The 114,422-nt window shown below is 34.9% G+C and overlaps 11 protein-coding genes and 1 long non-coding RNA gene across 15 annotated transcripts in view; 3 read left to right on the top strand and 9 right to left on the bottom strand.

The window, feature by feature from the left end:
- Positions 1 to 10,817: 10,817 nt before the first annotated feature.
- LOC110786441 (probable GABA transporter 2) lies at positions 10,818 to 17,676 on the bottom strand. Its single transcript, XM_021990998.2, has 7 exons — positions 17,139 to 17,676; positions 16,815 to 17,045; positions 14,197 to 14,294; positions 12,754 to 12,940; positions 12,294 to 12,424; positions 11,950 to 12,186; positions 10,818 to 11,372 (listed from the first exon to the last, which is right to left on the bottom strand). The coding sequence occupies exons 1-7, from the start codon at positions 17,248 to 17,250 to the stop codon at positions 10,983 to 10,985; spliced, it is 1,386 nt and encodes a 461-aa protein (XP_021846690.1). The 5' UTR covers positions 17,251 to 17,676; the 3' UTR covers positions 10,818 to 10,982.
- Positions 17,677 to 19,415: 1,739 nt separating this feature from the next.
- Positions 19,416 to 22,340, bottom strand: LOC110786442 (high mobility group B protein 13). Its single transcript, XM_021990999.2, has 9 exons — positions 21,813 to 22,340; positions 21,210 to 21,329; positions 20,843 to 21,114; positions 20,646 to 20,751; positions 20,460 to 20,525; positions 20,213 to 20,383; positions 20,037 to 20,128; positions 19,859 to 19,943; positions 19,416 to 19,770 (listed from the first exon to the last, which is right to left on the bottom strand). The coding sequence occupies exons 1-9, from the start codon at positions 22,266 to 22,268 to the stop codon at positions 19,642 to 19,644; spliced, it is 1,497 nt and encodes a 498-aa protein (XP_021846691.1). The 5' UTR covers positions 22,269 to 22,340; the 3' UTR covers positions 19,416 to 19,641.
- Positions 22,341 to 24,357: 2,017 nt separating this feature from the next.
- On the bottom strand, positions 24,358 to 33,950 carry LOC110786444 (protein trichome birefringence-like 23). The gene is made up of 3 exons (XM_021991000.2): positions 33,563 to 33,950; positions 26,687 to 26,964; positions 24,358 to 25,885 (listed from the first exon to the last, which is right to left on the bottom strand). The coding sequence occupies exons 1-3, from the start codon at positions 33,798 to 33,800 to the stop codon at positions 25,115 to 25,117; spliced, it is 1,287 nt and encodes a 428-aa protein (XP_021846692.1). The 5' UTR covers positions 33,801 to 33,950; the 3' UTR covers positions 24,358 to 25,114.
- Positions 27,513 to 29,851, bottom strand: LOC130462572 (uncharacterized). The gene is made up of 2 exons (XR_008923102.1): positions 28,013 to 29,851; positions 27,513 to 27,918 (listed from the first exon to the last, which is right to left on the bottom strand). It is a non-coding gene; the product is annotated as an uncharacterized lncRNA (long non-coding RNA).
- A 1,558-nt stretch (positions 33,951 to 35,508) lies between the features above and the next one.
- Positions 35,509 to 40,819, bottom strand: LOC110786445 (uncharacterized). Its single transcript, XM_021991001.2, has 5 exons — positions 40,276 to 40,819; positions 37,689 to 40,164; positions 37,166 to 37,226; positions 36,826 to 37,049; positions 35,509 to 36,007 (listed from the first exon to the last, which is right to left on the bottom strand). Exons 1-5 carry the CDS (start codon positions 40,379 to 40,381, stop codon positions 35,950 to 35,952), a joined length of 2,925 nt encoding a protein of 974 aa, XP_021846693.2. The 5' UTR covers positions 40,382 to 40,819; the 3' UTR covers positions 35,509 to 35,949.
- On the bottom strand, positions 40,714 to 44,210 carry LOC110786446 (uncharacterized). The gene is made up of 2 exons (XM_021991002.2): positions 43,387 to 44,210; positions 40,714 to 41,002 (listed from the first exon to the last, which is right to left on the bottom strand). The coding sequence occupies exons 1-2, from the start codon at positions 43,681 to 43,683 to the stop codon at positions 40,976 to 40,978; spliced, it is 324 nt and encodes a 107-aa protein (XP_021846694.1). The 5' UTR covers positions 43,684 to 44,210; the 3' UTR covers positions 40,714 to 40,975.
- A 3,659-nt stretch (positions 44,211 to 47,869) lies between these two features.
- LOC110786447 (mitochondrial adenine nucleotide transporter ADNT1) lies at positions 47,870 to 56,796 on the top strand. Its single transcript, XM_021991004.2, has 8 exons — positions 47,870 to 48,339; positions 48,940 to 48,988; positions 50,056 to 50,219; positions 50,602 to 50,639; positions 52,252 to 52,364; positions 52,461 to 52,574; positions 55,825 to 56,166; positions 56,264 to 56,796. Exons 1-8 carry the CDS (start codon positions 48,176 to 48,178, stop codon positions 56,345 to 56,347), a joined length of 1,068 nt encoding a protein of 355 aa, XP_021846696.1. The 5' UTR covers positions 47,870 to 48,175; the 3' UTR covers positions 56,348 to 56,796.
- A 763-nt stretch (positions 56,797 to 57,559) lies between these two features.
- On the bottom strand, positions 57,560 to 65,373 carry LOC110786448 (COP1-interactive protein 1). Of its 2 annotated transcripts, none has more exons than XM_021991005.2 (4): positions 65,212 to 65,373; positions 64,558 to 64,666; positions 62,385 to 62,559; positions 57,560 to 61,873 (listed from the first exon to the last, which is right to left on the bottom strand). In XM_021991005.2, exons 3-4 carry the CDS (start codon positions 62,482 to 62,484, stop codon positions 57,834 to 57,836), a joined length of 4,140 nt encoding a protein of 1,379 aa, XP_021846697.2. In that variant the 5' UTR covers positions 62,485 to 62,559; positions 64,558 to 64,666; positions 65,212 to 65,373; the 3' UTR covers positions 57,560 to 57,833. The 2 variants fall into 2 exon arrangements, with proteins under 2 accessions (XP_021846697.2, XP_021846698.2); XM_021991006.2 differs by having other exon boundaries at positions 62,385 to 62,528.
- Positions 65,374 to 78,992: 13,619 nt separating this feature from the next.
- On the bottom strand, positions 78,993 to 84,982 carry LOC110786365 (COP1-interactive protein 1-like). Its single transcript, XM_056831117.1, has 3 exons — positions 84,719 to 84,982; positions 82,803 to 82,932; positions 78,993 to 82,056 (listed from the first exon to the last, which is right to left on the bottom strand). The coding sequence occupies exons 2-3, from the start codon at positions 82,930 to 82,932 to the stop codon at positions 79,478 to 79,480; spliced, it is 2,709 nt and encodes a 902-aa protein (XP_056687095.1). The 5' UTR covers positions 84,719 to 84,982; the 3' UTR covers positions 78,993 to 79,477.
- Positions 84,983 to 85,875: 893 nt separating this feature from the next.
- On the bottom strand, positions 85,876 to 92,341 carry LOC110786449 (uncharacterized). The gene is made up of 8 exons (XM_021991007.2): positions 91,893 to 92,341; positions 89,513 to 90,722; positions 89,332 to 89,397; positions 88,386 to 88,530; positions 88,085 to 88,303; positions 87,409 to 87,625; positions 86,444 to 86,639; positions 85,876 to 86,198 (listed from the first exon to the last, which is right to left on the bottom strand). The coding sequence occupies exons 2-8, from the start codon at positions 90,667 to 90,669 to the stop codon at positions 86,090 to 86,092; spliced, it is 2,109 nt and encodes a 702-aa protein (XP_021846699.1). The 5' UTR covers positions 90,670 to 90,722; positions 91,893 to 92,341; the 3' UTR covers positions 85,876 to 86,089.
- A 7,656-nt stretch (positions 92,342 to 99,997) lies between these two features.
- LOC110786376 (uncharacterized) lies at positions 99,998 to 104,405 on the top strand. Its single transcript, XM_021990922.2, has 4 exons — positions 99,998 to 100,905; positions 103,142 to 103,282; positions 103,379 to 103,602; positions 103,929 to 104,405. Exons 1-3 carry the CDS (start codon positions 100,188 to 100,190, stop codon positions 103,591 to 103,593), a joined length of 1,074 nt encoding a protein of 357 aa, XP_021846614.1. The 5' UTR covers positions 99,998 to 100,187; the 3' UTR covers positions 103,594 to 103,602; positions 103,929 to 104,405.
- Positions 104,406 to 112,892: 8,487 nt separating this feature from the next.
- Positions 112,893 to 114,422, top strand: part of LOC110786450 (protein SPA1-RELATED 2) — an 11,042-nt gene continuing 9,512 nt past the window's right edge. For 2 of the 3 annotated variants that reach the window (XM_021991008.2, XM_056831116.1), the window contains exons 1-2: positions 113,067 to 113,433; positions 113,957 to 114,422. The exon at positions 113,957 to 114,422 is cut by the window's right edge and continues 884 nt beyond it. In XM_021991008.2, coding sequence (XP_021846700.2) covers positions 113,987 to 114,422 — 436 coding nt within the window. In that variant the 5' untranslated portion in view covers positions 113,067 to 113,433; positions 113,957 to 113,986. Of the gene's footprint in view, positions 113,045 to 113,066; positions 113,434 to 113,956 lie in introns of those variants that run through there. The other variant, XM_021991009.2, reaches the window with a different exon arrangement.

The following is a 114,422-nucleotide window of genomic DNA, read 5'->3' as shown; positions in this document are numbered from 1 at the left end:
AGAACCTTGGGGTTATTTCTGCAATGCAAGTGAGGAAATTGATGATAAGGAGTGTGAACTATTTTTCTGTGGGGTGCTAGATGGGAGTAAAGAAGTTGGAGTGAAGATCGAGGATGTTCCCATGGTGAATGAATTCTTTGATGTGTTTCCGAGTGAAATTGCGAGTACGTCACCAGCTAGAGCCCTTGAGTTCACAATAGAGTCGAATCCCGGACCGACACCTATATCCAGAGCACTTGATAGACACCTCCTGGAATGAGTGAATTGAAGACATAGTTTCAAGAATTGTTCGATGAGGGGTATATTAGGCCTAATGCATCACCACGGGGAGCTCTGGTGTTGTTTATTAAGAAGAAAGATGAGAGTGTGAGATTGTGTATCGATTTTAGGGAGCTAAGCAATGTAACCATCAAGAACAAGTATCCTTTGCCTAGGATAGATGACATATTGGATCAATTGAATTGGGCGAGTGTTCTCGAAGACTGATTTGTGTTTGAAGTACCACCAATTGAGAATAGCTGATAAGGGCCTAAGACCTCATTAGGATTCGTCATTGTCATTAGGGTTTAGAGTAACGTCCTTCGGGTTAACCAATGCACCTGCATTAATTATGGATTTGATGAATGAGATTTTCTAAGAATTCCGAATTAAGTTCGTTATGATGTTATTGATGATATCCCTATTTATTCAAGGAATGAGAAAGAGCATGACAAACACTTGAGGATTACTTGGAGACGCTTAGGAAGAATCTAGTTTTATTAAATGAAGTATACAAATCTTGAAGTCATATGTGTATAAGTGACACCGACAGAAAAGTGAAGGGCTAAATTGATTGAGAACTATGTTACGCAAGGGAATAAATTTAAGAGAAGATTTGAGTGGTCCAGGATCGTTAGAAATCATTGTTGTCTGGAAAGGATGAAAAGAAATACATGAATTGGTGCAAGATCTAAGAGTTAAGCCCAAAAGTTATACACCCATGAAAAGCGTAATGAGGTTCGGTAACAAGGAAAAGTTGAACAGAAGGAATTTCTGTAGATCCTGCTAAGATTCAAGCTGTGAGTGAGTGACCTACTCCAAAGAACGTGTCCGATACTTGAAGTTTTCTAAGCCTAGATGACCATTATAGGAGGTTGTGAAACACTTTTCGAAGAGAGCAAAACCATTGACCAACTTGTTGAAAGAGGAATCAAAATTCGAGTGGAGTGAGAAATGGGAGAAAGCTTTCTAGATTTTGAAAGAGCGTTTGACCTCCGCACCTGTTGTCGCGTCAATTGAAACTTTATGAAGCCAATTACCCAACCCATGACCTAAATCTAGCTGCTAGTGCGTTTGCTTTGAATGATTTGGAGACATTATCTTTGTGGGGCAACATTTGAGATCCTTATCGACTATAAAGTCTGAAATTTTGGCAAAAAGGCCTAGTGAATCTTGTGAACAACATTGAAATGAGTATTTCTTTCCACCCTGCAACCGATAGACAGACTGAGATTACTATGAAATATATGTTGAGATTCTGTGTTAATTGACTTTAAGGGTAATTGGGAAGACCAACTAGAGTGATTGAATTTCTTGCACCAATAATTACCATGCGAGCATTACGATGTCACATGTTGAGACATTGTGAGGGAAAAGTGTAGAAGTCCATTGCTAGAATGATTTGAGTGAAAATATTGTATTGAGGACATAATTCGTTGAGGAAGAAATACCCAAAGTTATTCCGTGAGATGAGTTACGAGGGCGTAACTCGTTTTCTTTAAGAGGGGTAGAATGCGATATAAATTCGCGCTTTTTACCTAATTTTATGGTGTTTTCATGCATTTTTATGCTTATTTTAGCAAATTATACATGTCGATGCAAGTAAACAGATTCTTCGCGTAAGAAATAGGTGTTCATGAGTAATTCAAGAAACTTTAAGTTGGCAAAAGAGTGTACATAAATGCCACAAGTACTTCTACAATAAGAATAAGTTCAAAAGTTTGGAAAGATATGTGAATTTTCGTGTCAAGTTTCGGGACGAAACTTCTTTTAAGAGGGGTAGATTGTAATCCCCCGTAATTTTATACATTTCATTTATATATTTTAACGTATATTTAATATATTTAAATAAGAATTTATGAATTTTGGAAATAAATATATAATTAACGTGCATTTATTTATTACATTTTAATATTTTCAACGATTTACGAAATCGAAAATGATTTTAGAATTTTAAGTTGAAAAGAATTTGAATTACGAAAATTGATTGAATTTAGAAAACGATCCTATTCAGTTTTGGACTCGAATCATAAAAGCTAAATCCTACTCCTAGCCCAATTGGGGAAAGCCCAAACCAATAAAACCCAAACCAATACTCCCTTCCCTTTTCTAATTCGCGTGAGACCAAAGGAAACAAAAAAAAAAGAGAAAGAAACCCTCTCCCTCCTTCAACCTCACGTACAACACCAAACACTCATCCCTCTCAGCCGTTCTCTCTCCTCCCTTCACGTCCGCCGCTTCTGCCAAGCCGTCGGACCACCGTCGCTTCACCGCCGGTAACCTCTGTCTCCTTCTCCTTCGTTGTTCTTCTCCTTCGTTCCCCGTTTTCTTTATTCTTGGATTCGTTCTCACTATTCGTTGTTGTGTTTTGACCGGCAGCCACCGCGAGTCCCCGCCCTTTGCCTCAGCCACCGTCGCTGCAACTCTAACCGCCGGACCGGTAGTCTCTCTTTCCTCCTTCCTCTTTCTTTTCTTTTATTTTCGTTGGTTGTCCTCCTCCTTTTCGTGGCTGATTTTGTTTCCTCCGTACAGCCACCACCACTGCACACCGTGTGCCGCCGACCTTGCTCAGCCACCGCCGCCGTGACGTTGTCCGCCGGCCGCCCAAAACCTCCTATTTTCTTGGTTATTTCTTAAACCCTAAGTAACTAATTATTTTAATTAATTATAGTTTTAATTTAAATTACGTTCTTGATATTAAATTTATAATTTTTATGACTTGAATTTGATTTTCAGATTTGGTGTTGCTAATTATAAACGAATTATTTTCAGTTTTGGTTAATTAAAAATAAGTTAGGGCTTAATCATGTTTTATTAATTCGAATTATGTTTTCGTGAATTAAAGTTATGGTTTTGTGATTTAAATTATAAATTTCAGATTATGCAAATTATATAATAAAGTTATTAATTTTCAGATTATCAAATTACTTTGAAATATTAATTTTAATTGTTTAAAGTATGAAATTCAAGGTTTTTATGATTATAAATCATGGTAGGTTGAGTATGGATTATTGAATTTGTTGTTTTGAGATACTAGGAACGTAGATTGATCTTGGTGAAGCTTTTAAATGAATTTATATTGCTGAAAATTTAAAGTACGATGTTTGCAAAAGTTTTCAACGAATTTCAATCACTAGTTTAATAATTATGATGCTAGGAAATCAAATGTTTAAGTTTTGATATTGGGGAAAGTTCTAAATATGTTTAGGATGCATTTAGAATGCTTTCTTATGGTTGCCAATGATTAGAAATTGATTGGGATTACTTGTTGGTTGTTTTAGGCGGAGAATTCTCTTTAGGCGACTTTTGAAAGTGTTAAAGTGGTCTATCAGTTTGTTTACACAAGGTACGTACATACCTGTGTGCTTGGAATGTGTGCTAATTGTTGAAACCATGTTGAACTTATTGGTTAACTTGGTTGTGTTGAGATGGTTGTTGAACTTGGTTATGTTGATATTATTGACGAACTTGGTTATGTTGAAATTGCATGTTTAATACTGTTGGACGGACATATTGAACCTATATTGCATTATGAGAATTGTAACATGTTAGTATGGATGATTCATACAAACATGTTGGTTGGGAACACTAGATTATTTTATATACATTGATGCAGATCGATTGATCGTTGTTCCCTTTTTAGCTTTTCACTACTTTATGAGGGTTGTGGACCTTGTTTAGTAAGTTGAAACCTTATACCCATATACAGGGGTTGATCATGGTTAAAGAAAAGGTTGGATTAATTGGAATGAGTCTTGATTGATGCCTTTGTGATCACTTACTTAATTCCAAGATAAAAACAGTTGTGAACAAATGTGGATTGTATGTCTTATGTGATTGTTGAGTCATAACAGAGTCTCAATTTGTAAATCATGTAAAGTGAAACTGAGTAGCAATAGCTTTAGACTGTGCACGTCTAAAGTGACGGACAAACAGGAGTTGGGGTTCATGGTGGTAGCCCATGGCCTTTTCTGGGACCGGATTGATCACCGTGTTCTATTTTTATTCAAACGTTCCTCGATATCGCAGGTCACTGAGGTTACGGAGTCGCGCCCGTACCTCGTCTTCCTTGGGGAAGACTTTTGGTTGGACAACTCGGTCCATTGTCTATTTCAACTAAAATAATATCATTGTTATAAGTCTAGCCTAGTCTAGTCAAGTATGGTCGTCAAATTATCATGTTTTGTCTGCTCTTATTTATGTTCATTAGTATCATGTTAGGGTTATTCGTTTAATAGTATCATGTTAGGATCATTATTGTTTTAGTATGTAGTACTCAGCTTTGCTTATTACGTGCTTTGTTTGTGTGTGTTGATCATGGCTATGCCTTATTGATCCTGTGATGACCCATCTTTAGTGAGCAGTCTCTAAGGATCAATAAGCGTTGCCCATCTACAGGTTTGAAGATGATGCATCATTGGGATCGGGATTAGAGAGCTTGTAGTTATATTGGTTTTGTTAAGTGATTTGGTTTGTTAACTTGGATTTGAAATATGTCGTACTAATCGTATTTCCGTTAATTGGTTTTTGGGACTTAATATGTAATCGATTATTTATAAACCTAAAGTTAGTTTTATGTTTTTCGCTGCAAAATTCTGAATAAGCCGTTACGTTTTCACACGGGCGATAATACTTTGATAATTCTCTATAGTTATATTTATAAAAGGGTTATTCTAGAAAAGAGAATTGTCGGGGTGTTACATTCCACATCAACAAAAAGGCATTCATACGAATCCCATTGTTTTAACACCGGAACAATATTTATATCTATTTTATAAGGGAACATGTGAGGTTTTTGACTTTTTGGTGCCCATGTAAAACATGAAATAGTGAAATACCTACTAAGGAGTACTCCGTATTCCCTAGCTTATTGGCATGGTGCTATATTTGTCTAAAGGAAAAAAAAAAAAATTAAGGTTGCGTTATGTTCACATGATTTTAATTTTTTTTACGAACTTGTATTATCTGAATTATCTGAACTTATCTCAATTTAGTAAAACTTATTTTAGTTACAAACTAGTGTGTGGCCCGGTCGATGCCCCGGTTGCTACATTGACTAATTAAAATTTTAGATTTTTCTTAAGGTCAATATTTGATTAAAATACTTGTATTCTATAGAATTAAAAATATATGTTAAGTTCGTAATCTATCATGGCAAGTAAGTTTTCAATCATATCATCTTACAATTTGTATAATTTGTTTTCTCGTAGAACTAAGTGTGTCAAATTAATAAACACCAAATTAGATATATATGCAGGTATGTATGACAATCCTATAGTTGATGCTTATGAAACTTATGATATCATGGTTCTTCGTGGTTGACATAATGCTTTAATTTTTTTTTTCAATGGTCCATAGAAATTAAAAAAGTCACATAAAATTTATTTGTTTTAGACTTCACGTTATCATTTATTTATAAATTATATGAAGAGATAAACCACAATTGGTGGTTGGTTAAGATGGTAAAGAGAGTTACCATCCCCACTTGAGGTCTGGTGTTCGAACCTTCATATATTGATTTTTGGTTGTCCATGACATAACACTTGGTGAGTGGATGATGTGGCATAATGAGAGGAGTACTACGTGGCACATATACGTTTTTCACAACGCCTTTTAATATATTAGTATAGATTGTAGGAAATCCCTTATTTTTTATGAACTTATTTTATCTGAACTTAATTAAAAATATTTTTCCTAAAATAAGTGAAAATAAGGTGAATAAAACAGGGACTAAGTCATCGGTTTCCAAAAAACATCTCGACCCAAAAATATAGAGTTGTCTTATACAGTACTAAGCAACTAAATACTGCGTAACACATTATCACCTTTGTTTTACAAAATAAAACTTTCATGCATTTTTTTTCTTTTTCTTGAACAGCTTAGATGATAAAAGTTACGATTTTGAAATGTGACACTTAAAAGTTAAAACTAGAGGAGGATTTTCATCTATGTTATCCCTATCTTTGCGCACAACTTAAAAGCATACTCTTTTTCTAAAGTTTTTTCTTTTCATTAGAGCCTTATAACATTTATGTTAAGTAGTATTTTCTTGCCCTTTTCTACAACCTTTTGTTGGCAGAGATTAATTAATTAAACAAATATAATCAAACAAAACTTGGTCTGGTGGTAAAGGTTTTGCCTAATAACTTCAAGGTTATGAGATCAAGCTCCGGTAGTAGCTCTTTGGAGATAAAATTTCCTTATAATCCTCAGTCCTCACTCACTTCCAATAAGTCGCTTGACCGGCAAAGTTGGCTGAAATACATGTGCGAGCTACCAATTCAGTAAGGTCCTTCATCTTAATTCACTTCTAAAAGATAAAAATAACAATTAAACAAATATAAAAGTTTTCAGTTATATTAAAAGTTACTGTCCATGAATTAACGTTTGTGAAGTGTGCACCATACACCCGCGTGCATGTAATATGTTCTAAAATTACAGTCCATGCGAGTGGTAGCTTTGTGCCCTAGTGCGTGGTACCTTGTTCACCGTATAAACTTTAAGGGGTCGTGTATGAGAATCTAATATACATATATAAAGGAGGCATATTTGCTGAATTATTAGAGCGCCACCTAGGATTACTAATGGTTTCGGCCAATGAAAAATAAGATTTCTAATTTATTTTTGAATTAAAAAAATCGAGTGCCACGTAGATAATTAATTAGGTGCCACGTAAATATTTAAATTAATTAATTAATTACTAATATATACAATTCCATCCAAAATCAAACGCTCTAATAATTAAAAAATAAATCTAAAATAAAATTCATCCAAAATCAAACACTAATCTAAAATAAAATTCAATCCAAAATCAAACATTAATCCAATATTAGAGCGCCACGTGGGAAATCTAATGGTTTCGGCCAATGAAAAATAAGACTTCAAAATTATTTTTGAATTAAAAAGTCGAATGCCACGTAAATATTTTTATTAAATAATTATTAATATTTCTTATATACAATTTCATCCAAAATCAAACACTATAATAATTAAAAAATAAATCTAAAATGAAATTCAATCCAAAATAAAAAAAATCAATTTAATCTAATATATAAAATATAGCAGTTGATATATATAGGAGTTTTATTTTAACGTAAAAATTTAATAGAAACCGTGCATCGCACGGGCTAAAATCTAGTATTAAATTACTTGACGACCTACATCATCAATACGTGTGAAGTTTGACAAATAATTCCTAAATGGTACTCCCTCCATTCCTTTTTGTTCTTCCCGTTTCTATTTCGGGCGTTCCTATATGTTCTTTCCATTTCCTTTTTTGGACATACCTTTTTACCATAAAATTCCCCACCATCCCTTATTTAATTCATTCACATTTCCCTATTCACTCACCCAACCCCACTTTTATGATTTTTTTATTACTTTATTAAAAATATATTCTCTCTCCTTCATTTCTTTATTACTTTCCTTTACTACTTTATTACTTTCTCTTAGATTCAATCATTACTCTTACACCCAATCATTACAAAATTCCATTTTCTTAATTTCCACACCATTTCTCAAACGGGAAGAACATAAAGGGACAGAGGGAGTACTCCGTATATCCTTTATACATCCATTTTTGTTTGTTCCATTTGTCATGTGGGTCCATTCTTAAAAGATTGCTCTATTACTTAAAAAAATTATGGGACCATAGATTTTCTCTTGCATAAAATATATTATTCGGTCTCGCCATTTTTGTTAAAATCACGATTCAATTCGTAGATCTTACGATTCTATGATTCAAATATGATCTTACGATTCTACACTATGCTTGACTAGCGAGTAGCAAAAACTTCGTAAATTAATTTGAATCATGCTGAGAAAGTTATTAAGTTTTCATCTATTATAATATAAGCACTTTCAATGAAACTCGAGAATAAAATCTCGATTATACTTAAAATCTTACGATTCTACGATTCGGTTTTACGATTCGATTCTAAGAGCTAGCCATTTTCGATTCGACAATAAAATCCCGATATTGACAACTTTAATTGGATCTCACCACTTTTATCTATTCTCAATTCACTCACCAACTCTTAGGCCCTATTTGGTTCATTATTAGTAAAGGAAAGGAAGAGAAAAGAAAGGAAGGGAAAAGAAAGGAAAAGAAGGGAAGGGAAAGAGATTTTATTTTACTGTGTTTGGTTTAAGGGAAAGAAAGGAAAGGAAGAGAAAGGAAATATAATTGACAGCTTTTAATTTTCTCTTTCCTTCCAAATTCCTCCAATTTTGGGAGGAAAGGAAAGTGAAAATTTTATAAAGAAGCTTTCCTTGCAATTCTCTTCCTTTCCTTCCACTTCCCATATAATTATTTGTACCAAATACAGGAAACCGTATTTTACCTTCCCTTTTTTTTCTTTTCCTTCCAATTCCTCCCAACCAAATAAAGCCTTAATAAAAACACGTTTGGTACACGAGGAGGCAAACAATAAAGGACGGAGGGCGTAGAATCATCCATATTTTAATTTCTACATACTCGAGAAGGCCGTGAGTGATATTTGCTCGATTTACTACGCAAATTGACAGCCGAATTTGGTAGATAATTAATTTAATGCATAGGACTATAGGAGGATTCTTTTGGATGAGCCGGAAGATGAGCCATATAACTATATAAGACTGCTGAGAACCGCCAGTATTTACAGGTGATGTGTTCAGTGTTCTACAATCCACGCTCTAAACTAACGCTGTCCACCTATTATTAGGGCAGTCAACTCGATCAAGAAGCCAAGGCTACAACTAATTTGATCATTTTAATTAAGGTGACAAAGGTTGATTATTACAAATATTAAAGAGTTGGGGCAAGGCCGGCTAAAGGGAGGTCCGATCGGATCTACAGTACCGGGCCACAAAATTTTGGGACCCCAAAAAAATTTATGTTGGTTAAACCCCCTCAAGAAAAAATATTATATATTTAACAGTTGCTTTGTTATGCATTATGTAACATTTGTCCCAGCTGGTAAGGACTCATAAGTGTGGTTGCCGAGGCCAGAGTTCGATTTTTCGCCCTTCCCCCTTTTTTATTTGCCTTTTTCACGTCCATCAAACATTTTCATCAATTTTGTCAAACCATCGCACATAAGACGTTAAACCATATTATTAATTTGGCTCTATATTTTGTATAAATAAAACAATATAAATATAATAGTTATGTGTTTTACATTAAATAATTGCCCGTAAAAATTTATAGGGGCTCAATATCTGTATTTAGCACAGGGCCTCCAAATTGCCGGAGACAGCCTGAGTTGGGGAAATGTGCCAATACAAACATACTCTGATCGAATTGTTACTACGTCGTACGTAATGTCTTTCTTTAGATTAGATAAAAAAAAATGGCCCTACTGATTCATCTATCACCTATCTCAAGTTAGTTAGCTCAGCTACACAGGTCAATGTTTGAGCCACTTCCAATCAGGCCGCAATTTCACCCTTTTAGGTACAATATGAAGTTATTCATAATTAAAGGACATCTGAAATACAGAGTAAAAACGAATCAGAATCCTCTATCACACAATTTACTCGTTCCATTCTTTTTTAGTGGTTGATATTTGTAATTAGCCGACCGCTTTTAGGAAAAGATTCAAACTCGTCAAAAAAAAGCTTGATAAATATACAAGGGTGCGTGTCAGGTGGGAACAAGGCGATCTACATTTATATAAAATCAACATGGCCTAATCTATAGTAGGTTGCATTTAGTATATTTAAATAAAATGTGTTTTGATAATTTTTTTTACAAAGTGTCGTGTTGGAGAAGGTACCGATCCGATCTGTCTAATTATATAAATGGGCAGTTTATTGTGTGATTGATCAGCTTAATTAGATTAGGACAAATTTTTGTCCCATTTGGAATCTAGCTAGATTTGAGTTTTTAAACTCTTTAAATTAGACATCGTCATAGGCATGAAGGGATAACCTAGTTTTATGTTTGTAATTTACATGCATGCATCATTGCCTGCGTAGTCATCTTTTGCCTAATTAAGCTATATGAAAAATCAAGCAAAACAGAGCCTAACTCCAAGAAGAAGGTACAGGGACCTCATTGAGCACAATATTTTTGCAGTAACCGGAGAGCACCAAACTCATGCGTTGGCTTTGGAGCGAGGATCAAGGAGGCCTCTTCTTCAATAATAATATTGATAATGCTCATTGAATGAGCAATTCCAAGATCTCGGATCGAATCAATAACACGTGCTCGACCCGGAGATCGCTCCGGCCCACATCCATCTTCATGTACGTTACTTGTACGTAAAGATGAGTACTCCGTATATAAAGCACAAAAATACGGAGTATCAACAAAACAAAAAGTAGAAATTGGACCAATATTTGTCACTTGTACGTAAAGAAAACAGCTCCCATTATTCTTAATCACAATCTCTAAATAGTGTCTCGCCCGTAGCTTTTGTAAAGATTGGATTGTGCTTTCATGTTTTAATATAATATAATATCTTCTTCTTTGCGTAAAAAAAAAACAATCTCTAAATAGTAAATAGGCACAAACTACACAAATTTCACTCAACAAACTTTACAATTAGCGAAAAAGATATACCGCGGGACACTACAAATTACAGCCTAAAATGCTCGACTGTGCATACTACTCCCTCCGTCTTTTTACATGGAGGGAGTAGTTCTGTATATCAGAAACAAATCAATTGTAAGTGTTAATATATCTGATGAACAATTAGTCTTAAAAAATGGCTCTAATTAATTACCTCAAAATCCAGTACTAATTAATCGGATACACCATTACTGAAAAGCTTGAACTCTTTGGCATCGAGAATCAACTTCCTGAACGAAGAAACAGCCCCTAAAAGTCCAGCACCGGTGAAGATTATAATGATGGAAATATTAACCAAATAGACAGCTGATGTTTTTGAGGGTTTATGGGTCATGTTGTAGAGAAGCATAGGAAGAATGAAGTCCAAGGGTATGAAACCAATGGCACCTATGACACTACTGATATCCCCGAAAAATGGCAACATTGCTGCAACGAATCCACAAACTACCATGTATGTTGAACGAAGTATTATCCTCGGGACCAAATTTCTCTTTGAGAACATTCCTTGGGTTGTATCCGATGATTTCTTCTCCATGATCTCGAAAGCTACTTGAGAGTAAACCTGTCAAATTTGTTACATAGATCACTTAATACGCAATATACATGTCTCATGAAACAACTTCTCATATCTGAAGTTAACTGTTTTTTGTGTACTTTTTTTTATTAGGTAAGAAGAAAATACCCTACTGAACCAACACCTAACACTTATCACAGGTTAGCCAGCCCAGTTACACAAGTTTTCGCTTGAGCCACTCCTAAACATTATGCAGCTGACGGGGCTCAGTGATATCCAAGTCACAAGGTGAGTTCCCCACCAACTTGTGTTGGTTATCTGAAGTGAATTGTTGCTTCAATCATTTTATCCAAGAAACAGCCAGTGATCTAGTCCTGCCATTGCTTTATAAATTGATACTTTTAGTTCTTCTGTCCAGAATTAATTACAGTACGTGTTACATATACAAACCTCTCATAATTAAGAAGTCACTTAAATTTCGCTGAAATACCCTTTCAAATATCCCACATGTATGATTCAGAGAAGCATTTGATCTTGTTTCTTTGGTAAGTAGTACATTCAAAAGAAACTGAACACTTTAGAGACAATACGAAAAGGAAAAGGGTATAATGGTAGTAGAGTTTACCAGGCCAATGGCAAATAGCTGGAGAAGAATGAAGATGACCGCGAGTCCTAAAACCCATTCTGGAGCCAGAGCAGGACCATTATCAGGCAGGAAGTTTTTAAGTATGTTAGAAGAAGATTTGTTGCTAAACACATAATACCCCGAAACAGCAACTGCATAGAATGTGATAAATATGACAGTGTAGCACATCAGAAGGCCTTTAAACATCTTCCCAGTTGCTGGTGGAGCCAGAGTTGCCTACCAAACAAGTAATAAGGATCATGTTTTTTATCATCCTATACAAAACCTTAATTTCTTCATTATGCAAACTTCAGGGAATAGAGTAAGTCTGCAGAATAGTTTACCTGTATTTCTGGCAATATACCATTCCCGAATATTGCAGCTATGATAGAGATGGAATTGAACGCATTGAAAGCACTCACGGTCCCTGAAGATTCCAATGAATAGTCCTTTGGAGGGGCATTTTTTGAGGAAGCTGCAAATTCAGCCTTAAACTCAATATAACTTTCACATAAATCACGGAGTACAATAAACCAATGAGCCATTGCTGCAGGGTTTCACAGGTTATTCTTAAAAATCTTCACTCATTTGTTATTTATAAGGATTATGTTGCATATTTTTATGTAAAATCACTGTTTAATTAAGTGGAAATTGAGTGTAGACAAACAAGGAATAACATTTCCAAGTTTACAAAGTCATGTCAATAAGCCAGGAAATGAAAAACAGTCTAGTATTGAGCAGTTCAGTTTCCTGAGAATTTATGGAACATAAAACAAATTTAGAACAGTCTGTTGATCCCCATACCTGCATAAATGCATGCACCGACTACTAGGAAGGTGTATCCCAAACTCAAAAACAAAGAACCCAAGTTAATGTATCGGAGAGAGTGAAAGGATGGGAACTGAGAGAGTACAATAAACACCACTGTCACCATTGCTACGAACTGATATAATTGCAACGAGCCATGTGGTGAGAGACTCGAGTACATGATCTTCCATCCCGAAAAAAAGAAAAGAAAAGAATTTAGTATCATGGTATATATTACATTACACATACAAATATAGGAGTATATGACCAAACGGAACAAACAGAAGCAGAGCGATAATTGTGCTGATTCAGAGAATAAACTGCATTACATGTTTTTACAAGGACTGCATTTGCTTCTAGTATAAGTATCTTTACTCTTTATCATTAATCAAGCAGTTTTAAAAATTTAAGTGTACTAATCTGCAATGTGCATTAGCTTATACAACAAATGAAATCTCCTACACTGGTGTGATGTCCACAGCATAAACTGTGGTTCACATCAGTGTGCACCAGTACCACAGTCTTAGAGGTGGACGATCTTTTCTGGAAAGAGAAGTACACGATTACACACAAGGATTGTGTTTGCTATACGTCAAAAGTATAACAAGCATGAAAAGAGAAAATTTTGAGACTTTAGAATAAACCAACAACTCTCTTAAGTTTGTCCTATACATTTAGATCTCCTCATCTCCCGCATAAGTAAATGACACAAAATGTTTTTGCTTCTGTGAAATGTGGAACTAGGCCGTGTTCTTTTGAGCTGAGCTGGACTGAACTAAAAAAATAAGGCAACTGAACTGAACTGAATGCTACTGAAGTGAACTATAATGATAATACACTAGTACTAGAACAAGGCCTTAGAATCGTTAAAAAATCCTATATGCAGACAAGTTCTTCATCATTTTCTTTTATCATCAGCAGCCCATATTGGTTTTGGGAGTTCATAATATACTTGTAATTACATTCAACAGGTTTGACTATCTAGACCTTCACTGCACGAGACATATACTGCAATATTTGTTAAGATAAAAGAGTGTTTCTCTTCTTCTGAAGGCTCTCTTGGATTGATTTGTAAAGCAAAACAATAGTCAAATGGCAAAGTCCCTTTAATTCAGCTAATATCACCAGAAAGCAGAAAAAGCAAAGACCAATTCAAACTAACAATACAAATTGTGCTGTTTTATTAATAACAATGTCAAAAGCTGATTTCTAGAAGAAAGCTACAGCTTCTGATGTGAAATTGTGAGTGTGATAATATAAGACTAGGAGTCAGAAAAATTAGCACAAAATATTTGTAAGAATAATAATCTTGCAACGTAAATAGAAGCACAAAAATGTTGAAAAATCAAAGCTAATCAAAAACAATTGTTGACTTTAAATAGTACCAATTGAGTTGAGAGATAGCAACTGGATAAAGTATTACTCAGACTATATATATACCTGAAGGCATTGCCCCGCAAACAGGATAGCTCCTATACTTATTCCGGTGTTAATGGCCGTTTGAATGAATACTACGAAATAAAACATCCAGCCAGATCCTGTTTGATTTTCATACACGGAAAGCCAAAGGTTAATTACATATTTAAGTATATGAGCAATGATTCTTAGGCTCTTTTCTATTCGACTTATTTTGTCTGAACTTGTATGAACTTATTTTGTCTAAAATAAGTCAAAATAAGTCTAATAGAAGAACAGACCATTAGCTACAAGTAATAATCAATTTTCTATAAGATTTCATTGCAATTCATTAAGCACTTGTGTTCAGAAATCAGTACCATATCGACAAGCTTTTTCAAAAAAACGAAAAACTTGTGAAAAACTGCATACATTTCATATCCTACAGAGTACCTAATTAAAAAATTTGTTCAATTTAACACAATTAAATGATGATAAATAGAAAATTAGAAAGTAGTTTTGCACAAGTTTTCCTTAAACAAATCATTAATCAAGTGTAAAGTAAGAATCAAGTACTTCTGTTGCCTAAGTTTGACACCCTATCAATCTTCAGATTCTACACTAAAGTATAACTGATTAATTAATCAATTAATCATGTACTCACCTTAATTAGCTTAGCCTAAGTATATCCCTTGCTTACTCAAACTGTTTCATCATTAGTTCATTACATTTCTTATGTGTGATGATCCAATTTAAATACATGTAGTCTGTAGAAAAGAGATACCCTGGCCACCAATAAGACCTTAGGAATACGCATAGCTTTGTTATAGCCGTGAGCCATTGCTATTATGATTGTTTGATCATATAAAACCATTCAAATACCTTTTGGTGTTATGACATTATGCTCGTTTGGATTTAAAATAAAATGAATTTCTACTAATTAGGGAAAAAACCCAATTCGTGGACTACGAACAAGGGTGCATTATGAACATGGTGCACCCAAAGAACACATAATAACCCAAGTTGCTATGAAGGATTGAAACACCAAGACGACGACAAACAAAAGGCTATGCAATCATAACACTTGATGCTTATAATCCTACTTTTTATAATTACTGTTCTTGTACTTTTGTGTTAGGTGCATAATTAAGTTATACTCAACATGCATGAGCAATATATAGTATAGTATCATCAATTCATCGTCGGTTCCTTATAGTATTATTGGTTGTACTTACTACTTAAATCAACACATTTGAATAACCCAAGTTTTTTAATAGCATAATTATTACATTATTGCCATGATTTTGTCTTGTGTATATATTTAATTATTTTTTCAGTCAACTAAACAAAAATTAGCTTAAGTACAATTCTAATCTTTCACATAATCAACTGCAATTCTAATCTTTCACATAATCCGATTTTATTTATGATGAAAATTAAGCATGATAGCTTGTTTCTTTATTTCATTCAAAAATGATAAATGTTGTACTCCATAATATATTAATATTTATGGAACGGATGAAATATACTTGCAAATTTGTAATGATATGAGCCTTCGGCCTAGGCCCAACGCCCCAACATCCACAGTCATCAGTTATGAGACTCATGACACACTAGCCATAGATTTAACATGTAAACCCACAATAATAATGGTTGTAGTTGGAGTTAATTAATGAATTATGCAGTATATTTATGATTGAAAGCTACAAAATAGACGTGTTACATTTGACATGAACCATTATCTATCTGTTTTCCCACTTACACCCTCTCCATTATCTCATCTTTGAATTTCCTCTGTTTCGTCAAACACCATGTCTAGACTCTCATTAAAACCTCATCCTAAACTTTTGACATTCAACTCCATAAAACAAACACAGTTATAATACTAATCATATGCTTATACAACCACTAATTTTGATTATTTAATTACAAAAGTTTAGAATTAGAACATACCCTTATTAATTAATGATAAAAAATTAGCTCTATTAAGGGTGCTTAACATGTATTATTATATGTCTATATTAGGGGTGGTACTTTCTTGGCTAACATTGGTTGAAAATTATCAAGAATGTGAGAGGGTGCACGGTACACCCGGGTACATGTAATATATTTACTTAGTACCACGTACATGTTACACTTTCAATTGTTTGAAACCTCGAGGATACACGATGAAATTTAAACTCGTCTGTTGTACGACACGTAATAATTGGCTATCCTCGCTCTTAAGCAAACACTGTGTGCGTGTTTAGCGGTAGCGTTTAAGGTATCGGTTAATGTTTTGTTAAATTTAGAGTAAAGTTTTAAACAATATATAGCTTGTACTACGAATATTGCAATTAACCGCACCATACACTCATATATTCATATTAGGCATCCGCTTTGTTGTATGCCACTATTATTTACCGCTACCCGCTGCTTTAATAGTTACCCCTACTCAACCGTTAACAGCTATCCGCTATGGCTAGTTTTACCGAACAAAAACGTACTAAAGTCTAATTAAACATGATCCTAAATTTGTGCCATTCAACTGTTAGCGTTCAAGAAACATAATAATAACACTAATTATACATCCATTGACTAATTATAGGACTAATTATGACCATTAATTCCTCTTAATCAAAATCCGCTAAACCAAAATTAAACATAGGAGAGAGAAAACTTACCAAGAACATCGGCGGCGAGTTCACGGAAGCGAATATGACGGCGACCTTGTTTCTCACAGTAATCAAGAACAAGTGACAGCAGATAATAAGCGTAAAACGTCACTAATCCCATCACCGTTAAACAGAAGACGCCTAAACCCCACCCTAATCCCCTGAACACGTACGGCAACGTCAGTATTGCCGGCCCCACTATCGCCGTCGTCAGATGGTACCCGGCGTGCCACCACTTTCCTGCATTTTTTTACCCCAATTTTCGACACTAATCAATAATAGTGATATCGCGATAGTGTAATTTGAACTGAGAAATGTGACACGAGTCAATACCTTTAGATTCGAGGACGAATTGTGCTCCGGCATCTTGTTTTATGTCGGGGTAAGAGGAGGATGATATTTGGCCGACGTACTCTCTCGAAGTCATGGGATCTTGAGGCGGCATGGCGGAAAACTGAAAGGGATTTCAGGAGAACTGTATTGTATTGCTGCTTTTTCTGACAACAATCTGTTAATTTTTAAAAAAATTAACAGATTGTTGAGTTAAGAAGAGAAAAAATGCTTTGCTTGCTTGAGAATAAAGATGAATTGTTTTGTGATGGAGAAGTGGGGTTGATTAAAGATTAATTCTTAACTAATCTAATTTGGGTTTTTGGTGTGATTAATTTGTGAAGAGCAGAGAGATTAAAGGGGTTATCAATTTATAGCCATCGCTAACTGTAATCGCGGGAAAATGTTTAGGGGTTAGATTTTAGAGGAGGGATGCCAAACTTTATGGTTTGCAAATCTTTGTTTTAAGTTTTAACACCATCAAATGTTTGCTCTGTGTTTTCTCCTTTAATGTTAATGACTATCTTGTTTTGGCGGGCATGAGCGTAAATAAAAATGATATGGACGAGATTTGATTTTATAGTTTAATATTAATATATCATTTCTAAGATATTTTATTGTATTTGTGATTTGATTATATTTCTAATTTGAATATATTTTGGTATGGGGTATCTTGGATAAAGTAGCTATTTTGTCAGAGGATTTGAGATGTTTTGTGTAATTAATACTTCAGCATATACGGAGTAATAAATAAAAATTCATCAAGTCGTTTTTTATAAGAATTTGATTTGATTTTCGAACAGATTAAGATATATTTAATTCTTTTTTAAAAAAGTTGAAGGGTAAAGAAGACACTTAAAATAAAATAAAATGCTATACTCTGTATGTATTAAATGATCCAATCTGATAAAATGGTCAAGAATTTGTTGTAGTTGGATGTACGAAATATAGAAGAATGAAGTATGGCGGGCAACTAGGAATATTCACAGGTTGTATTAATTTAAGTTTGATTAGCATGGCAAGTGGCAACCACGACAATGTTTTAGTCTTAAGGTTGTCAAAGAGAGAGAGAGAATGTTATAGTCTTACATCTAGATGTATAATTTAACCCCTTGACAACATTCATTACACAATTTCATAGGTCAATGGAAGTATTGAACCAATACAACATTGTGGACAAAGTAAATTTTTTTTTTTGGGTTGAAACGTGGAATCATTTTCACTAGGTCAAGCCATTGCTTGGTGACAAAGTAATTAATTATGTGTCAATTCTACTACGTATTACTCATATATACAATAAAATTTTAACTAAATTTTGGTACTTCTTATAATTTAAGGATTACATTAGTAGTCCATAACCATAACGGTTGAAATTGAATTATTAATAATATTTTTTATATTATAGACAAAGAGAACATAGAACAACTAAACATTCCAATTTTATATTTTGATGGAAAATTGAACGTGTGTGGTTGTTAAATGTTTTATTTTGAAGGTATTTCAAATAACTCTTGCAAAGTTTCAATACTCTAGGAGCTTGTGACGGTCGAAGTGAAAAAAAGTTGATCATTCATCCTTCGGAACAAGACGAAGATCAAGATCAACTTATCAATCATTGTGGTTATTGTTAAGGCCAATTTATTTTTTGGATTATTATGTTCATCTTATTTCCACTTATTTCAGAAAAATAAGTCCAGTTAAGTTCAAATTTATTACTAAAACAAATTCTAATAAGATAATTCAAGAAAAACAAGTGAAAATCAGATGAATATAGGCAATTGGACTCTTGGAGCAGTGCCCACTTTTTTTTATGCATACATGATGGAATGCCGTCTAATTAATTTCTACTAGATGGGTGATCACGCGTGTGGGGGGCAACTTCCTTTGTGTCTCCACCCTCAACAAGACCACGTTCACACGAATGTTCACTCCTTTGACTCTCTTCATTTGTAGACTATCATCTACTTCTACTATTCCACATATTCAGCGGCATGTTTACCAAGAAACTAATCGAGCTGCTGATTACGTTGCATATGTTAGTCATCATATTACAAGCCACCAAGATATAGATCTTTTATTAAACAATACATTTTCTATTTTATTTCCTTAAATAAGTTAGGATATAGTGTTGAGAGAAGACTATCTTAAATTATGTGTACTTTTCCCTTTTTTTTTAAAAAAAAAATGCATGTTGTGTGATTTGTCTTGTTGTAGTTGCCATTTAAAAATTACGTACGTTGAACTCAAGTGAGTATATAATGAAAATTATGCAAAACTTAGTTGTAGTAGGTTTGAAACCAACTTCATTCAATAATAGATTGATCAAACATTACTAATACTAGTAATTAACAACCCACTAAAAACAGCAATTAGCCATCACTTGAACTACTAAAAGTTACTCTAATGTGGCCATCTACTAACAGGAGAAGCCAATTAAGCTCTATAAGTTCGATGTAAGACGTTCAACCGAGCCACTTGAACATCAATCAAGACTCTTTTGTAGCCTTTACTTGGCTCCGGTTTCAGCGCCGGCTTCAGACTGTTTTTTGTTGTATTCTTCCAACTCTTTCTTGTATGCTGCCATGCTCTCTGCTGCCTTATCATTCCAACCCTTTTTCTCCTCTTCACTTAGTTCCTGTGATTAGCACAAAATTGATCATAAGTAATGATTTTAATTATGCATTTCTTCCCCCTTAAAATGTCTAACAGAAAGAATTGTTTACCTTCCATTTCAAAGAAATAAGCGCAGTGACAGTAGAGTAACTGGTTTCAGACCGCTCCTTAACCAAATTTTTCCTCTCTTCCATACTGAAATATCATTTATATACCAGTTAACATTTATAAACCAGCTAATCTTCCTCTTTTACTCTTCAACAAAGAGAGCTCGAAAATATGTTATACCTGAATAAAAAGAAGGAAGAAACAGGCCTCTTCGGCTTGTTTGGATCAGTGACTTTCTCTTCCTTTGACTTCTTCTTAATCTCTTTGGTTTTCTGCATTTATAAAATGGAATTATAATCAACTTCAGAGGCCCCAAAAAAAAAAGTTCATTTTAGAAACTGAAGTCAGTAAACAACCTTGATGATGTTGTCAGTCTTTTCTTTCTTCTTAAGAAGCTGTAAAGCCTCAACTTTCTGAATTTTCATGAACTCATCCTCTTCTTTTTTCAAGCTGGCAGCTTCTTCTTCTTTCTTTTGTTTGTACACCTCCATCTCCTGTTGGTATTTTTCCTTGATTTCCTTTGCTTTCTGATATTAAAACGATGTTAACAATGAAGTTAAAACAACAGAAAACTGTTGTGTGCTGATCAGAACAGAATCTAACCTCTTCATAAGGCCTTTTCTGCTCTTCTGACAAGCTTTTCCATTCTTCACCAATGATCTTTGAAGCCTGTAATTACATAATATGCCTAATTAAATCTCACTCCTATCCAAACTTAGTTGTCACGATACTAGTTCAAATTACACTATTAGTGAGACAATTAATCCAGATGCATGGACATTCAATTACCTCAAGAATGTTCTTTCCCTCTCCAAGCAAACCTGATCGCCTCTCATTCGAGTACAAGAAGAAAGCACTCATTGGTTGTTTTGGCTTTAAAGGGTCCTTCTCTTTCCTGAGAAACCCAAGTGAAAATAAGAGTTAAACAACTTCATTCAAGTCCAGGCAAACAGTAATACAGGGGGAAAGAACAGAGAAATCAATACTTGGGTTTTTTAGTCTCTTTGTTTGCTTCTTGCTTGAATTCAAGATACTGATTAAGCAGCTCCATTGCAGTCTTCTGCTTCTGCTCATCCTCTAGTAATTTCATTGCTTCGATTTCGCGCTTTTCTTTGCTGACAATCTGCAAATAAGCTTCTTTCTCAGCTTGGTACTTCTCCTCGTATGGCTTCTTCTCTTCTGGAGTGAGGCTTTTCCACTTTGCACCCATTATGTTAGAAACTTCCTTGAAATCTGCATTTGGGTTCTCTTTTTTGATCTGAAACACAACACAAAACCCCCAATGTTATTGGTATAGACTTATGATAAAGGTTGGATTATGAAATTTTGTCAAAGAATGGAGTAAAATTTTACCTCATTCCATTGATCTTTACACCACAAGGCATATGCTGCAGCTGGCCTTTTCCTTTCTGGGCATTCCTTCTTTTTCTTGTCTTTCTTTTCTACTTCTTTGTCTTTTAAGACGGGCAGAGTCTGATCATAAATCGCAATTGATAAATTTCATAATAATCGAAAATCACTCAAATTATAAACCCTAGATTGAAATATATTTCAGTTGATCACATTTATCAAACTCAGAAAACGTTCCAAATTCAAACCCTAAGTTGAAACAGATTTCAATCGATCAAATTAATATAAAAAAATCAGAAAACCCCTAAATTGAAACAAATATCAATATATCAAAATCAGAAAATCCCCCAAATTCGAAACCCTATAATGAAATAGGTTACAACTGACACCCCCAAATTCCAAACCCTAAATTGAAACAGATTGCAGAACGAAGATTGCAGTAAAGTACAGAATTCAAAGAAACGTCAACAAATCCAGTATTCAAATTTCAATCTATTTTCACTCAATTTGGGACTAATATTAACTTCAAAATGTTTCAGAAAGAAATTTGAAATATCACTCCATCTAAATTTAACTGAAAATAAAATAGGGGAAAAAGAAACAAACCATAGTAGGCTTAAACTCCTTCATTTTCTGCAACTTCTTGAGCTCCGACTGAAGCTTCTGCTGCTCTTCATCTTTCTTCTTCAGAATCTCATCTTTCTCCTTCAATATCTCCTCAGTTTTCTCCTTCTCAATCTTCATTTTCTCCAACATTTCTTGCATTTCTTGCAAATCCTTCTCAAAACTATTGGTCTCTTCTACCTTCTTCGCCTTTGATTTCGACTTCGATTTCTTCTTCTCAGATCGGGGCTGAGAGAGAGTCTCATGGTTTTCCTTCAATGGATCAGATTCCGGTACCGATACTGGTAAATCCAACGGGTCAGCTGATTTTCCAGCTAAAATGTTAGCTTCATTGCTTGATGGATTTTTCTCTTTTAGGGCTTTTCTACTTCTACTCTTCTTCGTTGGGACTGGATCAGAAGCCATTGGAAGAGCGGGTGTTGTTGCAGTGGCAGCCATGGATGATTAGAGAAATGGAACTTTAAGGATTTTGAACTTAGGGTTTCTGGTAATTTTAAAATGAGAACTGTGAAAATGGTGGGGTTTATAAGAGGGGGGGAGAATGGGGGGTGAAGGGGCAACGGTCCTTTTTTTCAAATTCAAATTTTCACAAGGACATAAGGTAAACGGTAGAATTGATAATGGGTTTGAGTTACGATGCTAAGTTGGTGAGAATCCGGGCTGATTTTCGTCTCCATAAAAGCAATGATATCAACTCAATTGGGCTGCCCCCGATTTGTTTCCAATATGGCTTGATTCCCAAGATATCTCAAATCTCAAATTACTCCATATTATGATGCAAGGACTGCCAAACTGGGTTATTGGTCAGTAGACCTGTCAAAAATCGACCCGACCCGAAACCGACCCGAATTCGACCCGAAAATACTGGGTCCCGAACAAGATTTTGTGACCCGTAACCCGATTTTATCCGAATCCGAGCAATCCGAAAAGTACTGGGTCAAAATCCGACCGAACCCGTTTTGGACCCGACCGATTGAAAATCATTGTATTTATAGTAATAAATGAGATTATGAGAAAATTTAAGCATAATAAACACGTTGTTTTTACTATTGTTGTATGTAATATGATTTTAATTTGAATTATACACCATTTTATGGTTGAATTTGACTAAATATAAACTTGTGTAGGAAAATTTGTTAATTTGTGCCCATATTTTGTATATTTATCACCTAAATTATTGAAAATATAATGCGCGTTTTAAAATCTCTCAACCCGTTGGGTCGACCCGAACCTGAAAGTTCTGGGTCTTGAACAAGCATTTATAAACCCGAACCCGAAAGTGACCGACCCGATTCAACCCGAACCCGGAAATATTTTTTTACAACCCGACCCGTCCGCCCCGAAAATAATCTCGTGTGAATACTCTGATACTTATGCAATCATACATACTTTGGACTCTATGGCCCTGCATTAAAACTAGTGGTAGCGTTTAGCGGTTCAGTAGCGGGTAGCTGTTGGAGTAGCGGGTAGCGGTCAATAGTAGCGGGTAACGGTTAGCGGTCAATAGTAGCGGGTAACGGTTAGCTGTCAAAATAGCGGGTAACGGTTAGCTGTCAAAGTAGCGGGTAACTAATATGCGTGTTTGGTAAGAGTAGCGGTTAAGATTGTAAAATACAATAAAAGCTACATATCCTAACACTTATAAAGTCTCATACTTTGGTTACTATTCACACAATAGTGAATTACCTGAATTACCCCCAATTTCCTTCATGTTTATATTTTTGTCTTTTCCTTAAGAATAGAGTACTTACGGTTATAACCTTTGCCTTATTAATGTTGTCACAATTGAAGATGCGACCTTGTGTTAATATAATTAGAGGTTTTTGTGATTCTTTATTGGTTTTCTAATGACGGGTTGTAAAATTTATGCATTTCCTCATTAAATAGTTTCATTAATATAGAAGCACGTTGCTAATGTTGCCCGTGGAATGCTACAATAACAATTGTAGTGATTTTAATGTTGCTTGTGGAATGCTACAATATCAATGACACTAATGTTGAACGTATTTATGATTTCGTATTATCAATTACATGCAAATCGAACTTTAGCATTGCTAATCTAGGATTAACGTAAACTTGTACATAACAGTCTTTTACGTAACACTTATGCAAAATAAGTTTGTATACCTTGGGGGATCGTGCGCGTTAGCGCACGGTCCAACAACTAGTATAGTTTAAAACTTTATTATAATTTTATCAAACGTTACTATTTTTAACTTTTGACAAAAGCTACTCAACCTCTATCGCTAACCGCTACATCGCCAAACACTTGCAAATTTTACAAGTATCATTTTGAATAGGTCAAAACGCTACCCGCAACCTCAAATGTTACCGCCGAATACGCCCTATGAAATACTCAGATCCATTCTACACATGATTTCCCTTATAACCCGGCTCTATTCTCCTCTATCCAATACACGAATAAAACCAACCCTTGGACGCCTTACCATTACTACCTCCCTTGATTCTCATTTCTCACAATCTCATGTGAATAAATGCATTAAGAATTCGAGCACAACGGGGTAAATTACAGTTATCAAAATGCATTGTTGTTTAATCAATCCAAATATGACATCCAATCTACAAATTTCAATCAGTATTGTCCAATAACTGCATGAAAGATTAAGAAAATAACACCTACTTTCAATTTCATTGTCTAGCTGTATGATCAAATATAGGCCCTCCGAAAATGATACACAGAGAATACCTAATCAAAATTAAGCGAACATAAAACTCTCATTATAACAGAAACTTTTGACAGAAGTAAATTTATCTAGTACCTGGTGAACTATCTTCTGTCAAATACCCACACTTGACTTCTACAGGCTCAATATCCTCCAATCCTAGCGGAACCCTGATCTAAAATCGCGCACATATAGAGCCACCATTACACTGAATCTTGCATGGTAAAAGTTGACAATCACTGTAGGCATGACCCTTTCACTTCATGGTTGCTTCTTCACAGTTCAGAGAAATCAGAAATGACATCTGAAACGATCCATTCAATCTGAAATACTTTGTATAACTTACCATGATAAATAACAGCAGCAATGACTTCTTCAGAAAGTTCTCATCTAAACCATTACATTCGGAATACAATAAGCAAGCCAAAATAATCTCAAAATCAGGACTAACATGAAAAACCGGGGGAAAAAGTTTTAACTTTTGTATAACCCGCGATAGGGCACTGTCCTCTATTTACTCATCAATGCATGATGTTGCTCATCTAGTATTCACAAACTGTTGTCTGTTCCGTTTTTCTCAAGCAGTCTCTTCAAAATAACTCATCCGTTCACTATCATTTCCATAATTACATCATTCCACGCGTCTATTGGCCCAGGCAAGCACCAATGCAAACAATCATACTGGACTTGTGCATTTTCATCCTTTGCGAAAGGGTAATATTGTCTGTACGGACCAGGGTGCCCATCGGGCCTCAACAAGGAAAGCAGTGAAAAATCAAGAAGTTTTAGGCGCACACCGTTTTCGGTTGCCTTCCCTACTGCATTCTCAAATTCCTCCAGTTCAGTTTGTCGCAGCAATTTCTGCATGGACTTCATCTCAACCTCACCTTCTTTAAACGGCACTGTTCTATCACACTTTCCTCCGGTGGACCATTCCCCGCCTTCAAAATGATCCGGGGTGGATGTTCTGTAAAAGATTACTCCTTTATGATCAGATGTAGCAATAAAGTTGAACACCGACTGCAGACTTTTGCGGTAAGCAAACTCTATTTTGAGGTCAGTGATGTTCTTTTGACAGGCATGACATCCCAAAACTGTTTCATTCTCATAATAAATTGCTGTTTTGACAAACCACTTTCCAGATGAGAAGATCATGTAATCCAAGTTTTTGTATAAATCAGTCCACTTCTTATCAAGTCTGTCAAGGTGCAGTTCTATATCCTGAGAAGAGACACCATTGATATCTTCATAAATAGCGGCTTCTGTAAGGAAGGGAGACCATAGAACGTATATGGTCAAGTTGGACGATGGGAAACGCCATCCTTTAGACTTGTATCCTTCATCATGATAAAACAATTCCGCTTCTTCAACCTGAAGAACATCATATTGCACAGCATTAATTATAGCAGGGCATAATCTTTATACACATAAACTAGCATGCCAAAATAAAAATTGGTTTCCCAGGGAACCAGGCATAGATCAGCAGCAATGTATGTGAACCCCTTCCTCAAATAGTTAAACACTTACAAGGATATAGCAGGCTTATGCATGTCTAGGTATTACTAATTTATATCCAAAGAGCTTCTATAATATCCGTATATGGTAGCAATTCGATTTAAGAGCATGTTTCGTATAACAGTTTTCAAGTGTTGGAAATGGAATCATTTAACTAATTCCATTACCTATTGTTTGGTACGAGAAATGGGTAACACACTCCATTTTCAAAGGATAACCATTACCACCAATTTGTTACCTCTCCTAACCTTGTGGTAACAAAGTGTTACCCTCCTCAATCCCTAATTTGATACAAGGGATTGCTTTTCTTAGGTATACCAAACAACAAATAATGATAACACTTAACATTACCATTTCTCCTTCTTAAATGTTTCCAATCCATTTCCTTTTCAAAGTTATTCAAACTTGAGACTAAAAATTAACTCCCTACGTTTGGGGATTATTATCCCCACGATAGCGTAACATGAACTAGCAATATGACAACTTTAGTTCAGGAGGAGTTAGTATATGTGTTATGCTATGTATGAGAGTCTCTCTTCAGCCATCTCTCATCCTCCATCCCTCCTGCCCCAAAAGATTAAGGAAAGGAAGTACTTCAAACAGCTTAAGATATTAGTCATAACACACATATGGACCATATGGTACACGTTACTCTACCTTTGAGAGCATACAAATCAAGGACTGCACGTGATTTCGCGAGATAGAGTCACCAATAAATGCCCATGTTTTGTGCTGCATTATCTCAAGGAATCGCATTGCATTGAACTGAGGTAACTCACAGTTTCTTGGACTCCATCTCCAGTAGAGATATTCTGAATCGGGCCTCCCGTTCTTCATGCAATTCTGATGTTCTTCAATGAAATCGCAAGTCTCATTAATATATGCAGGTCCAGATGGATTTGGGATCCAGTCCCCAGCAAAAAGATCACACTTTCCTGCATTTAGGTCAGAGATATACTTTAATAATTTAACCAATCAATCAAACAAAACCATGGGCCATCACCATTAGTAAAATAGGATGAATAAGCAAAATTTGTAATAGTTGCTATAACAAACAGGAGTTAACTAGGGAACATGTTGGTGTACAGCATGCTGCACAGAAGCAGAATGATCAAGCTGATCAAGCTCATCAGCATGCTGACAAAACTCAGCATATTCTAGAAGCAATGATGTCAGCTCTAACTACCTATCCTATATTCTAGGGATTCTGTTAGCAGTCTGTTAGTACATCTCAGTTGTAATAATATTGCACTGATAATTGTAATTGCTGATGTGTAAGTTTGTAGCTCTCTCATTGGTTGGAACACATCACCAATCACATTGTATTTATAGATTACTCAGCTTCTGTAATCAATTGAATTCATTCGTCTGAAATAAATAAAACTCTCTCTAAAGTTCTCTGATTTCTCTTTCTCTCAATGCTTACTGATGATCAGTTTCAAGCAATAAACTCAACCTAAATGGTGAGTTCTAACATGGTATCAGAGCAGTGATCAATTGATCCTGCATTCTTTCTCTTCTTCTTGTTAATTCTTTAATCAAATCTTCAGAGAAATTGTGATTTCGCAATAATAAAATGCCTTCAGATCAGCAAGATTCATCACAGAATCCTAATTCTGCTTACTATCTCAGTAATAGTGATCTGAATACCACCAAATTGGTGAATATTGAGTTTGATGGTGAAGGAAAAAGCTTCAGTGATTGGAGAAGATCAATGATGATAGCATTGTCTGCTAGGAATAAGCTTTGCTTTGTAGATGGCAGTCTGAATCAACCAGCAACTAATTCTACAAACTACAGAATGTGGATCAGGTGCAATGACTTGGTCATTTCATGGATATTGGCCTCACTTGAAGCTTCAGTTGCAAGAAGTGTTCTGTACCTCAAAACTGCAAGAGCAATATGGCTCGATTTAGAGGAAAGATATTGCAGAGAATCTGGACCACAACTGTTTACTATACAACAACAGTTAGGAGACTTAACACAAGGAGATGATGAAGCTGTTGCTAGTTTCTTTACCAAGATCAAACTTCTGTGGGATCAGCTGGATGGACTAGAACCTTTACCTGTTTGTGTTTGCACAGGCTGCAGTTGCACACTCACTCAGAAATTGTTGAAAACACAACAAAATCAAAGGTTGATTCAGTTCTTGATGAAATTGAGTCAAAAGTATGAACACACTAAGAGTACTATATTGATGATGAGTCCTCTACCTACGATTTCAAAAGCATATGGTCTTTTACTTCAGGAAGAACAGCAAAAGGAAGTACATAATCACAGAGTTCAAGTGCAAACAGAGTCCACAGCATTCAATGCAAGAAGATTTGACAATAAAATTTACAAGAATCAGTACAATTCAAGTTCCAATCCACAAAATTCAGGATCTGGAAACCAGTATAGAAGCTTCAACAACACCAGGAACAATTTGTTCTGTGATCATTGCAAAATGAAGAATCACACTATTGATAAATGCTGGAAACTCCATGGTTATCCAAAGGACTTTAAGGGTAAAGGAAAGAGAATAGCAGCAGCAGCTCAACTGGATGAGTTTAATTCTAAAGAAACTCAAGAGGAGGCAGATGCAGGGATGATTCATGCTACTTTTACAGAAGAGCAATACAATCAATTGATGAAATGCCTACAAAGCCAGCAAGTTGCTAATCAAGTTGAGAATATTGGCTCTCACTCACTTGGATTAGCAACCAGTTCCCACCCTAAAGGTACATTTTGTTTTCTGTCTAATTTCAGAAGAAAGTGGATACTAGACAGTGGTGCTAGTGATCACATGTGTTCTGATCTGTCACTTTTCACTACATTTGAGAGTGTACATGATGATCAACACACTATTACTATACCTGATGGAACTGAATTAAAAGTAAAACATAAGGGTACAATACAGTTAAGTCAAGACATTGTTCTCAGAAATGTTTTACATGTCCCAAAGTTTCAGTTTAATCTGATATCCATTTCTAAACTTTGTTGTGACACTAAATGTTCAATCTCTTTTACAAATGGTGAATGTTATCTTCAGGACCTTTCCAAGAACAAGCATATTCTGCTTGGTAAGTTGGAGAGAGGTCTGTATAGCCTAAGTGAAGATCTCTTTGTATCAGACAAGATTCCTGGTTCACATAAGTATGCTCTTTCAGCAGCCAAACCAGCAGCAATACAAGAAGCCAAGTTGTGGCATCTCAGACTTGGTCACATGTCTTTTGGAAAAATAAAAGGTCTCAAAGGTGTTGATGTACATGGTTGTTTAGCTGAATCATTTTGTCAAATCTGTCCACTAACCAAACAAACTAGATTTCCATTTTCATCTAGTTGTATCAAAACCACTACACCTTTTGAACTCATTCATATTGATGTATGGGGTCCATATTCTGTTTTAGATACTTCCAGATGTAATCAATTCCTTACAATTGTTGATGATTACACTAGGATGACTTGGACACATCTTATGAGAAATAAAACAGATTCAGTTCAAATCATGTCTCAGTTTTTACTTTATGTTGAAAACCAGTTTGGTCTAACTGTGAAACAAGTAAGATCTGACAATGCTCCTGATCTTACTGAGGGAAGAATGAAAGAATTATTTATTGAGAAAGGTATTCTAGGACAGACTAGTTGCAGTCATACACCTCAGCAAAATGGTGTTGTGGAGAGAAAACACAAACATCTCCTTGAAACTGCCAGAGCTTTGTCTTTTCAATCCAAACTTCCTGACAAATACTGGAGTGCTTGTGTACTTACAGCAACATATCTCATCAACAGAATGCCTCTAAAAAGCATAAACTTCTCTACTCCCTATGAAAGGTTGTTTAACAGCAAGCCTAATATTTCTCATTTGAGAGTGTTTGGCTGCCTTTGCTACATAACCACTTCCAAAGTACAGAGGTCAAAGTTTGATCCAAGAGCAAATCCATGTGTCTTTATTGGCTATCCCTCAACACAAAAGGCTTACAAAGTTCTAAATCTCTCAAACAATAAAATCACCACATCCAGAGATGTTCTCTTTCATGAACATCACTTTCCTTTCCATTATTCTTCTAATCCTAATACAGCTTATTCAACCAAATTTTTCTTACCTATTGTGACTTCTTTTTCAGATTCTTTTTCAATTTCACCAATCCAACCACAAGAACTTCAACATCCATCACCTGAAATTGAATCCCCCTCCAATTCTTCTACTGATATTCTTTCTGAAGAAGTTTCTGAAGAACCAACACATTCCACTTCTCCTTTACATTCTCCTATTGTTCCTACAGCATCTTCTGAACAACTCTGCAGAAAATCCACCAGAATATCTAAACCTCCTACACATCTTAAAGATTTTGTGTGCTCCAAACCTGTCAAGCACTGGTGTAATCTTGTTGCTTATGACACCCTTCCTGACACACACAAAGTTCTGATTGCTGCTCATTTACATCATATTGAACCAACTACCTATAAGGAAGCTGCTACTGATGATAGATGGTTGGATGCCATGGAAAAAGAAATCACTGCATTGAACAACAACCACACTTGGGATTTTGTTGTTTTACCTAAAGGAAAGAAAGCTATTGGGTGTAAATGGGTGTATAGAATTAAAAAGAATGCAGATGGTTCAGTTGAGAGGTACAAAGCCAGACTGGTTGCCAAAGGTTTTACACAAAAATATGGCATAGATTACCATGAAACTTTCTCTCCAGTGGTAAAAATGTCTACAGTAAGGTGTTTGATCTCTCTTGCTGCTAGTAAAGGCTGGAAATTATTTCAGTTGGACATAAACAATGCTTTTCTTCATGGACATCTTGATGAAGAAGTTTATATGAAAGTTCCTGATGGTGTTCATGCTCCTACAGGTCATGTTTGTAAGCTCACAAAATCACTCTATGGTCTCAAACAAGCTTCTAGGCAATGGTTTGCCAGATTGCTTGATGAACTGAAGTGTCAAGGCTACAAGCAATCTAAAAATGACTACTCCTTATTTATTAAACACACCTCTCCTCATGTTACAATTGTGGCTGTGTATGTGGATGATATCATTGTTACAGGTTCTGATGAAACTGAAATCTCTTCATTAAAAGCACATCTCCATAACACCTTCAGCATCAAAGATTTGGGTTTACTCAATTACTTTCTTGGGATTGAAATCAGTCAGACTACTGATGGTTATGTTCTTACTCAAAGAAAATACACAAAGGAAATGCTAACTGATTGTGAGCTGGATATTTCCAAACCAGCAGTCACTCCCTTTCCTCTGAATCTTAAGCTCACACCAGAAGGAGAGGATTATCCCAATGTTGATCTGTATAGGTGCTATGTTGGCAAACTGAACTTTCTTACCCATACCAGACCAGATCTTGCTTTTGCTGTGCAATCCCTCAGTCAATTTATGCACTCTCCTAAGCTTGATCATGTTCAAGCTCTCACTCATACTCTTAGGTATGTCAACCATACAGCAGGCCAAGGAATCCTTCTCAAAGCTACAAATCAACTAACATTACAAGCTTTTTCTGACTCTGATTGGGCAGCTTGCTCTTCAACCAGAAGATCAGTCACAGGCTACATTCTTCTTCTTGGCAATTCCCCAATTAGCTGGAAATCTAAAAAGCAGTCTACAGTTTCTAAAAGCTCTTCTGAGGCAGAGTATAGGGCTATGTCTCAAGCTGCAAGTGAGGTTACTTGGGTTGTTCGATTATTGGAAGAGTTAGGCATCACCAATCTGAAACCAGTACAACTAAACTGTGACAATCAATCAGCACTACATATTGCTAAAAATCCCATCTTTCATGAAAGGACAAAACACATTGAAGTGGATTGTCATTTCACTAGGGATAAAGTGCTTGAAGGACTTCTCCAACTCAATTATCTTCCAACTCAGCATCAGTTAGCTGACATTTTTACAAAGATTCTTCCTGGATGTCAACACAGGATTCTTTCTTCCAAACTTGGTATGGTTCATACCTTCCCCACACCAAGTTTGAAGGGGGGTGTTGGTGTACAGCATGCTGCACAGAAGCAGAATGATCAAGCTGATCAAGCTCATCAGCATGCTGACAAAACTCAGCATATTCTAGAAGCAATGATGTCAGCTCTAACTACCTATCCTATATTCTAGGGATTCTGTTAGCAGTCTGTTAGTACATCTCAGTTGTAATAATATTGCACTGATAATTGTAATTGCTGATGTGTAAGTTTGTAGCTCTCTCATTGGTTGGAACACATCACCAATCACATTGTATTTATAGATTACTCAGCTTCTGTAATCAATTGAATTCATTCGTCTGAAATAAATAAAACTCTCTCTAAAGTTCTCTGATTTCTCTTTCTCTCAATGCTTACTGATGATCAGTTTCAAGCAATAAACTCAACCTAAATGGTGAGTTCTAACAGAACATCATAATAAAATCATGTACACAAAATTGCTTGTGATAAACAAATATAATTCCATCCTCTAGTTTACAATATTAGGGAGGAACTAAGAAGCCAGGAAGGTGAATAATACAGACTGAAATAGTGACTGCAATGCATTATCTTGGACACTTGAGAAAGCATTGTACACAAATACTTCCTTTCGCCGTTGCCTTTAAAATATCGCCTCAAATCAAACAGGCTCCCTATGTTTCTAATCGATAGTAGTAAGTCCAAATGACCAGCTCTTAACATCCAAATTCATGTACTGTTGCCTACCTAATTTACCTAATTACCTGCTAAAATGTTTGTGAATACATTAACGGCCCGTTTTGTATGTAAATTTGTAAGGAAAATCAATATCCATTCTCATGGTAATGATAATTCACTCAAAATCATCTCTTTTTCTTTATAAATTTCCATTACCATTTGGGGAGTGGTATTAGGTGGGGATGCAAATTTATGAAGAAAAACACCAAGGTTGTGACAAAATTTCATTATCATGGATATCATGATGTTAATTTCTTGCCAAATAACACTAGGATTTATTCCCATTCCCACCGTTTATTACCGGCTACCAATCGTGCCGTAAAGGTACTTTTCCCTCTTGTGATGAACATCTTCCAACTAAGCTAATCAGAAAGCAAACAAACATAGTTGCTGTTACATCCTCATCAAACCATTGTAAAACTAAAGAACCTAAACAAGAAGAGTTCAGCATTGAAAGGAAAACTCCAAATTTGGTTAAAACAATGACAGAAGATCCACCATTACGGTGAAATGTGAGCAACAACAACACTGCCAAAGCCTTAACCCGAGTTCATAGCATGAACCAAGAAATTATCTCCTGTCGACCATCTACTACAACGAAAAATGAGCAGTGCCCAATGAAAATAAGAACATAAAAAGGTAGAACCAATTTCAATTACAAATTCAAACCCATTAATAATTCGCCTTTCTTAACCAATAAAACCCAGATTTTTCAGACAACCCGTCAGATCCTTACTCATTACTCACAGCCAAACATGAAAAAACAATCATAATTACACAACCCTGATTACATTACACAATCCTACAGATTAGTAGAAGTAATAATACTTCGCAAGGATTAAAAAACCAAGATTAAGATCGAATTCATACCTGATTTTTTATGCAATTCATCATTGATTCTGGAATCTGACATAATGTGGTCCGGAAATGGGAGATGTGGGGTTTGAACTGGAGTGGTTTGTTGAATTAGGGGAGAATCAGGAGGAAATCTGGAGTCATTATAGAGAAAAAGTCGAATAACAAGAGTAGTAGCTAAGATCATTACACCTAATTTGATAATTGATGATTTGTGTTTGTGAAGTGCCCACATTTTGGAATACCACTTCATTTTCGCAAGAACACAACTCTGGGAAATCACTCACTTCTCTCACTATCCCCTTCGTTTTCTCTCTCCTGCTTCTCTCTATTTCTATGGAAGAGAGGTCACACCAGTGAGTTGAGTTGGGACCTGATGCCGACAAAATCTCCACCGTGCTGAGTTTTGGTCACGATAACATAACATTATTTTAGTATTTTTTATGCAAAAATTCGGGTCGAGTAATATTTGGGGCATCAGGTGAAGAATATTTCGATTCGGGTATTGTGTAATTGTGTTGGGTTAATTTGGAGAAGAATATTTCGATTTGGGTACGTTGTTGGTTTAATTAGGAGAAGAATATTTCGATTCGAGCACCTGTTAGGGTTAATTCGGATTTAACTCTTGGATCTATAATTATCAATAGTTAATGATGGAAAATAAATTGATTTCAACTATATTTGAAGTTGTAATAGATTATTGTGGTTCGAGTTAGTTTAGGATATAAGTAGAGTAATTTGGGTCAATTTACTCAATTGGATCGGTTTTTCTAGTAGTACAGTATGAAATTAGAGGTTCTTCAAACCGTTTGGACAAGAAGAAACCGTATGACTTGAGTAAAGACAACCGACTAATCTCCGGATAAAAGTATATAAGTACTTGTTCTCATTTTCGGTTCGACATCATTTGAAAACCGATTTTGGACCGGACCGGACTTACTTTATTAATGTCATGGAATATAAAGCTTTGGATAGGATCGGTCTTACTTGGCTACTTTTGATTGGGTTGGAGGGGGAAAATTACTTTGCCCACATGACTTTCAATCCTTCAACTTTCATAGTTTTGAATATAGTTTGAGAATTACATACTAATCTCCAAATTCCCTCCGCTTTTCATATTTATACTAGAGTCTTTACTAAAAAAATCATTCACACTATTACCAATGGAATAACTCACTTAATCTATAATAAAAAAAAGACATGGAATAACTCACCCTTAACTTTCTCCAGCTTCATGAATACTTCATGGGGGTTGCGAAATGAGGGAACGACTTGTAGTTTTACTAAGAGAAATCGACAACATAAATATGGAAAACATTTTACTTGTGATTTCAGTCAATAGTCAATAGAGATCTCACATAATCAAATTCCAAAGACCAATAATTGAAAAGATGCGAAAATATCGAATTATATTGCTCTCACCAAGCACAAAGCGTTGGAGTTATGTTCAAGTAAGCTTAAAATTATTTGTTTTGAAAGTAAAAATTGAGTTAATTCTTTAAAGCTGCGTTTTGCAGATCTTGATAAATCATCGTAAATATATACTACCATAAGAAAATAAAAAAAAATCATAAAAAAACAATACATTCGGGTTTGGCCACTTGAACTTTCCTTGTGAGGAAATGATCATGTATTGATCTCCTAAACTCATCCTCACTAGATTTGAACAACAGCAAATAGTGCTCCTAATAAAATTTTATCATTGATTATTCTTTGGATCTCCTAATAAAGTAAAGATATTCATAATCTCCTTTAAGAGAGATAGAAAGATAAAGTGGAAAAAAAAAATTGAATCTTGTCATTTCATAATTCCACAACAAAAAAACTATACTTTAAGTTGAAAAGTTTATGTTCATGATTCCACAAAATGCATAAACAATCACAACACAAACTTTTTGAAGTCAAGTTGCTAAAAAAAATAGCCCTTAAAATTCTAGTTGGTATATCTGCTTCAACAGATCTGTTGAGAAATAATGAACAGACTGCATTTAAAAATTCTGTGAAGACAGATAAAAAGAATAACAAACAAGTTGGAAAATCTCCAACTGGTTGTTTTTGTATTAGTTTTACAGAGTTACAGATCAGTACTAAATGAGAAATCCTCAATAACTTGTATGTCACACAATCATGCTCCAAAGTCAACATCTTGAACTGATAGACTTGGATCTTGAACTACCAAGAAGAAGAATGATGAATCGATAATGACAACTTAGACGTTAGAACAATTTACAAAGAATGGGTGGTATTTCGTGAATCAAACAAATACAAACACACTACATATATACCACGATAACGAGGAAATTAATGATTTACACCCAAATTTCATATGGGATATTTTGCACTTTACAGATCACAATGTGAGCTGAATGTCACATTGTTGGTTGCTGTGGTGGTTTTAACAATCAAGTAATGTACTCTTCTGGAACACGCATACCAAATCCACGCTTGTTCTTCTCAACTCTGATACAAAAGAAGAAACAAAAACCCATCAACAAGAATGGAAAATAGAATAACAAAGAACAGTTACTAGCTAGTCCACTACTGCAGCTAGCAATAACACATGGAAACAAAATAAAAAGATAGAGCGAGTAATTTTGATATTGAGGCGCTGAATTCAACATGAGTTTGGCTAATTGTCCAATAGTCCGAAAGCTTGCAGGGGATGAAATATCTATGTTTCCCTTAACCAAGTCTAATCACGGTTTGCTAATTACGGACATTTAAGAAAAAATCACTCCTGTAAGTGCCTGACTAAGACATAGACTTACAGTGCATAACCAAAACTGAACCAAAAATGTTTTCGGATTAATGATAGTGTCTGCAGCTAAAATTGTACTGTAGTAAAGAAGACTCAAAGCTAACTTCTGAAACATGTAGGCAGTATTCAAAGTAATAGGATCATGATTTCCCAATCAATTGACCAAAATACATACAATAGGACAACTAATTTACCGCCATACTTGAACATTTACATTATCAAAATATACATGAGGTTTCTGGTGTAAAGAAGGGGCTACTTGAGCTGACATAGTGTAATGAAATTTTGTAAGTGTGATGCAGAAGGGTCACGACTCATGAATTGACTAACATTGTCCAAAAATTCCATGTAGTTTCTTAGCCTGAAGAATTGAATTAGCAGGTAAAACCTCAACAGATGCAATAACAAGTGAATACGGGAAAAATCATTGAACTAACATAAGATAATCCATGCATGCAGAACAGTTTCAAGTCTTAAGTATAACCCCAATTGAACTAACAAAAGCTTCAGAGAAACTTACGTGGGGGCAAGTTTTCCAAGGTTAACAATGAAGTCCTTGCTCTGCTCCTCCAGAACTTTTCCGGATATATCAACAATATATCTCTTGTTCTTCGTAGTTGGAAGTCCTCGACTGGAAAGTAAATTAAGTTCTCTTTTTTTAAGCTCTCTGCCATTTACATAAACAGCAGAGTCCCCTCTAGAACAACTTGCTGGCATGGGAAAACTGAATTCTTGAATAGATGGCTGCAACACAAACAACAATTCCACTTTCTTAAATTTACTAACATAGTATGGGAAAACTGCAAGGAAGTAGATGAATCTAAAAGTAATAAAAGGAATTGTTGAGTACTCTAACTCACTGGAAGTATTCCTAAGCAATGATGGCCCATTACACCCCAAAAACCAGCTTTGGGATCATACCTGAAACGAAATTACAAATTGAAAAAAATATGAGGAATGTCCTTTAAGAAACAACTGAGTGACCAACCTAGGATCATTCATTCTACTGCATACATATATTGAATTTTAGAGCATGTTTGGTATGAAATAGGAAAGGGAATGGGATTGGAAACATTTAAGAAGGAGAAATGGTAACGTTAATTGTTACCATTATTTGTTGTTTGGTATACTCGAGGAAAGCAATCTCTTGTATCAAATTAGAGATTGAGGAGGGAAAGCTTTGTTACCACAAGGTTAGCAATGGTAACAAATTGGTGGTAATGGTAACCTTCGAAAATGGAATGTGTTATCCATCTCTCATACCAAACAATAGGTAATGGAATTAGTTGATTGATTCCATTACCAACAATTGAAAAATGCTATACCAAACATGCTCTTAGAGTTTCAAAGAAAATGAAGTTAAAAGGTATTGCAGAGGATTACCAGTAGTCTCCTGGTTCAATAGATCCAGCAAGCTTCTCTGCCTTTTTAATTACATGAAGCGGTACCTGCTGACCATTGACATATACCTCGGCTTTTTCAGGGGAAGCAGGACCGGGTTTTGGTGAGAAGGGTCTCCAGAAAGGAGATTTCGAGGAAGGTTTGGTTTCATCTTTGTATTCTTTTGGAGCATCCCCCGAGTCGGATAAACTAGTTGATAACTCATGGGAGTTATCTTCATTCTCTGAAGTAATTGCTGTATTTACCACAGAGCTGTCTTGAGAGGTATCTTGTTTCTCTTCTCCAGCATAATTTCTTATATATTCTGCCTCAGCTTTTGTGTATTGGCCAGAGTAATCAAGATGTTCCTGCAAAGGTGAACCAGGAGGAGGACGCATCTTCAAGGGTATCTCTGAAGAACTGGGACGGCTGCTTTGTACGCTTTCTCTATCTGAAATGTGTTCTTCCTTAGAAAGAGATGATGGAGAAACACCTCCAGTATATGGTCGAGTTCGGAAGCACATTCTCCGCCCTCTTGATTCTTCATTGGCTACAGACTCTATAGACTTGAAGCTATGCCCTGTTGCATCAAAATCATAAGATCCAACATTTGTACTAGTAGCAGTAAAGCTATCATGCTGACGTCTATGACCTGGGTCATTCAACACTTCACCAAAGACGGTAGTAGTGTTTACACTCTTAACAGGATCCGGTTTCTTCTGTGTAGGAAGAACATCAAAACTCCTATTCTGATGATCAAAGGACATAACAGAGGAGCAAGCCCCACATTGCAATTGATACTCCTTCTTGTGCTTCTTGGTCATGAACTTCCCAGGCAATTTGAGCAGCTCAAAGCAACTATGGCATGATACAAAGGGAGCTCCACCAGCAATAGGGAGGCAAATCCGTTTGTTCTGGCTAGCTATCAGAACTCTCCTTGCATGAGGAGCAAGGTGGGAAGGTCGTTCTCGAGGACCAGTATGTGCCATTCTAGGATCATAGGTCCTTGGTACATGTCTTGGTAGATTCATACTATGTCTAGGTGTTGGATGGGCCGCTAGATTGGGGGACATCATATGGCCTTCCCAATCATTGGCATTGCAGAGTGAGCAAGAACATGCAGGATGGTGACTATGTGGCCCATCGCGATATGATCTGAAAGAATCCTGATCGAAGTCCAAGGACTTCCCTGGAACATAACCCAACCTTGAACGATGTGGAAACTGTGGATGCTTAGGACGACCATCATATAAAGGGGGGTGATTATATATATTTTCCATTTCATGAACTACACCGGGTCCATGTTTGAAGTAAGACGGCCTTGGCATATGTTTATCTGGTGAAAACTGCTGCTCATATCCCTGCCTGTATCCCAAATACTCTTCTTCTGATTCTGATGGATATTGGTGCTCAGATCCCTGATAGTTCTGACTGAACTCATGATGCCTCATATACTGAATCTTAGCAGGTCCTCTCTGAGATTCAAAACTGTGCCTTGAGCGGCCATGGATGGAGTCCATATGATAACTTGAAGGTCCGTCAACTTCACTTAAAGAAGCTGAATTCCTCCTGTGTTCACCTGCCCTTAAAATTCTGTGAATCACCCTATCCTCGCCACTTCCAATGGCCCTGGGTCTTCCATTCCCTCCGACAGAATCATCCCTAAATCTCAAATCTCTGTCTATTCTTCCCGTGCTATAGCCACTTCCATGAATTGGATTATCAATTGATCCTTCTGAAATCATCCCGTGTTCATCAGCATAAACAGATTCCTTCCCTTCACTGATTCGATCAGCCTCATCACCACTTAGATCTCTCCACTTCATTCTTCCGTTATTTATTTTGTTATCATTAGACTCTTTGGGATGTTTATCATCAGGAAGCCATGTATTAAATGAAGTTTTGGGAGCCATCTTGTCATTCCTCACTATTTCCTCTGGCCCATCATTATCAACCCCCGTTCCCTCTTGTTCTTTCTGATCGTATTCATCAAACTTAGAAACAATATTTCCATTCATTGTCCTTGTAGGTGATTTACCAACAGAATCTGTCCCCCTCATGGGAGACCTACTAGCCATTCTCGTTCTCACACTCATTGGGGATCTACTCCCTCGCTCCCTCATAGGTGACTTGCTAATATTTCTTGACCTGCCTGGTGAAATGCCAATCCCATCAATATCTAGATCACCTGAACTGTTGCCCCTCACTGGTGATGGGCTAACATTTCTTGACCTGGCCGGAGAAAAACTAACATCATTCAAAAACCTGTCCCTCAAAGGTGATTTAGGTAAGCGAAACTCAGTCTCATGACGCTCTTCCATTGATGACTTGCTTCCATCCCCATCCCCAAATGTGGATCTCGCCGGTGATCTACCACCCATATCAAAACTACCCTTTCCAATCATATCCTCCTCTATCACCTTATCAACAACTGTTTCAGAATTCACCACTTTTTCAATTCCAGATGACTTCTTTTTAGCTGTTCATTTCATTAGAATAACAAACAAATTGAAAATAAAAACTCAGTCAGACATATTAACAAACACCTTATGTGCATTACAAATAACAGTCAAAAAAATTTGAAATTCACCTTTAAGTATAGCACCACAGCCACCACATTGGTAGACAGTATACACAGTAGGCTCCGGCAACACCTTATCGCATTTCGGGCATCGAACTAGTCGAATCTCCGACATAACCAGAGATAATCCCCAGTAAAATTCACACCACAAAACAATAACAACAAGAACAACAACTACTTACAGTAATTAAATCAAAAATGCATATAAATACTCAAAATCTCAACACACCCATCAATCAGAATTCAACCAAAATATAATCAATCAAATTAAAAGGAGTTGAATGTCCCCCATTTCAACTTTTGACTTTCAACTTTTTTTTAGTTTTTCTGGATGATCTGCAAAATGAGTAAGAGGGTTTATGGAAGACTTACCAGAAATTCGACCAAATTTGAGGAAGAAAACCAAAAAAATTCAGAAACCCTAAAAGAAATCTTTAGTTTTTCTTCCCCTTTATAGTTTGCTTGAATTTGAAGGGGATGAAGAAGTCATCGACGAGTAAAGAGTAATTTTTTTTTTGAGGGAATAAGGAACACGTCAACTGAATTCCCGACGATGTCAACTGTAATCTGGAACGACCAAGTTTTAAGTGGTAAAAACGACGCGTTTAAAGTTGAAGAACATTGTCAGCAAGATCTCTAAAGTAAAAGGTAGTGCGTCATAGCTGCCACGTCTGTTTTGGAAAAAGTCTTGGTTTGTCATGTAGTGATGTTAGGGGAAGGTTTGACCAGATGTAACCTGGAATTAGTAAAGACAGATCAAAAAGTCAAAGGTAGTTTAGAATGGGTCTAGGCTATATTAGACAAAAGTAGTTCGAAATGTTAAACAAAAAATGTTCTAGAAGTTGAACTAGTGACTAGTAGTGGACTAGTGGTAGTGGTGGAATAGTTATAACTTATAAACTTATACTCCCTCCGTCCCATAATATAGTGCCCGTTTGACCAAAATCACGGTTATTAAGGTAAAGTATAACATTGATAATAAAAACAATAATTATTTGTTCTTTCAAGATAAAGTACATGTTAGTTGGCTTTTATGGAGAGAGAAATTAGAGATTAAAGGTGTGTACATAATAAATAGGCCTAAAAAAGACAAAAATCAAGCACATGGGTTGAATAAAAGTCAAAAAATACAATTTTCAAAGTAAAAATTAATGGTTTAAAATAGAAATAGGCACATCATTTAGGGACACCATTTTAGGAAAGCAGGCACTATATTATGGGACGGAGGGAGTAATAGGAAACTCATTAACAATAAATTGATATCAAACAGTGTCTTTTCCTAATAGATACGTAGTACGGAGTAGGATTTTATCGAAGGCTTAATCACCATTAGGGACTTTGAGAGAGAATTTCCCTTATCATTCTCCTCATTTTTAAAGTGTATATCCCGCTGACCCCAATCAGGTTGATATATGCACGGTTCCAACCCGATAGAGCCTTTCATCTTACTTTATTAAAAATAAGAGTAAATTGATCATGATATTGACCATGTTTTGCAATTGGTTGTCGAGGCTTGTATGTTTCAGTAAACTGCCTTGAATTGTTGTCTGTTTCAATAGACTACCTTGAATTGTTTATCGTGTTGACTGGTTTGAATTGCATTTGCATTATTTGTTGCTTCTAAGAATGTTTGCCAATATTCTTGGTTGTAAGACTTCTAACTGCGGAGTATGTGAAGTATCCTTTAAAGACATTATATATTTTTATGTTTTATCAAGTATGTTATGACTATGTGTCAAAAAGAACATAACAAGATAGCACATGAATTATTATTTTTCCTTATAAAAATCATTGAGTTTCCAATGGGACAAAAAAAAAGGATGGAGCGACTAAGGGAGTAATTTATAGTTATATTGTAATATTGATAATTATTTATTTATACTACGTATATACTTTGTATTTCTTTTGTTTCTAAACCGATGCATCGCTTTGACGGAATATTTTTGCATTTGCACAACATTGACCATTAATATTCTAATTTCTCTATAGGAAAATTTGCCAAATACAACCTACTAAAGTTCTCTATTTGCTAATTACAACCTCAAATTTCTATTTTTGTCAATTACAACTTAAACTTATACATCCATTTAAATTACAACCCGAAATTATTTTCCGGAAAAAATCACCGGAAGATGATGTCATAATGTTATTAAAAAAAATAGTTACATATTTTCTATAAAAAAATTAAATCGATAAATAAGAATTAAAACAATAATCAAAAAAATTATTTTTTTTTACAGATGTTATGTACTTCAATTTTTTTTAATAACATTATGACATCATCTTCTGGTGATTTGTGTCGAAAAATCGTTTCGGGTTGTAATTTAAAATAGATGTACAAGTTTAAGGTTGTAATTGACAAAATTAGAAATTTGAGGTTGTAATTGACAAATAGAGAACTTTATTAGGTTGTATTTGGCAAAATTGCCTTCTCTATAATACTTAATTAATTACGGAATATAAACTAATAACGTCTTAGTTATTGTAGCAACGAAAACCAGATAAATGCTAAAGGTAAGGGAAAAGTTTGTTTATGCATGGAAATTATTTGGAGTATACAACAGTTTAATTTAATTGTCTCACAAGAAAAACGTTAAAAGAAAATTGTAATTAGACTATAGTCACAAAACTGTACAACTCAATCAATTGCTCATATACTTAATCACTATACAGGGCTACTAATTAATGAAATATCACTATACAGGGCTACTAATTAAGTAATTAATGAAATGAAATATGAATATTGGTGTATGATATATGGGCCGGGTCTGCCTTTTCGCTATTATGGTTTTTTTTGCGACCCATTTATAATTCGGATAGCTCTTATGGCTCTTTTGCAAATTAAAAAAAAAAATCAATGGCGCTAAAAAGCAAGATATATTAAAGAACACTAATTAATACTAATAATACTCTGTTGTAGATCCAAATTCCAGAAACATAGAGGGATTATTCTACATATCCACTAGCTAGTAATTAATTCCCATTTGCAAGTTCTTAATTGCATGCTTTTTCACTTGCAATTGTTAATTACCCTTCTTAATTCCCCTCCTTCTTAATTAACAACTTCATAACAAATTACTTCTTCCATAATTTGCTATTAAGACTAAAACACCCACTAACCTTAATCCTCTTTTCTGCCTTCTTCTTCTTACTCACTTCTTCCCACTCCACCTTCCTCTTCAAACCTTCATCAAAGCTAGTACCTTCGGATCGTAAGGACGAACACGACGACGACAACGATGATCTTGTCGATGAAGATGATGATGATGATGGTGGCAAAGCCATCATATGCCGTTCGATGATGTGAGATAAAGAAGATAATTCAAATGAATCATAGAGAGGACTCCCACAATCCCATACCATTGGAGCTTTTTTTGAGGATAAAGATGTTAATGATCTTTCTATTTCTTGCTTCATTTTTTTTGGATTAATAAAAAGTGAAGAAAATAAACTCTTTAATTTAAATCCTGATTATTGTAGAATTCTATAATTCAATTTTCGGTTTTTGATTGTTAACGTTGTAGTGTAAAGTTTGGACCGTTGTAATGTGTACACTTTAAATTAGATTTTATAATTTTAGTTTAATTATTTAGTGTTTGTGGGTCGGATTGCAAGTTGGAAATATTGATCATTTATTATTATTTCTAATTATAGTGAGAAATGGTACTCGGTATTATTAGTGGTTGACTAGCCGAACTAATCATGCATCATGCATGCATGTGGATTACTAGACGTGTTTACGTCATGCATGGCTTTTTGACGTACTCCACCAACTATATATAATTATATACTCCCTCCAAATCTAAATGTTATTCCCGTTTCCTTTTTTAGTGTCCCAAAATAATCTTCCCATTTCTTTTATTTCCTTTTTAATCTCTTCCTTGTAATTTTAACTTTGTAATTCTATTGGTTTATCAATAAAAAACCTTGTAGTCTCATTGGTTGGTTTAAGTTTGGATGGATTAATGAGTTGGCATTTTTATTCCTTAAATTCTATTGGTTCAACTATTTTGTTTTCTTGTGAAAATGGAATCAAAAATCAACAATTCCCCATAAAACTAGATTAATAATAGTTGATCTTAAAATGTTTCTTTTTTCTTAATAACCGTGTAAAATGACAAACGGGAATAACATTTAGGTTCGGAGGGAGTATTATACTTCTACAGTTCTACTACTCCCTATATAGAATTTTTTTTCCTTCTTACATTCTTTATACAAGTACGTTAATTTTTGAAAATGTTAAAAAATGGAGATTAAATTGTCACCTTCACATTCCAAATGCAAGCTAATTAAGTAGAGTAAGTACTAACCACGAATTGAAGCTACTTGCACATTGAATAATGTAATTATGTAAATTGGGATCACTTTCTTAAATTATGCATAGATCCGACATACTGACATCTGCCGGTGTAGCTTAAAAAATAACTAGATAAGAAATTGTTTTGGAAAATGATAGACAAAAATTAAAATGTGTACTATATTAGTAGCTAGTTTATGAAATTAAAATATACATACGTAACTGATGAATTTTTTCTTATGCTCGAATTATATAGATTTATGGTTATGTTAGATAAATATGTGATGGGCTTGTAATTTAAAATTTTAGAATATGTATACATATGCTATTAATCTAAAAACTATTCTCTTATTATTATTTTAAAGGGAAGATAGCAATGGCCCATATTTCATTAAATTAAAATCAATTTCCGCCGAAATATTGATACTTTGAGGAAACAAACCAATAAAAATTACATACATACTCATATTCTAACTACTAGCTAGTATCCTACATTGCCATGTATCCTACCAATCGCTAACTGCTGTACCCGGGTACAGCCAGCTCTGGCTGTACCCCCCAAAAATGACGCGCTCATATTGTTTGTTAATTTTTGTCGACTGTTTTTTCCTTTTTATTGTACTGTTTGTTCTTTCTTGTTGTACTGTTTGTTCTTTCATGTTGTTTTTTAAATTTATCATCAAATTTTCATAATTGTTGTATTTTTTGTTCTTTCTTCTGGAATTTTATGTTCTTTTTTATATTGTTTGTTCTTTCTTGTTTATTTGTTTGTTTATAATAATCATATGGTTAATGTTCATAATTAAACTCTTCATTAATCTTTTATTTTTTCTTTTTGTATTGTTTGTTCTTTCTTGTTGTACTGTTTGTTCTTTGTTGTTGTTTTTTAAATCATTCATCAAACTTATTGTTGTATTGTTTGTTCTTTCATGTTGGCTTTAAAATTCATCATAAAATTGTTCATAATTGTTGTATTGTTTGTTCTTTTTTCTGGAATTTTATGTTCTTTTTTATATTGTTTGTTCTTTTTTGTTGAATTATTTGTTCTTTCTTGTTTATTTGTTTGTTCACAATAAATATATGGTTAATGTTCATAATGAAATTGTTCACTTCAGTGGTCTTTTATGTTTTTACAAGCGCCTATATGGTTTATTTCCAAATAAATAAATAAATGTTCATTTCCAAAATAGTAAATGTTCATTCCAAATAAATAAATAAATGTTCATTTCCGAAATAGTAAATGTTCATTTTTGTAGTTTATTTCCAAATAAATAAATAAATGTTCATTTCCAAAATAGTAAATGTTCATTTCCAAAATAGTAAATGTTCATTCCAAATAAATAAATAAATGTTCATTTCCGAAATAGTAAATGTTCATTTTTGTACCAGTATATTAATGTTCATTTTAAACAACACAAAACGACATCGTTTTTGACGGGGGTACAGCCAGCTTTGACTCCAGCCAGCTTTGGCTGTACCCGGGTATAGCCAAAAATTTGCGGTATCCTACATGTCATCATTAGTTGACAATTGATGTGGCACGTAGTTATATACTCCTAATTGACAAATGATGGTTTCTTTAGGGAAAAAAAAGGGAGACCACCCATGGGTTTATTTGCTTTTATGAAGAGAAAGATAGGGAGTAAGAGGGTCTCAAGAAGTAAAGCTGGAGATGATAAAATATAAATAAAATGTAAACATAGATTGAATAAAGTAAAAATGAATATAACTTAATTAGAAAAGCCGGTGTAAATGAAAAATGAGTATAACTTAGAAAAATAGAGTCAGTATTTGTCAATCCATGACTATGAGTCTATAATACTACCTCCGTTCCTAAATGATCTTTACGGTTACTATTTGCACGGTAATTAAGGAATTTTGGTGAACATGTGATGGTGGGGTAACAAATGGAAAATGAGTGGCTATAAATTGTCCACCAATGTGAGTGGGTGGAAACTAATATTAAAGTATTGTGAGTGGGTAAGTTATGGTGGGCCAAATAAGAGTAAAAATGAAATAAAGTAGAAGTGTAAAGAACTTTCAGGAACGGACTAAAACGGAAAGCGTAAAAAACTTTTAGGAACGGAGGTAGTATGGTATACCACGTTAACTATCAACTAATAATGACATGAATTTTCATCAATAAAAAAAAAATTATAAATACATATAGATGTTCACATTACAATATAAAATTAAGAAATTTTTGTTAGCACAAAATCGAATATATGACTCGTTGTCACACCCATTCGTCTTTGGTGTGAAACGTTCAAATAGACATATCGTCCAATAAAGATGGAATTTACTGAATTATAACCCCGTATAAGTAAATGTCTATTGATAAAGCTAATAACGTCCTAGCTATTGCACTATTAACTGAACAAGCATGGCGTTATACATACTCCATATCACAAAAGATGATACGTAAATATATTTTGATCAAATATGAGTTATAATATTTTAGGAAAAATATGGAAAGCAATATAATCCATGAACCGTTTTGCCAAAGAAATCTCGCAAATTTTGATTGGGACACACATGTCCCCTCCTTCTCATCTAGCTATGAAGATGTTACTAGGGACAAATTCTGTTTTCATTTGTTTTCTTTAATTATAGTTGCAAGGTGAGATTTTAGGGATAGTGATTAATATGTTTGTTTGGACATTATATATTTTCTAGAAAAATTTCAAAAGATTATTTGCTACGAAAATAAATAAATTGTTTCGTAATTTAATTTAACTCTATCCCTTTGCTTAAGAAAAATATCGTAGAAGATAATCCAAAAATATACTACGGAGTACTACGTATGTCCCACCTTAATATCCCGGCTACCAATTGCTTGTTGGTTCAACCAACATAAGTTGGTGGGGAACTCACCTTGTGACTTGGAGGTCACAAGTTCGAGCCCCATCAACTGCGAAATGTTTGGGAATGGCTCAAGCGATGACATGCGGAGCTGGGTTGGTTAACCTGTGCGACGTGCTGGTTCAGTTAGGGTCACTTCTTCTTACCTATTAAAAAAAAAAATTGCTTGTTGGTTCAGTGGTGATTGGGGCTGAACTTGGTAGGGAGAACTCGTGTTCGATCCCCCGCAACAACAATTGGGAGGGGATTGAAACCTAACCACCCAGAACTCGCCCCGAATCTGGATTAGCCCCTAAGGGTGAACCAGGTGATAACACCAAAAAAAATCCCGGCTAAAATAATGGATTAACTGATTATCAAACAAAAATGAACCAATCAATTTTGGTAATTAAAAGAAAAAATAAAATAAATTACTTGAGTACGGACTACGGAGTAATACAGACCACAGTCGTACCCTAGCAAAAGCTTACATTTTTATCGGGGATTTACTTGCGCCGGAACGCGGCAACCGTGAAATTCACCACCATCATTATTTTTCGGTCTCTATTGCCCGCTTTCTTCATTTCTTCTCTCACAAAACCATAAACCCTTGTTTACCCTTTTTCTGCCATCTTTCTCTCTCTCCCCCTCCGCCCCCATTTCCACCCGATAAAACCGCATGCTCGATTCTCCCGCCGCCTGAAAGTATCCGTGATTGTCGTTTCCTAGGGTTTATTCTTCTTCGATTTGTGCGTTTTAGAGAGAGAAGAAATGGCGTCGGAAGATGTGAAGCAGCGAGGCGAGGCGGCGGCGGTTACGACGATCGTGAATTTGGCGGAAGAAGCGAAAGCTGCGACTGAAGGCGTTAAATCTCCTAAAAATGCTCTTCTTAGCATTTCTAAATCACTCGCTGCCGGAGGTATCGCCGGTGGATTGTACGTTTTTCTCTCTCTTTCGTCTGTTTCTTCTTTGCTTGTTTCATTTTGGCCGCGTTTGAATTGATTATGATTGAATTTTTGATGTTTTCAAGTGTTTTTAGTAGTATGTGATTAGTTTTGAATGTTTGTGGAATTGATGTACTATTGTTTAAGTTCGTGGAATCGAATGTGTGATTGATACTAGTAGCGCGCTAAGTGTTCGACAAAATGACTGAGAGAAAAGGCAGGGGAAATAAAATTTATGAGGTTTTACAGTGAATTATTATAGGCAACTGCTGTGTTTTTTGATTTTATGGTGCCTTCAGAAATAAATCGATTCAGATTTTCATCATTTTGAGCCGTATGATTAGAGTTTTTTTTTTTCCCGTTTCTTAATTGTTTATGAACATATTTGTTTGAAGTTTACTCTGGAATTACTTGGATATTGTTGTATGTAGTTAATTTGATTGGAAAGTGATGTAATTTGAGTATTGATCCTACCAGTAACTCGCAAATTGCTCGATGAATTGACTGTTTAAAATGATAATCGGTGAACGTCTTTGAAATTTGTGAATTTCGTATCGATTGGCAACTGACTTTTATTTAATTTAATTGCAGGTCACGAACAGCAGTTGCTCCTCTAGAACGGTTGAAAATTTTGCTGCAGGTGAGTTCACATATGCTCCTGCTGCTTTGATCATAAGCTTTTCATCTTTGTAATCTTGATGGTATCATCTGATTAGAATGCACGAGTTGCAGTATCATCTTTTTTGAAGGAGTACTTATTAGTTCCATGCTATGCATTTAAGATACATATGCACTCATTTCACCATGCTACCACTTCCATTCTACTCTATAAACATCTGATCTGTCTGTATATCTATATTTTTTGGTGTGTAATCAGTCTCTGTTCTGTACTACTTCTGTTTGTAAATGGTTTATCAGGTCCTCTTTAGCTTGTTGTTTAAGTTTGAGTTAATTAGTCAGTAAATGATTGATGGAGACCTGATTACGTTACAACAACAACAACAACAACAACAACAACAACAACAACAACAAAGCCTTAGTCCCAAAATGGAGACTTGATTACGTTATTGTTAATTTTTTTGCAAAAATATCATCTTATAAATATCAGTATAATGTTAAATACATGTTGCAAAATGCAAGCTTGCAGTTAAGAATTATGGAAAATGGAAAAGAAAAAGGAATTTTCTTGCTGGATTGAGCCGTCTGTTTTTTCTATACTCTGCCTTTCATGAGGCAATTAGGCAAAGCTGTTACAATTTTGTGGTGAGTTGTGGTGACTGCTGGAGCATGACTGTATACAATGTTATTCATTCTACAGAGTTGTACAAAATAACTAACTGGAGCTAGGGGAAGCATATAATGGTTCTCTTCCATGTAGAAACCTGGAGTATCAGTTTTTTGAGATCAGAAGTGCAAAAGTAATTATTTCTTGTATATGATGTTTATCAATGGAAGACTTATTAGTTATTACAACCATTAGAACTATTTGAAGACTAATGATAGCTTTTTTTGCATTGAAAACAAAAGTCAGCATGTGATGTTTTAGATGTGTTGTTAGTTTTGTCGATAGCGTTTGTATTGATAGATCTCTGTAGGTGCTAGTCCGTTTCTTGAATTGAATGATATTATTGTCAATATCTATGTTTATAGTGGACTTCAAAGTTAAAGTTATTTCTCTTGACAATTTTCTGTTTTTGTTATTCTCAGGTTCAGAATCCTCACAGCATAAAATACAATGGAACAATTCAGGGTTTGAAATATATATGGCAGACTGAAGGATTTCGCGGGCTGTTCAAAGGCAACGGCACTAACTGTGCTCGTATAGTTCCAAATTCAGCAGTGAAATTCTTTAGTTATGAGCAGGCATCCAAGTATGTTATTACTTTTGCTTCTTTTTATTTGGTTTGGCCTTTTCATTTTAGCATGCACTAAAATCCAACATCAACTTAATATGGAATAGACCTTTAGGATTTTATTACTGGTGCTCTTCTGTTATCTTCCCTGAGTAACTATTTTGAACGAAAAATCAGGTAGAAAACCTGTTATTGTGCGGAGAGCTCAGTTTAAGCCATTCCATCTAAAGACTTCTATTTGACAGAGCCTGATGTAGACACTCATATAATCATTTAAAATATTCGTGGTAGAGAAGAATTGAAGTTTATGAAGCCCAGTGCTTTGTATCAATTACTTTTTGCATTAACTTCTGAAGTTAGTTTCTCCGAATTTACTGATGGAAATTTTTTCATCACACAGGGGAATTCTGTGGCTTTATCAGCAGCAAACTGGAAATGGTATGAGCAACAGCATTTTCTGTTGCATATAGCTGGCATTCTGCTCATAGACAGCCTTACTGCCCTTACCTAGAATGTTTGGTTCTTGCGAGTTTTCATGCAAGCTGCTGCTCTGTTTCCTTTTACAAGATGACATAGATAAAGTCATAGATTTATGAGAAAGGGGGAGAGAAGGGGAAAGGAACACACAAAAGTGACTTCTTTTCACTTACAGAAAATTTTGGTCTAATTCTTTTAGTGTGTCTCAGATTGAATCTCTTGATGGGCATCAGAGAGAGCCTAATCTTTTTAGTTTGTGGGCATATGAAACTTATCTGTGCCACTGTGGCATTGGTTTCGCTTGTGGCTTGACCATTTGATGCTTGAATTGGGCTCGGGCTTGACTTGTTTCAATATGAATAATGAATATTTATGCTAAGATTCAGTCGAATTCCCTTCATAGAAAATTTTCTTGCATATAGAAGACACTGTCTGGTTGATTAATTGGAGGCAGTGGAAGGGTTTTTGCTGATCCAGGGGAATTAGGAATGTCTGAAAGCATGGCGTCTTCTTACCCACGATGCTTATTTTGATATGGCTCTCATTAACCTATTCCGGGAGGAAAATGTGGTTATTGCGCTGTTTATAAGGTACTTGAGATCAAAGAAGAAAACAACCACATGTCAGGCAGACAGTCGTGGTGATATGTTAGTGTCCAGACACATGTCTATGCCAGTATGCCTGTAGGCTGGTGGTCTAATAGTTGCTTGTGGAGAGTGAAGCTTTGAAACCCACATAAATTGCATAATAAACACTGGTGGTGATCGGTTTAGTGAAGCCAGTGGCAGTAAAGCAGTTGCGCTTGCAGATCACTGCCGTTGTCGTTTTCCTGTAGTCGCGAGGGCCACTGCCACCGATGCAAGAAGGAGAGAGAGAGAGGGACAGAGAACGAGGGGTGGCAGGTGAAATTTTGAGAAAGCACATAGGATTCTGAGATTTGACTATTTCTTAGGACAAATTTTACGTGTCTCATCTTATCATCTTTTGTGTCCCCTTTTCCTTTTTTTTTTTGGTTAAAGAGGTCTAATGTTTTCGTTAGTATTCCATTGATATGTCAAGTACGCCACAACCATATCAATGGCGCTTTCCGTTTTTTTGTTTTAGAATACACTCTCATATAGGCTTACATACATATAATAAGAGTAACTATGTATGTGTTTTCTAGAAAGTTAAGTTATAAAGATATATAATAACTAAACAAAAACTCGAGTTTGTTCCCGACCTTTCTGGCCTGAGGCTATACTAACTAGTTTTGGTTGACACTCCTTATAAGTTGGAAATTGGAGGAAGAATGAGTGGATATTCGAAGAAATTGTACTAGCCTATTAAGAATGTGCTTTTAGGTTTAAATATTCCTTTGCAGCTTCGCTTGATCATTTATTTTATTGACAGTAACACTCATCTTCGTAGTTACTATCATTTCGTTGCAGTAGCTTTGATACGGTTTATTACCTGATTGACTAATGAGGTCATTGCTTTTTCAAGATGCATTGAATATACTATTGACGGATTGTATGATGATGGGTTGTTATGTGGAGGAGACTCGGATTTATCTTTGCATTAACTTTTGCAGAGAATGCTGAACTGACTCCTGTTTTACGTCTTGGAGCTGGAGCATGTGCTGGAATTATTGCCATGTCAGCAACGTACCCAATGGATATGGTACGAGGCCGGCTGACTGTTCAGGTATCAAACTGAAATTTTCTTCACCAACCAATTTTCAATAAGTACTCCTTTTTGCTGATTAGTTATGCTCCTGTTATTTTCATAATTCATATACAGACCGCTCAATCTCCTCAACAGTATAGAGGAATATATCACGCTCTAACAACTGTTCTCCGAGAAGAGGGTGCCCGGGCCTTGTACAAAGGGTGGCTCCCTTCTGTGATTGGTGTGGTAAGTATTACTCCCTCCTTCCAGTTTAATTGTTGCATAAGGTTTCACGAAGTTTTAAACGATAAGTTGTTGTGATACAGTGTATTTTTTAATAGAAAAAGTAGATGCGATGGAAGATAATGGATGGATTTTTTAATGGAATGAAAGAATGTTTGACAGTGAGAAGAGAGAGGTGATAAAATATTCGTGGGTTTATACTTTATACAATAAAAGGGAGTGTGTCAATTAAATCGGGACGAACATAAATGGAAAGTGATACTTAAATTGGGACCGCAGGAGTTCTCTATTGTTGCTTAAATTTTTGAGTCTATTAACTAGTTGGATATAGCTGTTAGTCGGGCATAACTCGGGCTTAATTGTTCTCTGCTCTTAAAACTTTGAGTTAGCTTGCTAGCCGCCTAGGCTCTCAATATCAAGTAGTAGGGGTGGTTTGTCGCAGGCTAGCAGCAGTGGCGATGGTGGGGGGGGGGGGGGGGGGGTGGGGTGGGAACGTTTTGGTCTTGTTAGAAGTTGTTTGTTATCCTTGCTATGACTAAGTAAACACGGTATTGAGGCATTAAAGTGTTGCAAATTTGTTAAAACGAATATGCAATCAGTGGGGGATTTTTATTGAATTACCCACTACTCTAGCCAACTTGGCGAGTTAGATTTGAAATATCGCATCTCAATTTTCAAGTGATGCTTTGTTACATGTTCTTTAGACTCAAAAAAAATGACAAGTATAATGTTATTATTTATTTTAATTTGTGGACATTCATGGGTATTGTAGTGCTTATAACTGTTGGAAAACCTCATAATTTCTGCCCACGTTCTTTTAACTAAACAAACACCTTTCCGTACAAATCTAATGGTTCATGAATTGAAATAATCCAATCGTTAATTCCATTTTTTAAGCCTTGAATTGGAGTTTTTTACTTATGATGTGCCCGTTTTTCCCTTTACCTCCTTTAGATCTTCATACGAGCATCCTACACTAACTTAACCATTAATGATACGAGCGTGCAAAGTTACCTGATTCGTGGTTCGCTTCGGTACGGGTTCGGGGTTCGTGGGTGGCTGATTTTTGGTTCGTGGGAGGGGTTTGGAATTATTTTGTGTTATTAAAAAAAGTGTCCTTAATAATATGACACCATCATTCGAATTGAGGCCTAAACTGTATATGTGGAGTATGATTTTGAGAATTTGAGTAATAAAAGCATGATGAACTGCCAAATCAATGCAACAATATTATAAGACCATGATCAATGCAACAATAGCGCAGAAAAAAAGTAAATAATAAAACAAATAAAAGAAAAAGTACAAAACAAAGTAAAAAAATAAAACAAAAATAAAACACACCCATGTGCATCAGCAAATAGTAGACTAATAGTAAAAAATAAAACAAACAAAACAAAAAGTACAAGACACTGAGATAGTAAAAAAATAAACACACAAAAACAACCCTTCACCTTCACCATGGAGTAGCTCGCAACTTGCAGCCATGGTGTTTTTATATTCAGCAAGATGAAAGAACAACAAAAACATTAATTGACGGTCGTAATCAACACGTATGTCCTTCTCAAACAAAAGCCCCAACATATTATATCTTCTATCTACTTCCCGTACCTTCAATCTTGAAGACTAGGGTTTTGGTTTGGTTCGCGAAACATCGTGAATTGGATCGCCGACGAACCGCAAATCGGTACGGGGAGAACCGGTTCGCGGTTCGAGGGGGTTAAGCGCGAACCAGGTAACGCTGATACTGTGTGCAGGGTTTGAGTTTGATATTTTGAAATAATTTTTAAAAAAGGAAATTACACCCATTTCAATATAGTTGTTTAAGCCTAAGTTTGAGTAGGAACCATGAATGCACATAAAACTTCAGTTTCCTACATTTACCAACGATGGCATGAGTCTAGTATCTTAGTGTACCTTGTAGCACAACTCCCTTAGTGCTAGAGATACCTTCGATTGCCTAAGTGTACCATGTATAGCTAGAAAGTTACGAACACACAAATCATTCACTCGTATGCTCGTTCACACACTTGCTAATCTAAGTGCCTTAGGTTTTCCTTTCTCATTGTAAATGTAAGTAGGAAGATAAATGATAGAGAGCACAAGAGAGCTTAAGAATATTCATTTGCTTGTATTGAAAAACTCTATGAGTACAAATGAAAGCCTTGATGCCTAGTTATAGGCCACCTCCACCTATCTCTAGAATATTCCTACCCTAGAATAATTTATACACTTGAAAGAAAACCCTAAACTTCTGTAGAATTCACCCTCTTTAGGAACTCCTACATACACAGAGATTTGTAGAAATATCTGACAACATGTACAAGAGTGTTCTAGAGTTTTCTATCTAGAACTAAAACTTCAAGAAAAACCCATGCTCGAATGCTCAAGACATCGCCAAGGTATTCTAGAAGCTTTCAGGCCCATCCTGGCTGTCTACTTCCAAAGAGGCCTTTCTGGGCCTGAACCGGAAAGGCGGAAACTGGCCGGACCATCATTTTCATCGGGCCATAACAGGTGGGACCCCCAAGTTTCATCCCCAACGGACTTCATATGGTCCCCCAAACAATCCATTATAGAGTTACTGTTATGTGAGCGTTTACTGATTTATGGCTAATCGCAAATAAACCTCTTTAGGGGAAGACTGTTCCTAGGCGCGGCCCCATGCGATGGTTTACCACATTGCCTTGTGATGCTCAACACGCTTGTTGTTACTTGTGATGTCCAACGCCCGCATGCTATTGCATGAGATAATGTGGGAGGCTATCCGTGGCATACATACATAGAGCTTAGCTGGCAAGATATCAAGAAATTAATGGCTAAATAGCTAACGATATAAGGAAATCAATTAGTCGAGGGATGTAGCCACAATAGAGAGTTTTTTAAGCTTAAGGCAGCATTTTCCAGATTCTTAGAGACAAGTATCAGCTTGAATGGAATGATACCATATGTTTTCACAAGTGATCTATAGCTTGGTATAGTTGTTGGTTGGGGATTCACCTCGTAACCTCGAGGTCACAATGCTGAATCCTCTCAAGTCTCAACTGCAAGTGCGTGGGGTGTGGAGGATCCCTTTACCCTTCCCCACTTCCAAATGCTTGGCTCGCAAAAACTAGGCTATAATTGGGTTGAGTTTCAATTAGGAACCTCCCTTGCTTTTTATAAAAACACACAAACAGGAAGGAAAAGATAAATTGTGACTTGTGAGACTTGAATTTATTCACTTAACAGTCCTAATGACTTCCGTTATCTACAGGTACCTTATGTGGGTCTCAATTTTGCTGTATATGAATCACTGAAAGACTGGTTGATCAAAGAAAAAGCATTTGGGCTTGTTCAGGACAATGAGTTGAGTGTAACAACAAGGCTTGGATGCGGTGCTGTTGCTGGGACTATTGGCCAGACTGTTGCTTACCCTCTTGATGTTGTACGCCGAAGAATGCAGATGGTCGGCTGGAAAGATGCATCTACTGTTATTACTGGCGATGGGCAAAAGATTGCACTTGAGTATACAGGTATGATTGATGCCTTCAGGAAGACAGTTCGATATGAGGGTTTTAGGGCTTTGTACAAGGGCTTGGTACCAAATTCTGTGAAGGCAAGTTGTTCTCCCCCATCTTCGTAATAAGAAATACTTGCTATTTTACATTTTCTTTTTTGGTCATTGTCTTATTTCTGAATTATAAATGCTTCAGGTGGTTCCATCCATTTCAATTGCATTTGTCACATACGAAGTTGTGAAAGATTTACTTGGGGTGGAGATGAGAATATCAGATTGAAGCGGAAGGGTATTTTTTCAGTTTTTGCTAGAGTGCAAACAGTAAAAGGTAAATTCATGAGGGAATATTCTTTTGCGGTTGACGATTATTTTCGAAAGCCGTATCTATGGCTACAAACAGAAGTGCTGTTACTTGCCGTCATGTGATCATCTAAATTCCCCATTTGATTTTGCCATTTTAATTTATTTGGTATTCAATAAAGAATAGCCTGTATTATCCTAGATTTCCTAGGAGATTGATGATACCTTAACCCTTATATCAATAATTTTATAGATGGTTTTATCTCACCGGTGTTTATCTTCAATGTCGTTGGCCGTAATATTTGTTTTTGCTGAATCAGCTCACATAATGGTGTAAAATGGCATTACGTGATGTCTTCTGTATGCGAAACTGAATTTAGCACCTGTAAATTACTGATCTATGAGTTGCATGATAGTCATTTTGATGTACTTGCAGTTTTGTTTTCCTATCTTTCATTACATTCAAGGTTTGATGCGGAGTGGTGGCTTGGTGATTATAAGAGTAGTACTCCGTAATATTATTTTTGTTGTGTTCATCTGTTTGGAGTACGGGTGTTAATAAGCCGAGCGAGACTGGTCTCGGCTCGAAGCTCGTAAGCTAAGGTTCGGCTCATGGGAAATTGGGCTCGGGCATGAGCTCGAAACATTAATACCGAGCTCGGTTTAGCTCGAAACATTAATACTGATCTCGGTTTAGCTCGAAACTCAGTAGACTCGGTTGAGGTTCAATAGGCTCGTTTGAGGTTGATCATTAAATGTTTAACTAAGAAACATGTTGATCAATAAATATCTATTGAAAATTATTTTATGCAGAAAATTATTTTACGAAAAATACATATATTGAAAAGAACTCGAGCTTATTCACTAGCTTTCGAGTCGAGCCGAGCTATCGATAGCTCAAGCTTGGCTCATTAAGATTTCGAGTTGAACTTGAACTCGAGTTGAGCCTGCTCGTATCGAGCGTCGAACGAGCTTTATCGAGCCGAGCATCAAGTAGTTTCCGAGCAGGCTCAGCTCGGCTTGTTAACACCCCTAGTATGGAGGGCATCAGGCACCAAGGCAAGGCAAGCATCTCTTATATCTCACCCCCAAAACATGTTTCAATACCAAATGAAACTGAAGAAGCTGAATTAAGAAAGACATTTTGGAAGAAAAGTACAACGAAGTAAATTTCATTTGTAGAAACATTCGATCCAACAAATAATAAAAACATGACATTTATTTTGATATCAGGTAAAAGAATAAATCGAGTGCCCAAATATCTGGACTGAAGGGAAACACACCGAAAAGACTACTTACTTCAAAGACAAAAGACACAGGAATATACTCATATATACTCTATTTAACACCCATGACACAATCGACCCACTATAGAAGACAATGAAACAATATCAAATTAACAATCCCTGAGCCAAAATTAAAAACATGACTCTCCAAAAAACAAGAACAAAAGGTTTCTATCTACTCTACCTCTTCTGTGAAATCATCTTTGAGACAAACTTCTTGAGCTCATCGTATCGGGAATGCACATCATCGTGCCACAAGCACAGCTGCCTTATTGCTTCGCGTTTCTCTTCACCGAGGGCTGATACCAGCTCGTCTTTCTCTTTCAACGCGAATCCTATCTCCGCTGTTGCCTTCTTCAGCTCTTTTACTGCAGAAACTAACTTTTCTTTTTCTCCCTTTTCATTGTCAAACTCCACTTCCAACTTACCAATCTTATCTTTCATCATTACTCCTTGTTCTCTCTCATTCTTCAATTTCTCAGCTAGACTTACCAACTGTTCTTTCAACTGTTTTCCTTCAACATTCTTCCCTACCGCACAGTGCTTCAAGGTTTGAACCTCTTCTGACATGTTGAAGATATTATTTGAGAAATTCTTGTGATCTTCCTCGAACTTCTTCACGATTGACTCCATTTCAGATAATGATTTGTTCACATTATCTGAGATATTCACTATTGTTCCACGGTAAGCTTCAGTGTTAGCAGCAAGTAGTTGAGAAAGCTGAGTGATTTTGTCTTCTAGCTCTTTGCACTCTTCTTGATATTTCAACTCCGCAATCTTGAAGTCCTCTTCTTTTTCAGTTAGTAGTTGCTCTGTGATTCGGAGCTTTTGGTTTGCTAGGCGAAGCTGAACTTCAATTGTCCGCGTTTTCTCCCAAGCAGTCTTCTCTTCATCTGTAGCTACCTCAAGATCTCTTTTCAGGTCTTCAACTAATATCTCAAGCTCCAAAATCTTCTCATCTTTTGCTTCACTACTCATGCTCAAATCTTCCTTTAGTTCCCAAACTGTCCCATTTGCTACTTGGAGTTCCGCCTCAATCTCTTGAAGACGAGTTTCAAGTTGGTCACACTGCTCTCTTCTATTGATCAATTCATCCTCTAATTCTTTTACAAACTTTTGATGATCATCTATTTTGTATTTCAGCTCAGCATTCTCAGTTTCTAGCAGGTTTAGACCCTCCAATTTTTCCTGTTTCTCCTTTTCAATCTGTTCCTCCAACTGGCTTTTAATGGTCTGAACTGCTTCTGATTCCTGCTTCAAATTGCCGATCTCCGTCATTAAGGCTGTAATCTTGGAAGATGCTTCATTCTCCTCATCCTCAAGCCTCCTCTGGAAGGTAGATAACTCATCTGTTGCCTCCTGTAATGCTTTCTCAAGGTCACGAATCCTGTCTTGCAACCTTTCGGTCTCCTCTCTTAGTTGAGTAGCCTCGTTGCTGGTTGATATAGTTTGCTCTTCAAGTCCTGTTTTGTGGCTATGTAGAGTTTCCACTTCAACTTCTCGGTCCATTAACTTGGCTGACAGAGTTTCCTTTTCTTCAAAAAGTCGCTTCAGAAGGGCATCGCTGCTAGTTAATTTCTCGTGCAAACCTTCTATTTGTATCCGATACTCTGCAATATCCTCATCTTTTCTCTCAAGGTCCAATTTCAACTCCCTTTCCTGAACTTGTAAGATCTTCATTTCATGCTCTAATGAGCTGACCTGTTCCTGTAATTCCTTTATTTGAGATGATGCTTCACCACTTCTTCCAGCCATCTGTTCTTCCAGTTGACTTTTCTCAACAGAAATTTTTTCTATTTCTTGTGTATAGTCGTTGACTTGGGCTGTCAGGGCTTCAATTCTGGAATTTGACTCGCTCTCCGTAACCTCCAGTTTCTTTTGGAGAGAAGATATCTGCTCTTCTCTTTCCTTTGACATCATCTCCATCTGTGAAATCTGTGCCTTTAACTCTTCTACCTCCTCACCCAACTGTCTGGCTTCCTCTGATTTATTCTCAAACTGCTCTTCTTTTTCTCTTTTCTCACCAAATAGTGTCTCTAATTCGAGTTTCAAACTGCTTATCTCTTCCTCCAGTGCCTTTATTTGTTCTGAAGCTCCAGTTGTATGTACATCGTGCATCTCCCTTAGGGATGAGAATTCCCTTTCCCGCTCAGCCAATTTATCATTTGAGTTGTTAGACTCAGCTTTCAGCTCTTCCAGGGTAACCTCTGCTTGCTGGAATTTATCGGTCAGTTGCGAGATTTTCTGAGAGAGGGAACTGTTTTCTTCTTCAGCAGCTTTCAAGGATTCCTTCAAGTTTTCTGTTTCCTGTTTTGACGAGTCCAGTTCGAGTTTCAAATTGTTTGTCTCCTCTTCCAAAGCCTTCACTTGTTCTGAAGACCCAGTTGTATGTGCCTCGTGCATCTCCTTTAGAGATACAAACTCTCTTTCCCGCTCAGCCAATTTATCATTCGAGTTGGTAGACTCAGCTTTCAGCTCATCCAGGGTATCCTCTGCTTGCTGGAGTTCACCTGTCAGTTGTGAAATTTTCTGAGAGAGAGAACTGTTTTCTTCTTCAGCAGCTTTCATGGATTCCTTCAAGTTTTCTGTTTCCTGTTTTGACGAGTCCAATTCGAGCCTCAAATTGTTTGTCTCTTTCTCCAGTGCCTTTATTTGTTCTGAAGCTCCGGTTGTATGTACATCGTGCATCTCCCTTAGGGATGAGAATTCCCTTTCTCGTTCAACCAATATTTCTTTTGAGTAGTTAAACTCAGCTTTCAGTTCTTCTAGGGTATCCTGTGATTGCTTGAGTTCATCTGTCAGTTGTGAAATTTTCTGAGAGAGAGAACTGTTTTCTTCTTCAGCAGCTTTCATGGATTCCTTGAAGTTTTCTGTTTCCTGTTTTGACGAGTCCAATTCAAGCTTCAAATTGTTTGTCTGCTCCTCCAGAGCTTTTATTTGTTCTGAAGCTCCAGTTGTATGTACATCGTGCATCTCCCTTAGGGATGAGAATTCCCTTTCTCGTTCAAACAATATTTCTTTTGAGTTGTTAGACTCAGCTTTCAGCTCTTCCAGGGTAACCTCTGCTTGCTGGAATTTATCGGTCAGTTGCGAGATTTTCTGAGAGAGGGAACTGTTTTCTTCTTCAGCAGCTTTCAAGGATTCCTTCAAGTTTTCTGTTTCCTGTTTTGACGAGTCCAGTTCGAGTTTTAAATTGTTCGTCTCCTCTTCCAAAGCCTTCACTTGTTCTGAAGCTCCAATTGTATGTGCCTCGTGCATCTCCCTTAGAGATAAGAACTCTCTTTCCCGCTCAGTCAATTTATCATTTGAGTTGGTAGACTCTGCTTTCAGCTCTTCCATGGTATCTCGTGCCTGCTTGAGCTCATCAGTCACTTGTGACATTTTCAAAGAAAGAGACACGTTTTCCTCTTCAGCAACTTTCACAGTCTCCTTTAAGTGTTCTGTTTCCTGCTTTGACGAGTCTAATTCCAGTTTTATCCGAGAGATTTCTTGTGCAGCTGTCTCTAATTCAACCTCAAGCCTTTTACTCTCACTCTGCAGCTGATTGACTTCGCCTTTCAAATTATCTACGTTGTGATTCCCTTCTTCAAGTCTTTTAATAAAATCTTCTTTCTCCGTAGCTTGACTATCTCTATCTCTGACCAGTTCTTCAATTTGTTGATTCAGTTCAGCTTCAGTCTTCACAAAGTTCTCCAATTTTGACTTTAGCTCTTCTTTTTCTTCAAGGATTTCTGATTTCTCAGAATCCAATCGTTGAACCTCTACTTTCAAATCTTCCACTGTTCTGTCTGAATCTTGTTGTTTTGTCAGTAGTGTCTTGTTCTCTGATTCAATCAAGATTTTCTCATTGCATATTGTTGCCAACTCATTTTCGAGATCTGCAACTTTGAGTTTTGCTGCTTCAAGCTCTTGCTGGAGTCCATCTGTGTCTTCATTTTCCTCTATTAGTTTTCCATTTTTGTCGTCTTTTCCCTTGGAAGAATGATCAGAGTCGGAGCCAGACTCTGATTCTGAGGAGGAAGATAACTTCTCTTTCTTTTGCTGTGGCTTGTTAACTTTGTCCTTCAGTTTTCCAGTGAGATTATCATATTGAGAAAAGAGTGATTCATATTGTTTATGGAAATCCTCAACGAGTTCAGCAAGAGGCCCTCTTTTTGTTTCCTCACTTTCTTCGTTGCTCTCCACAAGTTTCAGTAATCTTTGCTTCTTCTCCTCCATGTCTACAAATACACAGTAAACTCATTAATTCAGGCATTTAGATTGTACCTGGAAATAATTTTCTTATTTTGACAGAGGAAACAACTACTGATCTGTTTTACAGTCCTAGCTTGACCTTAGTTAAGCCTGGACAAGAGGACATGGGTTTTATGGTTGCCAATGAGAAAGTGAGAACTTTCCAAATGTTGGATGCTTTGATTACACTAAGATATACAGTGGAATTACTGAGAAAGTTTTTTTTTTGTTTGTTTCATTTTGGGCGTAGGATGTCTTTTTTAGTTTTTTCTATGATAGACAAATCAAGAAAATTCAGATTTTCCCATTACACCTCTCTTCTTTGCAGAGCATATTTTTGTAAGCGGAGCACTCATTATGGAATAGCCAAGCACTTACACCCCAATTGTGCAGATTATAATTTACAAGTTATGCACAGGCCATCGAAAACATGGGAAAATTGGAGAACTTGATCCTCCAGCAGTTTTTAGGATAGATTTGCATGCTAAAGGAACATACCTTTTTTTATTTCTTTCAGCTTCTCATGTTGTTCAGGATCAGTATGCTTTTCAACAAAGGACTTTATTGAATTTCTCATGCGGTGACTCTTCTTTGTCATTTTGACTAGCTGTTCACCTCGAATTTGCTTCAGCGTCTATACATCTGTTAGCCCAAGACAGGGAAAACTCAGTACCTGGGATAAACAAATAGATGCATGTTTTGTTACTGTCATCTGCAAATTGAAAATTCTGGTTTTCTTTTGATAAAGATGGGTAGATTTTGGAAATACATTTTGTATGCTTTCTGTAAATTCTGTGATCTACCAGAAAATGCAACCTTATCAGTTATCTTATCACCCACTGGAATTTATCATATATATAAGGTATACAATTAGTTTCTAACTATCCTCAAATAGAATAGACTTGCATTTAGGTGTCGATCCACCTGGTCTTGAGTTGGTAAAAAACAAACTAAGCAAATTGAGGGTTAAAATCTTCATTACTCTACAATTTACCTTTACCTGTATACATAATATTTCTCTAATTGAACCAAGGAACATAAATTAACTTATCTAGTTTTCCTCCATAACCATCAGAATCCGCACCATTTACAAGCATAGGCCAATGCAGTTGACAATTGTTAGATTAAAGTCCTAAAATCCTACGATTAGCTCTGTACTTAAATCAAGAATCAAACATCTATCTCATTTAGATAAGCTTTTCTGGATAGCTAAACTACTAAAGGTCTACATAAGAACCAAATTTACATTATTTTTTTTGGGTTGACAAGGAAGTACAGAATTCAATACATGAAAACAATACCCATCCCAGGTCGCCGTGCTTCACAAGCCTACAGGTTCTTTATAACATCAAGAAGATGCGAATTCGATTATCATTTCACCCTAGGGATGAAACTATATTTTACTCGTGTATATGGAGGTGTGCATCTTATGGTACAATTTAATGCAGTTTCATATAATCGCAAACTAAATCGTACAAATTATGGTTCTATGTTTTTTCTAATCACCCCATAATAAAAGATTTGGTGATGTGATCTGCGGTTCAATACAGTCCACATCAAAAACCTAGCTAGAATACATGAACAAATAGGCACAGAAAAACTAAAAAAATGTACGCCAATTGATTATTGAACATAAATACGTATTGAACTCACGACATATTCACATATATAATATGTATAAAAGCAAATCTGAAAAACCAGCTGACATGCATTAGCCTTCCTAAAAACACGTTTAAACAAATATCATCAGCAAATGTTCTGGCCATCATAATCCAACTTAAAAGTTAAAATAATGTAAGGAATCCTAAGTTACCTTCAATTGTTCAACATTTCTGTATTATTGTAAACAAAATCATTGACTGGTGTACTTTATTTGACAAACATCATGTGGTGCCATGTTTCACAATACACAAGCAGCCAAATTAATCAACAGTTTTACGAAGTACTCCGTATTTTTTTTTGAACATTAGTACTCTATGAGAAAACAGCTTGAGCATGACAAAAGTGAGTTGTTCCTTTTTTGTAATTGTCTACTGTCTGTACGTAGTACTCCATATTCGAGATCTGATTTGGTGCCATACTAAACCCAAACATACTTCACATGAGATTTTCCATAACTCTCCAATGGGGACAAAAAACAACAGTTTTGCGTAGTCCAAGACTATCCCCGTTACAAAATTAATAGTCATGTTGATAGCGTAATTTTATCTATATACTGTGATAACGGACCGAGGAGTAAATATAAAAACTGATAACAATTAAACAGTAATTAAACTCGTAAAGACAGAAACCTCAATTTAACTTCTACGGAGTATAACATATCAGATGCACCCGGTTCACCGTGCATCGTGCACTCTCATAAAAGATGTGATAGAGACCACCAAAGTGCATAAAATTACCTTTGGGTTTACGGCCTACACCTAATAATTTTCATTTAACTTCTAACATAACAATATCATCTGAGCTTCTCAGAAGAAAAAAATAAAAAATAAAAATCTATTTAATCGCAAATTTAAAATGAAAAATAAATCAATATCATGTATCAGTAAAATTTAGAAAAAACTTCATAATTCCTCAAAATTCGTAGAACTTAATTTATCGGAAAATCGATGCACTGAATCTATCGAAGTTAATATTCATCGGAATTCTGAAGCTAAATAATTGTCTTCACCTTAGAGAATCAGCGAAGATATCAGCAATCGGGTTGAGTTCATGCACTTGTAAATCCAGGCTTTCCAGTTCAAATATTGTAGTAACCGTCAGAATCTCGCTCAAGTTGCCTAGGGAGAAAGAGAAAAACATGAATCAGAATTCCAGAAAGCACAAATTTGACGAATCTTCGTGAAAAGGAGAGAGAGAAAAAAAGGAACTCAAACAACAACTTTACAACTAAGCAGAGCAACTCCAGTGAGCCAAAAAAAAGTCGAAAAACCGAAAAGCTCATCAAAACTTTTCAAATTTCAAAAGATCGACAGCGACAAATTGAAGTAGTTCAAATTAAAATTTGATCAAACAACAAATTTCAATTGGAATTCAACAAAAATCATTGAATTCGCAATTGATTGATTAATTTTCCAGAAATTTGAAGCTTACCTGAATAAATTAAGAGAAGCTTAAACGACGAAAAATCAATCGAAATTCAGCAAAAAAATCATCTGATCATAGTGAAATCAAAGTCGAAAATTCTTATTTTGAAGTTACAAAATTAAAAGAAGCTCAAACAACAAAATTCAATCAGAATTCAACACAAAATCATCCAATAACAGTAGAATTAAAGCTGAAAGTAGTAATTCTTCCATTAATTATCCAGAAAATTGAAGGTTACCTGAAAAAAAAAAGTAGCACAAACACTCAGCAGAAGTTGAACTACCAGGAAAGAGGAGAGAGAAAGTGAAATGAGTTTTCGCAAAGAGGATTTGTCTGATTTGGAGCCTAAAATAAAAATAATAATAATAAAGTCTTAAAATGACTAGCACATCATTTGGAGCTTCAGAAAAACCAAATCTATTTTCTATTTTATTTATTTGTTTTAATCGTAATGGATGGAATCTCTGTAGAGGTACCTTTCTGTCGAAATTACCCTCTTGAATTTGTTGTTATTACGTGATTTTTGTTATTTATATAGGCTGGCAAGCGGCATTGATAACATGGTTCAAGTAAGGCTGGCGAAGTGCCCAGAGGCCGAGAGCTTCGTTTGTTGGCAGATTTTGATAAATCGATGTTGAAGGATGAAGGTTTATTTTTGTTGGGTGTGAATCAATTACAATTTTTATTTTTTATATTGTTATACTATCGGATTCTGTTATTGAAAGTTTTTACATTTTGAAATGTGTTTAAACTTTAAAATATGAAAAATTTACGGTATATCTACAATATTATATACTATGAACTTCATAAAGATTGTTGTGGGCCAGGGTCTGAACGGGTCCGGTTAATGTCAAGCCCACTCTACTTCGTACCGGACTGGGTGGGAATAGGTCCACGAGTCTTTGTGTCGGGTCGAGTCGTGTCTTGTCTTATTGTGCTTTTTTCAACAAAATAAGACTCAAACCCAACCATGACTTCGTGCTCGTGTTGAGCTGTACTTTTTTTTGTGCATGGTTGGATCGGGCCTTGATCCAGCCCGCCCTACAATAATCTTTAAATGCACTGTTGACATTTTACACTATTCATTTACAAACATTGACCATATTTGTTACTAATATGTAAAGCTAAATTTTGTATTTTTCATTGTTATTGGGTTAATCTATTTTATAATTTCATAACATACTGAGTAAAATTTTTATAATTTTTACTGATATGTAAGATATTGATGGTCATAGTTACTCGTATATAAATAGTATAGAAAATCAAAATGATGCCTCTATAATGAAACTGAGGAAGTACATCAAAACATTATCATGTGAGAAAAATGTAGTAATTTACTAATTTGTGATCATGTTGGAGTAGATTTTATTGATACATATTTTGAAAATATCAATTTTTTAATAATTTTTACTTATACATAATTCAAAATATTACAAGTTAAATTAAAGTAATAGACCGGAATCAGACATGTTGTGTAGTGAAGTATTTCTTTTTTGTTATAATGAACTTCTTTTCTCACCTGATTTTTACTTATATAAATTTATTGAAACTTATTTTAGTTGTAAACTAGATTTTAGCCCGTGCGATGCACGGATTCTATTAAATTTTTATGTTTAAATAAATATCCTATGTATATACCACTTTTATATTTTAGAAGATTAGTTTTTTATTTTGCATTGAATTTCATTTTAGATTTTTTTTTTTATTATGAGAGTGTTTGTTTTTGGATGAAATTGTATATGCGTAATATTAATAATTAATAAATAAAAAATATCTACGTGACACTTAATCATTTCTTTACGTGGCACTCGACTTTTTTAATTCAAAATTAATTTTATAATCTTATTTTTCATTGGCTGAAACCATTAGATTTTTCTACGTTGCACTCTAATATTGGATTAATGTTTGATTTTAAATTGAATTGTATTTATTTTATTTTAGATTATTGTTTGATTTTGGATGAATTTTATTTTAGATTTATTTTTTAATTATTAGAGTGTTTGATTTTAGATGGAGTTGTATATTAGTAATTAATTAATTAATTAATTAATTAATTATAATATCTACGTGGTGGAAATCGATTTTTAATTATTAGAGTGATTGATTTTCGATGGAGTTGTATATATATTAGTAATTATTTAATTAAAATATCTACGTGGAACCTAATTAATTATCTACGTGGCACTTGATTTTTTTAATTCAAAAAGAAATTAGTAATCTTATTTTTCATTGGCCGAAACCATTAGTAATCCTAGGTGGCGCTCTAATATTTCAGCAAATATGCCTCGTGAGGCCGAAAACATTAGATTTTTCTACGTGGCGCTCTAATATTGTATTAATGTTTGATTTTAAATGGAATTTTATTTATTTTATTTTAGATTATTGTTTGATTTTGGATGAATTTTATTTTAGATTTATTTTTTATTAGAGTGTTTGATTTTAGATGGAGTTGTATATATTAGTAATTAATTAATTAATTAATTAACATGTCTATGTGACACCTAATTAATTACAGCGCGTCTCCTGTGAGACCAGTCACACCATCAACTTGATGGTGTGACGAGCGCGAAACCAACCGCGTACCTCCCCTAAAACTAAAAAAAAAAAAGTAACAGATCTAAACTATAGAAGTAACACACCTAAACTAAAAAAGTACCTCCTCTAAAATTATAAAAAAAAGTAACATGTCTAAACTATAGAAGTAACATACCTAAACTAAAAATGTACCTCCCCTAAAACTATTCCATATTAAAAAAAATTAACATGTCTAAATGTAACGCCCCGACTTCTAAACACCATTAATTAGGTTAATTATCTTTAATTAGCAGCGGAAACCCTAATTTAGTCGGAGCGTCACTTGCCGTATTTCCCTCGTGGGAAATACAAGACGACATAACCTTTTTAAATTACTAAATAAACTTTAATAATAAATACTTTTAGCATTTGGTTAATATTAGTATTAAAATCTAACTCAAATCATGAGATCAAACTTAGAGTTTAATTAATACATCCCTTTATTACTAATGACATAATTATCTTTACTAAACATCGATCGTGAATTTGATGGTTGCATCCTCACTCTAAGGCATCCCATGATCTTCTTCGTACCTAAAACAAAAGCAACATCGTGAGCCGAGGCCCAGTAACATACTACCCTAACAGCGTAAACTCATTTCAATTCATTTTATTTACTTTGCAATCAGGGAGAATAGAACACAGTAAAACATTTTCATAAATGCAATAAAACATCATTTATAACTTGAAACTTTAATAGTTCCCATTATCTTTCATAAAACCTTCATTTTACTTGGTAACTGACAAGTTAGCCTTGCGGGACGTCTCCCACCTTGCGATAGTCCTCAAGGAGCACTCTCCCTTGTTGGACATACGCCCGTACCTAAATAGTTTCTCTTTTAGCTTGCGGTAACCCTCAAGGAGCACTCTCCCTTGTTGGGTATCCCGCGGTACGGCGGTACGTGCACGACCTAGAAATAGTAACCCCACTAACTGCCAGAACCGGTTACACTTTTATTTATCATGTTTCATATCTTATTCGTAACTCATAAACATCATTCTTATAAAATCATTCATAAACATATTTGAACATCGTCATTCATAAAATACACTTATAAACACATTTCATATCCCACAATCCAATAAAAAGCATATCATTATAAATACGTTTCACAATCTCATAAAACACGTTTCATAAGGGAATTGTGGGTGTTAGCAATAGATGTTACCTCCCGTAGTTTATACTTCCTGTTCGATGGATCGTTCTTCCTGAACTCCGAGTCCAATTTCTTTCAAAATATTAAATAATTGAATTAGTTACTAATATGGTAATAATTTAACTTAGAAATTTCGAATTATTATAAATAACGAATTTTCAAAAGAAAAGTTAGAAATATATAAATTCATAGTTTTAATGAAAATATAATTAAACACCAATTTTAGTGATAAATATAATTTCATAAATCGGTTTTCAGGAATATATTACTTGAATTTCATAAATTAACGAAAATATTATTTAAATCAGATTTCATAAAATCAATATTATTTTAAGTAACCATTTTATTTCATAAAACATTTGGATTAGTAAATGGACTAAAATAGCAAACTTACATTGAAAAAAAAAATTGGGCTTAAGGGATTTGGGCCTGGTTACGGGAATAAAAGGAACAAGGTTCCTAAAGGGAACTTGTTTCTCTTATTTTCTGGAAAGGGAAACACATGCAGGGGAGGCACGAGAGCAGGGGAAGGGAGGGCACGAAGGAGGAGCAGGGGAAGAGGAAGGGAGGCAGGGGTGGTTGGCTGGGCGGCGCACTGCGGAACCACGGCTGAGAGGCGACAGCGGGGGTGGTGGCTTCGCGGCGGCGGAGCTGCAAGGAAAAAGGAAAGGGGTGTTCGAACGAAACAGAGAAAAAGCACGGGAGGGGTGTTTCTGGGTCGAACCCGGGGCGGCGCAGCGGCCTATCGCCGGGGATTGAGGTGGTTATAAAAGGTGGTACGGTGGCCTGGGGGGGTGCAGCAGCGACGAAGAAAGAGGGAGACAGAGGTGTGCGAAACAGGGAGGAAACAGGGGAAGTGGAGGTGGTGACTTGGGGCGGTTCTGGGCGGTCGACGCGGTGGCTGGTGGTTCGTGGGTTGGTGATTGGTGACGGACGAAGTGGTGGTGTTGCTTTGGTGGTGCCACGAAGAGGAGAGGGAAGGAAGGCAGGGAGTATTTCGAAGGAGGAGGGAGAGCGAAGGGAGGTATGGTGGGAGTAGGTGGTCGGCCGGCGAAGTGGGTGGTCGGGTCTGGGTAGTTGGTGGTCTGCAGTGGTGGTTAAGGTGGTGGCAGATGGCTGCCGGTTGTGGTGGTTCGAATAAGGAGGAACAAGGGAGGAATTTTCAGATTTTGTTAATTTGATTTTTGCATTGAAATAATTCTGAAATTGATTCAATTTGTAATTAGGTTGATTTCTAGAAGAATAAAAGTTCTTGGGCTCCAAGGAAATGAATGTAGACTGGAATAAGGGAAGAGAGGAAGGAAAGAATGGCTTCCTTCTTCCATGTACGTGGAAGGCAAGGGAGGAAGAAGCAAATTGAAAATTTTGTCCTTTAGGGGCATTTTAGTAATTTCAAGTAGTTAGGCCAAATTTCTGAATTTTAATTGCTATTTTAGGAAATTACTAAATATATAAATGTTTAATTAAAACAAAGTCTCGTAAAATATATCGTTAACGAAAAATAAATAAATTTTCGTTTATAAATTTATCACTTAAAATAAATCGTAAAAACGTTTAAAATAGCGAAATTTTTAAATTATTTCTAATAATTGAAACGAAATTACGTTAATAAAATATTATTAATTTTTTAATAAACGAGTTTAAAAGTTTCGGGGTATTACATTCCTACCCCCTTAGAAAAAGTTTCGTCCTCGAAACTTGAATTGATCGTTGAAAGTTGAAAATATTTGAATAAAAGTACGATATTTTATTTAAAACCAAGATCTCACAATTTCATTCCAATTCCGACATTGTCTAGCCTACATTCCGCCATCTTCTTTAATGACTCCGCTTCAACTCAAGACCTAGAATCGAAGAGTAAAGAATACAAAAGGGGCAAAATTATATATCGACCCTTAATCGTCATTAAGGTCAATTACATTCTGCCAGCATCTTTCGTACCTCCACTTTACTTCATAAAATAGGATCGAGGAGCAAAGAACATAAAAGGGGCAAACTTGTTAGCTTAGACTAGGCTCCCATTTTACTTTGTGATATCTTGTTTGAAAATATTTTTCTTACCAAAAAAATAGTAATATTTAATGCAAAATTTATGACTTTGAAAATGAGAATAAATATTTATCTAACAATTGCAATACTCAAATAATTCGTAAAAGTCATTTATTATAACAATCTCATACTCTGAGCTCAGGAGAACCTCCATCGAAGACGACTTTCATACGTAACGATTAGTTATTACCAATACAATCATGTCAGCATAAACATAATTCATAAAGCATATCTTAAACACATAATTCTTTAATTGAAAATTTCATACATAAGCATAACATTCATATAACTAATGATGGTAATACATCTTAGTTTGATACTTGATTAACGCATATTACTTTCAAAATTTCCATCATTTAGTTTAGACTATTTCTTCTAGATGTTCGATCACGCGTTTTCAAAAGATCATTCATTCTTTACTCCATAGTAGCGAAGTCGTCATTGTCATTTGCGTCATCGTCTTTTCCTTGCATTAAAAACACTCTTCCATTCGAAGTTGCTCCACGTGGGGGATTACGGTTGAAATTTGTAGTGCCACCATTTCCTTTGTTTTCATCGTTTCTCCTATCACCTTGCTCTCGATGTATTTGCGGACAATCTCTGATTTGGTGATCTTTGCTACCACATTTGAAACAATCTCGCGTACCAATTCGACATTCTTTCTCAGTATGGTTCCATCTTCCACACTTGGCGCATCCACGATTCTTGTTGAAGTTTTGGTTTCCGTTATTCCCTCCTTGATAGCTGACATTGACATTTTGTTTCTTATTGTTCGGTTGATTTTCTTCGAAGCTCCCTTTTCGTTTTCCATATGTTTCTTCTCGAAGCTTGATAATTCTTTCGACGTTAATTGCTCGATCGTACAACTCTTGGAAAGTGGAAATTCTAGAACTCGAAAGACGATCACGGATCTCAATGCTTAATCCTCCTTCAAATCGATTCATCCTTTGCCTATCAGTAGTCACCAGGTCAGGGGCAAATCGAGCAAGCTCATTGAATTTCACTGCATATTCCAGGACATTCTTCTTTCCTTGACTCAATTTGATAAATTCCGATTCCATTTGCAGTTGCAGAGAATAGGGATAAAATTGTTCCCGCATAGCTTCCGTCAGTTTTTCCCAACCAAAACCAGGCTCATTTTGTATTCCTCTAACATTTTTCCACCATAGGTTGGCTTGTCCTTTCAAGTAAAAGACGGCATAGTTGACCTTCCACTTCTCGGGGCATTGCGTAGCATCAAATAGCTTCTCCATATCGCTAATCCATTCCTCAAATTCAGTAGGGTCTGGCTTGCCATCATAGGTAGGGGGTTTATGAGAAGCGAACTTCTTGAACATGTTGGAGCATTCTTCTTGCTCTGACCTTGGCTTTTGACGATTCCCTTGCAGAAGTTCCGACATTATCAATCTCATTAAATCCATTCGATTATCGCTTGTTTCTCCAGGAGTGTCCCCGAAAATGGGATCCTTGCGCAATTCTTCAATTCTTTCTTGCATTCCTCCCAGCGCTAATACAGATTTGTGATTACCATTGCCATCGTTAACATCGTTATCGTTAATAGGAATATTTCCGCTTGAAGTCATCGCCGATCTGATCGCAAGGATACAACACTTCAGATAATCTTTTCTTCTTGAAATTAGACTAAGAAATTCTGCAAATCATAATAAAGAAACATTCCCGTTGCGTTCCCCGTCCTATCACTCACACTCATTTCATTTTAACTTAGCATGATTTTAACTTATTCTTTTTTCTCATTCCTTAAAATTCTTGCTTAAAACCTAATAAATTTTATTTCGTGCAAAACCCGTAAAGTTTAGCACTTATGGTCGCAGAACCTTGGCTCTGAATACCAAACTGTAACGCCCCGACTTCTAAACACCATTAATTAGGTTAATTATCTTTAATTAGCAGCGGAAACCCTAATTTAGTCGGAGCGTCACTTGCCGTATTTCCCTCGTGGGAAATACAAGACGACATAACCTTTTTAAATTACTAAATAAACTTTAATAATAAATACTTTTAGCATTTGGTTAATATTAGTATTAAAATCTAACTCAAATCATGAGATCAAACTTAGAGTTTAATTAATACATCCCTTTATTACTAATGACATAATTATCTTTACTAAACATCGATCGTGAATTTGATGGTTGCATCCTCACTCTAAGGCATCCCATGATCTTCTTCGTACCTAAAACAAAAGCAACATCGTGAGCCGAGGCCCAGTAACATACTACCCTAACAGCGTAAACTCATTTCAATTCATTTTATTTACTTTGCAATCAGGGAGAATAGAACACAGTAAAACATTTTCATAAATGCAATAAAACATCATTTATAACTTGAAACTTTAATAGTTCCCATTATCTTTCATAAAACCTTCATTTTACTTGGTAACTGACAAGTTAGCCTTGCGGGACGTCTCCCACCTTGCGATAGTCCTCAAGGAGCACTCTCCCTTGTTGGACATACGCCCGTACCTAAATAGTTTCTCTTTTAGCTTGCGGTAACCCTCAAGGAGCACTCTCCCTTGTTGGGTATCCCGCGGTACGGCGGTACGTGCACGACCTAGAAATAGTAACCCCACTAACTGCCAGAACCGGTTACACTTTTATTTATCATGTTTCATATCTTATTCGTAACTCATAAACATCATTCTTATAAAATCATTCATAAACATATTTGAACATCGTCATTCATAAAATACACTTATAAACACATTTCATATCCCACAATCCAATAAAAAGCATATCATTATAAATACGTTTCACAATCTCATAAAACACGTTTCATAAGGGAATTGTGGGTGTTAGCAATAGATGTTACCTCCCGTAGTTTATACTTCCTGTTCGATGGATCGTTCTTCCTGAACTCCGAGTCCAATTTCTTTCAAAATATTAAATAATTGAATTAGTTACTAATATGGTAATAATTTAACTTAGAAATTTCGAATTATTATAAATAACGAATTTTCAAAAGAAAAGTTAGAAATATATAAATTCATAGTTTTAATGAAAATATAATTAAACACCAATTTTAGTGATAAATATAATTTCATAAATCGGTTTTCAGGAATATATTACTTGAATTTCATAAATTAACGAAAATATTATTTAAATCAGATTTCATAAAATCAATATTATTTTAAGTAACCATTTTATTTCATAAAACATTTGGATTAGTAAATGGACTAAAATAGCAAACTTACATTGAAAAAAAAATTGGGCTTAAGGGATTTGGGCCTGGTTACGGGAATAAAAGGAACAAGGTTCCTAAAGGGAACTTGTTTCTCTTATTTTCTGGAAAGGGAAACACATGCAGGGGAGGCACGAGAGCAGGGGAAGGGAGGGCACGAAGGAGGAGCAGGGGAAGAGGAAGGGAGGCAGGGGTGGTTGGCTGGGCGGCGCACTGCGGAACCACGGCTGAGAGGCGACAGCGGGGGTGGTGGCTTCGCGGCGGCGGAGCTGCAAGGAAAAAGGAAAGGGGTGTTCGAACGAAACAGAGAAAAAGCACGGGAGGGGTGTTTCTGGGTCGAACCCGGGGCGGCGCAGCGGCCTATCGCCGGGGATTGAGGTGGTTATAAAAGGTGGTACGGTGGCCTGGGGGGGTGCAGCAGCGACGAAGAAAGAGGGAGACAGAGGTGTGCGAAACAGGGAGGAAACAGGGGAAGTGGAGGTGGTGACTTGGGGCGGTTCTGGGCGGTCGACGCGGTGGCTGGTGGTTCGTGGGTTGGTGATTGGTGACGGACGAAGTGGTGGTGTTGCTTTGGTGGTGCCACGAAGAGGAGAGGGAAGGAAGGCAGGGAGTATTTCGAAGGAGGAGGGAGAGCGAAGGGAGGTATGGTGGGAGTAGGTGGTCGGCCGGCGAAGTGGGTGGTCGGGTCTGGGTAGTTGGTGGTCTGCAGTGGTGGTTAAGGTGGTGGCAGATGGCTGCCGGTTGTGGTGGTTCGAATAAGGAGGAACAAGGGAGGAATTTTCAGATTTTGTTAATTTGATTTTTGCATTGAAATAATTCTGAAATTGATTCAATTTGTAATTAGGTTGATTTCTAGAAGAATAAAAGTTCTTGGGCTCCAAGGAAATGAATGTAGACTGGAATAAGGGAAGAGAGGAAGGAAAGAATGGCTTCCTTCTTCCATGTACGTGGAAGGCAAGGGAGGAAGAAGCAAATTGAAAATTTTGTCCTTTAGGGGCATTTTAGTAATTTCAAGTAGTTAGGCCAAATTTCTGAATTTTAATTGCTATTTTAGGAAATTACTAAATATATAAATGTTTAATTAAAACAAAGTCTCGTAAAATATATCGTTAACGAAAAATAAATAAATTTTCGTTTATAAATTTATCACTTAAAATAAATCGTAAAAACGTTTAAAATAGCGAAATTTTTAAATTATATCTAATAATTGAAACGAAATTACGTTAATAAAATATTATTAATTTTTTAATAAACGAGTTTAAAAGTTTCGGGGTATTACACTAAACTATAAAAGTAACATACCTAAACTAAAAAAGTACCTCATCTAAAATTATAAAAAAAAAGTAACATGTCTAAACTATAGAAGTAACATACCTAAACTAAAAAAAGTACTTCCTCTAAAATTATATATAAAAAAAAGTAACATGTCTAAACTATAGAAGTAACATACCTAAACTAAGAACGTATATCCCCTAAAACTACTCCGTATAAAAAAAGTAACATGTATAAACTATAGAAGTAACACACCTAAACTAAAAAAAGTACCTCCTCTAAAATTATAAAAAAAAATAACATGTCTAAACTATAGAAGTAACATACTTAAATTCGCAAGTGTGAACTGGTCTCACCATCAGTTGATGGTGAGGACAGTCTCATATAAGAATTTGGGAATTAATTATCTACGTGGCAATCGGTTATTTTTTAATTATTAGAGTGTTTGATTTTTGATGGAGTTGTATATATTAATAATTAATTAATTAAAATAGCTACATGGTACCTAATTAATTATCCACGTGACACTTTATTTTAGATTATTGTTTGATTTTGAATGAATTTTATTTTAGATTTATTTTTTATTAGAGTGTTTGATTTTACATGGAGTTGTATATATTAGTAATTAATTAATTAATTAATTAACATATCTATGTGACACCTAATTAATTATCTATGTGGCAATCGATTATTTTTTAATTATTAGAGTGTTTGATTTTTGATGGAGTTGTATATATTAATAATTAATTAATTAAAATATCTACATGGTACCTAATTAATTATCTACGTGATACTTTATTTTAGATTATTGTTTGATTTTGGATGAATTTTATTTTAGATTTATTTTTTATTAGAGTGTTTGATTTTACATGGAGTTGTATATATTAGTAATTAATTAATTAATTAATTAACATATCTATGTGACACCTAATTAATTATCTACGTGGCAATCGATTATTTTTTTAATTATTAGAGTGTTTGATTTTGATGGAGTTGTATATATTAATAATTAATTAATTAAAATATCTACATGGTATCTAATTAATTATCTACGTGACACTTGATTTTTTTAATTCAAAAAGAAATTATAAATCTTATTTTTGATTGGCCTAAACCATTAGTAATCCTAGGTGGCGCTCTAAACTTTCAGCTAATATGCCTCCTTTATATATGTATATTAGATTGTTGGTAACCTTAATTTTCTTAAATTTATTTTATCTGAAGTTATATACACTTGTTTTTCTTTTAAATAGAAGGAAAATATTAAAATAAATAGAACCGTGGCATAACAAAATTAATAATTAGCATGGTAAAATATTGTTCTTGTCCTCGGTGTTGCACACAAACACACCAAAATAAGATTCTTAAACACTCGTGGTTTCGTGGATAGAAAAAAGTAAGAAGTACTACGAGTACGTAATTCTTAAATAAGTTATGGAGTATTGATGGGGTCGTTTTTTCGATACTAGATATGTGTGGGAATACATATATCAGTTAAAATATAAATAGCTAAAAGACAAAAAGAGAAGTATCATTCATGTAAAAAAAGTACTCCATTCTAAAAAAAAAGTGCCATTTTTGTTTAAAGGAACTACCATTCAATTTTTTTTTGTTTTTTTCCTATTGCCTTTTGCTATGATATGGAGTATTTACAAGCACATATCTGATATCTAAAAATACTTCCTCGAGTATTAATAGAAGCTAAAATAACTTTTCATGTACTCCCTCCGTCCCTTAATACTCGCACCGCTTTCATTTTCGGGCCGTCTCTTAATACTTGCACCGCTTCTATAAATAGAAATTTATACCAATATTATATTATTTCTCACACTTACTTACTAACCCCACCTACACTCATATTCCCTACAAAAAATCATTTAAAAATTCACACCCCCACTCACCACTCTCCACCTCTTACCAATTTCCCACTAACTATATTAAAAAATACCCCACTATCAACTAACACCCATTAAATTAATAAGTCAATTTAAGTGTCTTAAACTCCGCACCGGTCAAACCAGGGTCGGTCCTGACTTTTTGGTGGCCTATGGGCGAAACAAAAAATCGAGGCCCTTACTTTTAAAAGGGCACATAGAAAAAAAAATTGTGAATCGATGTAATGTACTTTTATTATTGAAAAATTTATGTAAATAATTGGCGTTTCACTTCTTAAGACTCAATACTACTCTATATCTAATTAAATTAGCCATGAGAAATTAACTCTATTACAAAATATGAAGGCTTGAATACTTTCAACCTTGTGCCATTAAACATGAATTATATTCTAATATTTTAAATATTAATCATCAAGCATAAGACAACGATGAATTACTGAAGGGAAATGAAACTTGAAATTTTAGCAAGTCAGTGATAATTTTTGAAGTACAATAAACTATAATCCAATTATTTTTGCTAAACTCCAAATTAAAACAAGGAGTGTGATTATATTAACAAATGAAGAAGAAAATATATGATTCTAAGGATAGTACACGGCTCTACTTTTGGTGTTTATTTGGATTCTAATTGAGTAATAGATTATAATTGCATAGTTAGCAAATGAGAAATAACAAAAAAAAAAAAAAAAAAAAAAAAAAAACAAACTACCACCTCTAGTTGTCGAACCTTGGTGGACGCCCTGATATATCAGGCAATCAAACCACTGCTCTGCAGTGCATACTATAAGTTTTTCATTGAATATTACATATTTTTGCATTAACTGGCTTAATAAATGTTGGGCTTTTTCCCTGGGGCCCAGAACGGCGGCCCCTTATGCCCTGCCCCATGGCCGACCCTGGGTCAAACCGGTGCGAGTATTAAGGAACGGAGGGAGTAGTTAATTTTTAAGCTTCATTAAAAAACAAAATTCTTGGTCGGCAGTTTGATGATGCCAGGTGGGCAGCTTTCCCGCGCGTTGTTTGCTAATGAATACATCATCTTTTTTGCATCTCATTTTTTTGGCATCCTTATTTTCTATGATTGTGAGTTTATGTTTGATTACTTGATATTTTCTAACACAATCCCCAAATTGGCAAATCCTCCCCAAAAACAGTGGGACTCCCTTAATTTGTTCACTAAGATTTAGATGTCTATATTAAAAAAGCATATTCCTCACAAAAATAAAAATAAAAGGTATTTTGATATTCGCATATCTAAAAATCTAATCAACCCTTGTCTTTTTTGGTAGTACAAAGTAAGTATATTGAATATTTCTCCGCATGTATTGTTTTGAATTTCTTGCGTAAATCTAATTCCTAATAGAAATTAAAATAAAGGAAATAGAAGTAATCTAACACCACAAATTACATGCGTCAATTTTTAGACTTAAACTTGTGAACTAATTATTTTCAACTTTGTTGCCTTGTTGGAAGTGAAACTTCATCCTGAGTCAAACTTTTGTTAGTAGATAACAATCCTAGTTAAACTAAATGCATGCACCAAATGTTACCCTTGAAAAACGTTTACACTAGCTAGCTAGAAAGCATGAAAGAGACACGATTCCCGCACCTAGGAGCGCACAATTTTATATACTCTTGGATTCATTGTTTAAGTATTCGACATCCTTTCATCGATCACAACATCATATTCCCGTCGTATTCCATCTACTCTTTTTTAAAATAAAAGTTTGAGAGTAAACATATATGTTGGGCCCAAGACTCCATGGCCATGAGTATGCATCCACTTAGATATTTCAAAGGTGGTAGGTGAATTAAAGAAAGATCAATCTATTATCAAAAGTTAACAAACTTCAATCTGCCACAGCAAATTATGATTATCACATTATAGTACTCCCTCCGTCCCATAATATAGTGCCTGTTTTCCTAAAATGGTGTCCCTAAATGATGTGCCTATTTCTATTTTAAACCATTAATTTTTACTTTGAAAATTGTACTTTTTGACTTTTATTCAACCCATGTGCTTGATTTTTGTCCTTTTTAGGCCTATTTATTATGTACACACCTTTAATCTATAATTTATCTCTCCATTTTTGCCAACTAACATGTACTTTATCTTGAAAGTACAAATCATTATTGTTTTTATTATCAATGTTATCCTTTACCTTAATAACCGTGATTTTGGTCAAACGGGCACTATATTATGGGACGGAGGGAGTATATATTAGTATTATACTTGTACATAACATATCTATTTTAGGGCTTAAATTGTACAAAATTCATGTATTAATTGGCTAAAGAATGCTTCAAAAAAAGGGGAGGTTAATTAAGAAAGAAATTAAATCATGTAATTTAAGCTCTTCCTTTAACCTTTAGTCTTCTTCACCAACATGACTTTCTTAAGTTGATCAAAACAGCTTTGTCTATAATCAACCCAAATACACAACTGCCTTATAGCCTCTACTTTCTCATTTCCTAATCTCAACAACCCTTCATCCTTCTCTACAACCGCCTTCTCCAAATCCGCCACCTTCTTCTGCATTTCATACATTCCTCTCATCAACTTCGACTTATCACCTTTCTCTTTATTCACCTTTGCCTCTAACCTCCTTACTTTCTCCTTCATCATTTTATCCTGCTCTTTCTCATCCAATGTAAACGCAAATGGCGACCCTTGAAACTCGCCATTTTTCAATGGTTTTATCTTGTTCTTTGCAACCTGAATCTCATTACACACACTAGACAATCTTTCTAAGAAACTCCCTTCCTTTTTCTCAACATTGATCACCAAACTCTCCATTCCCTTCATCATTTCATCAACTGCTTTAAAAACTGTCTGTATCTCAGTTTTCCCAGATGAAATAACTTGATGAGCAAGTCTTTTCTCTAGACCTGGATGTTGTTGCTGACAATGTTCCTGCATTTTCTTACAGTGATCTTTATTCTCAGCATGAAGCTGTTCTGCAACTCTTATCCTTCTACTTAACATACGAAGCTGATCCTCGAAATTCTTCCTGAATTCTTCTGCAACTTCACCCATCTTCCTTTCTGTAGCCTGAATGAATCTCCCTTTCACCAATTTACAGTCCCCCCTTAATTTGTTGATCGTATCTTCTTGCTGTTTTAGCATAAATTGCTGATCTGAAACCTTAAAACTCAGTTCATCATTCTGATTTTCCAGCTGAAATAGTCTTTCTGAAAACTTTTTCCTTTCATCTGACAATTCTCCCTGTAAATGACTTACCTCATTCTCCCCAACTCGATTCCTTCTCTGAACATCAGCAATTTGGTCTTCTTTATCTGTCAATGTTATTTCCAGCTCCAAAATCTTCATTTGCAGGCTTTCTTTCTCTTCCACTAACTCAACAATCTCTCTCTCTCGCAAACTTATCTGTTCGTCGACATCAAGCTTCCTTCTCATATCCTTTTCTTGCTTCAGATGGGTTACTTCTTTACTCAAACTTACTATTTGAGTAGACATTTCATTCTTCAAATGTAACAACTCGTCTTCTTTATCTTCCAGCTTCTTCTCTAATACTGATATCCTCCCTTGAAGTGACTCCTTTTCTTCAGTTAACATACTGATATCATTGTTCTTAATCTTAATCTGTATTTCAGATTCATTCTTTAATTCAAGCTCTTGTTCAATGTGGTTAATCGGAGCCATCAAAGCCATGATCTGAGCAGAACTATTATCATCGTTTCCATTCTCAAGTCTCTTTTGTAGTGCAGTGAATTGATCTTCTCTTTCTTTCAACATCTTCTCCATCTTCACAATCTTCCCTTGTAATCCCTCAATTTCCTGTGTTAACTGAAACTTTTCTTGTTCTTTTCTCGCGATTAGCTTCTCTCTTTCACTACTATGGCTGCTTGAATTCCGTGCTTCTAATTCAAGGCTCTTCACTCTCACTAGTGAATCCTCTTTCTCTTTCTGCATTTTCTGAAATTCTTGCGCCTTTTTTGCTACTTCTTTCGTGAGTTCAGCTATCTGTGACAAGAATTCAGAACATTCCCGGGATTTCTTCTTGATATTTGACTCAAGTTCTGTGTTCTTCTTTCTCATAAACCCCAGATCACGCTTCATTTTGTTCACCTGATCCAGCAAGTTCTCATGCATTGCAAAGCCGTTGTTATTGTTATTATTATTATTATTACTATGAAATACCTTTTGTTTCTCAGAATCACTTTTCTGAGCATCAACCAAACAATCCACATTTAGATTCAGATGGTTCACCTGCACTATCAATCCCTTTATTTTACACATGTCATCTTCTTCAATAACAACCTGATCAACTCCATTATTTACCAGTTCATTGATCTCTTTATCCATCTCTTTCACTTTCTCTTCAAATCTTGAAACCTGATCTTGGAATTTCTTGTTCTCCACTACCTGTTCTGATTTCTTCTTATCAGAGCATATCTCATCCAACTTAATATTGAAGGAAGAAATCTCTGACTCAAGTTCCTTCATCAAACCTGAAATTTCCCTCTGATGAAACTTCTGCACCCGAGTTAGGGATGTAATTACTCTTCCCTTTTCATCAAGTTTCTCTTTCAATTCTTGCATAGTCTTCTCATTTTCCCAAGCTTTATTTATTGCTTCTACATATAATTCTGAGTTAAAAGACTCCTTTTCTTGGTTCAGATGAGTATGATCATCTGTGCTTAGACTGCTTACAACTTTCTCTAACTCGGCCTCTGAGTCTGAACTAGAGGTGGCTGTAAAGTAACCCTCATCTTCTTTTACCCCATTTACGGTTTGAGATAGCTGTCCTTTGAGATTATCATACTGGCCATAAACAAACTGATACTGTTTGTGGAAATCTTCAATCAGCTCAATAAGTTCAGATTCTTTTCTCAAGTTTGCTTCTACATTCCTGTTTCTCCTGTTCTGACGTCTCTCTTTTACAAGTTTTATGATCTTCGGCAGTTTATTTTCTATATCTGAAATTGAGCAGTTTTTTGTTAGTTAATTCCAAAAATGTAGCAGCACATGATGTGTGAGATGGTACATAGCTTATGATGAAACACATAATTTTATTAAATCAACTTACAAATGATGATATAACTAGATTGTCACACACTCATGCTCATTGCATGGTATTCACTTCTTACACAATAAGTTCAGTACGTGTGACATATTTCATCCTTAATCACAAAGATTGGCTTCAAGAACCAGTTAGGTTCTGTTCTCTTCACCTTATTCTTATTACTTATTAGATCAGATCAGATCATAACACACAAGTAAAGGCAAAAAACACTCACAGAAACATTCAGACCAGAGCAGAAACTAGAATAATCAGACCAGAACAGGTGAAGAGAACACACCCTATGCTATCAGGCGTATCCAGCTAAGGATCACAAAATTCTTCAGTTAAAGCATTTGTCAAATGTCACTTCTGCTGTCAAATTTCTGATCGAGTTATATTCAACAGCCATCCATTATTCAGTCATATACTATATTTTCTTTGAGTTTGACCACAATACCTTAGGATATTTACACTAATGAAGAGCTATTAGTACCAAATGAAAACTCCTTCAAATTAAGTAGTGAATTATTATTTCTTCATGTAATTTTGCACAGTAAAAAGAGTTATATTTTGATTAATTTCTATATGTATTGCAGAAACAGCCACACAACAGTATAAAGGATAAACGAGCTAACATTCTGTCAGAGAGAGGGTTGTCACCTATTTTAGACTTTTTCAGCTCTTCATCCTTTGTTGGATCAAAGTGATTCTCATACAAAGTCTGCATTAATTCCTTCCAGCGGCGTTTTGTCATCTCCAATGGAGCTCCAACAAAACTTAACGGCAGCATCTGAACATAACATTGGAAACTATTGCTAGTAAAAAAAAAAATGACAATTACCGGTCATTTAAAAGAGCATACAATGTACTAATTAACGTTCAAATTTTCAAGCATAGAGTTTACTTGAGTCAAAATGGTGACAAACATGATCATACTCCCCCCCCTAATCCCCCATGCATTACTCACTCAAATGGAAAGAGCATTTAGGCAAAGTCAAATACAAATCTTTTACTCCATTCTAGAAACTGTGACAAATTTTTTTTACTGACATCCTAAAATAGTATATGTGACTATTTTTTCCGGACAGAGGAATAACCTCTTTCCTAGGGAAAGCAAATTGTAACAATGACATCAATGAAATTGATAAATCATGAAGAAACGCGGATATTTACCCCTCAAAAAAGCGTTTAGAAACTTCTAATAAAACAAACTACGGAATAAGCTTATGTAACATGACAGTTGACAGCATAATTACAAACCTTTGACGCAATTTCTATGAATTGCTTTATAGTAGGTGACATTTACCAAAACCAAGCCTAACACCACATATGGACAGTTAGAAGAATCCAAGAGTCTTGTGCGTTATGCCAACATAACTAATTAACTACTACTTAAAATGAACAAAAAGAACCAAACTCAAAGTAAACCATCTTTTTTCTGTTATAACTATGAGAAAAACAAGTCATGTACTCAACCAGACAATCTCATGCGCAAAAGGGGATGAAAAAAGTTTGTGATTCTCTAGTATAAGGACCCACAAAATAGATTTCAGCAACAAGAAAAACAAACCACACATGAATTTACAGATGGGTTTCCAACTTTTCAACTGCTCATCATTGAATTTGAATGGAACAAAAGTTACAAGACACAACTAGTTGATTAACGTATGTAATTAAGGCCCCACTTTTGTAAGTTTAGGTGATAAATCAGGTGAATATAATGTCAAAGGTTAATAAGAATAATGTTATATCTGGGTGGCATTGTGTGTTACTTTTCGGACTTGATAGAGAGGTTTTTAGAGGTGTGGAAAATTGGATTTTTTCGTATATACATGGTTGTGATTTACACTTTCACAAATCTCCGAGAGAAACTGGGAATTTCCTAAATCATTCATATTCTAAAATGAAGAATTGTCATAGATAAAATACCCCAACAAATAAAGAACAACCAGTTTAATCCAGATTTGGCTTTGTTCTCTTCACCTGATCTGATTTTTCTAGTTTTTGGACTGATTTGGATGTTTTCTGTGAGCGTTTTTTGTTTTTTCTGATCTGGTCTGATCTGGTTTTCTGGTCTAATAAGAAATAAGAATAAGGTGGAGATAACAGCCTAACTAGTACATTGGGGGAATTGAAGTTTTTAGAAACCTTGTTGCATTGTGTTTGTGCATAAAAATGGCTTATATGAACGCTACATTCCTCCTCCCTACGGTACACCGTACACAACTGCCGAGACTCGTACCCGAAACCGGGCAGATGGGAGGTCACCAAACCAACCATCCTCCCCATATGAATGTTACAACATACTTACATCCTACTACATGTTAAGGGAGAAACTTCTTCCCTTTTCTTCAAATATACACCAAACTACCTATAATAACAGCAATTTGCATGCATGTGGGATTGTGGGATGAGAATACAAGAATGAAAGAGACTTCATAACCAATACAGGACAAAATGCAGAGAGAAAAATACTTGTAATCTAAGTATCTAATCAAAATTACCAAAAGAAAATGAAATAAAAACATGAAATGGAGAAAATGAATTATAATGAAATGATTAAATTCCTAATTTACCTTAATTATTGTGATGAACGAAATCTCAACACCTTCAGAAGCTCAATCATTCTTTATTCCAGGCAAAATATTCCCAGGCTTTAATTTCAGATACCAAATTATAAATTCCAAAAATAGTAGAAAAGGAATCAAAAAATTGGTAGTAATTAATAAGAGATGGAGTAGATATTTTTGGAGAGAAGAAACCGGATATTAAAATTATCACCCAAATTAAAAATCTACCTTTTAAAGCACTCTACAAAAATTAAAGAAAAATAAATTAATTAATGGCGGGAATAAAATGGATCATGCTGACAACTTTGTGTTTTTACCAAGTAGTAGTAATAGAATTATCAACAATTTTTTATTTTTATAATAACTAGTAGATGTAATAAATAAATAATTATGTCTCAGAAATAATTAAAATTAGACAAAGTAGAAATTTAAATGGAGGGATTGTATTTGCTCCCTGGATTACATTAGGCGAGTGGTTTGCCACTATTAGGAGAGTGGATTATAACAAAATTGGATTTGACGACAAATGCCCCCGTGTTTGAGATTAATTACAGAGGTGTGCCACTTAATAGTTTAAAAAAGCCCGCGAAATTGTATCTGTCTTCGGGTCACACTTATCAGTCACCCAGTTCTTACTATAAAAGTCATTAAACTGTATGGTTCTTTCATCTTTGTTATTAATGTAACTAGAATTATATTTTACGGTAGTGTTAATAACTTGTGTTATTCCTAGCAACAGTTCAACACTGTCATGAGCAAAAGGAAGGGAAGCCAAATACGAAACGTTTGCACCTTGTGAGGGCTTGAGCTCTTAATAAGAAGCGTCTACATAACTATACATTACCTCTGTTCTTAAAAGTTTTTTACGCCTTAAAATATGTGTCAAAAATATGAAAACTTTAACCATAAATTCTCACCATTTTATACATCAAAACGGTATCAGGTAAGATCTTGTTAAATTGATCTCGATATGCATTTTTAAAATATCAACTTTTTATAACTTTTTCACATAATGAATTGGATATATTAGTGATTAAATTTACATTAGAACCCGTGCAAATAATAAGTGTAAAGAATTTTAAGTAACGAAGGTAGTAGTTCTTAATATGCAATTGGAATGAGAATATAATGTAAATTGGAAGGGTGATACAAAAACAAAGAAGGAAGCAAATTGAACCCTTTTTGCCGATAATATGCTCAAGTCAAACCCAATATGAATTATGAAGTAATTATATACAAAAGGAAAATTGCATAAAACTTTCTTTAAATTCCACATGAAAAAATAGTTTTGGTGGAATTTTCAGATTTCTGCCTAAAAGGTGACTGCAAAATTCAATAAATTTACAAAAGAATTTAAAGAAGACCTTCTACTCTCAGTCATAAGAGGCAGCTTTTTTGCTTCTTCCATTTGTATGCTGCATCCAAGATCTTTAAATTAGTTGTCTGCGTGTCTTCTGGAAACATGTAGTCGAAACACTCCTCGAATCTGTAAAATTTATATTATATAGTTATAAAAAGATTAATAACAAACACCCAAAACATCATTTGACTGGTTCTCGCTTAGAAATATGATATGAAGTTATTCACTTAAACAACCAGACCAAAGATCCAATTTCAAAATTATCACAAGAACAAAAATATGGACAGAAAATGGTTTCATGGTCTAATTTCAGAACATAACATGAATCTATAGTAAAAAAACAAGGGACAGTAAGAAATTGTTTCACATACCCAGCTGCACCATTGCCTGTCATTAAAGGCCGCCGCCTCTTGACTTTCTTCTGCATCATAGCTTGAACTGAACCAACATCGCCAAGCTCACCAAAATCTGCCTCCATCTTCAGCCACTCGTCCAAGAGCATAGCTCGCTCGTCTTTCAGCTCAGGAGCAGAAACCCTATAATGACTCAGGCCTTTTTCAAAAACCCCTGATACATGGGACAACAAATATTAAAAAGAATTCAGATCTTCCGTACAACATCAGGCTAGAATTGTCTAATGGCGCCATTAAGCATTTATAATGCAGAATACAGCATAGTGATGGGGGATGCAGTAAAAAGTTGAATACCATGGCATACAATTACCCCAACGCTTTTAGTAGACTCCAATATGACATATAAGGTGCAATTTGTTTAGCGTACCAGTAACATGTATTCCCAATAAAATAACATAAAGATTGTTCGTTGAAGTAAAACCATCATATGCCAGGTAAATACAGTTAGCGTTTAAACTCTACATCGGTAGCTACAACACCTACAAGTCTACAACTACAAATAGTCCCTTCATTTCTTTTTGCAAGGCACGTCCAGTTTTCTATATTTTACTCTGACTGCTAATATTTTTTATTTATATTATAAATATCATACTTCACCATTAGATCCGTTTTAAAAAGTACTTTTGTAATACTTAATACTTAATACTCCTGTACGTATTAATGGTCAAAGTTCAACCTCAAATTTATAGTTGCCTTTTAAAAGAAACGGAGGGAGAAGTAATTGACACCTGAAGACAGATAACAGTACTCAGAGAAGACATAAAATAGAGGCTTCAATTTAACGATTTAATCTCTTTTTTAAGTGTTTTGACTCTTCTTAGACAAATCATGCACTACTGGTTGGGTTGTTTTAATGTCAGGCATAATATCTTCTTCAACATAGATTAGTTAAATGTCTTATTGAAAGGACACTGTATGCTTACGTCTGGCACGCTGAACAGACAATTTCCTCTTTTCATGAAAAAGTTCTCGAGTCTCATCCTCTGGCATGTCTGATTCCCCTTTATCCACGGCAGCAGAAGCTTCAAACTTGGCATAGCTGATCCATGCCTTTAAATGCTTTGTTCTGTCAAGCAGTCTCTCATACAATGCTCTTGTATTTTCAAACTCTCCTTCTGCTATCTCGAAATCAATGTATGCCTGTCATAAAGCGGAAGTGTTATTAGAAAATCAGACATGCATGTCTCTGAACATTCAACATGATCCATTTAACACAGCAGGACACACTGGAGGTTGGTGATTCCTAAAGCCTAACACTTCAAATACTCCGTAATTTCGAAGAAAGATAGGATAAAACTTGAGAACAAAGATACCAAAACTGTATCCAAACACCATCACTGAAAAACACCAGTTGCAGTGCAGAACAGGAAGAAACTGCAAGAGAAGTAGCGTCAAATTCTTTCAGAATTTTTTCGAGTAGAACTGACCCCTTTGCAAAAGGTTGTACATAAGGAAGGAATATACAAGACAAGTATCAGAGGAGAAGCAAAATCTCAGATACAATTCATTCAAACATGCAGCCAGTTTGAAACAACCAAAACCCTATTGCATTCCTTTTCCCAATGAAAAGAAACCAAAAGAAAGGCCAAGGTTAGTTACCTTCCACAAAATTTCCGGCATGTCCAATGCGGGCTGAGCTATGGCAAGCTCATAAATACCCCTAGCTCTTTCTGTTTCGCACAAAGAACGTTCCAACTCGGCATACTTGGTCCATGCATAGCAATTCTCTGGAGACCATTCCAAATATTTCTCATATATCTTCCTGCATCTATCTATTTTTCCCAATTGCAACTCTATTTCAATGTAATTTCTGAAAATCTGTTATGCAGAAACACAGTTGTCAGAAGACGAATATACAGATTTGATATTTGTGCTAATGATGTTCTACACAGAATGTTACCTTATCCTTTGGAACCCTCCCAATCGCATTGCCCAATATCTGGCGTGCACCATTCAGATTCAATTGTCGTACCTCAAACTGCGCTGCCAAAAGCCAGATCTTAGCAAAGGAGAACTTGTTGTGAGGAATCAACTTAAGGCATTCCCTGAATAAAACAAGGGAAATAATTAGTAACAAAGACGCGCATAAGGTTTTAAAAAACAAATATTAATCCAGAAATATGTGGTTAAGACAAGAAATTTGAAGGGTGAGGCATTAGAACATTGTCCACCAGATTGCATGTCCAGAGTCTGCTGACATATAGTGGCATATGAAAACAAGTAGGGAGGGAGAAGTATCAACATAAGAATTCAAGTTTTCGTGCAAAGAACTGGAATGGCGAAATGGAACTGGTATATAATTAAAAATAAGGACTGTGATTGCTATAATATCCTGTTCATGCAGTCAACAAGCACTGAGGTGAGCTTGGACTTGACCAGATTTATTTCTAGGTCATGCCCCTTTTCTTTTGGACCTTTTTCCCTCAATATAATGTCAAACAAAGAAATGAATTAGGTCGAATCACAAGTAAAACTTGACAACATTAGTGGAACTCCTGTCTGACTTTATAAGAACGCTTAACTATACCTGAATTCATGCCAGTTATCTTTTCCCCTAGAGGCCTAGACGTAGTTAAACCCTCTACAGAAGATATTAAACATGCATGCCTAGATATTCTGCCAAAATAAAGCACACTCAAAATATATGATGCAATACATGACCTATATATCTCATCATCCTAAACTAAGAAAATCCATGAATCGATTCGTCCCTATTAAAAGAATGGCATCTGCAACTAAAAAAGGCAAGTGATATTCTATGTATGCCCGTGAGATACGCCATTGCCATTAGATATTTCAAGACACTAGTGTCATTGACTTATTGTAGTAAGCCCTGAATGATTTACCTGTATATCTGTCTTGTTCGCTCCATATCTTTTGCATCAAGTTCTTCATATAAAGCATAATTGATCCTAAAAGGTAAACAGGAGTTGGTCAGAAATCATTGCTCTCTTTAGCAGAAACAGATGAATTTCAGAATTATAACTTTGCATAAAAAAGCAATAAAGAAACATCATCAGTACCTACCAGAGGTAGATGTAACGCTGCCAGTAGCATTTCTCCTCAGCTGGTGGGACATTGGATATAGCCCTCTCATATAGGTCTCTTACTTTGTCTTTGACACCAACACTTTCTTCCAGACGAATGTAATCAAACCAAATGTCATAGTTAAGGGAGTTCTTTCTGACTTCATCCTCATACTGAAATCTTCTTCTTCCCACAATAGCGTCATTAATACCCTCCTTGTGCCCATACTGTTTCTCAAATGCAACAAACTTTTTATAAACCTCCTCAGCCCGCCCTTTAGGTATATGGTCCAGTGCAATTTTATAGATACATCTAGCACGCTCTGTCTCCTTGCACCTTTCCTCAAATTCAGCAAAAGCCACAAACAGCTGCTCTGCTTCTTCATCATCTGCCAACTTGTCAACTGCTCTCTCATAGCAATTCCTAGATCGAGCAATTTCCCCATTTTTCAATTCAAACTTTGCATAACGAATCCATGCATCGGCCTTTGGGTGACATTGCACAAGTCTCTCGTATATTTGCCTGGCACGGTCAATCTCATTGTAACGCAACTCAAACTTAATGTAGGAGCGCCATCCTTGATGATCAGGATGCCACTGCATCCATCTCTCGAAAATCTGCCTAGCACCAGCCACATTGCCAAGCATCTCCTCCATATGGATATATTTTAACCACAGTTGATCTACTCTGGGGAGCAAAGAGACAGCATGTTCCCACACATTCCTCGCATGGTTTATGAACTTATTCTTCATCTCCATGTTTGCGTATTTTAGCCATAAGGTATGATTTCTATAATCAACCTCCAAAGCGCGCTCCCAAACCGAGCGAGCATGTTCAAAGTTCTTCTGTGACTCCTCCCATCGTGCATAGTTGACCCACACACTAACATCCCACCGCACCCTCTGGACCAAATCTTCAAATTCCTTGCGCTTCCGAAGACGATAGTCTGCAAGCTCAGCTGAATCAGCTATCTTTTGCTTAGGCGGGCGGATTTCAGATTCTTGGCGTTCACGGGCTTCGCGCAGAAGTTGTTCAGCAGTGATCTGAATAGGAGCAGGAGTCTTGTTCTTGACTCTGGTGGATTGAGGGTACCTTACTTCTGTCTCTTTCATTGTGAGAAACCCTAAAGATGGGTTAGACTCCTTGAATGAACCCATCGTTGCTGCTTGGCTTCAGCTCACAATGGATGTTATTACTATATAAGACAAGCCTGGAATAGCAACGGATACACAATTTGATGAGATGAGCTCTAAACATACAAATATAACAAGAACCCCAGATATGTATAGTGCATCTTGAAACACAAAGTTAGGCACCCTTTTATTCCGCATAGAGATAAAGGTCTAAAACACAACCCATAATCTTGGAGCTCAACTATTCAATTCTTTTGAAGACTACGTGAAAGTACAGTGGAGCTAAAATCAACATTGTATTCGTTAATACCAGTAATTCAACGCAGCCATCAATTCTTGCAGCACATATCAAACAATGTTATGGCTGGGAGGTAGACAAAATTCTTAAAACATTGGACTACAATGATGATTTTGAAGTCCTCGAGAAATTTTGTCTATTATCTAGAAACACTATACGCAAAACTTAATTAGGGATAGCTTCCGTGCATTATAATTTATAATAGAAACAACTGAAAACCATAACCCACACAATAGCAAATGCAATGGTGGTATCTAGTTAGCCAAAATCAGCCCACAACTCCTCCCCAATTGATCATAAATCACCCCTTCAATATCGCAATCTTTATACATCAAATGGACAATAATTCAGGAAACAACCATGACAACATTTTCCCTTTAGTTCATTCAATTTTACTTTCGTTCAAAATGAATCAAGCATACAATGTAATTTCCAATGTTAATTCACAATGATGTTATCAACAAGACGTAAAACCATCCATAAATCGCATGACTGACCAACACTATGATACGAGCCAAAATTACACCCCCAGTACATGAATTATCTTCCACCATCCATGTAACATTCGTAGATTATAGTCTTGAAAGAAGACTATCATTTTCAGTTCACTTTTCTTTTATTAAAAGTTCTAAACATTCATCGATAAACCCTAAATACAATCCACACCAAATTTAACAGAAATGCAATCCACTGAACATACTTAACGTATTCTATTAACCCTGAACAAATTCATGGGAAGTTGGGAACCCTCTGAAAATTGGTTAAACCCTAAATACAATCCAATTAAACTAAACCCTTCATGCAGAAAGCATAAATAATCACAAAATCAGCATAAACGTGATGGTAGATGGTACTGCATTGTCGTTGGACGGTAAGCCTTCTACCGAATTTTCCTATCAAAAAAAACAAATTTGCGACAATTTAAAAACGAAGAAATTCAAGATCATACCTCAATTAGTGTTGGATTGTTTATCGGGAAAAAATTTCCAGTCCCGGGCGTAGGAGATTAGAGCAACAGAGAACGCCCGAAATCCAAATTCGTTGATGTGACTGTTTTGAGTGATTGTGAGCAGGGATTTGTTCTAAGATTACGTAGCAGGAGAAGGAATGGAGAATTAGCAATGGCCAATTGTAGCAGAATTGGGGGTCCTTTCGCCCTTTTCCCGTTCGAAGACGACAGGGATTTGGTTCCAGTTTCCAGCCAATTCGAATATCTGTGGAGAAATTAACAACAAAGGTCTTGTTCCGTATTAAGTTATGGGCCGTTTCCTATTAACAACATGCTTTTTTATCAATCGCTAACTGCTGTACCGGGTACAGCCAGCTCTGGCTGTACCCAAAAACGACGCGCTCATATTGTTTGTTCATTCTGGTCGACAGTTTGTTCTTTTTTGTTGTACTGTTTGTTCATTCTTATTGTACTGTTTGTTCTTTCTTGTTATACTGTTTGTTCTTTCATATTGTTTTTTAAATTCATCATCAAATTTTCATAATTGTTGTATTTTTTTGTTCTTTCTTCTGGAATTTTATGTTCTTTTTTATATTGTTTGTTCTTTCTTGTTTATTTGTTTGTTTATAATAAGCATATGGTTAATGTTCATAATTAAACTCTTCATTAATCTTTTATTCTTTCTTTTTGTATTGTTTGTTCTTTCTTGTTGTACTGTTTGTTATTTCTTGTTGTTTTTAAAATTCATTCATCAAACTTATTGTTGTATTGTTTGTTCTTTCATGTTGGCTTTGAAATTCATCATAAAATTGTTCATAATTGTTGTATTGTTTGTTCTTTTTTCTGGAATTTATGTTCTTTTTTATATTGTTTGTTCTTTTTTGTTGAATTATTTGTTCTTTCTTGTTTATTTGTTTGTTCATAATAATTATCTGCTTTATTGTTTGTTCTTTCTTGTTGGATTGTTTGTTCTTTCATGTTGGATTTAAAATTCATCATAAAATTGTTCATAATTGTTGTATTTTTTGTTCTTTTTTCTGGAATTTTATGTTCTTTTTTATATTGTTTGTTCTTTTTTGTTGAATTATTTGTTTTTTCTTGTTTATTTGTTTGTTCACAATAAATATATGGTTAATGTTCATAATGAAATTGTTCACTTCATTGTTATTTTATGTTTTTACAAGCGCCTATATTGTTTATTTCCAAATAAATAAATAAATGTTCATTTCCAAAATAGTAAATGTTCATTCCAAATAAATAAATAAATGTTCATTTCCGAAATAGTAAATGTTCATTTCTGTAGTTTATTTCCAAATAAATAAATAAATGTTCATTTCCAAAATAGTAAATATTCATTCCAAATAAATAAATAAATGTTCATTTCCGAAATAGTAAATGTTCATTTTTGTACCAGTATTTGTTCTTTCTTGTTGTATTGTTTGTTCTTTGATGTTGGCTTTAAAATTCATCATAAAATTGTTCATAATTGTTGTATTGGTTGTTCTTTTTTCTGGAATTTTATGTTCTTTTTTGTTGAATTATTTGTTCTTTCTTGTTTATTTGTTTGTTCACAATAAATATATGGTTAATGTTCATAATGAAATTGTTCACTTCATTGGTCTTTTATGTTTTTACAAGCGCCTATATTGTTTATTTCCAAATAAATAAATAAATGTTCATTTCCAAAATAGTAAATATTCATTCCAAATAAATAAATAAATGTTCATTTCCGAAATAGTAAATGTTCGTTTTTGTAGTTTATTTCCAAATAAATAGAAAAAAGTTCATTTCCAAAATAGTAAATGTTCATTCCAAATAAATAAATAAATGTTCATTTCCAAAATAGTAAATGTTCATTTTTGTACTAGTATATTAATGTTCATTTTAAACAAGACAAAACGACATCGTTTTGGATGGGGGTACAACCGTACAACCAGCTTTGGCTATACCCGGGTATAGCCAAAAATTTGCGCTTTTTTATTACTAACTAAGGGCTCGTTTGGTATTGATTGGTTACAGGTTAAGTATATTTGAACTGGAGTATAATCGGATAATGTTTTGTGTAGGGTCATTAGAGCAACTCCAATGGTAAGCTACAAGATGTTGTGGCTAACTTTGCCACATCAAATTTCTAACTAGAATTGATTAAAACTACAAATTATCACATTGGTGAGCTACAATGCTTTGTAGCTCCATATAATTTTTAATTTAAATAATTTATTTATTTGAGCTATATTTTTTTTGAGCTACGTAGTCCAACATAGCTACAAGGTTTTAACAGCTGCTTATGTCATTGTTGTACCAATGGTGGGCTACCTGCTCACATGCTTCTTCTTTTTTTGTGAGCAGGTCAATTTTGTAACCATTGGAGTTGCTCTTATATGCTCATGCGGATTGAATGCGTGAGATTCTTTTACTGAATTATTTCGATTTTCATCGGATATCGGTTGAATCGGGTCAATTTAACAATCATACTCCGTATTTCCTAGCCCGTCAACCTCTAGTAAATAAAAAGTGTTGATGGCCATCTTTCTCGAAAAGGTCCGATATTTCTACTTTTTATTCTTTTTCTTTTTATAAGCATGAAACTTAATCATCTTTTCGGATAAATTATCGATTCAATGGCTATGAAATAAGAAAATATGGGAATATAGAATACAATGCAAATACACTTTAGTCTCAAACTACCCTAAATAAATTGTTGAATAGACTTCAAAGGAATTCGACTAACTGAGTGTTTAAAGATATACCCTTCATACTCACGATCGAAGAAACCAAGTCTGATATTTCTAGTAACTTAGACCAGTCTCGACTATTGTTCACCAGTGTTTATGCTTGCGATGCATGCGTTATATTTTATATGGATATTGTAAATTTATAAAACGAAAGGCATGTGGAGGATGGACTCCATTTTTTTAAACTGCTTTAATGTTTGCTAGAATAATTCAATTAAATTGTTGTTGATGTTTGGTTGTCACGTGCATTTGAATTCCTTTTTCTTTTTGCAATATGACATTAAGTAACCAATTTTTATAATTAAGTTGTTAATTAATTAAATTAAATTATAAACGTATTTAGGGTATTATAGTCTATTTTATAGAGGGACACCAAATAGGCATTTATTAAAATGGCTTCAAAAGTTTCCTTATAGAATAGAGATATAATATCCTTGATATATTCATAATTCAATTAAATTAATTAAAAAAACTAAATTGTAATAATTCTTGAAACTGATTACTTAATGCCATATTGTAAATAAGGAATTACGCAGTAGGATGCAATTAATCCATAAAATCGTTCATAATTTAGTACATGGAAGAAAACATTTGCAACGTGACAGCCAAAAGTCAGCAACAAATTTGGAAAAGTATTCAACCATCTTAATCTAAAATCCTTAAATACTCCTTTGTAATTTATTAATCCTCACTCCCTTAAATTTATAATCTCTTTTATTCTCTCCTTAATTCTTGCGGAGTAGTACAATTTTTATTTTCTTTATCAAACCCCCTTCAATTTTGTAACTGCCTCATCCTTGATACCTCTACTCACAAAGTCACAACCTCTCAAACTACATCATACTAGCTTCTTATCGTATCTCTTGCTGTCGCCATAACCTTTTTACCGGTTTTATAAAATGTATAGAACGCTAAATAGGAGAATGACCATAAAACATTCTATAAAGCCGCATGTTATTTCATGTTAAAATATACTTCACAATTTTTTCTTCTTATATTCAGCATAGCATATAAGCATAGTTACAGTTTAAATCAACACAAAAATGTACTACGGAAAGCAACGAGTACTTATTAAACATTGTAACTACTCTATGACAATGGCAAATGAAATTGAAATTACGCTGTGTCATCCTAGAATTATTATTTTTATATTAGTAGAAATTAAGGGTGCATTCTATTCACCTGATTTTCACTTATTTTTTTTGAATTTATTTTATTTGAACTTATCTAAACTTAACTGAACTTATTAAAACTTATCAAAACTTATTTTAAATATAAGTTGTACTTTATCAACCCTTATTTTTCCTGAACTTATCTTATATGAACTTATCTGAACTTAACTGAACCTATCTGAACTTATTTTTCCTGAAATAAGTGGAAATAAGGTGACAGAACAGGGCTAAAAAGAACTTCTTGATGGGACATAATTCACACGTCTCAATCGATTCAAATAAAACGGACATGATTTTAAGAGATATGGAGTAGGAGAAACTAGTAAAAAGAGTTACATTTTGATCTGTACATAATTTTAGGGCGATGAGTTGAATTTATTAAAATAAGATAAAAGTGGGATAATGAGTGAATTATTTATCATAGTAAAGAGATGATGTGAGTAAGTATGTGTGGACTACAAGAAAGAGAAAAATATTAATATAATAGGAAAATGGGGTAATGGATGAATTATTTATCATAGTAAAAAGATAATGTAACTAAGTGCGTGTGGACCACAAAAAAGAGAGAAATATTAATATAATGGGAAGAGGGGACCAAAGCATGTCAAAAAAGGAAGTGTATCTCTTTTTAAAATACAGTCGTTTAAGAAAAGTGTATTTCTTTTTAAAATATAAAGGGAGTATTAAAGAAGGGCATTACTATTCGACGCCCACTTTTACGCAAAACGCCCATTTTTATTTAATGAAATGTCCCTCTTGTCCCTCTCACCCCACCCCACCCCACCCCACCTCACCCACTCTCACTCACCCCCACTTCCTCCACTCACTTACCCCACTTTCTCTCACTAAAACCACCACTAAATTCCGGCCACCACTATTTTGTCGGCCCCACCTTAGCCACCGCCATCATTGGCCCGACCACCACGTCATCATCGTGATTGGAGTGAAATTTTGGCCGAGAACGTTAATGAATTTTTATTATGTTTGTTTATTTGTTGACTATAATTAAGTTTGCTTGTTTATTTGTTGACTATAATTAAGTTAATAATTATTTAAGGAAAAAATGTTCACTTGTGTTCATTTGAAAAAATTATTTATTGACATTATAATTAATAAATGACCCTAAAAAAATCTTAATAATGCATTATTAAAAACATAATAAAAATATTAACTAAATAATAATAACAAATGTAATAAATTCGACGAAGAATTAGTTGAGGAAAAACACGTAATAACAAAAATGAAAAAACACGGAATAGGGTTGAGATCCCTATCTTGTCCTAGGGAGAAAATTGGAGGGGGAGCCCTATTCCGTGTATTGTAATGGCGACAAAAGAGAAAAAAACATAGAATAGGGTTGAGATCCCTATCTTGTCCTAGGGTTGGAATTGGGTTAGGAACCCTATTCCGTGTTTTGTAATGGAGACAAAATAGAAAAAACACGGAATAGGACTGAAATCCCTATCTTGTCCTAGGGTGGGAATGGGAATAGGAGCCCTATTCCGTGGTTTGTATAGGCGACAAAAGCACACGGGATAGGGTTGAGATCCCTATCTTGTCCTAGGAGGGAATTGAAATTGTAGCCCTATTCCGTGTTGTAATGGTACAAAAATGATAAACACGGAATAGGTCTGAGATCCCAATCATGTCCTAGGACAAGAATTGGGGTATGAGCCCTATTCCACAACAACAAAGCGACAAATCTTGAAATAAACAAACAAACCATGGAATGGGGCTGAGATCCCTATTCCTGCCTAGGTTGGGAATAGGACTGAGCTCCCTATTTTTTCACATGGAGGGAGGGAATTGAATAGGGTTGAGATCCCTATTCATGCCTAGGGAGGGAATAAGGTTCACATCCCTATTTCGGCCTAGGGTAGGAATTGAGCTCTTAACCCTATTCCATGTAATCACATAATTAAATTTATTCTTTGAATATTTATTGTCTTGTTAGGGTAGTTTACGGTTATTACAGTCAAAAACTAAATAATTGACAAGAATAAGACTAATATTTGTTTGTTGGTAGCTTAAGCTAGGTGGTAATTTTTTTTTATATATTTTTATTTTGAGTCGATATGAAATAGGTGAAACACACTAGCTAATTAGTAATTGTAGCACTTTTTATCACTAATTTTTTAAACGACGTGTATCGTTAAGTACCACGAGTACATTTAATTAATTTTTTAATTAATTGAATACGAGTAGCTTTGTTGATGGTGGTGCATGCGCCGGTTGGTATTTTGATGAATGGCGATGAATTCTCCGGCAGTGGGTGGCGGAAAACAAACCAGTTAGGTGGGGGTGGTGGTGGGTGGCGGAGAAAAAAACAAGTTAGGTGGGAGTGATGGTGTCGGTGGTGGATGGCGGTGGTGGCTGCCTAAATTGGGAAAGGGGTGGGTAAATTAAAGAGAGAGAAAGTGATGTATGGGGTTGGGGTTGGGGTGGGGGGGGGGGGGGGGTTGATTTTTTTATAAGGGTAATTTTGAGTTTTCAACATTAAAAAATGGGCGACATGTGTAAAAGTGGGCGTCGAATAGCGTGGCATTTAAAGAACCCTTGTGTAATGTAGACCATACTAGCTTTCTCCTTTACTAAATAATTGTGTCAACCTGTTTTGTACTCCTTTGTCCCTTATTGTTATGAACTAAATGTGTTTTTATTAAGAAATGAGTTAAGTGAAATTGAGAAGAGACAAAAATAATGGGTCAAATGTATTTTATGTGGAAGTAAAGTCGTGGTTTCATGAACATTTATAATAAATTAAAATGACAAATGGGACAAATAAATACCCATTTCGTATTTTATTAAAGGATACACTTTTCATAAACGGCCGTATTTTATTAAAATATATACTTTCCTTTTTTTGGCATGTATGGTCTGCACTTCTAATTATATTAATATTTTTCTTATTTTATGATACTCGCACTTACTCATAACATCTTTTTACTACTCCCTCAGTATTTATTTAAGGGATACACTTGTCTTTTCCGGCCGTATTTATTTAAGAGATACACTTGCCATTTTTAGTAACTTATCAACCCCACCATCTAATTAAATAATATATCTACACCCCACCCCCATCCCCTAAAATGACATGGTCCCCACTTGTTTTAATTATTAAAATATCTATTCAACCCCACTTATTTTATTACTTTGTTTCATTCAATTCTTTTTCTTAATACCTGTGCCCAACCAAGTGTATCTTTTAAATAAATACGGAGGGAGTACTATAAATAGTTCACTCACCACCCTACCTTCATCTTATTTTAATAAATTTAAATTACTCTTTAAAATCCACGTGCCAGTTAAAATTTATACGGAGTACTCAGTAATTTAATACGGAGTACTGAGGAGGGTAGAACCGTAGACCCGTAGTCAATAGTCATCCGTATTTGTCGAGTTAATAGGGGTGGATTTTTATTCGACGCCCTGTTCCGTTAATAACGCCCTAATTTATTACGTTAAAGTACGATTCTACCCTTTAAATTCAAATTCCCCCCCTCCCTCCTTCATGAGCCTTCTCCTTCTCTGCTCTCTCCCTCCCTTCCTCCTGCCGGCTATAAACATCTCCGCCGCCCTCAACGCCGCCCCATCTCCGATCCTTACCTGGCGCACGAAATTTGCATATGTTCCATGGACCTGGCGCACGGAATTTGTGCCAGGTACATGTGAACGGTGCAAATCTTGTGCGCCAGAAATGAATAAAATTAAAAAAAACACCATTTTTACCTCCTCCATTGAAGCTTACGAGCTTTCCGAGAGCGATTTTCCGGGACAACTTCCTCGACTATAAACACCGCCGCAACTCTCACACGAATTATGAAGATACTAACGTTTTCCAGAATTTCAGTTTTCCAGCGAATTATAAAGAAACAGATAAATATCAGTTTTCCGGCGAATTATAAAAGGGGTAAAAAAAAATCTCGCCGGAATTTCATTTTTCCGGCGATTTTCCGGCAGCCAGATTGGTGGGGAGGGGGGATGAGAGAGGGGTGAGAGAAAGGTGAGGTGAGAAGGGTAAAAAAATGAAAGGGAGGGGTAAAAAAATATAAGGATAGTTCTGTACTTTCGCTATAAATAGTAGGGTGATTTTAGCGTGGGCGGGCGTCGAATAGCGATACACTAAATTTATTGCAGCTTTCCAACGTACAACATTAAAAATCATATGTCTTGCGTTTCAAGCTTATACAACTGCGTTTCAACTTTCATCAATGCGTGCCTTTTCTTCTTCTTGACAAACGGAGTACACTCTACAGAGTACAGTCTACACTTCCATAACCACCAACACGGCGTTGGCGTTGTTGTTCGTCCAAAATTTCCCCCAAATTTCCCTTCAATTTTCTCTCTCCTAGGGTTTTAACTTCCAAAAATTGTTTGCAAAAGCTTCCATGGATTCCCCAATTGCAGACACTTTTTCTTCGCTAAGACTCCCATCTCTCTCCCCAGCAGACTACGAGAGTACCGTAAGAGCCTTGGGCTATGTTGAGACGAGGTTGAGGACCGAAAAAGAGGAAATTTCTCATAAATACAACAATGCAGTGAAGGAAATCAATATATTGAGCAAGCAACTGTCGCAGTACAGGACAGACCATGGCGATTTTCTGATCTCCGTCACTGGGTATGAGCAACAACTCTCTGAGTTGAACAGTGAGTGCGCTCACCTTCGAGTCAAACTCGCTGCTGCGGATAAGGAGGCCCAGAGGTCGAAAGATAATCAAGTTGAGGCGAAATTGTCAATGGAGGTGAAGATGTTGAAGAAGCAAAACATGCACTTGAGTGAGGAGAATGCGATCTTGGAGGCAGCCAAGGCAAAATTTGAAGGTGAATTGTCGGCTTGTAAGTTGAAAGTGTTGCAATCTGAGGTTTTGAAGGGGAAAATTAAGATGTTGGAGGAGGAGAAGAAGGAAATGGAAAAGGTGGTAAATGAAGCACAGAAAGACATAGCTGAAAATTCTAAGATTAGGATGGAGAATAATAGGTTGAAGGGAGAATTACAGGATGTAAGGAATGCTGCAGCTGCACGATTCTGTGCATATGACAGGCGGTTGTCGGCATTGGAGGAAAATGTGACGGAATTGATGGAAGATTACATTGGTTCCCTTTCAGGTAGTTTATTGTTTACATGAAATGATTTATTTATGAGATATTTGTATGTTTTTTGTTTTAATTACTTGGTGTTAGTATATTTCATTATAAGTAGCATCATTGATTCTACTAATTATACTATAGATAAATTGTTCTTTTTTGTGGGTTTTATTATGCACAATATAATAGGATGATATAAATCATAAATGTTATTGTTTCCTAATTGACGGTTTCTCTAGTGGTCTACTTGATCTCTTGTACAAAGGGTGAATGGGGTAATGGGGATTATGGTGTTGTATGTATTCTAGTGTGGTGCTTAAAGATGAAAATGGTCTAAAGATTGAGGGTCTTATTGATCTCACAGGGTGAATGGGGTAATGGGGTTTATGGTGTTGTGAATGTATTCTAGTGTGGCGCTTAAAAATTATAATGGTCAAAGATTGAGGGGACGGAGGGAGTAGGTGTTAAGATCCGAAAAACAAACATCTTTGTGAGCTGAGATTTTTCTGTATCTCATATGAACCAGTCCCTCCTGTTTTTCTCATATAACTCAAGAAATAGATTTTAAGGTCTTAAGGATAGAAACCGTCAGAAGCGTTGAACATCTGAGAATCACACTTCTGTGGCTATGAGAGTATGAGCCAATGAGGATGAAGATTTTATCCAGGTTTTCTGATTGTCCAAAACATTTGGTTAAGAGTTTACTAAAGCGTAAGAAGGTCGTACATAGAGCCCAGTTTCTGCTGCTGTTGGATTCAAGGGGCAGAACCCTGTGAAAGCTATTGTTATTCCTACAGCAGCCTCCAATTCACCGGTAGATATGGGACCAAAGTCTCTTCTTTTATCTAATTGTGGCGTTGCTTCTTGTCTATTATATGGTTGGTTCTATTTTTTTGGGGGTGCTTAATTGGTCCAAGGATAAGGATTACGGGGATAAGAGCGTGGGACGGGATAGGGATTAGGAGCATGTAGTTTCCTTGTGTAGTTGTGTGTGTAACCTTTTGTTTAAGTGAAAGATTAACACGTTCTTGGGTTACTTTTAAAAAAGACAACAGCAAAGAAAAGAATAGCACACAAAAAATTCTACTACTTGTTAGTACTACACTACACTACTATAAGTAATATTTTGGGTTTTATTAAGCAGTTCTACACTACTACAGAACTACTTGTGCTTAATATAATAAGATGCAATTTATTGATTTTGATGTGGATGTTGTAGTAGTTATATTGATGATATAAAAGTTATCTCCTAATTGACCGTTTCTTTAGTGGTCTACTGTCGAGTGTCGATTGTTAGTTCTTATTGATCTCTTATACAGCCTAGAGATAGATAGAGAGGGTCCCACTTAGGGTGAATGAGCTACTTAGGGTGAATGAGGTTTATGGTGTTGTGATTTGTGAATGTATTATAGTGTGACACTTAAACATGATAATGGTCAACCATCAAGGGATGGAGGTAGTAAGTGTTAAAATCCGTAAAGCAAACATCTTTGTGAGCTGAGATTTTTCTGTATCTCATATGCACAAGTCCCTCTTGCTTTTATACAACTCGAGAAATGGATTTTAAGGACAGAAACAATCAGAAGTGTCGAAAATCTTAGAACCACACTTGTGTGTTTTGGCTGGTTTCAACATCATTTGTTCTGTTTTTTTATTTTGGTCTGAAAAAAGAGTAAGAGTTTCAAAGCAGAAGCCATCCAGAAAGCATTTTGCAAAAGTTATTTTAAGAGAACCATGGCTTCTTGTTAGAAAAAAAGTAATGTAATTTCCAGTCTCAATAAGTCTCAAATTAGACAAAATGATAATATATATACTAAATATTTTATATAACAAGATATTACGGAGTACTATAACTTTTAGAAGATTTAAGCTGCATTCTCTTCACCTTTAGAAAAAAGCAAGTACTCCGACTTTATTTTATGAATCTATCCTACTTTATTTCCTAACCGTTTGTCATGGTCAATAAAATGGAAATAAGTTTACACATTATTATTGAAAAATGGTTAAAATATGGACGTACCATTGTTTGGTTTGGCTTTCTTGTTAGCATAATGTTCTTTGTTCAGATCATATTCTATTAGTCAGAATCCTCTTTTCGGCGTGCGATACAATGACTACTTGACTAGAATCATGGATATTAAGATTTTGTAACAACACCTATCATTTATCTGGATTCTTTTCATACTAAGGAATGTAGATGGAATACAATAAGCATTGTGCAACTATCAAGATAAATTGATCTTCTTTCACTGAGTAGGTTCACAGGTGGTTGACGAAGCTGAAGTCGTGCAAGAGCAGGAGAGTCTCAAGCTTGAAGCAAAAACTGAAGAGCTTGTTGGAACACAATCTGGTTATGAAACAATACCCATTAAAGAGAAGACAACTTCATCAGAGCCAAGTATTCTCAGTTTCTCTGTTACCATTATTTGTCTCGTTTATTAAGTTCGTTATCTGTTTTTCTTGGAATTGAAATGATGATTGTTGTTTCCTTTAGGCCCAGTAGCAACCAGTGCAACAACTCGTGTCCAGGCAGAGCATGAGAATTATGAGTCTCTCATAAGGCCAAGGTCTGCAGCCCGACCAATTGCTGAAGCACACTTTGTTGATTTATGTGATTCTGATGATGATTACGACGAACCACCTTTGTCGAAGGGAATTAAGAGGAAGCTACCATCATCTGATGTTTTGCTCACTCCAAGCAACTGTTAAATATCCTCTGTAAGTATGAGGAGATAATTCATTTATTTAACATTACTTCAACTCCCCCTTAGAGCCTCGAGTTCATACCTACTCCCTCCGTATTTTTTTGAGTCATAATTACTACTTCCGGACGTGTTTTTTAGAGTCACAATTTCATTTTTGTTAACTTTTACACCCACTCCCTAATTGAGTAATTGTTTATTATTTTTTACTTTCCTTTCGGCCCACTTAAATCATAAATAATTAAAATTTTGATAACTTTCACATCTCACTTTTTTTTTTTTTTTTTTTTTTTAACATATATTTCTTTTAGTAAGGTGTTTACGGTTATACGCTTGATGCAGGTAATCCACTTTTGTCAATCTCACAGCACTTTACGCAGTTGCGTCTTGCCAATCCGGGATTCTCTACTGTGTAAATGATTGTATGGGAGTTGATAATCGTCTTTAATATTCCAGAAGATTATCATGTAATTAAATAGGTATGGTTGTACATGATGCTGCACAATGACAGTAGCCCGCTTCTTTGTCATCTCAGAGGTTTTCTGTTCTGAGTCGTCCCTGGAGTGCTCGCGGCTTTAGTGAAGGTAACATATGGAATTATGGACGGATTGGTGTAGTTCTATTTGTGGAGCAATAGTTAGTAAGTAGTAATGCTATACTATAATTTATTAGAATCATTAACCCTAATTCTAACATAGTTCTAGTTAATTGTCAGTGAAGCTCTATACTATAAAGTACGAAGTATTATGGAGTATATGGCCAATTGAGCCTAATTATGTCCAATTACTATATCCAATTATGTCAATTGATCCCATCGTACCGAATTGTAATTGGTAATTTTGCACTCCATTTTGAGAATGAGTTTCTAAGTACAATATAAATTAATTACAAATAGGGGTAATGAGAATTGAATTTGAGATATACCGTACATAGGTCATCAGTCTTGACTCTTAAGCATTAGACCAAGACATCATTGGTGTTATGTAATCTTCTTGTGCAGGAGGTCCCTACTTCGTACCTTTTTGGGGGGAAAATATGCTATCGTAAGGCGACTGTAAATTTTATTTCATGGGAAGTTAATTCCTTTGTTAACTTTCTAGGAAATAACTTGATGCCTGGTTGAACTTAGGCATTGGTAATTCTTGGGAATTGACATGGAAATTGTGACTTACCAAGGGGATAGTAAGCAGGCCACTTCCCATGTTTCATAGAAATTTCAACTTCCCAAGGAAGTTCCAATTCCTCTTCACTCTCATTTTATGCCAACCAAATAACTTACTACATATTCACTTCTTTTTTTTTTTTGGTAGAACATATTCACTTCTTAAGAACTCACACTTCCCCTTCTATTTACTTGCAATTAAACATCTTGTTAAAATAATTTGAATTATGAAAACGTAAATACAGAAACTAGATTAAAACTAGTTAATCTCTGTCCTTAAGATAAACCTCACTATATCGTTGATGGAATTCAAAGCTAATCTACCCAGGATTCCCTAATCATAAAACGAAATATAGCAAGATCATACATTCTCATGAACATGTTTTGAAAGAAAACATACTTTTTATGAGAAATATGAAAAATATAATTCACATTAACATTCAATATATTTAAAGAAATTTTAAACTACATATTTCTTTCATGCGAGAGAATACTCCCACATTTAAGTAAAAACCATTATCTAATACATCTCATATAGTCCTATTTTATAGTTGGAAAGGTACACGCAAATACAATGGTTGCCCTATTTCAAGGAAAAGACAAAATGTTAAAATGAACAAAAAAAAACAAAGCTTAACAAGGAAGCTAAACACAAGAAAAAACAAAGTCGATTGAGGCAAAGTGGTCTGGTAACTACACAAGGAGAAACGGTGAAGTAACATCGAGAAGAGAATACAATACTACCTAATTGAGACAAATAAATAAATAAATAAAGACTAGAAATTTTGAAAGACAAATTACAAAAGAGCAAACCTTCCAAAAAAAAAAAAAAAAATACAAAGAGCAATAGATGCACAATTCTACTTGCATGGACCCGGTCCACCATAAGATTACCATGGACCAGGGTAATTAGGTAATTTTAACAGTGAGTAAATTATAGAAACTGTAGGTTCTGTAAAGTAACTATATCTCCAGAATAATAACTATGAACATAATAATGATAAGAATAACTATTCTATCCAAAGAGTAATTATATTATATAGAAAAGTAATTTTAACTGTAAAACAATTACTACTATATATTCATTCTTGCAGACAAAAAGAGTAAATTATAGAAACTATAGGTTCTGTAAAGTAACTATATTTTCAGAATAGTAACTATGAAATAAATAATAATAATATAGTAATTTCGATGAGAACAATTATTCTATCCAAAGATTAACTATATTATATAGAAAAATAACTTTAGCTGTAAAACAATTACTATATTATAAAAATAAACAATATGATATAGATGGTTTAGAGGTCATATAATAATTTTTTCTATTATATATTACATAATTACTGAAATATAAAAGAGTAACTATATCAAAAGTAACAGTAATTATAACTCTTGAACAATAATAAAGAAAACATTAACTACTTGGTTAGTTGTTTTAGCTACGACATTCTAATTCTTTGCATCTATTAAATAAACCATGTTAAACTCAAATGTTTTTTGAACTAAAAAATACTAATCGACACGTCCACGTGGACCACGTCTCTTTTTTCCACCAACACATCATGTCCTTCCTCTACCACGTTCTTGGTTTCCATTGTTGTCAGGATTTTCTTCTTCTCCTCCTGCTTTTGTTTTCCTTGCAGAATTTATTCTTTGCACGATTTCAGTTCTAGATGCATCATCTTTATATTTCTGAATCAATAATATTTAAACTAAGTTAATAATTTAACATTTATATATGAAAAAATAACATAGTAACTATGTAAAACGTGTAGTTTCTATAATGCATCATATAGTAACTCTTACAATTAACGATGGTAAAATACTTGCAGAATTGCATATATAGTTATTGTTATTGTTATAGTCATATAGTTACTGTCAAAATAATATAGTCACTTTTATTAATAATAACATGGAGTACAAAGAAAGATCATAAAAAGAACATAATGATAAGATAATAACTATTAAAAATATATAGTTACTATTATACATGATATAGTAACTCTTAATATTAATGATAGTCATATACGAGTAAGGTTGTAGATATAGTTATTGTTATGATCATATAGTTGTTGTGATCATAACATAGTAACTCTTATTACTAATAACATAGAAGACAACAAAGAACATGAAAAGAACATTATAATATACATAAAAAAACTATACCAAACATATAGTTACTATAATACAAGATATAATACCTATAAATATTATTGATGGTCATTTAGTCACAGAGTTGCAGACATAGTTGATGTGATAATAATATAGTAACTCTATCCATAATACAGTAACTATATCATTAAAAATATAGAATAACATAAAAACATGCACATAACATAATAAACTAACATAGTACCTATTTAAAAAAATATAGTAACTATATAAAACATACAATAACTATTAAAGAAAATAAACATATGGTAACAAGTCATGATAAAATAAACATAATATCTATTTCAAACATATAGTAACTATATAAATAATATAGTAACTATTGAAGAAAATAAACATATGGTAACACATCATGATAAAATAAACATAGTACCTATTTCAAACATATAGTAACTAATATAATAATATAGTAACTATTGTACACATATAGTAACCATTATAATCACACAACAACTAGCTTAACACATAGTGACTATTATTATAATATAGTAACTATTGTACAAATATAGTAACCATTATAATCATATAGTCACTATCTTATACTCGAAATAACATATTACATAATGTAATCGTATAGTAACTATTATTTATCAAAAAGTCACTATAAACTGTTCTTAACATAGTAACTATCTTAAACACATAGTTATTGTTTTAAATTTATAATAACTTTCTAAAAAATATAGTAACTATTTTAAACACATAGTTACTGTTTTAAAGTTATAGTAACTTTTTATAAAATATAGTTACTCTAAAAACTACTACTAACATAAACACAATGAATATTCCAATGACTATTAAAAACATTATTTCGCAACATAAATTAAAGGTAACTATATCATTTATATACTAACTATATGAAACACTAACCCTAATTTCACCCAAACAACAAACACTATTTCTACCTCTTGTGCTTTGCTGCATCAATTCTTAAAGTTCACAGCCTTTGTCTCTTTTTTCTAAATTTAAGGCATTATTTCTTCTTATACAAATGATATTGTAAAGTATTTTTGGAGATTCGTCACTAGATAATGCAACTTTAGGACCTGGAATAACATGTGATTGATACTTCGTATTATTTTCTTATACAAATATCAAATATATAGTAACTATATAAACCATATAGTAACTATATAAAACATATAGTGACTATTATTAAAATATAGTAACTATTGAACACATATAGTAACCATTATAATCATATAGTCACTATCTAAGAAGCGGACAAATACATACTCTAAATAACATAGTACATAATGTAATCGTATAGTAACTATTATTTATCAAAAAGTCACTATAAACTGTTCATAACATAATAACTATCTTAAACACATAGTTACTGTTTTAAACTTATAATAACTTTCTAAAAAATATAGTGACTATTTTAAACACGTAGTTACTATTTTAAAGTTATAGTAACTTTTAAAAGAAGTATAGTTACTCTAAAAACTACTACTAACATAAACATATCGAACATTCCAGTGACTATTAAAAACACTAATTGCAACATAAATTAAAGGTGACTATATCATATATATACTAACTATGTGAAACACTAACCCTAATTTCAACAAAACAACAAACATTTCGAATCACTCAACAAAATAATAACTATTGTACACATATAGTAACTGTTGTACACATATAGTAACCATTAAAATAATCTAGAAACTATTGTACACATATAATAACCATTAAAATTACATAGTACCTCTTTAAACCATATAGTTACTGTATTACTCATATAGTTACTATTTAAAATCGTGAAGTCACTGATCGAATTCGCGAAGTGAAAACGATACTTCGGTAAAACACAAACATTAATTTCTTCAAAACAACAAATATTTTCAATTATAAATAAAAATAGACTTAAAATTATTTAAAAAACAACAAACCGAGATGTGATCTCTAAAAATTCTTACGAAGATTTGTAGGCGAGCGCAAATTCTTCGATTCGATTTCGGTAACGACGAACCTCCTTCTTGATCTACTACTTCCTCCAATTTTTCCTCATCAAATAGATCCAATCATAAGAATTATAAGATAATTACGAAAAAAATCGAACAAAACCTAGAAATTTGGGCTAAATTTTGAAAAGCATAGTGAGAAAATGAAGAGAGAGAAAATGAAAGAGAATGAACAGAATGTAGATCTAAAATTTTGAAAAATAAAAAAGTTTAAAACGTATATAAAGTGGGCTAGACACAAATCGCATTAAAACTCTTCAAAACACATAGTAACTCTTTAAAACACATAGTTACTGTAATACGCATATAGTTACTATTTAAAATTACAAAATAACTGTCACGTGACAGTTACATATGTTACCCATAAAAATTACTCCGTTGCCCTGGTCCACGCTAAGTTAGCATGGACCAGGTTTATATTAGTGTAAATAATAGACGCATGCATCAAGACATATTCTTAATAATTCTTTATATTTTATAGATTTCACACCAATTAGATGGTTTTTACTTTTCCACAAATGAAGCACAATTATATTGGCCAAAATTCTTTATCACTAAGCTAAGACTACATCAAATCTTATTTTCTCCTTCATATGGGAGCTTTTCAGACAAAAAATGAAACAAAGATCCCACTTGAAAGTAATCTTGTAACATTAAGGGGGTGTTCGGCGGTAGCGGACTAGCGGGTAGCTTTTTAACCTATTCAAGACGTTACTTGTAAAATTTATAAGTGTTTGGTAAATTAGCGATTTAGGTAGCGGTTTGGTAGCTTTTGTCAAACGTTAAAATTAGTAGCGTTAAGGTAGCGGGTAGCGTTTTTAAAATAATATTCTTGCTTTTATTTTTATTTTATAATATCAACCGCTACTTTTACCGAACACTCATATTAGTTACCCGCTACTTTGACAGTTAACCGTTACCCGCTACTATTCACCGCTCCTCGCTAATTCAACCGCTACCCGCCACTCAACCGCTAAATGCTACCCACTACCGCTAATTTTACCGAACAAGACCTAAATATTGATTTTTTCCTCAACTTATATAGATGTATGTCGTGGATGTTAACTAACTTAGTTGAAAAATATTGAGGAATGATACTCAAAACCTAAAATCATATTCTATTTACACCATTTGTCGTCTTACTGTTTGTGTCTCTCTTTAAACACAAAAAATATATGCTTCGTATATAGTCATATAGATATGTGTCGATTTTAATCTCTAGTGATGATTTATTTCCTTACTATGGCTACGTTGTTGAACTTATCACTTATGGGCTCATGGCTTGGCATGGGAAAAGTGACGTGGGGGGAGTAGTTGATCAAAGGATATAAATTTGCGATGATGGCAAAAATTATGCACAGCCATGCATGTCCACGTGATGATCACTTGTGCAGATATTTGTTGATCAATGTTTGACGTGGACTGTTTATCGCCATGTATTTGCACATTTTTCTTGATTAAATTAAACTAACAAGTGTTGTGCGGTTATACACTTGTACTCCGTACCAAGTTAAACAAAATTCTAAAGGTTCACGTCTGATCTCACACTTTTGCAGGTTGTGGGCCCTATGGCTGGCTGTGGCCCTTCTGGAATTGTGGGGTTAGATTTCACAATTGGCTACTCTAATAAAATTATTTCCAAAGGACTATTTTTAAATTTTGATTCTAAACCAGCTAACATTCTCAGGGAGTACAAATACATATCAGATATGTATGGGAAAATACATATTAAAATATAAGACAAAATAGGAAAAGGACAAAAAAGTAATTAAATGGTACTTTTTAAACACTAATGGTACTTTTTTTTTACAGAATGATACTTTTTTTTTACAGAATGGTACTTTTTTTTACATGAATGGTACTTCCTTTTTTGTCTTTTAGCTATTTGTCTTTTAGTTGATATGTGTGTTATTTCCATTACCATCCATTACCATTTGGGGAGTGATATTAGATGGGAATGTAAATCTATGAAGAAAAACACCAAACTTGACACAAAATTTCATTACCATGGGCCTCATGATGTTAATTTCTTGCCAAATAATACTAGGATTTATTCTTATTCCCGCCGTTTATTACCGACTATTAAACAGGCCGTAAGAGTATTTTAGTGGTGGGCAAAATTTTTGCCTAAGGGCAAAAAGTAGTGAAAAAAATGAAAAATGTGGTTGTTCAAGGTGGGGAATTTTCCTCACAGAGTGAGCTGAGGGGGAAATGAAAATCTCCATGACACGGTGAGTTTTTGCTTTTGGATGGGGAATTTTTAGCCAATCTTGGTGTGCCATGTAACGATTATTTTTCAACAACCATTTTTTTTTTATATTTTTGATTCTTTCAAAAATAAAAATAAAATTACCATTAACTATAAAATTTTGAGATGTATATACAAATAAAATTTGAACCTACTGTATACGGACTTCAGTCTTAACCAATAGATTAAGACCTCACAACTATATAGACCAAGCAATGGCAAATGTTAGTTAAACATTGGGTGATCCCACCCCAGACGGAACATTTCGTAGTGTATTTAGAGACATCCCTGCTAAAATTTGTTATAATTATATAAATTACATAACTGAGAGTGATGGATAGCTCAGTTGGTTACTTGGTTAGAGCTTCCATCCCGGTTCCAGATGATCCTAGGATCGATTCTCATCCCCGCCCTTATGGCTCATTCGCACCAAAAAAAAAACATAGTACAAAGTATATCGTTTAATTCTTGTACCAACTCTCTCGTAAAAACTGTTCAAGAATCAAGAGGTAAGAAATTAATGCGGTGATATCATAAGACATAATGCTTTAGAAATTTTGATTGCCACGCATAGCATAGCTTAACCTTTCATGCAATGGCCATCATATCCCCAATTTCTCATCCTTTCTACTTCCACATGTTCATCTTTGTTTGTCACCATTTGGTCCAATAGCAACATAACACGTATCATGCATTTTCAGTAGCTCAGATGCTCTGCTAATTTGTTTTTTGAACTGAAGGTGATGGATCATTCGTGTGTTCCAAGTTATGTGATTGAGAGAGAATTTTAAAACGAAAAGTACAAAGGAATGAATGTGTGGTATATATCATGGTATGTAATCGTAATGTCTAACTTGTAACCACTTTGAAAATTTGTATCCCACTTTAATTAAGTGGTCTTTTTAATGCATCTTGCGTTCTAAATTGATGTGAATGTATTTTTAAAAATAAATTTAGACAAAATAAATTGAATCGGACAGAATAAATAATACGGAGTAAGAAAATTATGAAATAACAAAGTGTAGGAATTGTTTCACCATAGTACTCCCTAGTAGAATTCATATTCGATTTACAAATAAATTATTGATTTGTACACTCAGATACACCGTTCAATTTGTAAATTTCTTGTGCACATTCACATATCTTCATTAAATCCAATGATGTTTTGATATAGTGGTTCAAATCAATATCAATAATCGCAATTTTAATTATACACCCGGGTGCACAGTGCTCATGGTGCACCCTGTTGAACATTTATTGAAAATATAATGAACATTGAGAATTATTTCAATGTACATGTACTAGTGAAATATTTAAACTATATGTTCTATGGATTTGAACTATATGTTCTATGGATTTGAACTATATGTTCATTGGCTAAATGTTCTTTGGATATGAACAATATGTTATTTGTGTTTGAACTATATATTCATTTAAAAACAGGGTGCAAAGTGAGCATTGTGCACTCGGGTGCATAAATCATATTTTGATCAATAATATGTGTATAGTAAGGCTCTGGTCTTTTCCACTTTTATTTATTTATTAAACAGACTAGATCAAACCAGACAATATATATAAAAAGAATCGCTCACTGAAGACATTCAGATCAGAACGGACTTAATCAAACCAGATCAAAACATAAACTAGAAAAACCAGGACAAAGCAGGTGAAGAAGATAAAGCCTAAATCGCATGTTTAAATCTTCCTCCCGTTTGTAATTTGTAATTGTCCTTCTAGCTCATTTTGGTTAAAAAAAAAAAAAAAAAATCTTCGTTGAAAAGAAAATAAAAGTGAGGCTAAAAGCATAAAATTAAACACCTACTCTTAAAAAATCAACACCACATTCGCAAAGATAGTCGAAGTCTTCAAGAATCCAAGAGCTGTTTCTGACACACTTATGTATTGAAGAAAGGTACGGAGTAATATTCTATTTCTGGCATGTTTTTCAGCCACAAAACCCCTCTTTCTTGCCCATACGTGAAGATTAAAAAATTTGAATTATTATTGTGATAATTTTGTCAGGACCCAGAAATTCAGAAAGTGAGGCAACCACATATATATATTTTCACGATTCTTATTTTATTATTAGGTGTTTTTTAATTACTCAGTGTTGTAATGGAAATTGCCGTTGGTTTCTGGGCGAGAAATTTGAACGGAAGATATATCTGACCTTTCCATATTAGGAAAGATTAACGTCTGAAGAAAAATCTCTTTAAGTTTCAAATTTAGGGTTTTATTTCCCATCTCAATTTGCAGTTCCTACCTCACTGAAAACGGTTTTGGTGTTAATTCTGGATTCCGGTGAGTCTCTACTGTTGATTTTGAATTCTGGGTATTGCTTAATTGCTTCCAGTTTTGCTTAATTAAACCTTACTTTCAATTTTTTTTCCTGAATTAAATTAATTTGTGGGTTTTGTGTTTTTAGGTGTTTTTAATGCATGCACTATAGTTTTTGCTATTTAGTCTTGCTATTTATTTGTATTGAATTTGATTTATCTGAATTGCTTGTCGGTGGGTAGTAGATATACTGTGCTTTGTGTGTGAATTTGATAATCTGGTGTAGATAATGAGCGGGAAATGCAGCTGAATTTATATATTTTTGGTTTAACTATGGTTGTTGATGATAAGTTTTCGATTTTTTAGGCGTACTCGTTATAACGGCATGTACGGTGGCCAGAATCTAGGGGTCTTTTTGCTTGATTTGATTTAGTGTCTTACTTTCTTTTTCTGGTTGAAAGAATTTGGATTGCACCTGATTTATGTGCTTTCAATTTTCCTTTTGGTTTTCGGTGCCTTTTTCCGACTCAATTGTCTCATTTTGTAGACACTTTTGATGCATTGAGGATTGAATAGCATGTATTTGGGCAATATGGATGAAGGGGATGCGGAGGATGTGGCTACGGTTAGTCAAGCAGAAGATATTCGAGCGCAAGGTAAAGAAAGTGAAAATTTGATGGAGAGATGCAATGTATTGGAACCGCGGGATAGGGTTATACTCAGGGAAGGGGAAACTCGAAGGAGCTCAATCCAGAAATTTGTGGATTTGTTAGGGGGAAATGGGGTCAGTAGTGATGTAAATGTTGTGGAAATGTCTCGAGATCCATGCACAAGTTTTCCTGAAAATAGGGAGGTCAGTGTTCAGGAGTTAACCATGGGAGATTACAATACTGGTTTTAGTACAATGAATGAGGGTGAGATGATGGATACAATTCTAAATGAGTGGCAGCACGGGAATCACCCCTCTGAAGCCGAAACTTCACATGAGCATTCAATTCACAAGGAGAAGGACT

The sequence above is a fragment of the Spinacia oleracea genome, chromosome 6 (genome assembly GCF_020520425.1).
Source record: "Spinacia oleracea cultivar Varoflay chromosome 6, BTI_SOV_V1, whole genome shotgun sequence".
NCBI classification, from domain to species: Eukaryota; Viridiplantae; Streptophyta; class Magnoliopsida; order Caryophyllales; family Amaranthaceae; genus Spinacia; species Spinacia oleracea.
This window is presented reverse-complemented; position numbering and strand designations above follow the sequence as displayed.

Excerpts from the sequence above, each read along its gene's own strand:
- LOC110786441 (XM_021990998.2), bottom strand. The coding sequence starts at position 17,250 with ATGCCGCCTCAAGATCCCATGACTTCGAGAGAGTACGTCGGCCAAATA. Across the intron at positions 14,295-16,814 it reads ACTCGCCGCCGATGTTCTTG|GATCTGGCTGGATGTTTTAT; the intron begins GTAAGTTTTCTC and ends AAAATCAAACAG. Across the intron at positions 12,941-14,196 it reads TTGCGGGGCAATGCCTTCAG|ATCATGTACTCGAGTCTCTC; the intron begins GTATATATATAG and ends TCGGGATGGAAG.
- LOC110786442 (XM_021990999.2), bottom strand. The coding sequence starts at position 22,268 with ATGGCTGCCACTGCAACAACACCCGCTCTTCCAATGGCTTCTGATCCA. Across the intron at positions 20,384-20,459 it reads AGAAAAGGCCTTATGAAGAG|AAAGCAAAGGAAATCAAGGA; the intron begins GTTAGATTCTGT and ends TTTTAATATCAG. Across the intron at positions 19,944-20,036 it reads TCTTCCTTCTTTTTATTCAG|TATGGAAGAGAGGAAAAATT; the intron begins GTATAACATATT and ends ATGATATTTCAG.
- LOC110786444 (XM_021991000.2), bottom strand. The coding sequence starts at position 33,800 with ATGAAGTGGTATTCCAAAATGTGGGCACTTCACAAACACAAATCATCA. Across the intron at positions 26,965-33,562 it reads TGAATTGCATAAAAAATCAG|GAAAGTGTGATCTTTTTGCT; the intron begins GTATGAATTCGA and ends ACCTAAATGCAG. Across the intron at positions 25,886-26,686 it reads TGATTTGTATGCTCTCAAAG|GTTGAAGAAGCGGAATTGTT; the intron begins GTAGAGTAACGT and ends GATGTTCTTCAG.
- LOC110786445 (XM_021991001.2), bottom strand. The coding sequence starts at position 40,381 with ATGTCGGAGATTCGACTAGTTCGATGCCCGAAATGCGATAAGGTGTTG. Across the intron at positions 37,227-37,688 it reads ATTGAACCAGGAGACTACTG|GTATGATCCCAAAGCTGGTT; the intron begins GTAATCCTCTGC and ends ATTTCGTTTCAG. Across the intron at positions 36,008-36,825 it reads CTTGGAAAACTTGCCCCCAC|AGTTGAGAAGAACAAGCGTG; the intron begins GTAAGTTTCTCT and ends CTTTTGTATCAG.
- LOC110786446 (XM_021991002.2), bottom strand. The coding sequence starts at position 43,683 with ATGAAGCAAGAAATAGAAAGATCATTAACATCTTTATCCTCAAAAAAA. Across the intron at positions 41,003-43,386 it reads AGGCAGAAAAGAGGATTAAG|GTTACATCTGGTCAAACCTT; the intron begins GTTAGTGGGTGT and ends TACTAATTCCAG.
- LOC110786447 (XM_021991004.2), top strand. The coding sequence starts at position 48,176 with ATGGCGTCGGAAGATGTGAAGCAGCGAGGCGAGGCGGCGGCGGTTACG. Across the intron at positions 50,220-50,601 it reads AGTTATGAGCAGGCATCCAA|GGGAATTCTGTGGCTTTATC; the intron begins GTATGTTATTAC and ends TTCATCACACAG. Across the intron at positions 52,575-55,824 it reads TCCCTTCTGTGATTGGTGTG|GTACCTTATGTGGGTCTCAA; the intron begins GTAAGTATTACT and ends CGTTATCTACAG.
- LOC110786448 (XM_021991005.2), bottom strand. The coding sequence starts at position 62,484 with ATGACAAAGAAGAGTCACCGCATGAGAAATTCAATAAAGTCCTTTGTT. Across the intron at positions 61,874-62,384 it reads GCTGAAAGAAATAAAAAAAG|ACATGGAGGAGAAGAAGCAA; the intron begins GTATGTTCCTTT and ends GTGTATTTGTAG.
- LOC110786365 (XM_056831117.1), bottom strand. The coding sequence starts at position 82,932 with ATGCTGCCGTTAAGTTTTGTTGGAGCTCCATTGGAGATGACAAAACGC. Across the intron at positions 82,057-82,802 it reads GCTGAAAAAGTCTAAAATAG|ATATAGAAAATAAACTGCCG; the intron begins GTGACAACCCTC and ends GCTCAATTTCAG.
- LOC110786449 (XM_021991007.2), bottom strand. The coding sequence starts at position 90,669 with ATGGGTTCATTCAAGGAGTCTAACCCATCTTTAGGGTTTCTCACAATG. Across the intron at positions 89,398-89,512 it reads CAGCGTTACATCTACCTCTG|GATCAATTATGCTTTATATG; the intron begins GTAGGTACTGAT and ends TTTACCTTTTAG. Across the intron at positions 86,640-87,408 it reads GTCTGTTCAGCGTGCCAGAC|GGGTTTTTGAAAAAGGCCTG; the intron begins GTAAGCATACAG and ends CCCATGTATCAG.
- LOC110786376 (XM_021990922.2), top strand. The coding sequence starts at position 100,188 with ATGGATTCCCCAATTGCAGACACTTTTTCTTCGCTAAGACTCCCATCT. Across the intron at positions 100,906-103,141 it reads TTACATTGGTTCCCTTTCAG|GTTCACAGGTGGTTGACGAA; the intron begins GTAGTTTATTGT and ends TTCACTGAGTAG. Across the intron at positions 103,283-103,378 it reads GACAACTTCATCAGAGCCAA|GCCCAGTAGCAACCAGTGCA; the intron begins GTATTCTCAGTT and ends TGTTTCCTTTAG.